The sequence below is a fragment of the Pagrus pagrus genome (genome assembly GCF_965226575.1).
Source record: "Pagrus pagrus genome assembly, chromosome: 13".
Classification (NCBI taxonomy): Eukaryota; Metazoa; Chordata; class Actinopteri; order Spariformes; family Sparidae; genus Pagrus; species Pagrus pagrus.
The window spans coordinates 7,825,196-7,943,682 of NC_140197.1; the positions used below are offsets into that span (position 1 = coordinate 7,825,196).

General features: G+C 40.9%; 2 protein-coding genes across 5 annotated transcripts; both read right to left on the minus strand.

Annotated features, from left to right (window-relative positions):
* Window positions 1–6,399: 6,399 nt before the first annotated feature.
* cpt1a2b (carnitine palmitoyltransferase 1A2b) lies at window positions 6,400–68,604 on the minus strand. 3 transcript variants are annotated; one of them, XM_084372317.1, is made up of 20 exons: window positions 68,472–68,604; window positions 64,825–64,940; window positions 58,002–58,144; window positions 57,068–57,207; window positions 54,602–54,779; window positions 54,225–54,326; window positions 53,925–54,062; window positions 52,027–52,104; window positions 51,654–51,761; window positions 47,653–47,740; window positions 46,778–46,973; window positions 38,873–39,061; window positions 37,886–37,991; window positions 37,178–37,294; window positions 20,717–20,881; window positions 19,207–19,335; window positions 18,814–18,969; window positions 12,278–12,391; window positions 11,394–11,486; window positions 6,400–10,218 (listed from the first exon to the last, which is right to left on the minus strand). In XM_084372317.1, the coding sequence occupies exons 2-20, from the start codon at window positions 64,895–64,897 to the stop codon at window positions 10,096–10,098; spliced, it is 2,436 nt and encodes an 811-aa protein (XP_084228443.1). In that variant the 5' UTR covers window positions 64,898–64,940; window positions 68,472–68,604; the 3' UTR covers window positions 6,400–10,095. The 3 variants fall into 3 exon arrangements, with proteins under 3 accessions (XP_084228443.1, XP_084228444.1, XP_084228445.1); XM_084372318.1 differs by lacking the exon at window positions 64,825–64,940; XM_084372319.1 differs by lacking the exons at window positions 64,825–64,940; window positions 68,472–68,604 and adding an exon at window positions 64,504–64,553.
* An 8,190-nt stretch (window positions 68,605–76,794) lies between these two features.
* On the minus strand, window positions 76,795–113,838 carry LOC311268422 (serine/threonine-protein kinase BRSK1-like). 2 transcript variants are annotated; one of them, XM_084372073.1, is made up of 20 exons: window positions 112,849–113,838; window positions 112,369–112,463; window positions 106,794–106,879; window positions 106,337–106,477; window positions 105,222–105,338; window positions 97,756–97,789; window positions 97,596–97,664; window positions 96,993–97,139; window positions 92,917–92,948; window positions 92,383–92,547; window positions 91,165–91,262; window positions 90,818–90,968; window positions 90,608–90,668; window positions 87,198–87,474; window positions 86,836–86,884; window positions 84,750–84,873; window positions 84,511–84,612; window positions 84,093–84,201; window positions 83,077–83,166; window positions 76,795–82,718 (listed from the first exon to the last, which is right to left on the minus strand). In XM_084372073.1, the coding sequence occupies exons 1-20, from the start codon at window positions 112,934–112,936 to the stop codon at window positions 82,489–82,491; spliced, it is 2,265 nt and encodes a 754-aa protein (XP_084228199.1). In that variant the 5' UTR covers window positions 112,937–113,838; the 3' UTR covers window positions 76,795–82,488. The 2 variants fall into 2 exon arrangements, with proteins under 2 accessions (XP_084228199.1, XP_084228198.1); XM_084372072.1 differs by having other exon boundaries at window positions 87,198–87,810.
* Between the last annotated feature and the right edge of the window lie 4,649 nt (window positions 113,839–118,487).

Genomic DNA, 118,487 nt, shown 5'->3' on the forward strand with positions numbered 1-118,487 from the left:
GTCACTTAAAGGATAACTACCGTTTTTTACAACCTGGACCTTATTTCTAGCATAAAATACGATCATTTACTCACCCAGGGTCTGTAGGTTGACCTACTACGTCTGACCTGGAAGATGTCATCTCTGAGCTGGGCGCGAACCCGCGACAGCCGGCTTGTTTACCTGTAGCTGCTACTGCTAGTTTGATCCCGGATGTTGATAACAGACAAGCCCGGACTCAGAGGGGAATAGCACTAGCGTATCATGACAAAATATTGGTGAAATGAACTAGTTTCGTGGCAGATAATGCGTTACATAGAGGCTGTGTTTCAGTGCCCCCTCACTCGCATTATATGGATATACCGGCGCTACACTGGATCTAATTTCGTCCGAACGACGCCAAATGACACCAAAGTTATCTGGGTGAGTAAATGATCATATTTTATGCTAGAAATAAGGTCCAGGTTGTAAAAAACGGTAGTTATCCTTTAATACATGTTTAATGGGTTAACCAGTAATTATTAACATCAGTGTATAAATCTCCTTTATCTGAAATTGATGCTTTCATATTTCATTAATAACACTTTCACAAACGTTATTAGGAGACTGTTGGGCCACAGACTAAAGAAAAGGACAGCTTAAGTTTACCAAGAACTAGCAGTTAGTCTGAGGTGTTGCTGTTGAGTAGATATCAAAGACGTTAATGATTATATCGAACGTGCTGACTTGTTTGTGTCTGTGTACAACTACTCCACGTGCCTTTAATTGTCCCCCGGGGACAAATAAAGTTTTTTGAAGTTAAAATTAAAATTGAAATATCTTTTTTATTTGTTATTATATACTTAAATGTTATAGTTGAAGCTTAAAATGATGACAGTAATAAACAAGTTTGCAGATTTGCTGTATCTCCACAATGAAAATCAACCACCAGCTGCCCACCCCCGAAGTAAGCGAGATTGGCGCGAGGGCGATGGAGAGAGAAAAGTCTGACATGCAACAAATAGCAGAACCACATTCATTTTCTAACGCAACACCATGCATCAGGCTGTTTAATCATCAGGTCATACTATGGGCAGCCCCAGCTGATGAAATCAGTAGGTAACAGCTTATAGTTTAACACATTTACTTTTATTGCATACAGCAATAAATCGGTGGTTCCCAACCCTCATGCTGCATGTGTTACACAAGGCCTGGGGACATTTCCTAACATCTGCTGACATTCCAGCTAACATCTGCATCATATAAATCATCCTGTCTCTGTCTACACTGCAATGACACTGAGTCTACTATGACTCACAAACACGCTCTCCTATGACAATGTTGAAGTCGTTACAAACAGTTGATGATCAACTGGTCGAACTCAACACAGCAGAAACAGAGATATCATGATTTTTATTCCACACATTCTTCTTCTTTCCTACATGACCCACAATGCAGCTTAAAGGGACATCACTGGAGGTAACTGATCTGATTACATGCAGCTTCATCTGGCAACACAAAAGGCTTTAAACCAGCCTAATTTTATCACATATGCAGTAATATACTCCCCCAAGACCTGAGTCCGCCTTTAAGTTAAATGCATCCAAACAAACATGTGACGTTGTGACTGTGAAGTTTGAAATATTATTTTTATATGATATGATTCATCTTAAGCCAAATTGTCACAAATGATTCCCATATTATTGTGACTTTTTCAGTTTTAGGATTTGTGTGGAGTTCATGCTTTGAGAGTTAGATGTTAAATGACTCTGCCTTACAGTGAAAACACATCACGCTTGTTTGCCTCTCCAAACCTGTCAAGTCTGCCCAGACTCCAGATGCCGAAGGTATTTATTAAACATGAGTGTCCACCACAATTTTCTCCAAAGTGACATCCACAAATGATTCCTTATGCCTGTCCAATGGTGCAAAGCTCAAAGGTTTACACGGACACAACCAGAGGAAAGCAGCAAATCCTCACACTTAAGAAGTCGGAACCAGAAACTGTTTTGCGTTTTTGCTTGAAAAGTGATTTGAACGATTAACTGGTGATGATACGATTTTTTTAAATTCAGATTATTTCTATAGTCACAATACCAACAAATCAGCTGGTATTTGCCGGATGAGACCGGACAGATCTGCAGAGTGTTGCCAGTCGGGACATGCGTGCATTAATCGTCATCACTTGACAATGTAAATACACATTTATAACTGAAATTATTTTTAAAGATCAATAATGGAGAAACAATCATTTAAGAAAATAAAAATTAGACTTCATAGTGTCAAAAACATTGTCACTTGACAATTCTAACTGTAAACTAAAATACCATTTAAATGAAATATATTGCATTGGATATTACTCGAGAACATATTGGTTTACAAGCACTTGACCTCAATGCATATACCCCCACATGCCTTCATGGGAAACCAATTGAGGATTTGAGGAAGGTATGAAGGAAGGAAAGGAAAATACTTGACCCCAATACAAAAACAATAGACAGCTGATAGCTGAGGGGTCAATTGAGGATCCGGTCTCCCTCTCCAGGCGGCGCATTTGGAGAGCATTATCTGCCACATGGCCCAGAGAGCACACGAACACACACACACACACACACACACACACACACACACAATATTTAGTCTCTGGCGGAGCCTGTCAGAAAGCTCCAACATTTCTGTCGCTGCCGTCGCAAACCAAACCTTGTCCTGCGTGCTTGCCTGTGCACTCAGCAGCCCTCGCAGACGCTACGTGGTGCGCAGCCGGTCACCATGCAGATGTCAGATCACCTCAGTTTAAAGCATTAGCAGAGAACATTCTCCTGGCGACGTCATTAGGTGAGGCCTAATCGATATCTACTCTGTCACAATAGCCACGCGAGTTTTGCGGTTTTGGATTGTTGAATATGTCTCAGAGGAATAAAGACAGCTCAGTCAGGCACCCAATCAAACCCCGTAACTGTTGCAATGTTCCTACCGTGCTGTCTCGTCGCTGGCGTTGGTCTGCTCCCAAGGCTCGCATTGTCTATGTCAGTTTACTTTCGCTTTCTACTTTTCATACTACCCCCCCCCCCCCCCCCCGTTCCCCGGCCCTCACAAGTGATCTCACTCCCGGAGTTTCCGAACAAGGGCTAAACATCTAAACAAAGACACTTAAATAGCCGCACTCCTCCGCACAGAGCCTCGGCTGGAAAGTTGGGGACTAGTCGAGCCAGTTTGTTGCTGTGCGTAATGGGTGGGCGCCTGAGTGGAGCCTTACCTGTGTGAACCTTATTACCGTTCAACGTTGGGCATGTCACTCAGATAGGGTAATAAGTTACCTCTGACTTAAAAAGTAATGATATTACTTTGCTTATCACTTATCAAAAGTAAGTTCATTTGGTCGTTATGATACTATCTCAATTCAGTGTTCTTTACTGGCATGAATGTTATCAAACAATACAATAAAACCTTTTTTTTTTTTTTTTTTTAAATAAATACAGGAACAGTTCAGTCAAAAATGATAACTCAGTCTTTATCTTCTCACCTCTGTGCTGATGTCTTGGAGTCCACAGAACAATTTCCGGAGCATCACAGTGAAACGGTGTTGTTTAAACCCTTTCTTAAGATGAAGCCTTCACTGTAGCTTATGAAATAACAGCGTTATAACAGCGTTATAACAGCGGTATACCGAGGGTGTAAATAGCTTCTTTTCAATCAGTTTCATCAGTTTGGGTTCTCAGGGCTTCCGGATACTTTGTTCATGCTGGCAGAGCTTTATGGAGCCATTTCCTTTTTTCCTTTTCTTTTTCAGGTTGTCATTAGTTTAGGAGAATGCTGCAGCGCTGACTCCCAGGGATGTTTTGTAGGCTACGAAACTTAAACTGACTTTTGGTCATTTGATAAGATTTTTGTAGCAGGGTCCACCATCTGATAAGATTTTTACTTTGAGATGTTTTACCACAGAAAGTATTGGAAACCTTTGACCAAAACAGTCATGCATTGTGTCATTGTGTTTCTTATTGATGGTTTAAAGTAAAAATGAATGATTCCCCTCTCTGCTGGGAACACCATTTGAGAAGCTCTGTGCTACCTAGCTGACAGTATGCTCTCCAGTAGTGCAGTCAGGGTGCATCAGAATCATTTCACTTTTGTTCTGCTGTGCTACATTGTCGCAGGAAGTGTTGCTCTGTCTCGACCTCTCTCTGTGAAAAGAGCTGACACATCCTGTCTGCAGGTAGCCGTGTCTGCCTGTGTCAGTTTTCGTTTTCTGTGGGTTTGTTTGGGGCATTCCTGAGGCCTTGTGGTGTCAGAGGAGGTGAGCCGACCGTGTTGTCCTCTAGTCAATAGGGAGCTCTGTATTGGTAGTTGTTGTTGTTTTTTTTTTTAGGTATTTGTAGAATGGAACTGCTGTTTTTAAAATCCTAATTAAAAGGGGAAATCCTCATAGTTCAGCTCGGCACTCATTGTTTGGCTTGCAGGTTGTGCAGGCTCTCGATCAAGTCTTGATGCATTTCCTGTAGTTTTTCTCATATAGTTTCTTGTGCATGTAAAATGTCTTGAAAGTGAAAGGAGCGACTCTCTCCCACAGAAAACACTGCTCCTGAAGTGCCTGAAACGCCTCGTCCATATTCTTGCCTTTAATTCTGTGACTCCGTGACATCACAATACATCGCCACGTCACACATAACTTATGCCTAGTAGCTAGTTTGGCACGTACAAATTGATGTAGGACAGCTGCTCTGTTGTTTGCGGTGCTGGCTCAGGTGTGTGTGAGCGGACCAATCAGAGCAGACTAGACATTCAGGAGGGGCGGGCCTTAAGGAGACATGAGCAAAATTAACATCTCAGACAGGGCTGCAGCACTAGAGGTCATTTTAGGTCCAAGTACAGTATGTGGAGTTGTGTGCGTGTTCTGTGTCAGTGGAGCCCAGTAAGAGCTCAGGTTTCCTTGTCGCCTGTGGTTGTTTCTTGATGACCATAGTTTTAGTCTTTTCCTATAAAGTTGGCACGGCCCCTCACAAATGTTTTGCAGACGCTTCAATTGCATAACACCATTGTTTTGTTACCTCTGTCCTGATATATTAAGCGAGATCCCAATGTTCAGAAGTGAAACAATGATCACATCTCATCAGCGGAAATCTTACCTTCAGCGGGTGAGCACTTCATGTAAGTGCTTTTGTGATTTGAGAACTGGTCCAGAGCTTCAACTTCAACCTCCTGACCTCACGTAGTCCATTACTTCATGGCTGTCTGATGCTGTGAATACAGAGGTTGGTCATCTGATGTCAGAAGCTCCCTCACAAGCTTTCATTCACTCTCAGCCACTGGAGTTTGAACCTCAGACAACTGGCGAGTGCAACAAGTACACCAGCAAACGAGTCCTAATGGCATGAAGGATACAATTTGACCCTCTTATTTTAACTGTGTGTTTTGAAATTTCCTTACAAGGTCTCAGATCCTATCAAGACATCTCCATCTTCAGTCTCTCCAGAAGTAATTTGTTTGGCTTTCCACACTCGCAGGATAAACTTCATTGCATTCACCATTCCAAACAAAGCAGCCAATTTTCAGGCTCACTTAAAAAAGGAGCTTTCAGAACAGCCACTTCCCAAGAACATTCTGAGAATGTGTAAATATTTACTGGTTATTGTCATGTATGAAAGGCTATTTGATCACTAGCAGAAACTGTTTAGCATAGCAGAAACTGGGCTTCCTTAAGCTGTTTTGAAAATCTGGAGAATCAGCATTTGTGAGTTGATGCCCAGAATAAATTGTTTCCATTCTATGTATTGTTGTTCTGAGGAAAGAAGACTATTCCATGCAAGAAATGACTGAGAAACTAAAGCTCTCAGACCTCTGTGGGTATTATTTAATTCAAAGAGCAGCACAAACTGGCTCTAACCACAATAGAAAAAGAAGTGGGAGGCCCTGACGTATCACTTTTCTAGTCTGAGAAACAGACATGCAGGGCCACAAATGGAAGCTTCATTAGAAAAGCTATTACTCCATTTTGTAACACCATGCCATACCCTGTGAACAGCGTATCCTACAGCAGGATAAAGAACCAAAGCACAGCTCCAAATTAGGAAGAACTATTTAAGGAAGAAGCAGTCAGCTGGTACTCGCCAGTGCAGTCACCAGATCTCAACCCTACTGAGTTGTAGTAGGAGCAGTTTGACCTTATGGAACGTAAGAAGTTCCAGTTAAAGCCAATCCAGCCTGCGGAGGTTGCTTCAGGAATTGACAGCTACAATGCAACAGGTATGCAGGCTGTCACTGCTGCAAATAAAGGATTTTTTGAGGAAAGGTTTTGGAATACAGTGAGTTTATGAATGTTACCATGAGAGGTGGCCCAATGAGACCATAATTATAGAAATGTTGGCAAACAGCCCTATTTGTTTTTGCTTGACAGTTAAGTAACTAATACATGCATTCACTGATAAAGAACCAACCAGGTGCAGATGCAATTGTAGGGTAAGTATTTTATTTCACATAACACACCATTACCATCTATAAAAGGCCTTCTTCCACAATTAACATTTAAATAGGCTTGAGAATGAAAAACAGACAAATACAGAGCAATAATAAGCATTTGGAGTGTAAAATCAGTAAACATGGGATATAATTCAAAACTACAATACCACAGTAGTTTTACAGGTTACATAGAAATTAACAATAAAAATGTATCCCAAAATCAATTAAGTAAGAAAAGACAGTGCTAATCTTATTCCGTTTAACTTTTAGTTCGAACATAAAACAAATTGTAAAACTGCTGCTAGCTGTGCTGCTTTAGTGTGAGAGGCTCATTTTGTAAACTGTTGACAGCCTGAAGACGGTGATTCCATCACGTTTACAGGGAAATCTAAGGCACATAATTGGTTTGACTGGCTTTATTGGCAGGCTGAGGCATGAAGTGATCATGATCATCATCACATTTGATGCATTTATCTGAAGCTCCTGTCGAAACAGATTCATATGAACTGAACAAACATTATGAGAAGCCCTTGTTAAAGAGGCCAGGAGGCTCTTTACAACATTTCGTGTTAAGACTTACAAAAATATACATCATATAGGTACGGAAGGGACGAGAAGACTTTAAAAATGTATTTAACTTTGTGTATTTGTGACAAATGTTTTTGACGTTCACATAATACGTTTTTTTTTTTTGTGATCAGAATAAAACATTTAGTTGTATTTGATGACCTCAATCATTTGATCATTACTAAATGGTTAAACTGGTTTCGTTCTTTTTTTGTTGATCTTGTTTGAGCACTTTCTTTCTGAGCACAGATAAATCTGTTCTGTATACTGTGACAGGAAAAGTCAACCAGGAATAATAAAAAGCTTCTTCCAGGACTTCCACATATTGAAACTGTTAGAAAAAGTCAAGAGTAGAGTGAAGAAGATAAGCCGACTGTGTACACTGCTGCAGCTATAGACAGTGTCTTCATCACTATTATACAAAAAGAGATACATGTGGCTGTGTAAAACACAAAAGGCTGCTCAGGCAGTCAACAGTTTAGGAAATGAGTTGCTAAATGCTGAACCTGAGACAGGAACTGAAGCCACTGTGGTCTGAGGTTAATAAAATATTATGCCAAAAGTTTCTCTAAAAAGAGATATCATAAAGTTAGAGTACAGTTAGAAAACATACGCAGAGATGTAGTGGAAGGTTAATGCTACCTCAACAAAATCACTTTTTAGTCAGTGTTTCTATTTGTATTAGTCCATGAATATTTTGCAAAACAAGACTATGAAATACACGTTATACAGTCTACGTGTAACATGTGTTGGAGTTATTAGCTGACTTGCTTTTCTTGTTTCCCCACTACATCACTGCACATGTGAACATATGCTGACGATGCAAACAGTAACTAACTGAGTGACTGTAGTACGTTCTAATTAACACACACAGAGAAGACAGTTAAACAAGAAATATTACAAGGTTTCCCTCAGGAATTGCATTGATTTAAAAATTGCATTGAAACTGTTTTTACTGAATGAATACTTGAAATTAGGCACATTTGTGTTTCTGACACGCAATAGCTTAAAAACCAGAGTGAGTGAGGAGAGGGACACCTCAGTCATCTCCTCCTCAGGCAAAAAGTACCACTGGACCAGAGGTGGACTGTATTATTTTGTACCATTTGTGAATCTAAATCCTGATCAAATAGAATACTTACTTCTGTATGTCTTTGCCCTACCAAGTGTGCTTACTTCAAATGAAAAGTGGAAGCGATCACTACCCCTTTCACTTCCCAAATGAATTGAAAAATAAAAACTGGTTCAGAAAAATGACAAGGCAATACAACTGAATACAACACAGCGAGTGAGTCGACTACTGATCATCTCGAAAACTTGAGGTGCATTTCATTCAACAGTAGCAAAACACAACTGTGACTGGTAACCTGAAGCGTATCCATTAAATGATCTGTCATCTTTTTCTTCCCCCGTCCTCCCTTGTTCCTTCTACACATGACTACTAGAGTTACATTCTTAGTTATCACCTGATCTCAGTCAAAACGGAACTATCTTATCACTTTTGAGGCGTTATCTGACAATGAGTGTAATCAGAGAATAAAAAAGAGAATAATAAATTGTGTAAATTTGGATTCATATGGAAGCACTGAACTCAAACTGTGTCAAATAGTGACTTTCATGTGTTATTTGTTCTTCCCATAGCATATTTCTTTTACAAGATGTTGCAACACAAAGTGCAGAATAGTTGGCAGCCGTCCAGCTGGCACACAGGCATCCTGAATCACAACCGATAAACCAACATGTGGAACAACAGTTCAAAAAAGATCAGTAACCACTTCCAGTTTCAAGACACTGCATTCAAATCACATCATACCTCATAAAGAAACATCGGATTTTCAGTTCTCAATAAATGCTCAGTGATCACGGTAACCACAGCAACCACAGCTTTCATCAAAGTAATATGAGCAGGCTGAAGAGGTGCTGTAAGCATGTCAACAGTTTGCTTTAAAGGTGCCCTGTGGAATTTCTGGCAACTACTAGCGCTGCACAGCAATGTTTTTACTTGTGGGTCCATGTTTTTTTTGCATTGTGCATGCAGCCATGGATGCAACAAACGTTCCTGCTGCTAATTTGATCCACTACACTGATCATTGAAGTGTTGATAAAGCACAAAGAAGTGTAGCCAGCAAAGGCAGTAAAGAAGCCTGGGAGCCAACAAACATGGATTTAAAACATGCACAATTTAAATTAGTTTTGCAAAGGTTTTATGATGAAGGAAATGCATTTAGATGACAAAATGGGGGTATTTAGGTCAGTGGTCTCAAAATAGGGCTTTCCCTTCAGTGACCTTTTTCTCTGCATCTAGCAATGAGAACAAAATGTACTGACCCTGAATTGGTGCAAATTGTGTCAACTGGCTAAGTATCATTTCACACTGAGGACACAATCCATAAATTTCCCTTCACTTGGATTGAGATTTAGGGTCTCTTAATGCTTTCTCCCTAAACTAAAACTACTAAAAACTTCATTCTTAAATGATGACCTTTGCTCCCTCTTTCTTAAAAATCACCCTTTGAAGGTTTCATATTCTCTGAGAAAGTAGGGACTGGAAGTGTTTTGCATTCTCACGAGCTGTCTAGCTGAATCGGACAGAAAAGGCTTATAAAATAACAAAAATAAACAAGTAGTGTATGTACACGTATTAATGCTAAATAACTGTCAAATATGTTAAATCCTGCTCATAGAGGGAGGTTCTGGGACGTTTTTTATTGGAAGAACGCCAATCATGACATTGAGGTGAGGTGTGGCAGTGTCCTGATACAGGTGTTTTTTTTAATTTTTTTGTTTTTGAGCAGGAGCTGAAAAAGTGCCACAGATCACCTGTCTAACATCAAAGGGCTCTCTAAATCTACAATGTGCCTTGTTTTTCACTGTCTGAACGGGGCCTAAAAGTAATGTTATTACTGTTGACTCAAACAAAAACACCTGCCCTCTAGAATCAGGCGAGGATCTCCCTTTTATTTCACTCATCAAATTCACTTTCATCAGTTTAATGAATGCCTTAGGATGTGCATTTAATGTGACAGATTTAGTTGAAAGGGTTCTTCATGGTTTTACACTCAGCTTAGATGACTTGAGGGTAATATTTGTAACATGGTGAGATGCTTCCTGTCTTATTCACAAGAGCTTCTTGGCCTGAGGCTGGGCTGTGCCTTTGGAGGAGGTTTTGGTGTCAGCAGAGAGGAGAGTCATGATGTCTTGGAGAGCTTTACTTATCTGAGCTCCAAACCTGTGGGAGTCCTAAAATGGAGAAAATCAAGCATTAGAAAGAGGGTATGAAATGATTGTGGATAGAGAATCAAAACCACAGGGAGAGGAGAAGAGGAAGAGATTACAGGATGTAGATTATGAGTTGTATAAATTAAACTGGCACGGTTTTGCTTCAACTTATCATTCTGAAGTAATTACTGATTGCACAGTGTAATGGCTGTAGAAAAATAACACAACACTATGCTATTTGATCTGTCACCGTGCTGGATTTTTCCTGGCGATGAGGGTCTAGTTATGGCACAAAGGAAGTGCCTATGCCATTGTGCAACCAAAACAGGAAGAAGCATTGTTTTCCCAGGTAATGGTGCACATGCAATAATTATGGCAACTCTACACTCTAAAAAAGATGAAAAAAAGAGAAGTAACCTGCTGATGAAGGAGGCAAAGAAGATGAAGGGGGAGAGAATGTTAATGGGGGGAGGGGGAGTTGTGAAGTCTTCTATTTCCGCTTTAAATACTATAGCTGTGCCAATACTGGATTTTTGATTTAAAAATCAAGATATATATGCCAATATTAATGTTTTGTGTTTGTTTGTTTGTTTTTTAAAAAGAATTGTATCCAGGATACATACTGAGGGGGACATTTTACAGGGTGAAAATCAACTTCAGTGCTCTTTGGCAATCTAACTTTAATGGAGACACTGTTTCTTAATGATCCCAAACCTAGTTCAGCCGCCACTTCATCCCATTTCAGGCTGTCACAGGAATTCACAATAAAAATGAGCATTTGAAAAGCGAAGTGAGAACAGACAGTTCTTTCCTGTCATGTGCTTTGTGTGACTGGTTTTGGAAAAAAACTAATATCTATTGTGTCATAATTCATTGAGATTTCTGAGTAAAATGATCAAGCTACATGCTTCATCCCTACAAGCAGGACAATGCATCATAACCAAATGTACAAGTATATGACATACATAAGTAGAACACTAGAATACAACAAAGACATTAAATCTGTACAAAATGAAAGGCATTAAACTTTGTGCAAAATGGAAAACTCTGCTTGTTATTGGACACCAAAACCTTCAAACATTTCCTGTTAAAACTGAACTGAAAATATCTCAGTGCAACATCAAGCCAATTGTGTTTTAATGTAACAATGAAGAACTTAACTAAACACTGATGAAAGTAACAAAGGTATTACTTACAGTCTCACTGAAGGAGTGTTTGGAGGACACATGGAAGTTGATCAAATCCTCACCCACAATGATGTATGAGACCCCATAACCATCATCAGCAACCTGGCATGACAGAGATCATATGAGATCAGCCATAATGTTTCATATACCACCCACTATACAAGTATACCATAGTGTGTGTGTGTGTTTACAGCCATATCTCCAACTTCTGGCTATAACAGAGTGTTAAAGTATGCAACCCGGAAATCAGTTAACATTTTTGCACTTCCTCTTCCCTCATCTCAAAGTCAATGGGTTTTTCTTATTATTAGTTATTGGCTAAATGTCTGAAATAAGGTCTGTGGTCACCACAAGCTTAAGATATTTACATGTTTTGTTCTACAACATAAAAGACATCACTAAATGTCCTACAATTGAATTAGAAAGCACTTACGTGTCTTTAAAATGGCTGTTGCTAACAAGATCGACTTAAGTTGTGTGACTCTACAACAACGTGTAGATTGATCAATTTATAGTAAATGTGTAAAGCAATTGTGTAGTAAGACGCTTAGTGGTGGTGGCTTTAAGTCATATGACCGTAATGTAGTCTGTTTATGGCCTAACATTAGCTTTTTACTTCTAACGATACAATTTAGGTGTTCATCTGTGAAGATTATCCTGCTGAACAAAACAAAAATAAGATTGTGTTTGCTACAGAGTTTATTTTCAGGGATAATCCAAAATCCAATGCAAAAATCCCAGAGTTTTTTTTGTCGAGGGAACCAGGGCGATGCCAACTTCTGGGTAGGCCTACAAAAATATGTTATCCCTACACCACTCCATTTACATGAGCCCAGTATGTTCTTGTCATTCACATTGGCAGTCACAACAAGAGGAAAGTGAGCGTCACTCACAGGTCCAAACCCTCCGCCCAATGATATGAACTCTGGATTGTTCTTCAGGTCGAACAGTTCCATCTGCTGAACTGGTGTCTGACTGGTGGAGAGACGCCAAGGCTCCGACAAAACCTGGAAAGTGAGTGAGAAGAGAGACTTTTGGACATTTGGACACAAAGTTACAGCAGAATAAACTACATAATACAAAACAGCACCAGCTGTGTCAGTCATAACAATAAATTGCACATAACTGCATGACTGTACACCACACACATCTTTTCAACACTTGTTTAACTGTTGGTGGATGTTGACTTGTCATCCCTGCTGATGATACATTGACATCTACAGATGCTCTTTAGGATTGATAAATCAAAAAGATTGTAGTTTGTATGTTCTTGGGATAATCAGGTTGATTCAAACGGCTGTCACCAGCTTCCTCCATGTTCTCTTGATAGTACAATTATATTTGAAATCATTTACGGTTAACTGAAGGGCTGATTACATTACTGTCTTTTGTGTTGTGACACAAGCTGACTGATGACTACATATATTGGCTTTGCCAGCAACAAGGACTGAGTACAAAACACACCCAGTGCATTTCTGTGCCCATCTTTTTGGTTGATAGATTCAAGTGTTAGTTGCTGTTCATTCAGTTTTATATATTGACTTAAAGACAACTCTCAGAATCATCTTGTGTTCGTATCAACAAGTAAAGAGTTTTTTAGCCATACTCTGGTTTTATTGCAAGGTTGATCAGTCGGTGCCGACTGGCCTGCCATATAATTTTTAAACAGCCATGTGTAAAGAGAATTAATCCTACTACCTTTGGTGACTTTTACTCCGGTGCCACTAATTTTTACTTAAGAAGTAAAATATCTTACTAACAGTGTGGATTGACACTACATTTTGTATGGATGTTTATGATCTCCAAAAGATGTACTCCAACGACATTTCCTCATGTGCCACCATGAGGTTTATGACCAAAAACCTGCAAAACAAAGCTTCTGATGTGGCTTGTGTGTAGTACTAAGCCAGCCACTAGCCAGCCTATGCTAACTGTGTAGATTCAACGTAGTTGTAGCAACAGAGCGAGTGCTCTTCTTATGTTTACAGCTGGTGCTGTCCATCACTCACTAAATCTGCAAATAAACAATGTATTTAACAGAAGGCTTTCTAAAATTGAGACTACAGCAAAACAAAAGGATATGATAACATGAAAGTTTTTCACAACTATGACAGACAAATTGCTTTTGTAAACAGTCTTCTATGGCTATGTAATGTAGGCTAAAGATGAAAAAAGCCCACTTTGTCCTCAGTGTTGAAGCGTGACTGTTACGTGCCCAGCAGGGGCAGAGGGTTTGTTTTCTTTCTCCCTCTCTTCTCTGTCTCTCCCTCCCCTAGTTTTCCTTCAGGTGCTGACAAGGTGACGAGCTGCACCTTGAAGCCACCGCCCCCTGTTGCAGTAATTTCTGGGGTGGCCAATCACCTGACTGGAGGCCCAATACAAGGGAGCCTGGCTGAGGAGCTCGCTCTCTCAATTTTTCATTTGGTCCTCACATGATACACATGCTCAGGCAGACTTGTTTTTTGTTTTGGATTGGTAAAGATATGTGGTGGGAGAAAGGAGTTAGGTAAGTTGGGGTGCCCTGTACATTTCATCACGTAGTAAACTCTGTCTAAAAACAGTAGGTTAGCGGTGGATGGATGCCACTTGTGTATCATTTTGAAAGTTGTTTTGAACTCCTTTTTTTTTAGAGAAGAGAGAGGCTTTTGTGTTGTGAATAAGAATTAGTATAGGCCTTGTTTTGTTTTATTGATTTCACTGCTTTGGCACTTCACCTTCCTCCTTTCCTCCCCCACATATTGTAAACCACGTTGTGAGTTAAGTTCAGCCTGGGGCTGCTCCTGCTACTTTGCCTCGTTTTGAGCCTTTCTCTCCAGAGTCCCATGGATCCAGTATGGATGCCACACTCAAGGTTCGTCTAGCTCGCCTTCAGCTGGAGGCACAGGAAAAGGAAAGCATGCGTAGCCAGAGTATGACCTCCGATTACAGGTACGCAAGCTTGAATCAGAAGCTGAAAAGGAAGTCAAATTACAGCAGTTTGAAGTAGAGGCCCTGAGAATTTCTTATGGCCGAACATCACCACATACAGAGACATTTGCACATACAACCCATACCAAGCAAATTTTCGATGTTGGTAAAAATGTAGCTTTAGTGCCAACATTTCGGGAGTCAGAGGTCGACTCCTATTTCAATGCTTTTGAAAGAATTGCTACTGCATTAGACTGGCCTAAAGACATGTGGCCTATCTTCATTCACTGCAAGCTGGTAGGCAAAGCACAAGAGGTGGTATCATCTCTCTCTTTAGAAGAAAGCTTGCAATATGATTCAGGATCCATAAAAAGCCTAGTGGACAAACCTTTGTTGAGTTTGCACGAGAAAAAGGGGTTCTCCTTAGATAAATGGTGCGCTGCTAGCGGGGTTAAAGGCCATTTTGAGTCCCTTCGTCAGTTAATGCTACTGGAGGATTTTAAGAATGCTTTGCCAGAAAAAATGGTGGCGTTCTTGAATGAGCAAAAAGTGACTACACTGTCTAAAGCTGCTGTCTTAGCTGATGAATTTGTTTTAACCCACACAAATGTGTATGTGTCCTCCTACCGTCCAGAAAGGATTCCTGTATCATGTCCTGTGAGACCAAATCCTGGCTAAGGGCCCACTGTCACCACCTCGTGAGGCTTGTGAATGCTTCGACTGCCATAAGAAAGGTCACGTTCTTGTTGACCGTTTATCTCTGAAGCGTAAACAGTTACAGCCTCACATGCCACAGCCCAAAAGCATGGGCCTAATTAGGAGTAAGTCACCAGGCACCCAGAACTCACAAAATGACAGTGAACCTGATCCCTGCTTCAAACCCTTCATTTGGAGGGCTTTGTCTCGGTTACAGGGGATCCAAAAGCAAGGTTATGCCAGTCCCTGAGGTACTGGACAGTCCTGATTTAAATTTAGAGTCTGCGAGCGTCACACAACCACTTCCGGAGATTTTTCCTGCTTGTGTAGCTACAAGAGCCCAATCAAAGAAATATGGCATTGACCTTTCTGATTCTTTTCTGAGTTCAGAACAGTTTCCTGATGTTGTGGTGGCTGGGTCCAACAACCAACCTGAGGCCTGGTCCAGGGGTTGGAAACTTGCCAGCTACCAGGGAAGAGGTCATTGTGGCCCAACAAGGTGATGTCACGCTCTTAAAATGTCATTCCACAGTTATTAGCCAGGAAGCAGCTAAGCAGAAGAAGGTGGCCTATGTCCTAGATAACGGCCTGTTGATGCGCCGCCGGGCTAGTGATGTCTCAGAGAATGAGGATTGGGGTGGGATTTATCAGGTTGTTGTGCCTACAGTTTTTCGTTCCCAGGTGTTGTCCCTAGTTGATGACCACCCATGGTCAGGACACATGGGGGTCACAAAGACCTATAACAGAGTCCTTAAACATTTCTTTTGGCCAGACTTAAATCTGATGTGGTGCAGTACTGTCGTACTTGTCATGTGTGTCAGGTGGTTGGTAAACCAAATCAGGTGATCCCCCCGGCTCCTCTCTGTCCCATTCCAGTAACGGGTGAACCATTTGATAGAGTGATTGTAGAGTGGGACCACTGCCGAAAACTAAAGCTGGGAATCAGTTTCTTTTAACTATCATGTGTGCTTCCACTAGGTTCCCAGAAGCTGTCCCCCTGCGTAAAATTACAGCTCCAGTGATTACCAAGGCCCTGGTAAAGTTTTTCTCGCTGTTTGGTCTGCCAAAATTGGTTCAAACTGACCTAGGTACCAATTTCAAATCCAAGCCGTTTGCTCAGGCCCTGAAATCTTTAGGTGTTAAACACATAACATCTAGCCCTTACCACCCTGAAAGCCAGGGGGCCACTTGAACAATTTCATCAGACTATGAAATCCATGTTGAGGAAGCACTGTAGTGACTCCCAGAAGGATTGGGATGATGGTGTCCCCCTAGTTCTGTTTGCTGCCCGTGAAGCAGTACAGGAGTCACTAGGTTTCAGTCCAGCTGAGCTAGTGTGAGCTAGCGTGAGGTTAGGGGTTTGTTAAAGGTCCTTAAGGAGCATTTGGTCATACCGGAACAAAAGGTAAAAAGCATTCCAGAATATGTGGCCAAGCTTAAAGAGCGCCTCAAGCCGGCTTGCTCTTTGGCTAGGGATGCACTGACCTCTTTGAAGTGAAGTGAAGATGAAGAAAATTCATGACCAGAGAGCAGTTGCTCACTTGTTTCAACCGGGAGACAAAGTGTTGATTCTTTTACCTGTACCTGGTTCTGGTTCCACTAGGTTTTTCCAGGTCTTTATGTGGTAGAGAGCAAACTGAGTGACACAAACTACATCATCCAAACCCCTGACCACCAGCGACAGACCAGTGTGTCATGTCAACATGATGAAACTGTACCACACCTGAGAGGATAAAAATGACCCACCAACATCCGAAACCATTGTTTCACATATGGCGTCAATTTCAGAGGTGAGCTCTTCTGCCGCTGTTGATGGCTTGGTGATGCATAATGCTACACCACAGGGGGCAAGACTTAGTAACACTGAGGTTTTGTCTGATTTGCCTCACTATCTGTCTCATCTCCATGATGATCAGAGACAAAACTCATATATGGTTTTCCAAGCCTATAGGCCTTGTTTTGTTTTATTGATTTCATTGCTTTGGCACTCCACCTCCCTCCTTTACTCCCCCACATATTGTAAACCACGTTGTGAGTTAAGTTCACCCTCATTAAAACATTTTTTCCTTTAAACGTTGTCTTGTCTAAATCCTTCGTTTGTCGCGTTGTCGTTCCCTGTCCCCCCCGTACAATAAGAAGGGACATAACAGTGACCATGACATGATGCTTGTGGTTAAGTCTTGTCTGCCCTCAGAGGCAACAGTACATCAGGGGTCGACAATTTAAATGGCCCGGTGGCCCGGACGTACTTTTAAAACCGTCAGGGCCACCAGAACGCTCAAAGCACTGGCCCGGTGGGGCCAGCATGGATTTAAGTTCTTCGTCGCTACGACGGATTTCCGTCATTCAAACTAACAGAGGCGACTTGTGAGATCAATGTAGATCGGAGGAGAACTGTTGGCTGATGTTTATTGACAGATTGTCACACTCTACAGCCAATGGTATCGTTAACAGCATGTGCGCGCCTGACCAATGACAGTGCAGTGACCCACACAGGGTGGGATCTCAACACGGAGCGGCGCTAAAGTTTAACTGCTTAGCTAGCAAGGACTCGTCACGCTGCTTCGTTATCAACTGAGTTTAGTCAGCACGTGAGAACTCGTCTGACACGGAGAGTCTCCTGTTGTGTGCTACATGTGTGAAATAACAACTATAGTCTGGACTTTGTCTCCAGTGTATCTGTGTAAACGGCTTCATTCAGCGTCTCTCCCTCCCCTCTGGCACCGTGAGTTACCATGGTTACAGGAACGCCCTGAAACTTTATAATGATGATCAATAAGAAGTTTTTGGTTAGTTTGACTGTACAGAATCATGAATGTTGCCTGATTGTAGCTCAATGCTTAAATCTTGTATTATAACATATAGAACAAAGCCTCAAAGCTTATTTGATTACTACAGTAACAGCATGTTAGTGATGACAGAAAGGTGCTAACTCGCCATCAGACTGACAAGGCTGCAAAAGTTGCTACTTGTATGATGTATTTTTCTGTTAAACGATAAGAGGCTCATTTTAAACAATATTATTAATAATAATAGTTAATGATAATGATGATGAGAAGAAGTAGAAAAATAGCGTACTGAAAAGTTCTGTAGATGGTTGATTATTTGAAAGAGTAAAACTTGAGAGAAGCTTGGCAAAAAAAAGGCACAGATTTATTTCATAGATTGAAAATTACATTGAAAAGACAAAAAACATTTTAAGTGTGAATAGAACAGCTGTTCAGATCATCCTCCTGTAAAACACTGTTGGTCAAATATTTAAACTTGATGTCTGCATTAGAGAACACGGTGTGGGGTGAGGCTGTAAATCTTTTTTTTTTCTCTATTTTTTTAGCATGTGTGAAGTAAAACGCCCTGTAACATGGACGGGGGCGCAAAAATCAACCAACTGAGGAGGAGATGGAGGAAGAACTGATTGTGCTTGAGTAATGCAGCACTGTGTGCACTTTTGATTTATGTATTTGCACTTCTTGACCTCAGTACTGCAGTATTAAAATAAATGTTATTAAATCAAATTGTTCTTTTTCGTTATTATGGGGATCGATTCCTGGGCCAGTGGTTACAATGGTGGGGCCAGTGATCTTCAAATTTACCTATTGTCTACCCCTGTACATGCTGTACTAAGACCATGAATCATTGCCAACATAAATCAGCAACATTTCTATGATAAGGCTGAGCCAATAAGGAAGAATAATAAAAAACAGGAAACATACGTAAAGTGCACTTATACTGTTGTAAGTGTTGCTTTGCAAAGTTTTCAGTGTGTATATTCTGTCTGTGTCACTGAGAAAGAACTATAACAGCAATGTAACATTGAAAAGCTTACCTCTTTGAGGAAAGGTGACTCCACCCCCAAGTATTTGGAGACCACATAGAGGCAGAAGAGGTGTCTGTCAATTCCAGCTCCAGTCATAGCCAATCGATAAAGGTTCTGGTGCCTCTCTGAAGCCAGTCGGAAGAGACGCCTGCACTGTTCCTCTGCCTGTCAAATCAAATCACACTTTCACTGACATCTATAAAATAACCAAAAAAGTATCTATAAATATTCAAATATTATATTCTATATTATATTCATTAATATTTAATTCTAGCAAATATTCAATGTTTATTTTTTGTGAATATATGGTGATTTTTTACTTGAGCTTGGATTGGCATTTGGGTCAGAAGGAGTTTAAAATGTTGTGCCTTTCCTTCAAAGACAACCGAAACAAGTCAGTACCTCTCCATTCTCCAGAGCTTTGACAAAGGCAGAGCTCTCATTGGAGCAGGATCTCACAGTCTCTGTCCGGCCCTCTCTGAATAGACGGGTCATTGACGCCTCGTAAGTCAGGCAGAAACCACCACGATCCTGGAGGAAGAAGAGAAGGAAGAGGTGGAGAGAAGAGGTTTGAGAGGAAGATGGTACAACAATAAAGACATGCAAACATGTGGTCATTTTGTTGTATAAACATTTGAATATTGCAAAATGAATAAAAACAATAAAAAGCAACAAAAAATGGCCATCGACTCTTACTTTACTGTCCAACATAATGGACACATTAAATGTGCTGCAGTCAGGGTCCACATGGTCAGACAACAGAGGTAACACACAAAGAAGAGCCATTTTTAATGTAAGATAAATAAATCCCAGATAAAAGGACCAAAAGGTTAAATGCCAATACCAGTAAAGAGACAGACTGTTTATGAAGGAAAGATAAACAGGAAAGGCGAGAACGTGATCACACTCTGTTCAGGAAAGGAGGTTTAAAGACAGGCAGGCCTCCAGGAAGATAATCGGCAAGAAGGCAGAATCTCGGAGCCACTAAGGTCAATCGTAGAACTATGCTGGTCTAAAAACAAAAAGGTTCCCATCCTGCACCTCAATGAATATTAAACTCTTTTTCCTTTATAGACACCAGATTCTGGTGCAGTTCTTCACTCTGTTTATCTTTACAACACAGACCATTATCTCAACAGTCAGTACATCAGGGCAGAAGATCATGCCACATTATCTTTCTTTATTATTAAAAATACCTGAAATACGAAGTTTAGACATGACTGATGACTTGATGATTTTAGATTTTTGTTCTTACAATGGCAGTATTAAAGCTCAACCTTTCATACAAGATTCATTTACATGCATTAGTGTTGAGACGATACTACAACTGTCAACATTTAGTAAAGGTTCATTGTGTTGGATTTAGTGGCAGCAGTGAGGTTTCAGATAGCAACCAAAATAATACCCCTCATCTCACCCTCCCTTGCAGACGCAACATGGCAGACTCCATGGAAGAAATGCTCCCTCTGTGCACATAAAAGAACCTCATTCTAAGTTAACAAAAACACGCCAATTCTTAGTTTCAAAGGATTATACACCAATGAACATATAATTTCTGCCCATAATCCCCTTAACTCCTACTCAGTGCACTTTTAAGACCAATTCTTACAAGGACTAAATTAATGTGCACACTCAGTCAACCATCTATTTTCACACTGGCTCTTCATTTCCACATGGAATAATGTTTAAATATGTCAGTGCTGGAGTATTTTGAATCAAATGGTTTCATTTTCACCTTGCTTCAGGACTGGCTCATCAGTACCAGCCACAAACTAACTCATTAGTTTTTTAAGTGCCATACATGTTCAATTCTTCCATTATCCATGCACCACCTGTCCAACTCCAATCTATTATTTGAGCATTGTGTGTGTATGTGTGTGTGTGTGTGTGTGTGTATGTGTGAGTGTGTTACCCTGTAGTATGCCAGCTGTAAGCCGATCTGTATGAATGCGTCGGGGCTGACGCGCAGCTTCTTGATACGTCCTTTTCCAAACTCGCTGAAGGGAAACACGTGGCAGTCCACATCATCTGCCAGTGCCTGGGCAACAGCCAGGGAGGTACACACCTGAGCCTGAACCTGACGGACAGACAGAAAAAAAGAGACTTAAAATCAGGAACAAAAGGGATAATTTGATTGAGAACAATTCTCTAATGTCATAAACCCTTATGTTCCACAGATGTTTCCCCCCATGAAGCATGACCCCTTTGGTTTGTGAGTGGATCTGTGTGCAAATTAAGTAAACACAGTTCGGGGATGAGATTTTTGTGTTGCTTTCAACACAAGACCCTATTCATGAACATGAAAATGAAAAAGAGATAAAATGACATGCGGAAAACTTAAGTCATACTTTGATTTCAAAGTATGGCTTTATCTTAAACTATACAGCACCCAATCCTGATTTCTAAGTAATTAACGTACAACTCCTTTTCTATGCCTTCAGCAAAATGAATAAGGGAAATCCAAATTTCAAGTGGCATTCCTAAGTGGTATTAATGTTGGCTCCAGGTGGTTTCTATTTCCTCATCGTTGAGACTATAAACTGCATGTCATGTCATTTCCGATTAAGCATCACCTGAATCAGCATGATCCTCATCCAATGCCAGCTACTGAGGCTAATTTAAAAGTTAATTCATGCTTTGTGGCGCAAAATTCTACTTAAATTTACCAACTGAATCATGACACATATAAACAGAAGAGGTGTGGAAATTTCTTGATTCATAGAAAAACATAATCAGAAGTTTCCAGCCTACATAAAATTACAGCCTACTAATGTTGCACAAGTGTGAATGAACATTAGGCTTATTTTACCTTTATATGTTGGGAGATGTAGCAGATATCAGCAGCAAGTAATAAAATATGCACCCAGTATTTTGAAAGCGGACATATGGCAACATTTCAGATTTTATGAATTTACTCGGACACACGAACTAAACAAGAGGCACGGTGTATGTTAATTCTGCCTCACGACAACACGACCAAGTTAGCTTTCCATTCTGAGCTAACGTCTACAACCATACAGAATACAGAGAGCCTGTATGACATGTGCTGTCAACTTTGCATTTAACTCTAAAAGAGGTGCTCATGTTTGTGACACATTCAGGAAGTTCCCTGTCTTACAGCTGCTATGTGAAAACATTACTTTTGTTGATTACAGAACACTTGGAGAGGGATTTATCTCTTGCCACCAAGGAGGTTATGTTGTCGCCCATGTGAGTTTGTTGGTTGGTTTGGGTTAAACAAAAACTACCGAACAGATTTTCACTAAACTCGGATAGAGGATTGGTCTTGGCCTAGAATAGACCCCATTAACTTTTGGTGGGGATTCAGATAAAGGGACGGGTCCAGGAATATTTTCTCACTTTCTTTAACATTGCAAGATAATATGTTTTTCAACATTTTGTAGTCACATTTTTTAAAAGGACTTTCTACATTAAAATCAGACTTTTAAAGTTCTCTGACTGCTTGTCGTGTAGCCATGTGCAATTGTCAAATGTAATTGAACGGAATTGTGAGGCCAGTGAAGAATCATGAGTGTAATACTGTTGTCTGCTGTATATCTGATCTGACATCTACATCCAGAAAGCAGCATTTCCCTTGCAGCATAAACAAGAAAAACTTTATCTTGCTTCCTTAATGGTTTTCTTTTTTTTTTTTTTAAATATCTGACTGACTGAAAGATTGGCAAAAGGGATGCTGTGATCAAAAGAAGAAGGTGGAGCCCAGAAATAGTAAAACAAACAGGAAATATAGAGTGCATCGACTCCTCTCTCAGCTCTTTGTGATTGGTCCAGTTCACTGCACACACCCTGACATGAGACCTGGTTTGTTGGTCTTGCACTTGGAATAACCCAGAAAAAGTGTTGCACGGGAATACACAGTCACGTGTCCTGATAAGGACTGAACTGCAAGCGGAGGAAGGGGGCCCATTGTCCTCTGGTGCACGCTCTCTGAGCTCACTTTGCCTGTTCACTTTCAGACGCATGCGCACGTGCGTTTGTTTCTGAGTCCAGTTAACCTTTACATCTAGCAAATTAGATATATCCTTTTATTATCTAATGAACACAACAGATGAAGAATTTAAAGAAATCTGATCACACATTACAACAAACACACACTGACAGTTGAAATGTGAACAAATACAAACTGAGTCTACTCTGTTGAGGCTCATCAAAGAACCTCAGTCATGTGGTTTTGATATGGCATCATTCACATCATCCTGTTCCGGTACTATTTTTATATGTGAAGCAGCTTAATATACGGAAAGTGACTCATTCACTAAATGAAACAAACCTGATGTAATACTAATGATACAACAAAAAAAGGCTTTGTTCCTACCATCAGTTCAGTGCAGTTTCATTTAGAACAGAGCATTTACTTCTCCATTAAAGTTTGCGCCACATCACATTTAGGTGCCACCCAAGAGGACTGGACTTCCTCATAAGTAAGCAATCCAGTCAGAATATCTTAACTGGTATGAGTACTAAAAATGCCTAAAACAAGAAAGAACTCCTTTAAAATATTCAAACAAGATCATTGGGATTCATCCTCTGGGTACCTTCAATGTTTTTGACATTTAGGTTAATTTCTCAATAATGCATGGATCTTGATGAAAATATTAGGTGTAGTTAGGGTGCCATTCTAGTTCTGATCTATTTTTGATTTATAATAAAAATCATGACACCCCCAGTAAAAAGGCAAGAGGATGAGTACACATTTAAAAAGGTTACATGAAGTACATACACTACAACATGATGAGGGTAAACTTTAAACAGAGTGCAGTTGTTGGACCATGAAATAATGTGAAACTAGTCTTAAAGGTTTCAAAGGTTGTCTGCCTGTTTCCTTTTCCATTTGTTTAGTTAGTGGGGGTTTCAAATACCAAACCCATAGCAAGTCAATTCAGAGACAGTGCTTTGGGAAAAACCCTGACTATCCCCTCAGCAGAGCTAATGTTTTCTAGATGTCATAAAGCTGGTATGCTGCTACGGTGACAACCACAGGCCTTTCCCATAGGAATCCACCTGGACATTCCTCCCAACTGAGTTCACAAACATTAGCTTATGGAACTGTTACACACGCACACAGAAACACACACACACACACACAGAAACGCACACAGAAACACACACACACACACACAAAAAAAGAAGCGGTTGTACATTTAGGTAATTCATGAACAGTTTGACAGGGAAACCATCCCAGTGCATTGACAATGAGATGGATTTTCTGAGCTTAACAGTTTCAGTAGAAAAGAATGTATGCACCCACTCCCGGTCAGGTTCCACATACCTGTCTCTTTGAATAACATCAAATTAGTAATCCTTTTAATGCTTGTTGTAATGTGCTGGAGCAGCCGGCTATGAAAACAAACTGATCAATAAGGCCAGCTCTGTTTTGGGAACTATCCTGGAGTCGTTGGAGTTAATGGTGGAGAGAGGAATGCTGCACAACTGAATCAACGGATCAAACCGACATCGATCACTCATCCCTCGATCTCTTCCATGCTCCGCCATGTCTACCTCCGCTGATTCTCAGCAGAGTAAGCATCCCCTCAACACAGGAGATAACAGACTATAGTTGCCTTTTTGTGGATTGTGTCAAGTGATGATGCAAGTACATTAGGCAAGCTAGAGGATGCACATCTTGGCTATTATTTGCTTCAGTAACTAGCAGAGTTTGGAATGAGAGGCGGGCGCTGGCAGGTGGAGAGTGAAGGCATGTTGAATTTGTGTGTGTTCTGAATGACTGACTGACTGACCCTGGATAGAGTAAAACATTTCCAGTCTCAGGGGCCAAATGCTGTTTTCAGTTCAATATTTTCTGTTTTACAAACTGGTGAACCTTGCCCCATCCTAAATTGTGTGTAGCATCAAATTCAGAATAATTGCGTGATTAACATTAGACATTATATGCATTATTTTTGTACAGCTTTCAATTGAGTATAATGTCGAAAAGTATTAGCACATTTTATTTATGTTTTACAGTGTCCTTGCTTTTTCGGAACCAGGTTTTTAGATATCGGTACTACGCTGACATCATGCATTTTCCTTTATATGTTGCTAAGTCCAAAATCAGTGTTATAAATTACATGTGTCAATTTTGGCCTTATCCACTGCTTTGATTAGTCAGCAGCATCCTGTACCAGTGAGCATAAAAGGGGCGCCATAAAGACTTAGTTAAACATGTTTTAAAGGTTGCTGCGTTTCTACCACTATGTCTAATTTATTCCATTATTCTGTATTCCATTATTCATGCCTTACTTTTTTAAGTAAGGCATGTTCTTTTGATAGTGTCCACTTTATGGCCCATTATGCAGGAGACACCAATGAACAATTAATCATTTAAAAATAAAAATCAATAATTAACTAATCGTTTTGAAAGTTTAATCATCCAAATTTCTGCTTCCGTTTTTGTTTTTTTATCATTTAGATAATATATTTGAAAAGACAGAGTTTAGACTGTGTGTATGGAACTTACTTACTTACTCCATCCTCCCCACCTCCCAGAACTTCTCACTCTGCATCGATGGTCACTCTGTCACTCCCTCCCCCCTGGTCAGAAACCTTGGCATCTACATGGACCCCACACTCTCCTTCAAGTCACACATAAACCACGTCACCAAGACATCCTTCCTCCACCTCCGGAACATAGCACGCCTCCGACCCACCCTCTCCTTCCCGGCCACCGAAACACTAATTCATGCATTCATCACCTCCAGACTCGACTACTGCGATAGCATCCTGTATGGTCTCCCCTCCTCTGTTCTACAAAAGCTGCAATATGTTCAAAACTCCGCTGCCTGACTGCTCACCCGCTCCCACTCCAGAGAACACATCACGCCTATCCTCCATCAACTTCACTGGCTTCCCGTAAAACAACGCATACATTTCAAGATCCTCCTCATCACCTACAAAGCCCTAAACAATCTTGCCCCTTCATAACTGACAGATCTCCATCGCCACATTCCCCCTCGCCGACTAAGCTCTGCAAATGCAAACACCCTCACCCCCATCACCAGGACCAAATACTGCACCCTAGGGGACAGAGCCTTCGCCATTGCCGCCCCTACCCTCTGGAACTCCCTCCCCCTGGCCATCCGTAACTCTGATTCACTGCCATCTTTCAAAAGTCATCTCAAAACCCATCTCTTCAACATCACTTACAAGACCTGACAAAATCATCTTCCACCCTCTTTCTTTCTTATTTTTCCTGTCTACTCTTTTATTTTCTGTATTGCTGTTTATCTGCCTTTGTTTGAGTCCCTGTATGTGTATGTATGTATGTATGTATGTATTGTCTGTTTGCATCCTTTTGTTTTGTGTTTTTTGGTAAAGCGTCTTTGGGTACCTAGAAAAGCGCTATATAAAACCTATGTATTATTATTATTATTATTATTATTATTATTATTATTACTCACCTCTAGGCTCATCAAAGACATGACACATGCCAGTGAGGATTTTGACAGGGTACCAACTTTATGCCTGTCTATGATTAAGTACATTATGAGCTGGAGGTTCTGATAAGGAAATTAAAAAAAAGGAAATAAGGAAAATGATCCTTCCCAATTTTGTATCATTCTTTAAAATTAAGTGAAAATACACTACGGCAATATAAATCTAACATCTGCGGAGTCCATGTCCCATGCTGACCTACTTTTGGATGCCTACTCCTCCCATTAGTTTGTTAGCACTTCAGTCCCTGCGGTCCCCAGGGTGGCTTCAAAGCAGGAAAGAATGTTTAAATCCTTCAATTGTTTCTTCTATCCACTAACGCCAGATAACAAACTGTTACTTCTGGTCGTCAAGAACAGGCACAGACATTCTCAGTGGCTTTTCCCTAAATTCCTCTCTGCTGTATTTCCTAAATGTGCTGGGTTCCAGCAGAATTTGCGAGTGTGGATATCCCTTAAATGGAATGTGACTGCGCAGGTACCTCCTTCCCTCAAATAAAACAATCATCAGATCTACACAAATCACAAGGGTGTTACATATTTACTTTCAAAACAGCAAATATTGCCAAAAGGCAGATATGACTAATTGTTATGGCCAAACATTCAAACTCATTGTCCGAAGTACTTCCACTGATCACTGATATATCGGTATCAACATAAAAGTTGTTTGATAAGAATTGATATGAAAATAGTTATATAAAGATCCTTTCAATTTATGACCATTTCCACCTTTGAAAAAAGATCTGTAGATAAACATGCTCTAGTTGAGATACAGTGTATGGAAAGGGGATGTTAAACAAAAACAATTAAGATTGATAGATCTTAATAAAGAACTGAAAAATCTTGAGACACAACATAAAAGAGAACAAAAACCAGAAATACTAACTAAAATAAAAGCAGTTAGAAACGAAATAAGTCTAATATATACACAGGAAATTAAAAAAAAGATAATATTCACAAGACAAACTTATTATGAGTCTGGAGCAAAATCACTTAAAATCCTGGCAAGAAAACTGCAAAAGCAACGAGCAGACAACGCGATATACAAAATAAGGGATATAGACTCTAAAACTATACAGTACAAACAAGAAGAAATACAAAGAACTTTCAGAAAATACTACAAGCGCCTGTATACACAACCCCAATTAGAAGGTGATCAGCAAATTGATGACCTTTTAAAATCTCTCAATTTACCATCTATATCACAAGAACAAAACGAAATATTAACAGCCCCTATAACTGAGACAGAGCTAAATAAGGCCATCTCCACCTTAAAATCAAACAAATCACCTGGCCCGGATGGCTACTCCTCAGAGTGGTACAAGACATTTAAAGCTGAGCTAGTGCCAATCCTTCTCCGAGCTTGTAATATGACATTAACAGATGCTAAAATGCCCCCATCTTGGAATGAGGCGATGATTTCCGTTATCCCTAAGGAGGGAAAAAATAAATTAGAGTGTAGTTCATACAGACCCATCTCGGTGTTGAATGTTGACTATAAACTTTATGCAACCGTCCTCGCCAGAAGACTGGACAAAGTTCTTCCTCAGCTTATACACAACGATCAGACCGGATTTATTTCACAAAGATAACATTAGGCGATCATTACACGTATTACATCATATCCAAAAGAATAATATTGAAGCCTGTTTAGTTAGTATAGACTCGGTAAGCTGGCCTTTCCTATACAAAGTTTTAGAAAGATTTGGCTTGGACAACATTTTTATTAGAGGGATCCGTACATTATATAACAAACCATCGGCTCGGATAAAAATAAATGGATACCTTTCTGATACCATTACACTGGAACGGGGCTCGAGACAGGGATGTCCAATTTCACCCCTGTTATTTGCACTTTATATAGAGCCCCTAGCCTTGTGGATAAGACAGACTCAGAATATTAAAAGGGATCTGCATTAACGGAGAAGACCACAAGGTGGCGCTACACGCCGATGACGTATTGGTTTATTTAAGTAACCCTCCTAATTCACTCCCCAAACTAATGACCGTCCTAGAAAAATTTGGTAATTACTCAGGATATAAATTAAATATACAAAAGACACAAATTTTGACCATTAACTATCAACCCACAAAGCAACTTAGAGAGAAATTTCATATTAACTGGGATCAAAAGTCGTTAAAATATCTCGGAATAAACTTGCCGAGAAGAATCCAAACACTGGCAGAGATAAATTATGGCCCCCTCTTAACGAAAATTAAAGACGATATACACAGATGGAACTCAATTTCTTTTCTTAGTCTTAGTCACAGAATTGATTCTGTAAGAATGAATATTCTCCCACGATATCTCTACTTATTTCAGGCACTCCCTGTAGAAATTTCCCCAAAACAATTTTCTGAACTGAATAAGATTATTTCCAGATTTATTTGGCAGGGTAAAAAACCCAGGGTTAGATTTAAGACTTTACAACTTCCAAAAGAGCGAGGGGGAATGTCATTACCTAATTTTAAAGATTATTTTTATGCAGCTCAGATTAGACCCCTAATTAATTTGTGTAACCCATCCTTTCAAGCTAGATGGAAAGATATAGAACTCTCAAGTCGAGTTGATCCTCCAATACAAGCAGCACTACCTCACAAACATCTGGGAGGACTTGTAGATAAGGTACAGAACCCATGGATCAAAGTGCAGTTAAAAATCTGGAATATGATAAAAGATGAGTACAAATTAAGTAACAAGTTACAAATAATCCAATGGTGTGCTTACGATCCGGAGTTTAAGGCTAACGCAATAGATAAGGGATTTAAATCATGGATTACGAAAGGGGTAACGACATACTAGTCTCTTACCGAAAAGGGACAATTTAAAAGCTTTGATAGGTTGAAGGAAGACTGTGACCTGGACAGAACTGATTTTTTTAGGTTCCTACAGGTACGTAGTCGTTTTGAACATATCAGAAAGGAAACTGACCTTAATGACCCCATATCAAAATTTTTTATTGATGCTTATCAAAGAAAATCAAACAAGGGTGTCATCTCTTCAGAATTTATAAAGGCCTATTGTCTAAAAAGTCCCACAATACAGATTATGTTAGGAAAAAATGGGAGAGAGAGGCACATTTTGCTGGAGGGGAAGCTACGTGTTGGAGGCAATGTGGACACCGGGAAGCCAATCACTGGCATATCTTTTGGGAATGCCCAGTGGCTAAATTCTTTTGGGCAGAGCTTCATGAAGTATTAAGTGGTCTATTTAACACTAATCTACCTATGCAATTTTCCACATTATTTTTAGGAAATTTTGACTTACAGGTCAGGAAAGCTGATGAATATTTATTTGATATTTTGATAACCGCTGGTAAAAAAGCACTTACAAGACGTTGGTTACTCCCCGATCCACCCACAATACAGGAGTGGATAAGTATTGTAAATGACATTTACCTTATGGAAAGGATTACCTTCTCCCTCCGCCTTCAAAAAATCATATTTACTAAAAGGTGGGCCAAGTGGGTTAAATATGCCGGTCTTGAACAGACAGAAGTACGGAATGGGTGACCTTGCAATGCTGTTATTTATTTTATTTTATTTGAATGTTTTGTTGGACCTAAGCACTCATACTTTACTTCAAATCTCCCTGGTAGACATTTCTTTATTTGCTTTTTTATGTAGGTCTATCTTTCCCAGTCTGTTCAAAGTTTTCAGATGTAATTCATTTAACTTTGTGTATTTTGTTTATCGTTTTGTACACAAAAAAAAATAAATAAATAATAATTGTGTGTGGCATAAGTAACATTGTATGTTCCATGATAGTAACTACTGTATTGTAATGCTCTCACAAAATAAAAATAAAAAATGTCAAAAAAAAAGAAAGGGGATGTTAAATATTTCTGTTGGCTGCTTACCAAAGCAATACTTCCCTTTGCTGTTGCCCTCATATCTCTCCCCTTTGTCTGTTGCCTCTTTGAAAAAGTATATGTAGCGCTTTCTAAGTATCCTTGCTTTAAGATACAGCACTAAGGGTTCTTTCACTTTATTATGTCTGATACTATTAACTGTACTGCTGCTTTAATTGTTATGACCTGTAACCCAGCTTACCTGACGAACTCCTCAGATACAATGAACTGAATATGACACCGGATGTAAGTGTTTTTACACGTCGCACCTCTGCTTCTAAACAACCTTTTTTAAGCTTTTAAACACTATTTATTAGTTTTTAACCACTATTTATTAACTTGACACAAAGAGAATCATGAATTAAAATGAAAGAATTATTTATTCACAGACTCAAAATATTTATGTAATGGTAAAATAAGGTTACTTAATAAACACAAATGGTACTCTCTTTTAGAGTATTAATAACCCAAGTTAAAGTATTTCAGGAAAATCAAATAGCTGCCCTTTAATCTCAGTATTAAAGTGAAACTCTCGCCAAAAAGCAACCGAGGCTTTATTTATGATTGGGTATGAGTCAAACCTTCACGTACAAGCACACTCATGACCAAAGAGGCACTTTTAAGATTTACCGTAGTTTCGTTTTGGGGCAAGCTCATTTTGAACGGGAGTACATAGGGCATACCACGACGGCATCAAAATGTCTATTTTTAGACCACTAAGAAGGCTCCACACATCATGAAACTTTACTGGTAGCATCACCAGGGTCTCTACTCATGACACGAGCAGTAAGAACATTGTTTGTGTACACAAAGTGTGTGAAAAAGACGGTTTTGAACTACTTACGCTTAGCTACTGGGACTCCGGCGCGCCGCCGCCATTCCAGGCAAAAAGTGTCGATCTCCGAGTGCGGCCATCATGACGGAGAGTAACGGTGGGACGCTCCTCGGGCTTATTTCCAGATGAATTCGCGGATAATTCGTTGTTCTGTCGTTAGTCAAAAGCAACACTGACGTCCATGTTGTTGCGTCCCACCGTTACTCTCCGTCATGATGGCCGCACTCGGAGATCGACACTTTTTGCCTGGAATGGCGGCGGCGCGCCGGAGTCCCAGTAGCTAAGCGTAAGTAGTTCAAAACCGTCTTTTTCACACACTTTGTGTACATAAACAATGTTCTTACTGCTCGTGTCATGAGTAGAGACCCTGGTGATGCTACCAGTAAAGTTTCATGATGTGTGGAGCCTTCTTAGTGGTCTAAAAATAGACATTTTGATGCCGTCGTGGTATGCCCCATGTACTCCCGTTCAAAATGAGCTTGCCCCAAAACGAAACTACGGTAAATCTTAAAAGTGCCTCTTTGGTCATGAGTGTGCTTGTACGTGAAGGTTTGACTCATACCCAATCATAAATAAAGCCTCGGTTGCTTTTTGGCGAGAGTTTCACTTTAAGTAAGAAACCAAAAATCAGGCAAGTGCCCTTTAAACCTCACCAAGGCAATGTTATCACACTGTAAATTGCACAGAATCTCTCCAATAATGCTCAACCCTGAATACCTGGAACACAAAATATTACGTTTCAAATTTAGTGTGGGCCCACATAAAAATATTAATACGACGTCTGTTGAGGGAGAAACTGCAGGTCTCCCTTAACCACCACAGCTCACACGAGTTGGTCCGATCCCGCTGCGCACTGTCTTTGACTCTGTCCGAGCGTCAGTCCCTCCATGAAGCACTCGCACAAGATTAGCATTTGTGCTATCCCTTAGCAGTCTGGAGAGTTGCACATTAACTCCGTAGCTCACAGTCTTTCGACAAAATGTATATCAATTAACTCTTCACTTGACGTAAGAGTAAGATTACACTCTCTCATTACAAAGACACTCTAACTTAGCGAACTTAGCTGCAGACTAATAGCTATGGTGAGGAAAAAAACACACAGCGGCCATGCTTCAGAGCACACCTCGATCTTCCCCCTTCTCTTGTCCCGCCCACTGCCCAATCCCCACTGAGGAAACCTGACGTCTCTACTCACTGACCAATAGCAGCAGGGCTCACAATTACCAACACAAACAAGATAGATTGATATTCCTCTAGTTGAAGGAACTACTTTTCACACAAACTATGACATGGTTTAAGTTTTAAAGGAACATTACAAACTATTTTAATGCTGGGATTTATTCCCTGGCTACATATATAAACGTAGCGTACAAACAATATCAAATAACAGTTTGCCTACATTAGAAACATTGTAAAGCTCCACATTTAAGGGAGAGCAATAGTAAATACCTATTAAAGCTAGGACTAGCAAGGATTTTTATCTATCTTATTAAACATTACTAGTGGGGCTGGGCAATATATCAATATATGATTATTGTGATATGAGACTATATATCATATTAGATTTTGGATATTGTTATATGATGATATGGCATAAGTTTTGCTGCATTACAATAAAGTGATGTCATTTTCTAAACTTACCAGACTGTTCTACTATAAAACAATATTGTGAGATTTCATTCTGTTGCCCAGTCCTAGCATTAATGAAGTAGGAGCTTTTGAGGAGATTTCATACTATTGAGATATATATTGTGTATCACTATTGTTCGGAGTAATAGGGGGTTACAATTCCTCTTTTTCTTTCTTCCTTTGTGAAATATTGTGACATTATTTTAAGGCAGTATTGCCCAGCCTTAACTACCATGAGCCTTCATTGTAATTTTACAGTATAAGGCAATAATGTAAATTTGCCAGCAATGCAAATATGTGCAAAAGGATCCTTGTTTAATGTCACAGCCTGCTTACTGCCTACATTATTATTACAATGATAACCACTAATGCCATAAAAGCACAAATCAGACCACAAAAGAAGAACATTCTTTTCTAAAAATGAGTCTGTTTTGTTACAACATGCACTACAGGATGGCAGAAAGTCTACTTTCCAGCTGGATAGTTATCTACAAATATGCTTTGTTAGCCTCACATAGATATCTTGTGTAGCGCTCAATCTCTCTCCTATGAACCCGCATTCGCTGCGGTCTTTTTTTCTTTAACACCCTTGCGCAATATTATGTGGTGTACATATCTAGCCTGGAAACTGTAACGTTAGGATTAAGCTTCAAGAAGTCATGGGAGTTGACCAGCAGAAACACAACACAGAAACATGTCATGCAGGTAAATGAAATGCAGCAGAAAGTTTTAGCATCTACATGTCAGCTTCACTCAAATGCTCCACCACTCTCTCACAAACCCACAGCACCGTGCGTTCACCAGCAGTGTGTGACTGCAGCAGGAGGCAACAAAGTACGAACCCCTGGTCACCGAAGTTACTGTATTGCTGTAACAACACTATTTTATCTGATGTAACTGGAGTGCTGGGTTTAAAAATATTTACCTTAATATTTCAATTTAAATGTATCTTCATTTGAATTATCCAGATATTGATTTCCCGAGATCAATCTCTTAATATATTCCTTTTCCCACGAAGGTTCGAAATTAACACCTGCCAAGCAGAAATGACAGATCTGGTGCATTAAGTTGCACCCCCTAAAGTCTGAAATCTACTTTCCTGGAGGCCAATAGGGACTTCATGGTGCCTACATCTGTCATTACTTTCTTATTCTTTGACCAGAGCATCTTTAATAATTGATGCTTAAGTCATAAGAATATCCCATAAATTTCTCCATAGGCAGATTTTAACCGCAAATCTCTGAAAGCATTTAATTACATTTTTATTGTAAACATTGATATCGTTAAAAGTATAAGCAAAAACTGGTATTGTAACTGACCAAGCCAAATCAATATTGAATTGGATCAAACTTGAAATCAAAATCAAATCGATCAGTGATGATAAGCTCTACTTAACAGCAATAATTTGCTGGAATAATAACGTTGATAATGAAATATTCTGATAATATATATTGAATCATTTGGTCCAGAGGAGTTATTAGGCCAAAGAGAACAAACCACTTGCTTCTCCAGTGTTTCCAACAGGATTTCGTGAGACTATCATTGGTGGACATGGACCCTCTATGGGGGCATCAGTCCTCACACTGCACGTTGCACGTGTACAATTGGGGTGCCATGGGGTTGCAATGGGGTTATCTTTCTGAGCAGCGGTTTAGTAACACCGCTGCCCGTTTGCATTTATCAAACATAATAAATATTGTGAGTTGTATTTCAATCTCATGTGTTTGAGGCACAGAGTCACAGAACAGTGCTGGAAGTGGATGGTAAATTAAACACAGACTAATACCCCTTTTCCACTTGTCAAAAATCCCACTTAAACCCGCTAAGATCAGGCTTTTGTGTTCAATGGGAAAGTGTACACTCTGCATTTACACCCAGGTCAATTGACTCTGCAGTAGACATGGGCTTTGATCTAAACGTAAGACCCGGGAGAACACGCAAAGTGATGACGCGTTATCAACATCTGGTGGTGGCGCATAAATAAGGAAGGAATTTGGGATGCAGTCTATTAAGGACGTTTTATTACTGGAGACAGTGTTGGAGGTGGAGCCCCGTTCATTCCTATTGACAGTGGTGTTTTGAAACCAAGAAAGCTCAACTTCCTGACTGTGAAAATACCTGGATCACCGACCGAGCCGGCTAACTTCTGGTTTAGCGACCCCGGCTAACTTGAAGGGGATAAAATAATTTAATTGTGCGGCTTTTCTAGACTTTCTAAATGTTACTGGACTGAATGGCTCAAATAATGACAGTGGAACAAGACATTTCGTGTGGGTTGTGATGCTCAAAATAATTTATCAACTGTTTTACAGACGCTTCTTTCACAATGGGTCTACTGTTGTTTTCTTTTCTGTTACAACTGTTTCCGGCACATTCGTAACGTGAAACATGACGTCAGTGACGTACAACGTAACACTTCAGATAAAAATCACAAATGGGCTGCCTTGGAAATGGGAATGGGGTCAATAGTCGATTTTTGGTGGGTCAACCTGTGTTTAAAAAAACCTAATTTTGGTGGAAAAGCGGTAAGAGAGATATAGGTTATGTATGCACAGCAACTTAACATTACTGTTATTAGAGACCACACTTTTACCTGACAGCTGTTCCTGTAAGTGTTTCTTATCATTATGTTTTTTTCTTTCCATGACCATAAGATATAGCTAATCACTGGCACCGCTTTAATACTAGGGGGAGACAGTGTAATTGTGTGTGGGAGAGAGAGAGCATGTGTGCTGGTACAGCAGGGGGCGGGGGGGTCGACTGACTGCAAGTGAGAGACGCTTTGCAGAAGCTACGGCACAAAACGCTACAGATCTTCGGTGCTATCATGGGATGAAACATTTTTTTGGATCAATATGAGACTAATTAGACTATGTCGGGCCACCGGACTCTCATTAATTAATGGGCAACACAGCACTTTAGTCACTACGATTGAATCTGTCCTTGTTTGAACGGAAACTGATCCTCCATCTTCATGTCATGTAGAGGCTCTTTGGCACAGTCACAGTACTGTAATCCTCCTCTTTCTCTACAAACACAAACGCACTGGAGCATTAAGTTCTCAGTTGACAAAGCTGTTAACCTCTACTCATAATTCATATGAGTTCATTAGTCAAAGAACACACTTACATACTCACTTACTGGCCTGTTATATTGTGAAAGTGTGAAAGCCCACGTAATCAACTGAACTTAAAACTAAAGGTCACAGAATGCTGTTGGCTAAATCCTTTCCTTAATGTTGTCCCTGATCCATCGCAGCTGGAATGTGTGTTCCTCCCTTCCTCATCTGGACAGCCATCAGGCCAACAAGTATACTTTCAGCAGTCACTTTAGCAGAGGAAGTCCACTTTTTGTTCACTGATTTCATAACTAGAATTTTAATGACGTGCTGTAGGTGCTTTGTCCCACAGCTGAACTTTTTGTTTTTAAATGCAATGTGAAAATTGAACTGAAGGACTGGATTCAACTAACGGAGGGAAAATGACTGATCACTAAGGAAATTAATTTGACTCCATGTCCTGACGTCGAAAAAATATTAATGATCTATCTTGGGTAGAGCACAATACAGGAAAGTTGCCAACAAAGCTGCTCATGTTTCAATCTGATCTTTTCACAATGTGCAGATTTATTTAAAGGTGATATTATCAGCATCCATTAAGGTGTGACAGTTTGTGGACTCCGGTGTTAGCAGGCCACGGCAGCTAGCAAAGTACACAAATGAAATGGTGCCATAAATGTTATTAGTGAGTCATGCTTTGTTCCTGCTCACAGCACACAATATGAGCAAATTCTGTAAACACTTATATTTCAGTGTAAATCAAGTCTAACTTTAAGGAATAAGCATGAATATACTCATCTATTAGAATCCTTAATGTGGAGTTGACATGCTTTGTATATGAACATTAAATACTTGGAAAACTCTTGCCATGCACAACATTTTGTATAGTTTAGCACCACATGCAGCATAATTGTATGTGGTATTGTATAAAATAGGATGGAAATAGAATGGAAGTTAAATGTGAAATAAATGATTTGATTTGATTGGTTTTTAGAGGTGTGTTTTTATCCTCAAGTGACTTCTTAGAAAGAACTATTCATGTGTTGTCAGAAAAGTCATCTGGGACTGCATGTAGGATTTTGTCAGCAATAGAATGACAACAGGAAACTGGTCATTGCTCTGAGCACAGTTAGCAAAGAGTTTTTCATTTTCTCATCACAAAGACAAAAAAATATAATTTTATTCTTTTCCGCTACTATGACATAATACACTTAACTTTAGATGAATCTGAACTGCTCAGGAGAGTCTTAAAAGTCAACACGGTCTGAAGAACACATGCTCTTAAACTAATGGAAACAGAGTGAAAAGAATCTGACTGCTCAAGTGTTGAGGATGTCATCACAACAACATGTATAAGTCCTGCATGTTCCAGGACTTGTACCTGCTTGTACAAGTAGTGAAAATATTCAGGCATGATCATAACAACATGATGACAACGTCACACAAGGCGTGCCTCCCGCTCCCTGGGTCTAAGTGTAGGTTGGTAATAACTGAGTAAGAAAGGGCAGAATGTTTAAATAGACACACACTTCCTGCATGGCCTACGTACCTCTGAGGGGATGTCCCAGACGAGCCTCTGGGGCATGGGTAGCGTGCGGTCCACGTCACCTTTACAATGTCCGTCCTCAGTGTAGCCCAGCTGGAAGGCATCAGTGGCCAGGGTATACTGGAGAAGGGGAGATGTATGCTAAATTCATTTTCAGATACTAAATAATATACAGTCCAACTAGAAATTGAGATTACTACTCTATCCATCTCTTGCTTGTTTTTAATTTGATACAGAGATCCCAAAGGGTCATGGTGGAACTTTTAATATCAACTATTTTTGTGTTCCCTCTGATCTGTTGACTCTCTTACTGTAGCATAAAGCATGGGTGTGTTGAATAGTATTTATTATGTATTTAACACAATAACATAATTAGCCAAAGCTAGTTAACCCAATTACTGTGACCAGCTGCTGCTGTTGCTGGGAGCGTGAGAGGCTGTAGCTCTGATGATGATTATGTTTTTTAATGACATCTGTACTTGAATGTCTTCCTTTTATAACTATATAGCATAGAAAATACAGATCCTTAGTACTTGTACTAAACCTGAACTAATTCATTTGTCCGTTTATGACACCACAGTAAAGAACTTAATGATGTGACATTGACTTTGTCTTTCAAGTCAGCTGTCAGATGTTCTCCATAGAGGAAGTCCAATAGTAGGGTCAACTGTTTAATTGGTGAAACAAAAGCCAACAAATACAAACACACACCTCCCAAAGGTGAGCCACTGTCGGTGCATCAGCCCAGGAATGCTCTGCATTCAGTCCACTCTTCCCATTCTTGTAGATCACAATGGAGAAGGATTTATCAAACCATCTGAGGGGTCAGAGAGAAATAGTGAAAACAGCTATGAATTAAAGAGATATGAATAATCAAAGGTTTGACTTATATATTCAAACACTCTTCTCTTTGAAATTAAAAATGTGCAAGTAAATTAATGCAAATTTAAGCCGAGAAGAACTACTCTTTCATGTTTTTTCATGTTGTAATTAAAAATGATTATAATGTAACACTGCTACAAACACAGAGGGGATAAGCTGTGCTTCCTATAGGCAGAGTAGGAGGATCAGGCCTTGCGAGTATCAGCTACAGTTTATTCCAACAATGGATTTTTTGAACATGACTAAGAGTCTACACCAGTGCTAGTGAGACTGTACTACAGCTCAACAATGCTAACATGCGCACAATGAGCAAAAGGTTTCACTTCATCTTCATCTTTATCTTCCTGCCTCTGTCCTGTCCACAACTCATCACTCATGTTTAAGAGGAATCCTGCTGTGATTGCAACAGGGATGATTCTGCGAATGTCGCTGTGCTTTACAGGTTCTCAAGATTGAGTAAAATAATTCTTTGTCATGGTCTGGGATGATTTTAAGAACCTTCTGTTAGTACAACTTTAGAAAAGGTACACTGTCTGTCTGCTGGCACTTTAATTCAGCTTAAAGATTGATTTTATTTACTAAAGTTACTCAAGGCATACAAAGGAGTTGTACTTCAATTACTAAGAAATCCAGAGTATTTAAAAAACAAAGTATCATAGGGTGTTTCACAGTTTTGGAGACTGACAATGTATGAATTCAAGCAGCTAAAAAGCACAGAGTTTAGTACGAGATAAAAAATCTCTGTTTGAGATCCCCCACTTTGTTCCTCAATCTAATTTAAACTAATCGAATTTCTTTCCTCTGCGTCCTCCTCACCTATCGTAACATTTCCCATGGAGCAGGGACTTGGCGTAGCGGTCCAAGTTTCCTGCCGGGTCCTCTCCCCTCATGCCTTGCTCTTCATCGTCCAAGGTTATGAAGAAGGCTGCCCTCTCGATGGCATCCAGTGATCGTTTGTTGATGCCGGAGCTGAAGTACTGCTTCCTCATCCGAGACCAAGGCATCCTGGGAGAAGGTGACACATTTGTGATTAATCACAAATGCTCATGAAAAAGAAAAGAGCACAGGCAGTGGAAAGAGTCCAAAGAGCACAGAAAGTTCATGACAGAGGAAACTGCAGATGTCCAATTATGATAAAGACACATTTAAATCAGAGAACAAGATGTATTTGGTGATACTTGCTACACACTGTACAACACTGTATCCTCCCTCTGTCATATTCTCATAAATTATGTTTCTAGAATTTTAAGGACAATCTACGAGGACTGGAAGTGTTGATAAAGTATAATAAATGTTTTAAGCTACTGGAGTCATGAATGTCAAAAAACATTCAAGGAAAAAAGAGACACTTAGCATAGCACACTTTTAAACACACATTGCATTGAAACTCTTGGACAGAAACCATGTTAAGATTGTACATTATTAGAAAAGCCAGCTGCATGACCCAATGTCTAAAAGTCAGTCAGCTGGTCAAATCACCACTAGGTCAAGAATGAAATATCTTAATAATTATTGTCATGTAATTTTGTACAGACATTCATGATCCCCAGACGATAAATCCTTAACTTTCGTTATCCCCTAACTTTTGGAAATGGGTTTTCAAATTCAATCAACAAATCTAGGAGCAGTATTAGCGAGCCCCCTGCCAACTTCTGCGCATCCGGTGCATGTCCAAAGGAAAGAAAAAACCAAAGACAAACAACTGTCTCATATGAAGGTAGTTACAACAGTGTATTTGAGAAGACAGTTAACTCATCAATAATGAACTGAACGGAACTAATAACATTGTGAAGATCCTTGATTGATTTGCTTGGAAAGACAGTATACTAGGGACTGATTTTAAACCTGAACTTTATACAAACTGCTTTTGTCTGATTAACAAGTTAAATGGATGGTTCAGGTGTTTTGATGTGGCGTTGTAAGAGGTACCTATCCCTAGTCAGGGACTTGACTAGGTATAAGTACCTGATACTACCCCACATCAGAAGACTTTAAGCACTGACATTTTAAAATTGATTGCTAACGTTTAAAAAACAAAAGTGCTGTGATTCATATTTGGCAATACACAAAGTTAAAATTTTTATTTCTAGCCGTCATTTTTTTGGTCTGTTTTTAGTTAGATCTGTGGCAGCTTTTCACTGATCATTGAATATGACTTAACTCTGAACTTCTGAAAATTTTTTTCAGATATGGTCTGCATATCTTTTTCCTCTTCAAGATATGCAGACCATCAAAGCAACAGGAGGTGGGCCACAGGATGTGGTAAATGTTTGTAACTGTGCTGTGTGTCACTGTTTTTTCTCTGAGAATGCAGGCAAACCTTTCAACTGCTCTCTTATCTGTGCTGTCCATTAGCACAAAGGCACACACAAAGACCAAAACACACACATAATTACACACCCTCATTTCCTGGTCCTAGTCATTGTTCTGCTCAGTTCATGTGCTTTTCTTCTCCTCTCACGTATTTCCTACATCATAATTAACTTTGATAGTGTGAATATCAACTTGCACTGATTTAAATACAGCTTGTGGCAGCTAGTCCATGGCAGCAAAATATTCTTTCCTCTATTTCCAAGTGATGCCAAGAGATGGCTTCTGAAATCTACAACTTCCAGCTTTTATCAAGTCATAAGCTCCAACCCTGTCTTGCCTTTGTTCTAATCTCAGATTAAAACAAAGAAGCATGAAGAGCACTAATGTTTTTTGTCATGTACAGTGCAACTGTAGTCAGTGAGATAGGCTTCCATTACTGTAATTTGCTTTTGTGTAATGTGATCTGAAATACAGTGGTGATGGAGATCAGAGACAGTAATGTACAAGTGGAGCCAAAACAACATCCAAACATCATCAAGAGGTCATATTACACCAAAGGGCGTTACTGTCTCCCACTGAAAAAAGCTGCTCCTGCACTGCCTGAAACGGCTGGTTTGGAGTCGAGCCTTTACTTCCGTAACTGATGTGCGTCACTATGTAACAGCCGTTATATAAATATATAATTTAACACTCCAGTCAGTCAGCAGACATACAGTTGCTACTGCTTTAGCAGCGTTATTTTGGATCACACTATCTTCCTCGGCATGACCTGCCCTACTCTGCCACTGATTAGCTACATCCTGCCCATTAAGTAATGCGCATGTGCAACTCTTATGAAGGATTGAACAGAGGCGAGATGTTCCACTCTGTAGCTAAAACGTAGCATTCCAGACACAGATTGAGAAGGGATGCTGCAAAAATGCATCATGTGTTTTTTTTGAAAATGAAAGTATGTAAACCTATTCTTCTAGGACCCCCAAATTAAAGTATAAGCCTGAAAAGTAGCATAATATGACCTCTTGAAAACACTCAAGGGTCAGTCGTGCTGCAAGTCACAGTGAAGAATGCAAAACTAAACTAAGACTTCTGAATGCCTTCCTGTGATTGTCATAGTTTACTCCACTGGCAAAGTACAAAACTATGCTGTAAACCCCTGACCTTGTTTCTATGTTACTGATTAGGGGATTAGATTTATGCAAACATGAATTACAATATCAGCTGTGTGCAATCACATGTAAACAGAATACTGAGCCATTAGGCAGGTGAGGTGCGTCCACTCTGGTGTAGAGGTGTGCATCTTCACTGCCCCCACGATTCGATTACGATTCAACAGTCTACGATGCGATTCGATTCGATTATACGATGCATCTTGATGCATCTTCTTGATGCATCTTGATGCATTATATCCTCAATTTTCTATATTACCACACATGGCTTTTTCATCAATTAACACAAACAGTCAGATAAATATGAACTCTTTATTTTGAAAGGTGCTTTTAAATGTCACATGTTTTGTTACATTAAGTTGTAAAGACAAATAGAGAGAGAGCTTCTCTTAGCTACTATGTTACTATGGTTCCTGCAGTGGAGAAAACCCTCTCAGCAGCCACGCTTGTGCCTGGTATGCACAGATAGTGCTTCGCCAGCCTGGAGAGGAGCGGGAATATTACCTCATTGTCACGCCACCATTTCAAGGGCTTCCCCTTGAGAGAGAGTGATGGGGCTTTGCAATTCCTCTCCATTTCTTCCTCAGCCCTGGCATGGGCAGTCTTGGGTGGTGCTTTACCTTGCTCAAAGTTCTTGAAAGATTGTCCCAACAAACTCAAAAGGAGTGCAGAGGCCTTTCTCTTGGGAGCAGAGCGAGAGCAAGTGGGCATTTCGTTGTCCAACTCCTCCTCCACCACAGGCACGGTCAGCACATCATCTGAAGACAAAACAACGTGTTTATTAGGGATTTTAAAAGCACTATAATTTATTGATTACATGATATGATCCCTTTGTCATGTATGTTTCATAACACATCTATAGATGCATTATGAACGGTTAGTTCATCTAAAGCATTGCCAAAAACAAAAACACAACACAGAAATAGAATAGAATACATAGGCAAACTAAGCAGAAACAAACCTCCTTCTTCCATAGGTCCTGATCCTCCAGATGCATCGCCGTTTCTGTCCTGGCTGTCCTCTCATTCTGTGTTTGAATAAAATAAAGAATAGCAAACCAACAGTTAGCACTTTCTCAACCAATGGAACAGCTTGCAATCTCACAACTACTAGGTTAACTGATTTTCTCAGTCTTATTTATATAGTTTGTTTTAATTTGTATAAATTAGGTTTTACATGAAAGTTAAATTTACCTCCAAAGTTGCAGCTTCATCAGCCACTCTGCTGTAGACCTCCAGTCTCCCCTCCTCTGTGAGAAAATGTAGTCCCTTAAATCGAGGATCTAGGGCTGAGGCTGTATGCAGCATCTTCTTTTCTGCTTCACTGTTGTACCTTTTCTGCAGATCTGTTCTGATGGCATGCTTGACCTCTTGGATCATGCGTGTGTCTCCGGTGGTGTCTGACATCTCCTGGATTAGCTGAGCCTTTATTGGAGCAATGAGGCAGACAGTAGGATTTTTGTCTACTGACATCGGTAGTGTGACATCATTCATGGGCTTCAAGGCCTTCACAATGTCCTCTGCATTTGTCACCTCGGTTTCAGTCAGAGTAGCTAGGTCAGACTCTCAGCTTCTGATCTCAGGGGAGAGCAAAGTGGCGGTGATCGCTGGTTGTTGTTCCAAGAACCTCTGGGCCATTTCGTATGCGCTGTTCCACCTTGTGGGAACGTCAGTCTTCAGTTTCTGAGACTTCATGCGGAGAAGTTTTTGCTTTTCTTTTAGCTGGTGGCTGGCAGTAGCGCTGCGATGGAAGTAAGCGGTTATGCGTCAGATTCTGGCCATAAGCCTGGAGACTGGAGCCACATTAAGCGCTCGCTGGGATGCCAAGTTCAGAGTGTGGGCAAAGCACCTCACATGGGGGAAATTTCCAACTTGCGCAGCCACAATCATATTTGATGCATTGTCCGTCACTAGCACAACAGCTTTCTCTGTTAGCTGCCACTCCTTCACTACATCAGACAGAAGCTCAGCCAAATGAAAACCAGTGTGGCTTTCGAAAACGGCTCTGGTTTGCAGCACACGTGACGCAATGTCCCAGTCGTCGTTAAGGTAATGTGCCGTTACCGTTAGATAGGACTCAGTCGCCACAGAAGTCCATGAATCGCATGTGACTGCTACTCTGCAAGCTTCCCTCATCGAATTCATCACCTGGGCTTTTGTTTCTCTGTACAACGCCGGCACAACCGTGTCTGCAGTTGTTTGCCGGGATGGGATCTTGTACCACGGTTCCAGGGTCTTAACCAGCTGGCGAAACCCAGCGTTCTTGACGATGCTATAAGGCCTTAAGTCCTTCGCTATGAAAGCTCCTACACACCGAGTTATCCTCTGGGCTCTCTCGGACTTGGATGTCAACTTTCTCACGGACTCATCGATCTTTGGCTGGGCTGGGTCAGTAGTTTTCTTTCCGTTGTGACCAGAGGCTAACATTAGCTCAGCGTGCCATCGGCTAATGTGGTTCCTCATATTAGTGGTGTTACCGAAGTATTTGATTTTAGCGTGGCAAGTTTTACAAATAGCATGGGTCTTGTCCAGTTGTCGTTGCATCCCAGGAACTTCATAAAAACCGAAATGTTCCCAGATGTCCGCTTTTAAATTGTGTGGATTTTTTATTGTGCATCGGCTACCGCTACTGCCTTCCTCCGCCATGTTGGATGTTGGGTTTACTATGCTCGCGCGCATGTCCGTCCTTCACCCACAATGCAACTTGAACTTTACAACTTTATTGTCCGACAGAAACGGGAAACGCAACAACAATCGCCCATGTTTTATTTTGAATTGAAAAATCGATTATGTGACGTTACTGCATCGATACAGAATCGTCCTATTAAGCATCTCGATGCATCTTTGAATCGATTATTTTCTGCACCCCTACTCTGGTGTCACCCAGCGATCAGACAATCAGAGCCATGTGTAGCCTCCTGAACGACACATGTTTAAACACACGTCAAATCATTTTACATCCAATTCCCACATACTGCCACAACAATTAATTCAATTAATCTTCGTCTAAGTTTTGATTTTTAGCAGACTGTTCTACCGTATATGATATTTGTACTCTTGTAGTTCAGATCAGATTGAAAACATTGATAAGAATGGCTAGTTCGCAAGATTATACGCTAGCACAGGGCTGGTGCTGAACTGTTGCCGCTCATCTACTTTGCTTTGGCCAATTCTGTCGGACTTTGGTTCTTCTCACTCACATGCAAATAAAAGTGTTTGTGTGGTATGGTGAACAAAAGATCCTCTTTTTCACTCAAAACCTCAGATTCACAAACCAAACTGAAGGTTTGACCTTAAAAGCAGAAAAAAAAACGTTATTCTTCTTGAATGATCAAAATTGAAAAATACATTTGTTTTCCAGTTGTTGTTTAAAAAAATACTTATAATCTATATATATATATATATATATATATATACAGTACAGACCAAAAGTTTGGACACACCTTCTCATTCAAAGAGTTTTCTTTATTTTCATGACTATGAAAATTGTAGATTCACACTGAAGGCATCAGAACTATGAATTAACACAGGTGGAATTATATACTTAACAAAAAAGTGTGAAACAACTGAAAATATGTCTTATATTCTAGGTTCTTCAAAGTAGCCACCTTTTGCTTTGATTACTGCTTCGCACACTCTTGGCATTCTCTTGATGAGCTTCAAGAGGTAGTCACCTGAAACAGTCTTGAAGGAGTTCCCAGAGATGCTTAGCACTTGTTGGCCCTTTTGCCTTCACTCTGCGGTCCAGCTCACCCCAAACCATCTCGATTGGGTTCAGGTCCGGTGACTGTGGAGGCCAGGTCATCTGGCGCAGCACCCCATCACTCTCCTTCTTGGTCAAATAGCCCTTACACAGCCTGGAGGTGTGTTTGGGGTCATTGTCCTGTTGAAAAATAAATGATGGTCCAACTAAACGCAAACCGGATGGAATAGCATGCCGCTGCAAGATGCTGTGGTAGCCATGCTGGTTCAGTATGCCTTCAATTTTGAATAAATCCCCAACAGTGTCACCAGCAAAGCACCCCCACACCATCACACCTCCTCCTCCATGCTTCACGGTGGGAACCAGGCATGTAGAGTCCATCCGTTCACCTTTTCTGCGTCGCACAAAGACACGGTGGTTGGAACCAAAGATCTCAAATTTGGACTCATCAGACCAAAGCACAGATTTCCACTGGTCTAATGTCCATTCCTTGTGTTCTTTAGCCCAAACAAGTCTCTTCTGCTTGTTGCCTGTCCTTAGCAGTGGTTTCCTAGCAGCTATTCTACCATGAAGGCCTGATTCACACAGTCTCCTCTTAACAGTTGTTCTAGAGATGTGTCTGCTGCTAGAACTCTGTGTGGCATTGACCTGGTCTCTAATCTGAGCTGCTGTTAACCTGCGATTTCTGAGGCTGGTGACTCGGATGAACTTATCCTCCGCAGCAGAGGTGACTCTTGGTCTTCCTTTCCTGGGGCGGTCCTCATGTGAGCCAGTTTCTTTGTAGCGCTTGATGGTTTTTGCGACTGCACTTGGGGACACTTTCAAAGTTTTCCCAATTTTTCGGACTGACTGACCTTCATTTCTTAAAGTAATGATGGCCACTCGTTTTTCTTTACTTAGCTGCTTTTTTCTTGCCATAATACAAATTCTAACAGTCTATTCAGTAGGACTATCAGCTGTGTATCCACCTGACTTCTGCACAACACAACTGATGGTCCCAACCCCATTTATAAGGCAAGAAATCCCACTTATTAAACCAGACAGGGCACACCTGTGAAGTGAAAACCATTTCAGGTAACTACCTCTTGAAGCTCATCAAAAGAATGCAGAGTGTGTGCAAAGCAGTAATCAGAGCAAAAGGTGGCTACTTTGAAGAAACTAGAATATAAGGCGTATTTTCAGTTGTTTTACACTTTTTTGTTAAGTACATATTTCCACATGTGTTAATTCATAGTTTTGATGCCTTCAGTGTGAATCTACAATGTCAATAGTCATGAAAAGAAAGGAAACTCATTGAAAGAGAAGGTGTGTCCAAACTTTTGGTCTGTACTGTATATATATATATAATATATAAACTGCATATAGAGAGAGTAAGCAAGTTCAAATTTGTATTTGACTTTGGACCAATAATGTCACACTACTAAAGACAAGGTTAAAAAAAAAAAAAAAAAAGGTAAGTTCGTCAGTTAAGAAACACAATACAACTACATGTAACGAACAAAATCATTCCCATATGTAGCCCCATCCAATTGTTTCCTACCTGTCTCCAGCAGTGAGAGCTCCCAGTTTGTCCTCTCCAGGCTGCGAAGGTGAAGGGTCATCCAGGATCCTCTGGATCTGGTACTCGAGCTCCCTGGGGGACAGTAGTCGGCCTGCCCGGTACACCCACAGGCGGAAAAAGCACCCCTTGTGGTACACCGCCACAAACTCACTGTCCTGCCAGTGCTGGAGCACATCTGTGGAGTAAGAGAGGATTAAATTCCCTGGCTCAACAATCATTAACGTAAGCTTCTCGATTAATGACACATGTTATTATAGCCTGCCAATTCAGTCAGATGTCTGACTGCACTTTCCCATTCCCATTTGAGTTGTGCTATTTAGTGTAAGGGTGAAGCTAATTATGTGTTTGTGTTCATGTTACGACCCCAGAGGTCGTATGTCTCTCTGCTTAAATAACCCTCTGTTACCTGAGTGAGTGTGTGTGTGTGATTGGTTGCAGGTGTGTTTGAGTGATTGAAGGTTGTCCATGGAGCTGATTGGTTCCTGCCTCGAAGCCAGGAGTTTAAAGGCCGGCTCTTCCCAGTTCCTGTGGGCTCTCCTCTCTCAACCAGACTACCAGCATGTTTGTTTGTGTGTGAAATGTGTTTTTAAATAAAACCTTTAAAAATGCTTCGCTGCTGGTGGTGCTTGGGTGATGGGAAGAGGAGAGTCTCATTTTCATGTTGCCCCAGGGTTTCCCCTAGGCCCTGGTCGTAACAGTTCACTTTATGAATGTACTTTGTTCGTCAATTTCAGACGAGACATCCCAGGGAGACAAGCTCAGTGTACAAACATCAGTTTACACAATTGAATAAACATGAAACTAATGTTGCATTATGCATCTGTGGCGGTAGAGTGTGTGTCTGTGTGTCTTACCAGTGTGGTCTCCTGGTGTGCGTGTTGTGTTGAACATCCTCTCACACTGAGCGGCACACAGAGGGATGACAGTGCCTGGAACACGACTCTGACACACAGAGACACACAAACATTTGTTACTAAAACTTACTGTTCAGTGTAACATCCTCTCAGTTTAATGCTGGTTTCACTTCGGTAGTATACTTTTTGGACTAAAAAGAGAACAGTTACACATGCATGACCTTGGAGTTAGGTAATGCTGCTTGCAGCTTTATCAAGAAGTGCTGATTCAAAGTACTTCACACTCTGGATAGGGTTATCAAAACGTAACATTACATCATTTGGTATAACCATTTTTAACATGATAGGGACACGCCAAGGTTTATTAATACTGAAGATGTCTTTATAGATATATGAATATGTGATTAAATACATCGAGTGACAAATTAATTAATACTATGGGAAATTAATAAATTTACCTAGACAGAAACTTCACCAGGGTGAAAGCTGAAACTGAGGCTGAATGGTAGAAGCAGTTTAGATCCTTCCATTGGTTGATTCTGCTGTCAAACAAACAAGCTAGTGCTCCTATTGGTTAGTTTATCTGTCTCTGCCTCTACGTCTGCTTTCCCCTGCTTTGATGTGACAGTTTTTATATCAAACAGCCTCAATGAGGCTTATGAGAATTTCATTAATTTTGCAGGTAATTGCTCATAAACAAAAGTATTTGCCAATTTATAAGTTTGATGACGGTGCTAAATGTAGGTCATAAGATCACCAAAGTAATTACAATTCATCCCGAGGGAACACATTCATGAGTGTGTCAATCCATCCAATAAGTGTTAAGATATTTTAATCTGGACCAAAGTGATGGACCAACAAACTGATCAACAGAAAACCCACAGAGCCGTGCTGGTTCATTCTGGCGAATACAGACTATAATATGTTGTTGGTTTTGAAATTCAGAGAGAGTAAGCGCGGAAATATGCAGGCAATGAATGCTGACAATTCCCTTTGTCTAGGAATGTCCCTGTCTGTGTTGTCACTAGGGTTGGGTACCGAAACCCAGTATGAGTATGGAACCGGTTCCGACGTAAACGGTAGTAACTGGACCGAATAAAAACAAAAGTTTTGGTGTCTCATTTCGGTGCCGCACTTGACGGCACAGACGTCGCACGTGTTGCGCATGACGTCAGTGACGCTGCTCGGTGCCGCTGATGAGAAGGTGAGAGGATCAACAAGATGCCGAAAGGAAGACGGTCAAAAGTCTGGCTTCATTACACACCTAAGGATGGACACTCCGTGATCTGTAATAAATGCTGCAAAAACAATTGCGTGCAGCACGTCAAATTTGATGAAACACGCAACACACTGTGTGTACTTAAAAGCCGAACTGTGCACCGTGTTTGACAAACTCCGCGGCCGCCGCTGCTCCCGCCAGTGTTGCGCCTCCCAGACCCGGGCTTCGTGAAGAAAGCCCCAGTCCTGCTGCCAGTGTGATGGACATCACAAATGACGATGACAGCAGCCTTTCTTCTTCGGGTAGCCTAAGTAACGTTAATTTAATGCCAACGAAGTTTTAAGATGGAGCTCCTCATTAATCTCCATTATTATATTTTTCGATACAGTATTGTTGTATCTGATATTATGTAAATTGTGTGACTTTTATTTAATAATAGTTTATTTTAATATTGTATTTATAATGTTTTAAGTTAATTGTTTTCAATTTGGCTCTGGAAATAAAAGGGCATTGTTTTTTTGACGAAGTGTGTGTATTTTTAGGTTTTTAAGTACCGGTTCAAGTACCGTTTAAGCACCGGAACCGTTTAAAAAACACCGAGTAGTAACCGGTATCGGAAAAAACCCAACCGATACCCAACCCTAGTTGTCACTAAATTTAAGGCGCAAAATTAGCTGTAGAAATGTGTTTGTTACCACATAGTCACAACATAAAAAGACAAAAATTCTTGTTTGGATCTTTATATTTACAATACAACACAAGTTACCCATGTACTGTATATTGATATTCAACAGTGGCAAGTTGTTCAGCAACCAACTATACAATAAAAATAGGCATTAATAAATTAGTTTACAAATTAATTTATTAATCTATGAAAAAGACTTCATTACAAAGTAATTCATTATTTGATATTCTAATTGGTAATAAAAATAGGAATTATAAATGGAAGTTACAAATGAAATATTTATCCATCACCTAGACTTTCCAAATGTTATCGGACCAAATGGCTCAAGTTATGACAGTGAAACAAGTCGGGGTTATGACGTCCCAAAAAATGTATCTACCATTTTACAGACCCTTCTTTCACAATGTTGGCTTACGGGAACAAGTGTTTGTGCCGCAGTTCATCATGTGACGATGTACTTAGACGGTTAATGCACAGGCTTTGAAGCCAGTTTTCGTAGTGGCCAAACCTTGTAGTTAAGGATCTGTGAAACGGTGGATACATTTTTTTGAACATCACAACCTCCGCAATTAGTAACTAAAATGAACTAATCAAAATAAGTTTAATGCTTTATTACTATTTCCGTGGCACTTGTGGTCCTCCATACCCCATAACCAACATCCTTTATGTAAAAATGTTTAGTTTTTGCTCTGTGGCAGTGTGTCTATGTTTGTTCATCACTGATATCACTAGTTCAATAGTTTTCTTTAAAAAAAAGGTAGCTTCCATTGTGTTTATAATTGTGTTTTTTGTGTTTTAATGTGTCTTGTTTAGGATTATGATATATTGTGTTTATTGTCCAGCCACCTACTCTTTCCCTCCTGACATCCCGTGTCTGTCAGAAAAACGTTTATTTTTAACGTCAAACTGCATCATTGTGTTTAGACGGTTTTAATCAGGTCTGTTTATTTCGATGAGAAGATCTCTGTGGATCAGTTTTTCAAAAACCGCATCTTTTCCCCAACTCCGCATCTAGTAGTCTGCAGAATCTCACTCTGCCCCTCTCTGTGTGTCAGTGCTGCACTCACACATACACACGCGGTGCAGTGAAAGATAACCTGAAGGTTGTGTGTAGTTACTGAAAGTAAGTACAATAAAACCTTTGAAAGTAAAAAGCCAAAACTTAATCAATACACTTGTTCAACCTGCATAAACCTGAACATGTAGAGCGCTACATTTTAATCTGCTTTGTCTGTCCAGTCAAAAGCACGGCTCACAGGCTCAGCAGCTAACAGCTTATCATTACAAACAAGCTACAAAGAAAGCTGTCTGTATGTGGTCTCACCGTTTAGTTTAGCTTCGTTTGCCACAAATCTAAAATCTTTCAAACTCTTGTATACCGCTGCTGACTGAGACAAGCAGCACAGGGGGAGGACAGAGAGAGGAGAGGAGGAAAGATCTGATACTGAACCATGTTCTTCATGCTTTCTATACTTCACTCACTATTTTGATGTCAGGAATATGATTTCATTTATTGACATTTTAGATTTGTTTCTAATGAGATATTGAGTTGTTCAGAAACATTTGGAAATGCATTTAGAATTAACCCTGCACTGTGTGGTCTATAATTTAGCCCAATCTATGAAAATTTAAAAAAATAAGAAAAAGATAACAGGCCCACAGAGGTCGGCCACTTCATCCTTCTCACTGCATGTAAATGATTCTATCATATTACAGAGAGGCATAAAAGGTTGGGCAACATTTAAAAGAAAAGGACAGTTGCTGTTTTGAGAAATGTTCATTTCATTTTCATTTTTATTGTATTTTCATTATTATGCTACGGTAGGCCAAATGTTTAGATGAAGGGCTGAAGAGAAATTAAGAGAAAAAAGAGCTGATGCTTTTTTTTTGCTTGATTACATTTTATTGTGTTTTTTTTTTTCATAGTAGGCCAAATTCCAGGTCCAAGTTTTATATTGACTAAAGGAAATAAAATAAATATAGTAAGAATACAGCTTTGTGTATACGTGTATTTTCGTATAATATACAAAAATACACACGCACGCACACACGCACTCACACACAAGCCAACTCTGCAAAAAGGGTTTGTGGTCTTACCGGTTTGAGTTCCTCCCTATTGACCTTGCGACGATAAAGCAGAAGGGCAGTAATGGTATTGCCTGCCCTGGCCGCCTGCAATGGCGTCGGCGTCACATATAGAAAGTCCTTGATAGCACACACACAGAGAACAACAGAATGTAAACAGAAACAAAGACATAAGTTCAAATGGGAAAAAAAAGAGTAAAAGGAAAGAGGAAAGCAAAAAAAAAGAGGTACAGAAAAATAAAGAAAGAATGTCTGTTAATTTTGGCTCAACTTTATCTCAAAGATAAAAAAAAGAAAAGAAAAAGATATTGAAAAATATTTCAAGATTCAGCACAGTCTTTTTTCTAATGCAGTAGCTGTACTACGGTGGAAGGCAGCTGGTTACCATGCCATAGTAGTTACTGTTGACCATAAGGGGACCTCGGCTCCTCAAGTAGATGTATTCCTCCCACCAGTCGCTCACCTGGAACCAAAATAGGACACACTACTGTTTATATGAAACAAATGGGACAAAACAAAACTATCTTTCTGCACATGTTGATGTGTTTAAAATATAAAATTTGGCATCTTTCAGGAACTATTAGTCACATATAAACTAGAAAAATAATCATTAATTTACATGAAAAGGCCACAGCTTGTCACTTTATATATAATAATAGTCTCTCTCTTTTAAAGCTGAGAGATCTTGGTGGTTCATCAGATTGTTGGTTCAGCTCTCCTCCATCTTTACTACTGGTCTGTTGGAAAAACTACTTTTCAACAGTTTTATGGTAAGAGATAACATTATTATACCTCTGCATAGAAAAAGTTGTATTAACCTTTATTTTAAGCAAAATTATGTACATGTTTTACCATTTTGATGGTGCAGTGTCTTGTTTTAGGATGAATGGTGTCTGTCACAGCCACTCTGCCAACCTATCACTTGTTTCTGCACTATGTAACTTTAGTGAGAGGGTAGGATCACAGCATTACATACATGTTGACTATAAGAAGTTTCAAAATGTAACATTGTTATGACGTAACGAGGCATGTTTGTACTTAGCACCTACATTACATCTGACAAGTTGTTACAGAACTGGGATTTGTATTTACAACAGCGGTGTTGCACTCAGAAACTGTGGGGCGCGCAAAATCGCACAAAATACCAATTTCTTCTAATGTTGCTTTATATAATTACTGATTTAATGCACCATACAGTGAGCACGCTTGCTATTTGAACACACCATCAATGTAAAGGTGTGACCAACAGTGTTGTAACAAAAAGCAAAAAGGAAGTTGGCTAAAATACTCTTTGATCTAGCAGCGACTTCTACTTTTAATTCGTACCATAAATGTCACCACTAGGACTGTTAGATGCTCATTCTATAAGCTCAGCTTAAAAGGGCAAGTATAGCAATATAGGTATTATCAAGAAAAGGTCAACCACTGTTGCATAGCACACAGGATGAAGTTGTAGCAGCTGAGGTGTCACACGCGCAGATATTTTTTTTGTATGTTTGCAAAGTGCACCGTCTGGGAGGTTGCCATGTGTCTGCTGGCAGCAGAGGGACATAAAGTATGAGGTGTGATGAGTCAATCTTTTAAAATCATCTGAAAAACTAAATAAATGAAATGTTCTCAACTTGAAGTCAACACCAGATGTAGTGGTGTAACTCAAACACTCACACCCTACCAGATAAGAAAAACTACATTAATACTTCAAACACTGGTAGTTGTGTTTACAGTGATATACTGGGGCGGCTGTGGCTCAGTGGGTAGAGCAGGCTCCCCTGGGCGGAACTGAGCTACATGCCGAAGCATCCTTGAGCAAGATGCTGAACCCCGAAATTGCTCCTGGCGTGCAGTTGGCACCTTGTGTGGCAGCCTCTGCCGTCAGCCCTGCGACTAGCTGGCGACTCGTCCAGGGATATACCCTGGCCTTCGCCCATATGAAACCTGGGATAGGCTCCAGTAGCCCCGCCACCCCCTGAAAAGGGGGGGTAAAGCGGCAACACCCCGCAACCCTCATGGAAAAGCGGACAAGAAAATGAGATGAGATGAGATGAGAGACATTAATACTGCACATGTTTGTGTCCCCCCCCTTACCCTTTATGCCTATGTGTTTTGACAAACAAGCTATTATTTTGTGTATCATCTGTTTACATCCACTGGGTGGCTGTTTACATCCACTGGGTGTTAGCTAACAACTAGTTAACTCATTGTCCCTTTAGGAGCTCCGGAAGTTTACAACATATTGTTACAAGTGTATTTTAGGTGGACTAGCGTGTGACTGTGTACACTTACATAGTTGGTTGCCCACAGGGCTTTGAGTTTCAGGTAACGCTGCAGGCGGTTTCCCAGGTTAAACTCAAAGTGATTGGCCAGTTCAGTCATTCGTTTATACTCTGGATCTGTCAGTAGAGGACGTACTGACTGCAGGTACTGAGACAGAGAGAACACAGAGCATCAGTTACAACCTGCTTCCTGGTTACTAAATAATTATTAATTTCTGTTCTGCTGTTCCATTGTCATAATTTAGTCACTAATATATGCACAATATATACATCGATAGTGTATGTAATGATAATGTGTTTGTCTACTCACCCTGCTCAGGGTTTCTTTGATGGCAGGTACAGGCAGGTGAGGTAGAGAGGTTTGATAACTGTACAGCAGAGGCTTCCTGCTCGATAATAACCTCAGCAGGGTCTGAAACACACAGAGGAAGATTTGTAACACTTTTCAATGAACATTTCAACATAGTTTATTGGTATTAACAATAAATTCACAACAAAATGTTTTTTTAAAAAGTGGGGATCATAGAACCTATACTTATATTACAAAGCATTTGTTTAAGATTTGATACCATGCTGTGACAACTACCAATATACAAAAAAATCAATTAAATCAATTTTGTGTCAGTGGCAACATCTGCACAACAGCCACACGAGGGTGCTGTCATACAAAGTAGGAGGACATCTTACCACCCAGACTTTGGTGACGTTAGAAACTCGGCCATGCTGCTCGAACATCCATTGGTGGTAGGAGAGCAGCAGTTTGAGGCAGAATCTGAGCGCCAGGATGAGAGAGAGCCACAGCAGAGTGCTGAAGACCAGCGCTGACACCATGGTCTGACCCTGAGAACTGAGCGACACATGGAGACTGGACAGAGGGAGGGGGACACAACAGTTACTGGTTATGTCCGTTAGTGGTAAAAAAAAGTTCAATTTAGCACTTTTGTCATGTTACCTGGAGGTGAAAAGTAGGAATAAAATAAACACAAAAAGCAGAAATATTTAGTAAATATTCAGTATGTTATTTTTGACCAATGGTAGCTTAAGAACATTCTTAAACCAGAAATTGGTAGTTTAAGACAAAGGGAATGAGGCAAACTAATTGGCAGGCACAAGTTGTCCAGTTACAGTCAGTAAAGCTCATATGAAGTACAAAAACATATGTAACATGTCACACATTTCATTAAGGTTACTCAAGGACTACAAGGCACACCTGTGTGATAAGCACACTGTTTAATCAGTATCTTGATATACTACACCTTCCAGGTGGATGGATTATCTTAACAAAGAAGCAAATAAGAATTAATTAAAACAAATTTGTGAACAAGATTAAAGAGGGTCAAGCCTAGGGTGTGAACAGAAAAAGTCAACAAACATTACGTTTATATTTTTCTTCAAAGGGGATGCTGGAACAGTAGTCTCTAAATGGTCACGAATGCAAGCAAAATCTATGAAGGTACAACAGCAACATCTGCTGGGTCGATCAGAAAGTGAATTAGAAATATTTCAGTCAACAAGGGGATTTTTCATCTAGGTTTTTTGGGGGGGGTTTCTTGTTTGTTTTTTTGTAAATTGAGTATAATAATATGCAGTATGAGCAGCAGAACAGAATAAGACATATACAATGAAAAATAAAAATTATGAAATGCATTAAGAATTTAATCAACGCAAAATCAATAAATACATATAATCAATAAAATCAAGACAAATATGGGAATAGGAGGAAAACATACTCTCCACCGTAAGGCATAACAATAAAAAACATGTCATGCAGTTAACACAGCAGCAACACTTTCGTGACCAGCTGACTCAATGGTGAAAGGGAAGTGGCCCGGGACTTAGACAGGCTACAAACAAACTTTTTAAAATAGCTGAAGATTAAACAGTGTACTTTTATCCTGTTATAAGTGGCAATGGTATAAGTGCTATTAAATGCAGTGAGACATTTATATTGGTATAAATTTATAGAAAATCCTATGTGTATAGAAGTTGTCAGGTTGCTGCTCATCAGACTGGCCTTTAAAATGGAGCTAGTAGTAGTCTAGCAGGTTTACAGCCTCCATCCTATCCATTTTTACATATTTTACATACAGTGTTGCTCATAAATCCCATTTGCAGCCTCTCATTGCAGAACAAACATTATCAGGGTGGAATGTAGCAGGTGTGTGCGTGCATGTGCGTGTGTGTGTAGACAGTGAGTCAGCGATGTTGTAAGTATGTGAAGCTACAATTAGTGAATAGACTGGGAGGCAAGTAGGTGAGAGGTCAAGTGGCACCAGGCACCACACCCATGCTGATCCATAATGACTCACTGGCTTTATTTACTATTAAGTGATGTTTGCTTGGATCAGCAGAAATCCCTTTTCCTCCTCAGTGTCTATGGCAGATTGCACTTTGAAGTGAAACTGTCACTTTCAGCTAGCAGCACAAGAATAGCTCAACAAACAAAGGATTTGTGAGGCTGATAATGATAACGATATTCGAGCTGATAGCATTTTTTTAAATTGATGGAGATCCCTTAGATTTGTAAATTGTCTTTATATGTGACCAACATATACACTAAGTGGGACCTTTTACAGTGTAAAAATAAACTTGTTGGTGCTCTAATGGACAAACAGCAATTTCTTGTTAACTATATACATACTGTCAATGTCAATGTCAATGCCAATAAGCAAAATATGGCTATCATTTCATCAACAGTTTAGCTCTACTTTCAAGTGTTACATAAATTATTCTTTTAGACAGTTAATTAAGCTAATAATTGCTTTGCATTATCGATAGAAACAGTGAATGTGTTCCCCTGTACTTATCTCCATCCATCTATCAATCGCAGCGTCATAGTGTTTGAATGTCAGAGGTGGCATCATAATTGTCACAATTTTTTTACACTGTAAACTTCTCAAAATACCAAAAAGATGAGCCAGTTTTTAATGTCTGGATTTATATGGTGGGCTAATATAGGAGGGATAAAGTCATAATCGCTAAATCAGCTCTAAACTGGAGTTAAGGAGTTTCCACATGGTAATGCCAAGGGGCTGTTACAGACATTACAACTGATGTCCATAAAAATATGGTTCAATATGCAAAAGATAAAAGGACAGTTGTATTGTCTGTCCAAGAAACTAAAGACAGAGGTCTTTGTGTGTTTCTGTGTACCTTAGTGGCAGGTGTTGCTGTATCTTGGTGATCAGCCCCATGCTGGGATCGGAGCGCATGTACATGGTGGCCAGGATTGCTATGACGACAAAGAGCCAGGAGGAAGGGCTGGCAGGGTACACTCCCTTGATCAAACTGTTCTGTAACCACAAAAGAAGAAACAGTGAGCATTGTGATTGGTTAAACTGTTCCCCCTCTGTTGCACTGACTAGGCCACAGAAAACAGAGGCTCCTTTCAGAACCAACTGGAGGTTATTGCAGTTAAATTCAACATTTAATAAACTGATGCTCCCTTTAAGTACCTTTGAAATTAGTTTTTTTTTTTGTACATTTAACATCGTATCCACTTGATTGAACACAGGTACAGTACATGATGTGTACTGTAAATCATGTTTTTGTCACCACAGCAGTGGCAAACATGCATGTCAGTACATGTTAGGAAAGGCTCAGCATTCCTCACCTATACACATGGGAATGCACACCCTGTAATAAGGCCTTTTGCACTAAGCTCCCCACTGCACCAGTGAGTCAACCGTCCATACCAGGGGAGTCAGGACAGCACGCATCGTATGTTGTACAGATTGTAAAATCGTCTGTGACAAACTTTTTTGTGAAAAACGCTTTTGAGTTACATTTACTAAATAAATAACCATTAATTACAAATTCCATTGGGCTAGAGATACATGACATACATGGCATGTTTTTTATGTGACAAGGACAAAGACTGGACAAGATATGCATCACAGATAGCCGTTTTTCTAATGAGGCACAACTCTCCTCACTGTGCTGACTATCAAACTTTTAAATTTAAGATATCAGATTTAACTAACGGATGCCTACACTATAAATTGGGAAAACTTAAGTGATAGAAAGATAGTAGTCCAATACATTTTGTTTCAAACAATATGGCAGCACGCATAAATGTCATCCTCACCCTCATGCGGCTGACTCGTTTCTTCCATGAACGCACTCCGGACAGGTAGATCTGGTTCAGGGCCTGATAGGACAGCTGCAGGTCAATCCCCTCTGGTGTTATGGTGAACTGGAATGCCACTGCCTGGTGGGCTTCTGCCATCGCTATGGAAACACAAATGAACAAAACATTTAGAACGATTTTTATTAATGAATAATGAATTATTAGAGTGAAGACAGTACATACAATTCATCATTGCAAATGTAGTCTAGATTTTCAACAATTTATTTTTGCTTATTTTCTTGTTTTTTTATTTGAAATAATTGATATTGAATTGATAATATTCAATACATCAGTGGGACTGTGGCAAAATGTTAAAATAAACTTCTATAGTTAGTTTTATGACATAAACTAGGCATGTTTTTTACGCCAGCAGACAGCTCAGTGTTTGCTGTCTCTCTTGTATGAAAGCTCTGTGTGGACAATACTTGAGTAATTTAATGTGTCAGTGGAATGTTGTTGTCTCACTGAGTCCTGCTGCATCACCAAGAACACGGAGTAAAAACTGCTCACAGTACGCTCTGCTGTTAAGTGATACTAAGTATTTAAAGCCCTCTGTTATACAATAGGTTTCATTAGTAAACATACAACTTAAGTCAATATCATAACACAAAGCTTCAACATTGTTTGTTATTTTAAACCTGGTTATATATACAAATATCATTAAACAATTATTATTATTAGGGTAATATGAGGTGCACTGTGCCTTGCAACAGACAGATCATCACATGGATAATCTCAGCCTGTAGCCTTTAAAAACCTGGTTTTGAAAACAGCCAACATGTCCTACACTGTTGTGTGGATACGGTATGTCTTTATATTGTCGACTGGCAGTTATTTGACCTGACCTCACTATTTAATGTGCAAGTGACTCTGCTATGGAATTAGATATGTGCCAATAAGAATCAAATAAAAAGTATTCAATATCAAATTAAAATTAAAGCTGCAAGCAGCGATGAACGGGCCCTCGCAGTCCACCCGCGTCGGGGCGTGCTGCTGTCGCGGCGTGCTGCTGTCACTTCACGTTGCTGTCGGGGCATGTGGCTGTCGGGGCTTGTTCATGCAACAACTTCCGCTGAGGAATCAAAAGTGAAGGCAGGAAAGCTGTTCTTTCGTCATTTAGCAATAAAAGCGCTCCCTATTGGCGGATTTGCACAACATTTTTCACAAACCATCATCGGGGCATGGAACACAATTAAAAAAACTTAAGTGTTAATGGGACTGCATTTGATGAAGATATGCAAGACTTTCTGTTTGACCACAATTTGCAGGAAATTGTTGTTTTATATTTTGGGCGTCCTTTGGACTACCACATTTGTTTTAATAACCTTTTGTCAGCAGGGTTCACAGATGCTATGTGCAAAGTTTGGAGGAAATCAGAGAAACTGGGTGGGAGGAGTTTGAAAAAGTAGGTTTGCGACATTCAGCAAATTTGTGAATGGAAATGTAGCGAGAAAGTGGGCGTGGCCTACATCACACAATTCAGCTGTATGCAGGGAACACGTAGATATAAGGTTGAACAATGTGCGGCATGTTATGTGGGAGTTATTAGGCAAAAACGGTTTTTGTGTTGATAATAGCGCCACCTGATGGTCATTTTTGGTGTTTGAGTTACAGGGGCCAGTCTATACCACACCTATGAATTTCATATCCATAAGTGTTGTGGTGTGGGCACAGTGCCAAATATGAAATTAGACTGCCACCAGAGCGCCACCTAGTGGCATATCGGTCAAAGCTTCAACAGATATCCTCAGGAGGGCATTGACAATAATTATACCAAGTTTCGTGTTAATCTGAGCAACCGATGTGAGATAGAAAATACTTCAATTTAAAGAGCGCCACCTAGTGGTCATCCGCAAAGATTTTGCACAGGGCCTGAGGGGCTCATGGGGAAGTAGTACCCTGAGTTTCATGTCATTCGGTCAAAGCAATGTGGAGATATGCAAGACTTCCTGTTTGTAACGAAATGTGCAGGGAGTTGTTATTTAATAACTTGAGTATTGTTTGGAATATCAAAATTCTTTTAATAACTTTTTGTGAGGAGGGTCCACAGATGCTGTTTGCAAAGTTTGGTGCAAATCGGTTGAAATTGCCTGGGAGGAGTTTGAAAAAGTAGGTTTTGGAAATTTTGTGAATTTGCGGAAAAAAACCTAGGCCGCAAATTTGCGTGGTCTATATCAGGAGATTCAACAGAATTCAGGGAACGCGTGGATATATGGTTTTTGAACAATAGGGACATCGCAGGTTATCTGCTGGGGCCCTAATGAAACTGGCACCAGAGCGCCACCTAGTGGCGGATCGGTAAAAGCTTCAACAGATGTCCTGAGGAGGGCATTGGCAATGAGTGTACCAAGTTTTGTGTTAATCCGACCAACCGATGTGGAGATATAAAATACTTCAATTTAAAGAGCGCCACCTAGTGGTCATTGGGCAAGATTGTCCACAGAGCTCATGCGGAAGTACTATCCTGAGTTTCATGTCATTCGGATGAACCAATGTGGAGATATGCAAGAGTTTTAAGTTGAGTATTCTTTGGAATATCAAAATTCTTTTAATAACTTTTTGTCAAGAGGGTCCACAGATGCTGTGTGCAAAGTTTCGTGGAAATTGGTGAAATTGCCTGGGAGGAGTTTGAAAAAGTAGGTTTGCGACATTTAGCGAGCTAGCGAAAAAAAACGGTAGGCGGATATGGGCCTGGCCTATATCATGAGATTCAGCAGAATTCACTGAAGGCGTGGATATAAGATTTTTGAATGTGCGACAAAGTATATGGGAGTTATTAGGCAAAACGCACTTTCCTTGATTATAGCGCCACCTAGTGGTGGAAATTCACAACGACAACAGATTATAACATTTTCCAGCAGATGTGACATATATTCCAAGTTTGGTGAGTTTTGGGGTTTGTTCAGGCAGTGAAAAATGCGATGATTTGGGACAAAAAATGCTCACTAGAAAAATAATAGGGTCCTTGCAGGGTCCCTGCTCGGGCCCTAAATAATAAGAATTTGAGAGAATATAAATCTCTCTCGTATTTGCATAATTGTAAAACTAGTGCTTTTACTTTTTTGATGGCATGTCCTTTTGTTTATAGTCGACTCTTAGTATACAGGCGTGTGTCCACATTGACTAACGGTTGTTTGAGTAATAGCTCATTGCAACCCATCCGGTTACTTTGCCATGCGTCACGTCCCCACCCCCTTTTGTGTGAAAACAATCCAAAGACTTTGCTAATTTAACAGCATGAAATAAGAAAACCATATGTCTTTTTAAGGTATTAGGATCAAAAATACTATGGCCAGTCAGGCAAGTAATTATATAATGTTGTTGCCGATCAACGATCAAAATCGTTACATATAAAATATGACAGAAATAGGAGTTGATGAGTGTCCTTTCAGTCTGCCACCATCAAAGTGGATGAACAACCCACCGAGTGGCCGGAGGTGTCATACACTGACATATACAACAATCTCATTGAATCGCCAGGTGTATATGTATTTCTGACATGTCAATTACTTTTTTTTTTTTGCTTCTGTGAGATTTATTTTCTCTCAAATTCTTATTTCCATTTGATATTGAATAAGTTCTATTCTATTCTTATTTGTAAATGGACTTACCTTTCTATAGCGCTTTTCAACACTTGTCACATTCACCCATTCACACACACATTCATTCACTGATGGCAGAGGCTGCCATGCAAGGTGCCAACTGCTCATCAGGAGCGATATGGGGTTCAGTATCTTGCTCAAGGATACTTAGACATGCAGCTGGGGGAGCCGGGGAATCGAACCAGCGAATTCGAACTACAACCCGCTCTACCTCCTGAGCTACAGCCGCCCCACATTGGAATACTCTGACTCTTACATTAGTGAAGTGGATAATGGGAATTCATTCCTCTTTGATGCACAATTTATGGATAGAAAAATAGCGACTGTTCAGCTCAGGAAACACAGCACTGCCTGCAGGTAATATAGAGTAATTATCCTTTATGTGCAGTCAGTTGTTAAGCAAACCATCAGCTTCAGTCTGACATTATAAATTATTAACTCCCACAGAGCTATTAGCCCTGATCATACTGGCAACTTAACAGCATGGATAATGCAAGTCAACAATTGGTAACAGCAGATTCAATACACTAACTGGTAATAAGACACAAAAAGGTGTGAGACTATTCTCTTTTACTAAAAGCTGCACATGCAAATATACATCCATACTACAGGTTCATACAACAGGTTAAACAATCAGCAGGTCAGCAGATGTCAAAACTGTTCCTGTCAGGTTGTGTGAGCAGAAAACATCCCCCAAATAACTTCAATCAAAAACAGGCAATCCAGTTACCTTTACCCAGTTTTTTCATGAGCAAAAATGTTCACAAGTGCAAAATATAATACTGTACACCTAAAAAGCCACTGAGTCCATTCCTAGCATCCCATTTCTCAATAAATAAATATTTTCTTCCAAGTTGTCAACAGCTTTTAAAGGCAAGCTAAGAATAGCTCTCTTTCCATAAAAACATGTCACTGTAAGAAAGCATAGGTGTAAATAATCTAAATAACAACGGCTGAATTAGCTGCTTCAGTGTCAGGCTCCGTATTGTTCTTGCTGACTCACTCATGCTTGTGAGGCAGAGTGAAATGCAAAAGTCTACGTGAACAATTAACATTCTCTGAGCTACTTCTCACCCTGAAGCACGGCACGTTAACAGGTTTGTGCGCACATTAAAAAGCAGGATGTAGGTCATGTCCTCCGTAAACTTATGATGGGTTAGACCATCACTTTCTCTTTGACTAAATAGCATGCAAGCAAAGCCTTATGAATCAACACTATACAGGGTTTTAGTGTTGCTCAACCAGTTAAATTTAACACTTTAAAACAGTCCCTTTTAAGAACCCTATGCGCCAGATGGTTTCATGGACAGAATCATCTAGGAGGTACGCAGATGCTCTCACGAAATACTTGGCAAGTGATTGGATGAACTACCTATCTACCACCGTCTATAAAGAGCTAACTTCAACCAATCAGATCAAGAGTAAGACAGCGCTACGATCAGCAGTTATAGCAAACTCTTCCGACATGTTTTCTATGGACAAAAAAAGCCTTCAGTGCCGTTCTTCACTCCTCTATCAATGAAATGTACTCACAAGCTCTGATATAACTGATGATATAGCAGCATCTAAGCTAACCTCTTGGAGGAGCCACCATTTTTCAAACCGTTGCTTCTCTCACTGGTCATCACCCCTAATCCACGCCCTTGGCTGCCAGTAGTTCCTCATAGGATGCTGACTGGTCGGGGCCACTGTGGTTCAAACACAAGGGCACAGCTGGAAGCCAGGCAAATCCAGCCAAGAATCATAATCATCCATTATTCATTAATAAATTCTATTTTTCAAGTACAATCATTTCTCATGATATTCTGAACCAATATTCAATGCTTTGAAAGGCCTGTCTTCATCTTTACTTTAGGGTGTTTTCTCACTTTGACTAATTGGACACCATTTTTTTAACCGTCTCTCCCTCTTTGAGTTTCTTGTCGATATTTAGAAAAGGTTGGACAGGAAGATTCATCATTCAGCCTTCAGCAGCAGACAGACAGGGTGTTACCAAAACAATTAACCACTGTTGGACAGAAATCTGTCACGGCTGGCTTGATGAGTTTTTCATTCCTTTACTCCTTCACTTCCTGTGTAACCTTGTCAGAATGTAGACACATGGATGCAAACGTAAGGAAACTTCTAGTCAGTGCTGTGCTGCTTGATTCTGCTGGCAAACCAACAGTAACAACTTGGCTGGAAACATATCTGTCAGGTCCAAAAGCTCAATTTCACCAAAGACCGTCTGCAGCAGCGTGTGTGCATGTGTGTGTGTGTGTGTGAAGCCAGAGAGCTCCTAAGTCCCATACTGTTAAAAGGACGAGTAATGTACAGCTGTCGTTGAGGCCTGTGGTACATACTGGATGATGACATGACAACTATACAGTTACAGTACATAGAAAGTAGGTCAACATATAATCACTGCAAGGTCATATTTGTGTGTGCAAGGCAAACCTCTGTCATCTCTTCCCCTTCTCTCTAACCAGCCAAGCAATTGATTGCTGCATATTTCTCACTTCCCACAGCTATTTCACACAGCCATTTATGTGTGTGTGTGTAACTGAATGAAAGTGAGAGAGAAGTGAAAAAGACAGAGAGAGACAAGGGAGAGAATGAAGGTGGGAGGAAAAGTGTGGGCATGGTATCTGGCACACATTGTGTAGTTGCTGCAGATGGACACAGACCATGTTTGTATGCTTAAGAGGACCTCCAAATCACATTTACACCTTAACATTATTGTTTTCCTAAACTAAACATAAACAAGTCTTAACCCAAAAACAAGACCCTAACCTTTACCTGACCCAAAACAATTTAAACCCTCACCTACATCTAACTTAAACTAGTACATTTGAATAAAAGCTTTATGTATACGATACCCGGTAGAGGTGTGCATCTCTCCCTTATAAGACGATCCAGTACGTATCTAGATGGGCTACAATACAATTCAGGGACGTTAGTTTCTATTAAAGAACAAATTGATGCGATTCCGATTCTGTACGATTCAATTCCATGCGATACAATTCTTTGTTTCATGTAGACATTTATTTTCTATTATAAATCAGAATAAGTCAATTCTAAAAAAGTGGGATTGCTTACCTTCAAATAGATATTTCATAAAGGACCAGGGAATCGTATGTATTTTTTTTTACTATTATGTATATCTTTATCTGCTTATACCTCACTGTAAAAAAACACACCTGTTGTCTCATCCTGGATCTGAGGAACAACTATCCTTATGTCTGGATCTCCATTAGCTGAATCTGTCTGCATTGGACCTCTCTGGATGTCCCTGACTCTCTGTATCCTCTGCTTCCTAGTAATAATCAGTGTATATAACACGTATGATTAACAATCAGACAAATGTTTACTACTGATAACAAAGTCAAAAGTTGGATTAACTCAACAGTGTGCACTGTGCATCATCTTTCAGTAGACAGTAAATAGCGTGCAGTATGGTTCAATTCAGTACATAATGTCAGGAGACAATGACAGTTAACAGTGTGCAGTACTAGCAGCAGTCACAGAATACAGCTAATGATAAAAAATACGTTCAAAAGCAGACAGGTCGTAAGTCCTTAGCAATAAAACGGGCTATAGATGCCATGACTACCTTAGACCTCGCCGACTTGTGGCTCAGTCGTGGCTGGAAAAGTGTTTAATCTCCGTGTCTTGCGTGTTCTTGCTAGTATTAGCTTTATTAGCAACCTCATCGTCTGCAAAGTATTCACCATGTTGTTCACCAGGTGAACCTTAAGACACATGCTGCCACTGTACTTAAACGCTGTTTTACAGAGCAGAATGGCCTGCTTTTTGTCCTTGGGGTGGGAGAGTCTCACGCTGACCTTTGAACTTTTCCAAGAGTTTGAAGACGCTGTGGGGAAGTAGCAGCAGAGCAGCTTCACTCAACCGATGCATAACTTTGAAATCGGGCCATCAACTGGTTCACAGTACATTTAGATCGATCCAGAGGTCCATGTATCGTATCTTTAACTTTAAAACTGATTTCTGACTCATATCGGTAAATTGATACACCCCTAATACCCGGAAATATTTGTTACGATCATTTAACAACACTTAATTACCACTGTTCTGAAGGCATTTCAAGAATCTTCAAACCAGCTGAAGGAGTAAACAAATATACAACCTGCTGCACAATAATAAAAAAGATTTATGACCTGGTTCTTCAGTTGTGTCTACATTCAGTGGTGAATCATGAGTCTGTTGGTGCCCAAGGCAAAAACTCCCTTGTGGCCCCTCAAGCATAACACCAACAAAAAATATATGCAATCCAAACGTTTTTTTCAATTTCCAATGTTCACATCAGTAGGAATTTTCAGAATAACCAGAACAATTGAAAAACCTAAATTTATAACTACAAAACTTCAATGTGGTAACATTCTAAACAATCCACATTATGAGACCAGTGATAAACATCACATAAAGCATTTTGAGGCTGCAGCAGTTCACAGTATAGTGTCTAATGGGAAGTTTAAGGGAGTTTATAGTTGTAATTGAAAAATGTGCCAATATGAATGGCCATCAAGGGCTCCTATTGCGGGCCCCAAACATTTGCCTGGTTTGCCTCTCCTGACAGTGCGCCTCCGGCTATATTTCCTAACTGCCTCCTTTTTTATGACACAAGAAAATAAAAAACAAAGAAGCAGTAGTCAATTCAAGACAAACTGCTAACACTTTAAACATGCATCATACAACCTAAATCTTTACCTTGGAAAAACGTTAGCATTTGATTTTGCTTAAAATTATGCTATTTACCTCACTGTTTGCAAGAGTAAGCAACAATAAGAAGTAGGGCTGTCAAAGTTAACGCGTTAACGCAAATTCCTCTTAACACCGTTCAGTTTTTTTGATGCGTGATTAACGCTGGCGCGTTATGACCCTCAGTCTGCCACATAGTTTGGGAAATCAGGAAGCAATGTAGCAGTGACGTGGTGGATGGCAGCAGAAACAAACCCCTTTGAGCAGAAATGGATAAAGAAAAGGGTCTTTTGAATGGCAAGTTGAGCTTCAAAGCCCTGCCAGACGGTTCTCTCTACAAGAACATGGTTATTTGCATTTACTGACAATGTGAACTGAGTTACCACCGGAGTACGTCCAGGCTCAAGTACCACTTGCTGGCCAAGCACACAGCTGATGCAGTGCCATCCTTCCCCCTCACAGATCACGCTGTAGAGTCTGCAACAGAGATGCCTGGACAACTCTACATGTGACAAACTTCCAACAGCGATAGCTAAATGGGTGCTACAGCTTGCAGGCTGATTAAAATTGTTTAGTTAACCTTTACAAGCAGGACACTACATTGTGTTAGTATTTCTAAGGAATGTTACATTCAGGTCAATGCCCATCTGTTGTTGCTTGTTGGACTTGAGTTTGCCATGTTATGCTTTCAGCATATTTTTTGAGCATGCAGTACCTTTGAGGTTATTCAGAAGAATATTCTGGTACAGTATTTGTCATTGTTAGGATTGTTGCAATAATAATAAACATACCCATGTTGATGAGAGTATTAAAAACTTAAAAATAAATATCCCTTTAAGGTACATTTAGAACAGATAAAAAATGTGCGATTATTTTGTGATTAATCGTGAGTTAAGATCATGTGATTAACCTCTATTAAATATTTGAATCGATTGACAGCCATAATAAGAAGTCAAAGAAAATGAGTAGCTACCTGCATGAATGCAGGTGTCAAGAATAATTGAGAATAAGATATAATGCAACAATAATCCATTCATGCCGACTGAACATTAAATCAACGTCTGCTGCTTCACCTTTGGAAACAAAGTCAAGTTGTGTAGCAAGTAGCGCTCACTAAGGCTGCAAAATTATGTTTAATTTTGTCAAAAACAATGTCGACAAACAGGTTTTACCTGCCGGGGTGGGAGAAGGCATGCGGCCATAACAGCAAACACGACCATTCAAGTCTAACAGGCTCAGCACGCGCACGGGAGTACGGCGGGAAGAGACGCGCGTGCACGCATTTGTACACACTAACCTGTTAGTATAATGTTTTACCTGATGTACAGTCTGTAGGCTTCTGTTTACACGAAGCGTTGACAGTGTTCATCTCAGAGTCAACTGTGGACCGTACAAACACCCAACACGTTCTCTCTTTAAGGAGTTTGTTGTTTGTTTTGTATTATTTTCCTAGCTAACACAAAAATAACTTCGAGTTAACCTAGCTTAAATATCCGGCTAACATCATCATCATCTCAGCTAGCGTATACAGTGCTATAGCTAATATGCCTATAAACATTTCATGTTCGAGAAATGTTCTTATCTGTTATGTAAGGCTACATAACACTATCATTTACCTCTAAATACCTCAGAGCTCGCCATTTCAGTAATTAATGTGAGCGTTAACGGCGATACAAAGTGAAGTGAAGCCACCAACTGGGACTTGTTTGAATGTGCCTGAGACCAAACCACTTTAAGAAAATAGTTTCTGTGCGACGCAACCATGCCGCTCTCCATCATCACTACATGATGCCAGGCTACACCCACAGCTACCGACACAACAAATAACACCAGAAATTCAACAAACACATGTAACTGTGACTCCCAACGGTTAGCCTTAAGTGAACGTACAGTGTATTAGCATATATGCACTGTAGCCCAGCGTAATATCAACACTGTTCAAAACACAGTGGTCCATTCATGCTCAGCACCATCTCCCACCCTGTGCGATGCACAAACGCCAACAGAGAGAGAGGGAGAGAGAGAGAGAGAGAGAGAGAGAGAGAGAGAGGGCACGTTTGTATTACATTGATAAAAAAATTAGGCCAACAGTTCGATGCGAATTTATCAAATGCGATTATAAATGTACCTGAAGCGTCTTTTTTCGAAGAACTTTCTCGGTGAGAAGGTTGATGCGGAAACGTCTGTCTGCACCCCTCCCTTCTTCTCAAGCCAGCAACAGAGCGACACTCAGTGAGCTTTCCACCAGCAGCAGGGCGCTCACCGCGAGGGCCAGCGGACAAAGATAGTGCGAGCACGAGAAGATGACGCACTCTCAGTCATTAATATAGGGGGCTGCATTGTCGCTGTGTGAATGTAGGCGGTAACTTTGACGCATGCTGTAACCATCAGCAAGGATTGTGGCCGGTGTGATAAAAAACTACAAGATGTAAAAAAGACGAAATAACCTGAGTGAATTTTATGTTTTAATTTTTAGATATAAGGCTCTCTGGACACTTTACTACTGTCAGAGTGAGAGCTCTTCACTATACGTCACTCTTCAGCAAGCTATACATGACGCCAGCCAGAGACAAGCCCACTTCTGACACATGGAGGATACTTTCTTCATTTTACAAAAATGAGGGGCATGTAGGGTAAATAGGTCGCGCTGTGACTGACACATAGCCTACAGCTGCTTTTATTTTATTTTATATCATTTTATTTCAGTTGTTTTCCCAAAGCCTTCACAGTTTTTAGATGGGTTTCGTCTCTTTAACATTTGATGTTTGACAAATATCACTGCAAAGCTCTCTGTTTCCCATTTACATTTACATTAACACTTGACCTACTTGTTTCCCAAACTAGAGAAATCTAAATAAACACTGTAACATTCAACCCACAGAATCAAAAGCTACCCTTAAATTATCCTTAAATTATGTGTCAATTAATGTTAATTCAAAGTTTGTCATTTCACAAAATGTGCTTTTGTTTGATGTTTTTTTCTTCTCGCAGAGTGCTAAATGAGAAGATAAATCCTCCCAAGTCCGGACAGTAAGCTGAATACTGCACAGAGACTGGGGTGAACAGCTCGCCTGGCTCTGTCCAAAGGTACCAAAATCTTCCTACCAGCACCTCTTGTGCTCACTAACACAATATTGTTTATTTCACCTGTACAAAAGTACAGAATGTTTTTTGTTTCCAATGCCAGGCTAGTTCTTGGCTGGGCATAGTGACTTCCTGGAGTCAGGTATCCACGTGAAGTTGCAAAGAAACCAGTGGAGACTCCAGGAACTCCTTATACACTGCCTGGCCACAAAAAAAAAAGTCACCACCTGGATATAACTAAGCAAAAAGGTAAGAGCCTTCCATTGGATAATTACTGCAGTGATTAAAATGTTTCAGCTGGGTGACTTCCGGTGTAGCGACTGATGGAGTAGGACGCGCCTCTCTGAGCTCCTGCAACAACCTTCACAAATTTGATTTTAGGCACACTTTTTGTATCTTTTTTCGTCTTTTTTTCGATGTGTGTTTCCCCACCACCATAATCTCAACTTAACGCTGACCTCTCACCGATCAAAATGCCTATAAAAGCCAAACCAACTATACAAGCACTGCGGCCCACTCCGCCCGCCTCATCCCCGCCTCGTAGTGGCTCCCCCCCCTGCTCGAGCGGAGCCGCAGGCGGCACTCCTCATCCCGACTTTAAGGCCGAGCTGCTCTCGTCACTCTGCGTCGAGATGGCGGCTATTTTCAAAACCGAGCTTCAAGCGGCCTTGACCGAGAATTTGTCAAACATCAAGACTGAGCTACGGGCAGTGAAGTTGGAGTTATCTGACAGTATTACAAACATCCAGTCTGAAGTATGCGCTCTGAAGGGCACCGTAGGTGAAATGGAAACATCGCTTTCCTCCTGCACTGACGACATTACTACCTTACAGGCTAAAGTGGAGCATTTGTCAACAGAACTGATAAGATTGGACAATAAATGCGAGGATTTGGAGGCGAGATCTTGGCGCAATAACATACGGTTAGTGGGAATTCCTGAGGAATTTTCCACCTCTTCTACTGCTACAGCTATTTCCTCTCTGCTCAAGGAGGCACTTAAGCTCGAGAAGGAGCCTCTCGTGGACCGCGCTCACCGTACTCTCCAGCCGAAGCCGAAACCCGGTGAGCGCCCCCGCCCCATAGTCGCTCGTCTACACTATCATATGGACTGTGTGGACATATTACGCCGAGCCAGGGCCCAACAACGGATCAAGATTGGAGACATGAGTTTCTCTATCTTCCCCGACTACACTCCGAGTAATGATGTCCGACGCCAGCTCCGTGAGATACCGGGGATACGTTTTGGGCTGCTCTACCCAGAGCGCCTCCGGGTTACACACAACGGTGCAGAGAAGGAGTTTAAATCACCGGAAGAGGCCAGCACATTCATCAGGTCGCTGGACGCGTAAGGGAAATAAGATACACAACACTGATGTAGTGACTCTTCACAATTAATATGGACAGTTATTACTTTTTCAATTCATATGGATGTGTTTCACACCTTCACTGGTTGTTTTGTTCTTTTTTCTTTTCACTCTTCAGTGGTTCTCAGTTTAACTTGGACTGGATTAGTGCCTTGTGCCAAATGTTGCTAGGTTTGCGGGAGCTCAAACCGAGCCCTGACTGTTACTATTGGTCTAAAAGCCGTAAGAATTTTTTTTAGGGATCCAACTCCTTGTGGAGTTAGCACTGGGTTCTCCATCGTTTGGGGATGGGGTCGTTGTAAGTGCTATGGGGTGGGGGTGGGGGATTCTGCAAGTGTTATTATGTGTGTTTTTTTTGTTGTTTTTTTTTTGTTTGTTTGTTTTGTTTCTCTCTCTCTCTCTCTCTCTTCCTTTTTTCTCTTTTTTCTTCCTCTTGGGGGGTCGACATTCAGTCTACTTCTATGTGTAAGAACTTAAGAAATGGCCTCTAATCCTAGTACTTCTGATATGCCACATATTGGGTCCTCTGTGAAATTTTTGAGCTGGAATATTAAAGGCATGGGGAGTCCAATTAAGAGATCCAGGATACTTGCACATTTGAAACGTCTTAAAGCTGATCTAGTGTTTTTACAGGAAACCCACATGCGCACCAAAGATCAGGTCAGACTTAAATGTCCTTGGGTTTCTGAGGTGTTTCACTCAAATTTAAATTCTAAAGCCAGGGGGGTTGCTATTTTAATTGGTAAGTCAATTCAGTTTTCAGCTTCTAAGGTTATATCAGATAAAAATGGCAGATACTTAATTGTTTTAGGTACACTATTTCATGTTCCCATTTTATTAGTTAACATATATGCCCCCAATTTTGATGATCCACATTTTATGAATAAGCTTTTTGAATGTCTTCCCTCATTGAATAACAATCTCCTTATAATTGGAGGGGACATGAATTGTGTAATCGATCCCAATTTAGATCGCTCTAACCCACGAACTCTGACCCCATTATTAATGTCGAGGTCTCTTTCCGATTTCATGTCCAAAAATGGTTGCATTGACCCTTGGAGATTTTATAATCCTCACACCAAGGAATATTCCTTCTTTTCACAGATGCATCAGTCTTTCTCTCGGATTGATTATTATTTTATTGACGCTAACTAATTCCTAAAGTACTTACTGTTAATTACCACCCTATTGTTATTTCTGATCATGCCCCTCTTTCTTTAGATATTCAGTTTTCCTCACAACCCCGGTGCTCAACACCTTGGAGGTTCAATACATTACTCTTTCAGATGATAAGTTTAATAAATTTATTGCAGCTAAAATTGATGATTTTATTGCTATAAATAAAAATGACACGGACCCAGTCTCATGCTCACTGCTTTGGGAATCGTTAAAAGCATACCTACGGGGACAAATAATCTCCTACTCTGCCCACTTGAACAAGTCCCGTAGAGCCAAATTGCAAGAACTCTCTATTAATATCACTAAATTAGACCAACAACTTGCTACCTGCCCCTCTCCCAGTTTACTTAAACAACGTGTTGAGCTACAGACTGAATTTGATTTTATCACCACTAATGATGCAGAGCGACTCCTCTTAAAATCACGCGCCACATATTATGAACATGGTGATAAGGCAAGCCGGCTTCTCGCTCATCAGTTACGTCGCCAGGCAGCCTCACGTATCATCCCCCAGATAAAAGACTCTTCAGGCGCATTGCATAGAGATCCCACCACCATTAATTCTGTTTTTCACTCATTCTATTCCTCCTTATATAAGTCTGAATCTCCACCTGACACTACTGAAATGAACTCGTTCCTAGATAGCCTTAATTTCCCAGTGATAAACCCAGACTCTGCTAAAGAACTTGACTCACCATTAACGGTAGAAGAAATTACTCTCGCTATGAGAAACATGCAAAATAACAAAGCTCCTGGCCCTGACGGATTCCCAGTTGAGTTTTTTAAAAGATTTCAGGATAAACTGTCCCCATTACTGCATGCTGTATATAAGGAATCGCTACAACATGGTACTCTCCCTCCCACTTTAAGACAAGCCTCCATAAGTCTCCTATTAAAAAAAGATAAGGATCCGGTTCTCTGCAGCTCCTACAGACCTCTCTCATTAATAAATGTGGATGCTAAGATTCTTGCGAAAGCTTTAGCCTATCGCCTGGAAAATATTGTGCCAACTATTGTTTCACCTGAGCAGACTGGATTTGTTAAGGGGCGGCAGCTGTTTTTTAATGTCCGTACTCTCTTAAATATTATCTACTCTAAAACTACCACAGCATCACCTGAAGTAGTGATCTCAGTTGACGCTGAAAAAGCATTCGACAGGGTTGAATGGGACTATTTATTCACTGTACTAAAGAGATTTGGCCTGGGAAATGTCTTCATTTCATGGATACGTCTCCTCTATACATCTCCTCAAGCTAGTATTTCCACCAATAACATCCAATCCAGTTTTTTTACTCTGGCCCGTGGCACCAGGCAGGGGTGTCCTTTATCTCCCCTACTGTTTGCATTAGCTATAGAGCCCTTGTCAATCTTTTTGAGGTCCTTTCCCATTTTTAATGTGATTTCACGATTGGGCACAGAATTTAAGTTATCACTTTATGCTGATGATTTATTGCTGTATGTCTCAGACCCTGTGCTTTCCATCCCAAAAATGTTATCTACTTTTCAGAGATTTGGATCATTCTCAGGCTATAAAGTAAATATCTTTAAAAGTGAATGCTACCCTGTCAATGCTTCAGCGTCTCAGCTCAAAAAGTCTGACATCCCTTTTAAATTGAGCCTGTCTGGCTTTAAGTATCTAGGGATCAATGTAACCAGAACGCTAAACCCTCTTTTTTCTGCTAATTTCCTGCCTTTAATGTCTAAAATTAAATCTGACCTCCAAAGATGGGAAGCTTACCTCTTTCGTTAATTGGAAGAATTAATGCAGTCATGATGAACATTTTGCCCAAATTTCTATTTTTGTTCCACTGTCTCCCACTTTTCCTGCCAAAGCAGTTCTTTAAAACAATTGATCAAACTATTTCTCACTTCCTATGGTGTGGAAAGACACCCAGGATCCGCAAATCCACACTTCAGCGATGTAAATTCAATGGTGGACTGTCACTTGCAAATTTTCAATTGTATTATTGGGCGGCACATATCCATAAGATTTCATTTTGGTTCAAATCAGTTGATCTGCCATGGTGTGATTTAGAGGCGCAGTCATGTGTTTCATCCTCTCTAACTGCCTTACTTACCTCTTCTATTCCATCCAACCTCTCTGGCTTTACAAATAACCAAGTGGTTCGCTCCACACTTAAAATTTGGTATCAATTTAGGAGGCACTTCAAATTTAAGTCAGCATCCACTTTAGCTCCTTTATTGAGGAATCATTTATTTCGACCTGCATTCACAGATTCAACCTTTTTTGCATGGCATAATAAGGGCCTGAAATGTTTAAAGACCTTTACAAGGATGGTATTTTTCGCAGCTTTACAGATCTCTCAGGAGAATTTAATCTCCCACCCTCTCATCTTTTTCGTTACTTTCAAATTAGACACTGCGCTAACGCTTTGTTTCCAGTTTTTCCCTCATTACCACCAACTCTACAGTGGGAGGAGTTTCTAAGCCACGATCCACCTCACAAGTCACTCATCTCTAAAGTCTATAATGAAATACTGTCTTTTGATTGCTCACCAGTTACTAAAGTCAAGGCTGTTTGGGAACAAGAACTGGGTCTACATCTGGAAGATGACTGGTGGGACACTGCTCTTCATAAAATTTACACTTGCTCAGCCTGCGCTCGTCTCACACTTATACAATTTAAAGTATTGTTTAGAGTCCATTATTCCAAAACTCGACTGTCACAAATCTATCCCAGTATCACCGATAATTGCGACAAATGCCATGCTTCATCTTGCAATTTAACTCATATGTTTTACTCTTGTTCGTTACTTTCTCGCTTCTGGCAGAATTATTTCGATACCACGTCAAAAATACTTTCAATGACCATTAAAGTCTCCCCCCATGTCGCCATATTCGGGCTCCCAGAAGACCATAATCGGTTTACCTCTAACCAATTAGATATTTTAGCTTTTACTTCCTTATTGGCAAGACGCCATCTTCTTCTTAACTGGAAGTCAACTAAAGCTCCCTCTAGCACTCAGTGGCTCAGTGACACCATGTCTTTTCTAAAGCTGGAGAAGATCAGATATTCAGTGAAAGGTAACTCTGATAAATTTTATAACAAGTGGCTTCCCTTTTTAACATTCTTTAACTCTCTTCAGTCTCTGCCGGATTGATGGACCCCCACCCCTCTCTTCCTTTTTATTCTTATCTTATCATTATTATTATTATTATTATTATTATTATTATTTTGTTTTATTTATTTGTTTATTTTTTCTCCTGTCTTTTGGCTTACCGTGTATTTTTGTTTATAACCTGTAGCTTAAACACTTATTCACTTATTACATACAAGAATCCAGAGTCATTTATTTATTTATTATTTTATTCTTTTTTTTTTGATTTGCACATTGTTTCTTTGTTGCCCGATCATGTTCTCATTGGGCCACAAATATAAAATAAGAAAACATCCTAGGAGGCAGACTGTTTGTCTTGCTCTTCATTCATCATGTTGCACAGTATTTCCACTGTATCGATATGTTTATATTTACAATTGTGATGCGGATGTGATGTGATACTCAATGTGATTATTACATTGGTTCCTGTTCTAATGTGCCTTACCTCCTAATAAAAATATTGAACAAAAAAAAAAAAAATGTTTCAGCTGGCAACAAGTTATTTAGCCCTAACTGATGCAGTGAGTAGCTTCTCATTTCTTAAACAACCATGTCAGAAGACATATCCTGTGGTCCTGGAAAAGATGTTACTCTGTTTCAGAAGGGTCAGATTATTGGCCTGCATCAAGCAAAGAAAACAGCTGAGATTGCTGAACCTACTGAAATTGGGTTAAGAACTGTCCAATGCAATATTAAAACCTGGAAGGACAGTGGTGAACCATTCTTCGAGGAAGAAATGTGGTCGGAAAAAAGTCTTGAATGGTCGTGATCGGAGATCACTTAAATGTTTGGTGAAATCAAATTGTAAAAGATCAACAGTAGAACTCATGGCTATGTTTAATAGTGACAGTAAGAACATTTCCACTTGCACAATGTGAAGAGAACTCAAGGGATTGGGACTAAACAGCTGTGTAGCTTTAACAAAACCACTTATTAGTGAGGCTAATCCGGAGAAAAGGCTTCAATTTGCTAGGGAGCATAAAGATTGGACCCTGTTCCAGAGTGATGGGCACATCAGGGTAAGAGAGGCCGATCAAGTGATCACCCATCATGCCTAGTGCCTACCGTACAAGCCTGTGTGAACCTATGTGTGTAAGGCACCCAATGAAATATTATAGTGTGTGACTTTTCTTTAGGCCGGGCAGTGCACAAACCGAGAGGGTTACTTTAAAAATGTATTTCAATAGTTACTAATTACCTGTTAAAAAATGTAGTCAATAATGTAATCCAAGTATCACAATATTCAAGTAATGTAACCTGATTATTTTCCGTTACTTTTAGACTAGCTCAATACCAAAGACGCAAATAAAGACTAAAGATGAAGTTTAATTAATCTTAAAAAATCTTTAAAACAAACACTGAACTGAATGTATCTGTAATCTAATTACATCTTTTTTTCTGGAACTTTACCAGAGTACAGTTACCTTCTTTTTATGGTTAAAGGATTTCCTTGTCAGCCGGGCTAGTTGTTTCCCTGTTTCCAGTCTTTGTGCTAATGTAAGTTAAGTGGTAACTAGCGGTAGCTTTATGTTTAGGCTACTGTACAGATATGAGAGTGGTATCTAGCTAACTAGCTAACAACAAAGTACATGTCTTAAAATGTTGAGCTATTGAGAGGTGCACAGTCAATGTAATGCCAGATCAGCCTTGAGAACACAATGTGTATTTTCTGTTCCTGGTTGAATGTAAACACAAAACCCACAGATATTTCCATTGTTGTTTATTGGTCAGTATTTCTCACAGGCAATAATAATCATTGTCATAATAGTGCACTTTTCCTTTTTTGTAATTATACTACAGACATTTCTCTTCATCGTTGTCGTCATCATCATGAATCATTTTAACAGTTTTCTCGACCCACCCTCCCCCACACACCTCTTCCTCTCGAGTTTTTTCTCTGACTTCACAAATTCCTCCAGAGTGAAAAAAAACAACTTTTTCTACTGGGTGGAGTGGAGGTTTACAAGATAGGGGGGGGAGCGATCATGGGTGTGGCGTGGCAGAGTAGGGTGGGAGTGGAGGTGAATATGGGAGCGAGACAAGAGATTATAGTCGTACAATTCTTACTGCGGAAGAAGAATGAGCAATAATGATGAGTGGAAGAGTTGTACGGTGACTACAGTGTCGATAAAAGATAGTGAATGCTACATAGATATGGATTGCATACAATGGAGACAGAGACAGGCATACAGTGTATACAAATGTATACAGCATCTGCGTTGAAGTATACAGTGTATAAAATGTATACAAGGGCAGGGGAGGAGGGGTGATTATATAAGGGGGGACATATGTGCAGTTTGGGCAAGGACGGGCGTGGAGCAGGATTCAAGAGATACAAAGAGGATGAATGGGGGGAGTAGAAAATGTAAAGTGGATGGGTGAATGGGATAAGGGGGGGTTAAAGGAGGAAAGAGGGAGGGAGGGAGGGGTGAGATTACTTTCAATAGGGGAGTTTCGCGAGCGCGGGAGCCTCTCAGCCATAAACGTGCCGAGGGTCCCGTTGTGTGTTTGAATAGATTTTGATGCAGAGTGCAGCACAATCTGGAGCAGCCTTCCTTCCTGTCTTCACTCTTCCCATTTCTACCCTTCTTTCTTCCTAGAAATGAATGCAAGGTGAACTTGACTCTGACCATGTGTTTTGAAAAAAAGACTATGACTTAACACTCTCTTCCGTGTTTGTGAGTGTGTAACTGAAAACCTCTCTAGCCTTTGACCTTTTACATGTTTCGCCCCTGTGCTGGATTCCACTTTGGGGGCCCACTTTGAGCAGCAGTGATGAGAAAGGAAAGCCTGATCACATAAGAGGGGGAAACACATTTAAATCTAATGTTAAACCAGTGAAGACTAATCATCTTTCTTGCGTATCTCCATTTAGATTGCAGTGCCACTTACGAGTCCACTGTCAAGAGGAACAGGCAAATAGTTTCCCCAGAGCTTCCTAAAACTATTCTAACACAATGACAAAATCTCCCCTGCAGACAGGATATTATGAAAAGGTTCAGTTTGCACTTGGATGCTATTCTCGTGAAAACATTCTAGATTGCTAACCACATTTCAAGGAATTTGTAAGAGACTAAAAAAAGTACAGAAAATGGCTGATAAAAATGAAAATTAATGTTGTTTCTTTCCATTCTGGTTCAGCTGTTTGGTGTGCACAGTGTGAGAAGAGACCATAGGAAGTCAATTAGGAATGTGTTACGGCTGCAGAGTGTCGGTTTGCACGAATAAACACAAGAGTGTTTCACAGGGAATGAATATGATAAGAAAAAACACTTGTGTTCTGACGGTTAACGAATTATTCAGCACTCGGGGCCAATGTAAACATGCTGAAGTGTAACAGGTGTGTTTGCCATCTTCACCTTCTTAGTTTAACTTGTAAGCATGCTAACATCTGATAGTTAGCTCCAAACATAAAAGTGTAGCTGAGGCTAGTGGAGATGTCATTCATGCTGGTATTCTTTGTAAACCAAAGTAAACCAAAGACTTCCAAATCAAGGGATCACCAAAGCCAGAGGGATAGTAGCACACATCATTAACGTCTGTCCAAACGATCTACAAAGTCATAAGGATTCATGAATGTCTGTAGAATTTCACAAGAGTCCATCAAGTGGTGGTTTCAGTTTGCACCAGAGTGGTGGACCATCCAACAAACCGACATTGCCAATCCTAGAGCGACATAATAGCCTGCCTAGAAAAAGACTTCTTATTTGAAAGGCCTGTGTGTTTGTGAGTGTATGTGTGTGTTTTCAGTGTCTGTGTGCACGTGTGTGTGTGTCTTTAATGTACACGCAGATGTCACGCAGATGTCTTTCAGCTAATTAAAATACCTCCCATAATGATGGGAGGTATTTTTGCAGCATCAATTTTCTTAATGTTAAAGAAGAAGGAGAGGAGTTGTTTTTCAGTTTCTGTCAGGGGTAGCTGGTTTTGCTCTGCGTCCTGAAAACATTTCCTTGTCTTCCCCCATCTCCTGCTTTTCATGAAATAAAATCACACTTAACAAATACATGGCAAATAAATAAATGAATAAATAACTGAATAAATAGATGAATAAATAAATACATTTTCAATAAACATATGAAACAAAAATATGTGAACACTTGGAATAATTTCAAAAAAGTTTTTGACATTCACATGGTTAGTGCTGCCTTCTATTTTGTTGGTGGCAAACACGTAAACATTTAAAAAAAAAAAAAAGAAAACAGAAAGACCAGAGCACATTTGAAAAAAAATGAACAGAAAAATAAAACAAGCAATTTTTCATTCTTTATGTGTGGCTTCAGTTTTCCTTTGCCCCCTCCAGGCAGTGTGTGTGCATTTTTATGACAACAGACACACCCGAGTCCTTTCTTTTCCTTCTTTTTAGTTTTCATTCTTGTGTAAAGTACATTATTTGTTCATCTCCACCTGCCTCTCTCTGTCCTCCCTCCATTTCTCCTTCAGACAGGCAGAAAGAACTGAGGCTTTTGTTGGGGCTTTGAGTCACCCTGCATCATTATGCATCTATTGTCAAAGGAACATGGGAAGGGTTTCGATTGCCTAATTGTGGGTCTAAAAAGCTTAAACACTTGGTCGTCCTGTTTGACCAGCCTCTTTCCATCATCACCCATCTCCCGTTACTGTAGTATCATGGGATTTAATCCTCTTCTCAGTGAGGATAGATTTGGACTTTTTTCCTTTAAACAAAATTGACATGCCCATGTGTAGACCTACAATAGAAGAGTTATTGGTCACTGTAATCGCTCCTCCTGTCCACACTGGCCGTGAAGTGATCCCTGCCTAAAGTGAAGCGGCTCTAATAAAAGAGAGATGACAAAATACAAAACCACCAAAATGCATTCTTAAAGTTTAGCTGAAGCTAATATAAGGACTTAGCAGTCTGAGCTAGCCAAACTAATTTGGTAGGCCTTATCTTCGTCCTAGCAATCATATGTAGGCCATCATTCGGCTGTATTCAGACCAAGTCCAGCAGCAAAAACTCAGGTCTTCTCATTCATTTTAATGAGGGTTATGCATTTTCAGAGCGATCAGACCAGCGGCATGAATGACTGTGAAGTAAAGCGTCATGTGTTTTCACCAGTTTAAAACGTTTTTGTTTTTTTTTCATCTGTGGATGCCAATGATCACTGTAGGACTGGCATGATTAACCTACTCTGGCAGAAGCATGACTAGAAATCATAAGTAGAGTGGAACGGGTCAGTAGCAGGGCATGCTATTTAGCATGGCTAAATGCTACAGAGGACAATTTTCTGTGTAGCATTATGTTTCACTTGTGATCAGTCGGTTTGGTCTTCTGCCCCAGTTTAAAACACGGCGTAAGGATATGCGTCACACCCTGGTTGTTTACTTTTATTTTTAATACATCCATGTGGACAAACGATCACAAGTAGGACCAGAATGCTAGTAGCATAACTAGATAGCAGCTTCTGCTTTCAGCAATCTGATCAGAGGGGGGTGGTTAAAGTTCACATCACGTCACACATATGGGCCATGGAGTGACACTCTCACACCACCGCACAACCCTGCAGCGTATTGTCGCACCTCCAGCTTTGGTCTGAATACAGCCTTAAAAAGACGTACATGAAACAAGTAAGAAAAAATGTGATATTGAATTTTTGACAAAATGGCAGACAAAAGCAGGCACATTGTCTATCTGTTGTCTCTCTGGTCAACTGACCATAAAATTCAGCTGTGAATATATATATATGTATGTATGTATGTACAGGTGAGTCCTGTCATTAAAATGGCTACATTCCTGCAAGTCAAAAGGTAATAGCTGCTAGCTTGTTTAGTTTGTACCATTAGGGACCAGGTTAGTGTTAGGGCCATTTTTAGCATGTAGGTTGCAAGCTCAGAAGTTGTTTGACAACACTAACATGCTGCTAGCGGAAGGGAGGAAAATGCCACCTGAAATAGGCGCCCAATGGCCAGCTAACACCACCAATCGACATCCTGTGAGTCACGCTAGGCTCACTCAGACTGCTGAAGCCTTGAGCTTCAGCTAAACACATGCGCCGACTACAGGTTTTGACAACTATCTTTCGCAGTGGGGCAACACTTGGAAGGGATTGACTCACAGCCATTATGCAAAAGAGGAAAAACTACAGCAACAATAACTTTAAATGTACATATGGTATATGTTGTACTGAAATAGACTACCTATTATTTAACACAACTGACTTTCATTGTCATGTTTAAGTGAGTTTATGTTTTTGGCTACTAGTTTTTCTTTTGTCCTTCCTTTGCTACCAAATAGATACCTGTTGCTAGCTATCCTTTGTTTTGTCTCTGTCTATTCAGCCCCCTCTCTTCTAGTGGGAGTTTACACTTGTGAGACATTCTACCTGTGGCGTGACTAGTGTCCTCAAAATGTGGCTAAATGTAATTTGCTATCCACTTTTTCTCCTCCGTTAAAGGCAATTACGGTATCATAGCTTTATCAGTGTAGTTCAGAAATAATTGTGGGACTTAATGCTGCTCATACACTCAAGGAAAAGTTGTGTTTTGTCTGTCATGGTTTGATCACCTTTGTTCACCTGGGGCTAAATTACGTAGACCATGTCAGATCTATTCTCTATCATTTCGTCGTGTTTTTCCCTCTGCTCTCAGACTGCTCGGTTGTTAAAGTACAGCATTAAGTTAACTAATTATTCAGAAATGACATCCACTTTAACAATCGAAACTAGACTCCTCCTACAATTCTTATTCTTTTCTCAAAAGACAACCTAATTGTGTCATTTTGCTTGAGATGACACATTTTTTCTTCTTTTTGAAGTGAAGGGAAGCAAGCCTTCTGTCATGTGACTCATCGTATTTCGTCAGGTGGTGTTGAAGAGACTTGACGATCCAGGTGACAGATGGCTGGTCAGAAAATGATAAAAGAGAATGACTGAAGGGGCTCTGTTGGTGGCTAGTGTCTTCCATTTTGACTGACTGACTGATGGGAGATTTCCTGTTGCATTTGAAACTTGTCTTGTATGTGATTGGTTGTTGGGAAGGGTATGTGCTTTCTTGATTCATCGGAGCAGGTAAACTGTGTGTTTCCCTGTCTGTGAAACGTTTCCTGTATTTCTCTGGTAAGGTGGGACTTTTTGGACAACCTGTCTTTGAATTCGTCCCTACGGGGTGAAGCTGCCCTTGAAGGCTGACTAGAGATCAGCTCAACCTGCCTCCCCCAGTATTCATTTCTGCTGAAGCCAGCCATTTGTGGGGAGTTCTCCGTCATATCCCAAGGTCAGCTTCAACGAAAAACTTCCCCCTCGGATATTCCATTGCTTTGGAGTAATGGTAGGAAGCAAGGCAGGAAGTAAGGAAATGGAGTAGAATGTGGGAAGGACTGAGGGAAGGAAGAGAAAAAGGCCAGGCAGATGACCCTCGCCTCTCTTCCACAACATTCTTTTCAGGGATGAGACTGCGTCCCGTTGGACGACGAGAGGAGTCTGGTCTTGTCTTTCCCCGACCCTCGCCTCTGTAAGACGGTCCCGCTGTTGCTCCCACTACTGCTCCCTCCATCTGCTGCACGCTCCTTCTCTCCCCGCTCCCGCTCCCGCTCGGATCCGCTTTCGGAACGCCGGGAATTCTGACGCGAAGGCGTGCTGGGCTGGCGGGAAAGCTGACCGTTCTTCTCATCTGAGGGGCCAGGGGTAAGATCAGGGAGAAAAGACGTGAAACAAATAACTGAACTAACAGGTTGTGTGTGTGCAGGCATGTATTACTCACATAGTGGGGACAGAGTTAACATTTGACATTGTGGGGACCTTCCTTATGGGGGAGAAAAATGTGCCCAGAAAGAAGAAAAGTCCCCATTACATAAATAATTACATTTTAAGGTGAAGACTTGGTGAAGTTTAGGGTAGAGGTTAGGCAAGTAGTGGTTATGGTTAAGCTAAGTCTTCATGAATGAATGCAAGGCTGTGTAATGTGAGGGATAACTGTGAGGGATAAAAACACAACTATATATCTGTATGCACACGGGTGTGATACTTACCAGCCAGTGCCTGCACAGAAGGCTGATCATGAGTACTCAGGAGCTGAGCCTGAATTGTTTCCACCACTCTTTTGAATCTGCGACTGGGACCTGAGAGGAAGGAGGATCAACTCATCACTCATTCCAGGCTGCTCTGGCTCAGAGAGCAATTTTAAAGTCAAACACTGTGAAACTTGAAACTCTAATTTTACATACTAAAACAGAGTAGCCTCAAGGATATAGATTGCAAATACATGCTAAAACTTAAATAAGCATGAATGTGAAGACCGGTTTTAGCCTAATTTTCCATATATTCCTTTTTTTTTTTAAACCTGCGAGAACTGATTACTTTGGCCACTTGGGGGCAGCAGAAACAAGTTGTAAACACAACACATACTATCACCTTTAAAGTTGATGCAAACTTGTTGGCCAACAGTTACCTATATTTTGTCACTAACCAGCAGACAGGGAAGAGACATTAGCATTCATTTGCAACATGCAAATATAAGTCTAGTATTCACTTTCTTTTAGCTCTGTTTTTGTCACCTGAGTGGAAAATCTGGCTTTAGCTGCCAAATGCTCCATTGAGTTCACCAGCAAGTTGCAAACTGTGTCTGTGTCTTTAAAGACATTTAAATAATCCATACCTTTAGCCTAGAATTTCTTTGATGCATGTAAAGCTGTAAGTATGATTAATCTATAAGGGAAGTCTATGTGGGGATATTAACTAAATCTACAGCAAACTACCTTCATGGGTCAACACATTTTAGCATGACCACAACTTTTTTGAATGGGTTATCAAAGGCAGAACACAAATCCCTATTCCAACCCCAGAGGTCCTAGCCATAACATATTCTGCAGGACTTTGTGAGGTCTGTACAGTAAATGAGCGTGAAATGTTCATCACAATAGGTCATTTTATCCTTCCCATTTGTTTAACAGTCCAATTTTCTAAACTTAAGTCACATTACTAACTTTGTGGATACATGTTTTATACATGTACATGACATGTCCGGCAGCCAATAACACATCCGCACCTGTTATTAGAGTGAAGGTGACGCTGTAGATGCCCATCTCTCTTCTTCCTTCCCTCTCTGCTCGGTCCCTCTCTCGCTCCCTGTCTCCTTCACTGAAAGCAATGTCCACCTACGGGAGCAAAGGACCACACATCCTTGAGTTCACAAGCAAGATCATTGACTCAACAGGGTTTTCTCACAAACAAACATCAGAAATTGTAGCGATTTATTATTACAGCCTTTTTGTGATTATTGGTCAGTGTATATTGTATGCCAGCTTTAAACGTAAATTGTGTATCTGTGTTACTGAATCCGCATGTATCAGGTAATTACATTACATTACAAACACACTCCTTCACAAGGAGCACTGAGCTGCCAACATGAATATGTAAATATGTAAGATTTGAGTCTCTCAGGACTGAAATGAAATATATATTACTTGGAACTTGACAGGCTTCTGGAAGACAGAGGGGCCGCCGGAGGACTTGTACTCTGCCCGGAAACTGTTCTGAGACACCACACTGTGGCTGAGGGATGGGATCTGGAGAGGCAAGAGAATAAAGGGTGATGCTCAGTAAAAGAGATAAGATCTTAAATATGTGTCTTCATCACCACAAATGGTGTCATACATTATTGCTGTAAGTTATGGAGGCTTATCTAAGCTTTAATCGTACTCACAGAGAGAAAGGCATGGACGATGTCAGCCTTGATAGAGCTGAGCGGCTTGTCTCGAATCATAACAAAGATCTGCTCCTCTCTCTCCAGGCTGATGAAGTTACCGAACCAGGACCTCTTAGCAAGTCTGCAAATTGATAATGAGACAGATTAGTTCCATTCAAACTTTTCACACGAGCGCAAATGAATAATACAAAATATTTGGTGTGAGACATATTTGATGTGTTATTTTTAACTGGCCAATAATGACTGACATAGCGTTCAGTCAGAGACACTCACGTCAAGGAATGGACTATTTATAGCATTTTGGTCATTCTGTTAAATTTGGCAGAAAAAAAAAAGCAGCGACAAGAATTCTGCTGCATTGGAGATCTAACACCGCCTTAACAAACACATACATGAACATTAAATAAATAAAATCATCCAGGAGGCCTGGGTGATGGAATGATCTGCAGCCAACTGGGTGACAGAAAATGAGTAGTGAAAGTACCAGATTATAATGTCCACACACTGCACTGGTGTGGATATGGTTGGAGGTTACTTGTCAGCTGGTTGACAATCAGCTGGTGAGTGATCAGTTAATGCAGATGTCAGTGCACTGATGCCCATTGATGTTATAGAAAATTGACGAAAATGCATTAAGTGTGATACTCCTTTGCTACAGAAATACAACTTGACCAGTCTGGTAGACAACAGTTAGCCTTTAGATCGACAACAAATAAAGGACAGATCGATTAAAATTCTATAAAAACTGGCACTTTCTGAATATTGATTCTCAAGTCATTTAATTTCATATTCAGTCATTTCATTTGCAGTCACAGATTTTTAAAATTTTATTATTTTGTGCCTGTTGTGGTTGGGAAAACAATCTGTACTAGCAAACAATGCTAAAGTAGCTTATTTACACATCCTGCAGATACACAGCAACATTAGCATTGATTTGTTGTTGTATTTTTGAACACCTGATGATGGAAAGTCAAGTATTCACTCTCCTCTGTTTCAGCTAGGTTTAACGCCTGGGGACAGAATCTGGCTCGTTAGCTGCTAAATGCTCCATTATGTTCACCAGCTAGTTGCTATCTACTGTTTAGTGCTGAACAGAAAGCATGCAGTGGGTTTATCAGAACTTTTTACTTTTTACTGCCTGTTGCTACTGGAAATTAAGTACCTGACCCAAAACAGCAAGGTTGCATGACAGAAAACCATAAAAACTAGTTGAAAAATACTAAAAAGCTCCATGGAGCAGAGAGACGGAGAGAAATATTAAAATTCTGTGGGTTCTGGACTCCTTTCACTTTCATATCATCATGTGATCCATTCTGAGAACAAGCATATTGATTATACCCACTTTCAATCATACTCTTTACTCTTTTTACATAAAATTTTTTCCTGTGCAAGTCCCGTTTTTTAAAGAATTGTTACTTATACACAGCTTTGTGTTGAAGCAAAGCAGAAGCGGAAGTTCATCCTACTGCGAGGATCATGAAACTAAAACAATTCAAAACATTCCAAAACATAAATTTAACAAGTTATCAAATTGAAATTGAAAGTTCTTTCTCAACCCTAGAAACATCAGTTGATGACACAAAAACAAAAAAAAAAGATTTAGCTACAGAGTGAGACATCTCATCTCTGTACAATCTTTGGTGAGAGTTGCCATGCGCATTACGAGAAAGGTAGTGTGATCCAAAATAACGCTGCTATAGCTGGTAACCATGGCTGCGGTATATATTTCATAATATTTTTATAAATGTATATATTTATATAACGCCTTTTACATAGTGACGCACATAAGTTACGGAAGTAAAGGCTCGACTCCAAACCAGGCATTACAGCAGTGTTTTCTGTGGACAAGATTAACTCCCTTTGGTGTGGACTTTGGGCTTTTTCACTTTGCAGACCTTTTACATGCACAAAAATGCTACATGACACAATAAAGGGAAGGCGAAAAGCCAAAAGCATAATATGACCTTTTTAAAGTTCCTCGTGGTGAGATTGTTTTGTCAACCCTCACAAGAAACTTCTTAACTTTTGTATTGCACTCAAACAGAAAATAGAGAAAGACAAGCTGAGGCATGTGTGGACTTACTCTGGACTTGACTCTGGAGTCAAACTGGACATGTCCTCTGATGTAGGGACTGAAAAAGGACAGAGACAGAGTCAGAGAGGGAGAGAGAAGAAGGAATATGGAAAAGGGCAGTGAATCTTGATGACGGGCCCTAATTTAATTGCCCTAATTACACATTATCACAGAATCAGACATTACTCAACACAGCCGCAGGCTGCAGGCTGAGGCATGCACAAGTGTCTTGGTAATAATAGATTCTGTCTTTGATGCAAATGAAGAGTAAGAGATTGTTTAGAAAACACGTTTTCAGGATGTACTATCTTAACTAATCAGTGGAGTCATCATTCACTTTGCGTTCGTTTAAATTCTTCAGCTTCACTCACCTTGCAGTTTGCGCCGATGGAAGCGCGGTGAGCCCAGAAGGTTGTTTTTGAATGAGTTGAGCCTCGTTCTCCAGTGGGCGGAGCTTGAGGCGGCCAGACCGCCGCTGCCTCCCGGACTGGAGGGCGGGGTCAGCGACAGCGAGGCCCCGCCAGCTCCGTCCGCTCTGGAAGAAGAAGACGAGGAGGAAGAGGAGGGAGGGGTGGTGGAGGAAGGGTGTTGGATTTGGTGCACAGGCGTGCCCAGCGGGGTGGGCAGCGGTGAGCCCTGTGGCGTGACCTGTGACACAGGAGGATGGGTGGCAGAGGAGTTAGAGGACGAGTGGACATTCTTGGACTTGAATACAGATGGTGAAGGGAAGTTGAAGAAGCGTGGAATGGGGGAGAGGAGTGGAGAGGGGGACGGAGAAGGGGAGCGTGGAGTCTGGAGTGGGAGGGACTTCATGGAGTGGAGGCGGTGCCGTTCAGTGGGGCCCTTTGAGGGCAGTGTTTGGGTTTTTGGGTCAGGCGCTGGGCGGGTAGGCTGAGAGTTGGTGGCACTTCCTGGTTTGGGGTCTTTGGAGGAGGAAGCAGAGGTGGAAGTGACTTCTGATTGGCTGAAAGTGAAGACCGGGCTCTGATGGGCAGACAGAGAGAGATGGAGAAGGAGGGAAACAGGGATGAACAGATGAGAGAAGGCAATGGTCATGAATTATGGTTCTGGAAACGATTCTCCAATAAGTCGCGATCAGAATCACCAAATGGAAGATGGACTTGATGATCTCTACTCTTGGGTATAATTGTGTGTGTGTTAGTCCCTTTTTGTCCATGTTAGCATGTGCGCACAGACTTATGTATGAGGAAGCATGATGTGTCTATGAAATGGGAACATGTATGACTGAATGTGACAATATGATGGCAAGGGAAGGCCAGCAGTGACAGTCTGAGTAACAGTTATCAAAGAAAACACAGCCTAACAGGAAATTTGGTTTTGTGCTTTTGAAGGCCAAAACTGATATTTATTTATTGGAGCTGCTGATAATACATATTAGTAGCAGCAGATATTGTAGACTATATATACTGTGTGTTCAATAGGAAAAGATTGGAAAGACAGATGTGGCAGCTTCCTGATACATTTGACATCTAGGACTACTTTTAGTAAACAGCACTGCAGAGAGCTGACAAAGACTGACTGACTGACTGCTAGTGCAACAATCACTACAGTGTGTTGCCTTCAGGAACCCTAAATATTAGAATTATTGCAAACGAAAGGATAAGGCTTGAACTTTTTTATAGTAAAGTACAAAGAAAGACTGAAATTAACATATGAGATAATCTCTCTGTGGCTGATTTCCCTGCTCTTTCTTTCTTTGGCACACAGCTCCAACCTCACTGGTTCCTACTGAAGATGTTAATGATTAAAAACTGGTCACAAATATATAGTTTCAAGGCTCAGTATTTTGGTTAAACAACTGGGCATGGTAGTTACATCCAACGTTACATATACAGGAAGAAATAGTGAATGTATCAGGGACTATTTTCAGCTGTGGATGAATACACATTTGGTATGTTAGCTAGCATTTACAGCTGTAGGCTCACTGATGTGTGCCTTCAATTATGTCACAATGTCCCAAATTTGCATAATTTATGCCTATGTACACGATAGAAGTGAAGCTAACAGAGGGGGAATACGGTGCTGCTGCACTAGACAGTATGACAAAGCCAACATGTTACTTGAACATTAAAGCAGTTTCGCCTATTCTAGTAGTTTTCTAATAATTATATAAAAAATAGTACAATTTGTCTCAATAGTTTCTGCACAAAAATGGAGCTCTATGGCACAGAGGAAGAAGTTATATCACTTGTTGGCTACACAGGAAATAGTTAGCTCAATCAGTTTATTGGTTGTTTTGGTCTTTTCAAGGGGATTTGTTGACAATAATACAAATATAATCAGCCTAGTCTAAGGAAGATAGGGTCTAAATATCACAGATAAAGTCTAAATTAACAATGATACTGGTATTTGATGTGTGATTTCTACTGTATACAAAGACAGAATAGAAGCCTTGCCCAAAACAGATAGCAGAAGTGTTATCTATTACATTTTGCAATCAATGTGTCCTACTGTATCTATAAAAAGAGACTATGGTCTGGGTAGGGTGTGCTTGGGTCTGCCAAAGCCAAATTATGTAATTATGTGCATATTGTTAAAGGCATAATTTGACATTTTGGAAAGTATGCTTATCTTGCCAAGATTTGGATTATAAGATTGACACCACTCTCGTATTTCTGCGGTAAATACAAAGCCATAGCTAGCAGCCTGTTAGCTTATAGCTTAGCATTAAGACTGGGACCGGAGATTGTCTCACAAAGCTCGCTAATTCAAAAATATTTCATCTGTTTAATCTGTGCAACTGAGTCTCTGCTGGTTGCTGTCCAGGAAGTTACTGCTCCCAGCCAAAAAATAGTGGGATAAAAATCCACTGGTAAATACCACAAACAGCTGTTTCAACATGTAGGTTTTTGTAGCAATTGAACAAACAAGACATAATGTGTTATGTAGTGGCCTTTAGAGGTTCTAGAAGAGTAATTTTATTACCTTTAGACAGAGCTATTGTGCTTCAGTTTTGTGCTACAGCTAACAAGATGGTAGTGGCTGTTTAATTTCGTACCATACATGAGAGTGGTATTGATCTCCTCATCTAACTCTTGGCAAAAAAAGGGAATCAGAGCATTTACTGCTTGTAAACATAATAAGTAATGTCTATAAGAATGTGTACTAGCACTGCTAATTTAGGGAAAATCGCCAACAAGCAAGTTTAAAAAGCTCTTGGATTGTATTATCATATATATGCTTAGACTTTTTGACCCTATGCAATAAAGATAGCGTGTTCACGTTGCTCATTGCAATTTGTGAAAGCGAATGCAAAGAGAGCATCATACATTTCAACATACTGTATGTGGACATAATTCACCCTCTTGCTGCGAAGTTAAATATCTGATGTAGCTTTAATCAACAGATGCTAAAACTGAGTGAAAACTGTGCACATTAATGCAGCTTTCTGTGCCAATCCCCCACTCTCATGAGTGTAATCATTTAGTCAGATTATGTCATGTAAAGTACAGAACAGCACATTTTACTGACCCGGCCAGGACCATCATAGGCACAGGGAGATTAAAATGGGTGAGATTATTTTGGAGAAAGCAAATATTTGTAGCTGTGTAACTTCTCACAAGTTCTTGCAGCATGGGGATGGCTGATTGAAAGTCTGTTTCTGTGTCTCCAGAGAGCAGGTCCAACCCTATTGTTTCACTATGATTATACATATGAAGCAGCTACAGGTCAGCGGCAACAAATAGTAAAAAGAACAACAAATACTTCAATACCGCAGCTGATTTTAATTAAATAGAAAAGAATAGAATGAAGTCCTTACCCTGGGACTGCTGAGAGGACTGGAGGACAGACCTGTGGATGCTCCACTGACTGAACGAGACCTTTTGAAGACAGCAACAAATGAACAGTTCTTCTGTTATTCATCATTCTAATCTGTTCTAAATTTGACCTTGATATCGAGGTTGTTATTCATACTTGCAATTTTCATTAGAAAAAAAAAAACCCCTCATATATCTGCTCTGGTTCGTACCTCTGGCTGTGTGCGTTAGTGTCCAGGGCCCTGCGAGGTGGGGTGGGAGACCCCTGTTCTGTGACACTGAGGACCTCCAGGCTCTTCCTCTCTGGACGACAGCGGCCATGACGCGTCAGCATGGGGGAGTCCACACGCTTCCTGGGTGGGTCTTGAAGGACAAAAATGTAAGTTAAAAAATATAATAAGTATATATATTTTTTAAACATCTAACATCAAGTTCTTCTGACATTTAGACATTTTCGATGAAATTTTAAGCTTAGATTGAAAATTAATATTATCCTTTCACAACAAAGCTTTTGTCTTGCTCTTTGATAGACCACAGCCACCAGCACAAGTCTTCTCACCTATGTCATTTCTGGGTGGCAGATCCTCGTCTTCACAGCTGGGGTATCGCTCCTTCCTGTCCAACAGGAGGTAGTAAATCATCTTCTCTTGGTTCTCCCTGCAGAAAAAAGACGCAGTGAGACTCAGAGACCAGAGGAGACGGACAGTTAAGTTAAATTGGAGAACACAAGAGAAAACAAAGGCTTGTCAGGGTCATCAAAAACAAGCTAAAATTGGGAAACAGTTGCGTATTTACACATCCAGCAATCACAGGTCAACATAAATATTTATTGGAGTTGTGGCCATCTGACCAATATTTATTCTCCTTTTTGCTCTGTTTATGCTTTTCTCGAGGTCTTAAGGAAAATTCTGGATTTTAAATGGAACGATGGTCGTGGCTGTAAAAATGATATCGCAGGATATTTAATAAAGGCAGGAAAGAGAAGGAAATCATGGTTTGTGTTAAAACAAATTGGTTTCACAGAGGAAATTAATCCCAATTTCCTGAATGGAAAATCCTAACCTCCTCCCTAACCTAACTTTGTCACACTTTACACTAGGTCTGTCCTTTTCTTACTGGTATTTACGCACTGAAAGCTGCTGTAACTGTATTCCAACAGTAATCACAGTTATAGAATGTCAATCCAGTGTTAATACAAAAAAACATTGATGAGGGCAGCTTCAATATGAATATCTGTAGAGGCTTATTTTGTTGAAGAGGACTACACTGCTACTGCTGTTGCATTGTGGGTAACGAGAAGCCGAATCACTTTCGCAGAAAAGGGGGACACAAGGGGATGGGCGGGGAGAGAGGGAGATAAAAGAGGCATTGTTGCTCTTGTTACTGCCATGCCAGGCAAATTAATAAAGTAAGTAATTGACTGGCCACATTGAGAGAATGAGAGAGAGAGAGAAAGAGAGAGAGAGAGAGAGAGAGAGAAAGAGGTTGTGAAAGAGAAATTAAATTAACTACACACAAAATTATGCAGTTTTTTTTTCAGCATGCATGCAAGCACACCTTCAAACTGCATGCTGGCTTCTTGTGAGACTTGACATGTCTGCTCAACTTTTTGGATGATTGCATATGCTCAGGGATCAACAGGTGCAGTGGAAACACATCTTTATTGATGTTTGAGTTCTTCTGTTATACACAGCATATTTACTTTTAAACAGTGGTGCACATTGATGTATTGCCGTCTATTCAAAGTGGAAATTTATGATGGGTTATATTTACTCACTCCTCACTTGTAAGGTCCTGTGTGAGTTTGACCCGGTCTCTGAAGCACCCTAAGGAGTACATGCTTTCCAGGACATCAGGGTCCAGGTCTGTTAAGGACAGGATCCTCTTCACACACACCCGGCGAGGGGGTGGCTGCTCTGGGCAAGGCTCATTACGACCACTCCTGATCAGAAAAAGGTCAGTGTGTGTGGTTAGCATATGCAATTACAAACATTAGAAACATCTCAAGAGCTTACAGCAGGCACTGACAGACAATCAGGTCCAACATCACACGGGGTGACTGTCGGCTGAGAGAAAGCAGTGTAATATTAAAGTGCATAATTCCAACAACAGTCGGGTAGAGCTAGAGAAAGAATTTGACCCTCGCTTTTAAACTGTTATCACTTTGTTGATTACAGTATAGACAGCTGGAACATTCTGAGGTAATTATGAACTATAAAATGGGAGTTGTGGGTGGGACTGGCTTGATTGGAACAGGGAAAACGCAAAGAAAGTTTGAAAATAACAAAGTAAGAAAAATGAATGTACTTACTGGTACCAGGCGTGTTTCTGTATTGCTTCTAGCTGCAATCAGCAAAACCAGAAGACAATATTAAGGCACTGATTCAAAACATGTTTTTTTTTACCTTTTTACAACTAAGGTAACCCTCAAATCACACATGTTAACAAAGGTGAAGCATCTGCTGCGAACTGTCCAAAAAAGACTGCAGATAGACTCATAGTACTAAATTCAGCTGCTCTTTTGCACAGTGTTAGGCATATAGTAAGAATGTGTTTCAGGAATTAACCTGTCCCAGTTTGTTCCTGTGAACTTTCTCTATGTCCCACTGCATGATCTGATATGGCCGTTATGTTGTTGTTTGTGGAACATCAAAATAAATGCTACTCCAGGACCATCACTCAAACCGACCAATCGTGTTTTTGAAATGTTATAGATTTGCGACTCAAGAAACACACAAAACAAACACACTCCAATGTGAAAAGTACGCACATGGAAGAAGATATTCTTTCTAACAAGTGATTAATTTGTGAAGGACCCTATCCATGATATATTTCCTAAACATAACCAAGTATTTTAGTTCCCTAAACCTAACCCTTTAAGCTCCCAAATGTAACCAAGTATTTTAATTCCCAAACCTTATCAAGGATTTTTAGTTCCATAAACCTAACCCTTTTAGTTCCCAAATGTAACCAAGTATTTTTAGTTCCCAAACCTAACCAAGTATTTTAGTTCCCTAAATCTACTAAAGTATTTTAGTTCCAAAATGTAACCAAGTATTTTAGTTCCCTAAACCTAATAAAGTATTTTAGTTCCCAAACCTAACTGAGTATTTTAGTTCCGTAACCTACCAAAGTATTTTAATTCCCAAACCTTATCAAGTATTTTAGTTCCCTAAGCCTACTAAAGTATTTTAGTTCCCAAATGTAACCAAGTATCTAAGTTCCCTATTAATTTAAAAATAATAACCCAAAAGTTTAACAATTTGTTCCAAACATGATCATGGTGCCCTTGGTAAAAGTCCTGTTTTTTTGCGGACTTTGTTGCTTTTTGCTCTGATTCAACGATGGCCAGCAGCAACAGTAAATATAATGTTGCAGGAACAAAACCAAAACAGCAGTTTCAGATAAACCACGGCACATGCAGCTTGATTTTGTTTGTAGCCATGCTGGCAGCATCAAATATCTCAACAATTACTGAATGGATTGTGCTTCTACTTTCACAACACAAGAAAGTCTTTCTGCAGTCCAGTCCTAAATACTCCAGCATATTATGCACTGTATAGAAGTCCCATCTCTGCATTAGGACTGCATACAGTGGTAGCCATCTCATCAATACTGTACGGTATCTCTTGGGGCTGGAATAATGGAGCAGCTGCAGTTCTGCAAGAATGTAAAAAGTCCAAAGTGGGCTTGCTGTGAACGCTGTATTTGTACATCTGCAGTGAGAAAACTAGCAAGCAGCTGCATGCAGTATATACTGTACGGCACAGAGCACGGTTTTCTTACTGATGTGAATAGGATGAAAATGGCAAAGGGTTCATTTCTGAATGTTGTCCTTGCTAGCTACAGATACTTTAGAATTGGATTGAAATTTGTCTCCTTGCTTGGTGGGTAGTTGCCATGGAGGCAACAAGCAGACGGACAGAATGAGAGAGACAGTCTGACCTGGTTTCAGGCTCCATTAATCAACAGCTCATCACACGAAGCCACAGCTTTGATTAAATCTGCTCTGTTTTAGCAGAATGACTAACTGACCAGACATATTCTTCCTGTCTTATTTTTACAGCATGTAGCAGACCACATCATCACAGTTGTCTCTGTCTCCCTCCAGCTTCCTCATTTTTCTCTAACCTGAGTGCAGTGGAATTTCCTCTAGCAGTCCATTCACTCAGTCATTCATTTATTCATTGACTCACCCTCTCGTCTCTATCTTTCTCTGAGCCGCCACATTCTTTTCAAGCCTTGCTTTCGGGAGGGAAAGCTGGCATTTACGCGAAGAGGAAGAGAGGTCCTCTTCTTTTTCAACTCAATGCCTCCATACTTCTTTACACTGATGACGCCACTTGATCCATCCATTCATTCTTCTAAACAGATGCATATACACACTGTAGGCCTCTCTTGCTTCCTACCTCTTGTCCTGTGTCCAAATAAAATGCCTTTGAGGACAGAAATAAAGACAGGTCAGTCCTGTCATGGCTGACTCTGCTACTGCCTTTGAGCAATACCTGAGGCCCATCTCTCTGCTCTGTTCTTTCCACCTTCGTCATCTCCCTCATCGCAGTGTAAGGTCTTGTGTCAGAGACGATTTCTGTGGCATCTTGAAGCAAAGCCCGGGGCTGGGTCTTTTCTTTTCTTTCCTTCCTCTCTCCTAAATGCCTGCTTCATACTTTGAGTGCTGATGTGGTGCAATGGGCCTGCGTTCCATCGGTCCAATACCTGAACTACCATACTATTTCATATGCCAGAGAAGTTTGAGTACATCCAAATGCATAGTGTGTCAAATGCAGTATGACAAAAATATCAAGAAGTCCTACTGCATCCGGTCCTATCGCAGCATACAAGCCAGCATGCTGTTCTGGCTATTGTGACCCACAATGTCAGAACGACTGAGTCGCCAAGAGAGGACAGACAGATGATATTCTAAGCTTCATTCTAAACTTTCCTTCAAATTTTGCACAACGCATTGCGACTGATATATGAGCGTGAGGGTCAAATTTCAAGGTGCTGTCATGACGAAGTAGGGTACCCTAATTTTATGAATACTGCTCGCAACAGTACGTACTTTGTGAGGGCAGCTGCAGTACTGTAGGTATGTAAAGAGGAAGTATGCAACACAGTTGGGGAGTGGCAACAATTGACCACTTACTGAGCCCCGCCTTCTGTTTTTAACGTTGTTTTATCTTGTCAAGTTTAATAATTTCAGTCTGGTGGGTAGGATTCAGCGGCCTCTAGAGGTGAAGTTGCAAATTGCAACCAACTGAATAGCCCCTATCTCACATACGGTAGCCACTAATAACATTAAAATCCCTCCTCGGTGCCAGTGTTTGGTTTGTCCGTTCTGGGCTACTGTAGAAACATGGCGGACTCCATGGAAGAGGACCCGCTCCCTCTGTAGATATAAAAAGGCTCATTCTAAGGTAACGTAAACACAAAATCCAACAAAGAGCAGGACAGAGCTGCTAACGGTGCAGCCGAAGCAGAGTTCAGAAACAATATGTGAGAGGGAGCAGACTTTGACAAAAGAGCAGCTTCCACACAGTGAAGAAATACTACATGGCTGATGTGCTGGTTGTGAAGTTTTCTTAAAAGCACTCAGTTACGTGCTGTAGGTGGTTAGCTAGTTAGCGGGACATGGATACGTTATAGAAGATGAAAACAATGTTCCATTACTTTAAGTTAGGATTTTGTTTTAATGCTTTTGGAAAGGCTTCGAAACTCTTACAACAGCCCCCTGCACATATGTTCACCATGTGGAGGGATCCAAAGCTTGACAGACCTGCTATTTGCTCAGCTATGAATGGACAATAGTTGTTGAGGGCTTTAGAAAATGGTCAGTTAGGTTTATTACAGCCACGTTATGGATATGCTGGCCGAGCTTCCTGGTCTTTCATCTGAGATGTGTGAAGACAGAAATATACAGTCAGGAAATTTTGCTTGAGTATCCTTATTGATTTGCTTAGTCATGTTTATAGTGTCCAGTCTTCAAGTCTTGATGGGTCAGACCTGCTCTCCTTTCCTCCAAGTGACTGACGTGGGGTGAAACAGTTTTTGGCAGACAATGATTCTGATACATATGATCATAGAGGGGACTGGCATAAACGCACAATGCTCTATCTCAACAATGCTCTGCAATGCACTGACACTATGGTATTTGGAGAAAACGTGTGTCTCATCTGCTTCAAAGGAGATTTCATATTTTTGTTCAGGGATGGAGCAAAAGCCCATGCGCTTCGATTCCAAAATGATGTTTCTGCTGGGAAACCATTACATTTTCTATTTTTCAAATGAAATATATAGCTGCAATATGATTCAAAGAACAATGCCATTTACATTTATGAAGTGTCTTTTCCTTCTTGCTAATAAGCCCCGTGGTCCCCACCACCTCACCGTGAGTCTCTTGTCAGCGTTGACTTCTATCATTCCTTTAAGCAAAGCTTGGCAGTCAGGAGGTATAAAGTGGGGCATGTGGAATACCCCGCTCTTCACTTTCTCTAGAAGCTGCCGCAGGTTATCATGGTCAAAGGGCAAGGCACCCTGGGAAGGAATGGAGGGGGATAGAGAAAGATTAGAAAACAGAAATAAGAGATAAATGAGAAAAGATAATTAAAACATAAATAAATATGATTTTTATCCATCATTAATGCAAGTTGTCATCTGGTTGTTTTCTATGTGTGTGTCACTCAACACAGTTGGAGGAATATTTTGACATTTTGGGAACTTCACTTATTTGCTGTCTTACCACGAGCAGTTAGCCTAGCTTAGCATAGAAACTGAAAACAGGGGGAAACCGCTAGACTGGCTCTGTTCAAAGAGAACAAAAACAACCTACCAGGACCTCTAAAGCTAAATAATTATAACTATACATTGTTTATTTAATCTGTACAACAACTAAAGCCAAAAATTACAATTCACATTTTGAAAGCTATGCCCGGTGGAGTGGAGGTGGGCGACTTAATACTGGAAAAATGAAAAATAAAAGGATCTTCTTACCACAAGAAGAGCAAAGAGGATAACTCCACAACTCCATACATCTGCCCTGCGACCATCGTACTTCTCCCCCTGAAACACAGATGTAGGGAAAGGGTGGCATTAGACACATGCACACGCGCGCACTGACACACACACACACACTAAGAGGGAAGTAACTTACCCGTATGACCTCTGGGCAAGCATAGTGAGGGGATCTATAAATAAAGAAGAAAGGAAATTATGGAACGATTGAACTGGACACAAACATACAAAAACCTGACGACACTTGCTCTTTTATCATTGAATAGACTGAACAGGTGAATCCAGGTGAAAGCTACAATCCCATACTAAATTTATCTGTTAAATCCACGTTCCTCCTGACGGGCGATGGGCAGGTGGTTTAAAAATGTTTAAGCTTTTGATGAACAAAGCCATCGATTATGTAAACAGAAACACAATAGAGCATTAAATGGATGTTCTGCACACTGTATATCACCAAATTTTATCAGTTTAAGATGAAATTTGAAAAGGTAGATGACCAAAGTCACTTAATAAACAAGTCAGACATACTAATGTGATGTTGCATGTGTTTTGTTCTGTTAAGTGTTATAGCCCCTCCCATAGGTCATTAAGAGGAATGCAGCTTTTCACAGCATTTTAGATGTTCGCATTCTCATTGGTTGTTCAGGTCACATGACTTCAGTCACTAGATCAGGTCACATGATTAGTAGTGGAAAAGACTAGAGGACCGCATGGGTTAAGATTTCCTTTTTTATCCAGTTTCATCTGCCTGTGTAGAGCTTGGAGCAGCTTTGTGTGTGAGTAGATTAATTAATCTGTGATTATGAAAATTATTTCTGCTCATATTTCATTATATTACATAATATTTATTTACTTTATTTCATAGCTTTTTTGTGTTGGTTTATTTACAGTTTCACATGATTATTAACAACTTGGCATGAAACGATGTATCTTCAATAAATGGAGTTCACCTTGACAACTCACGTCCTGCCTACTCATCGTTGAAGCCACCTAGCCACTTCAGTCAAGTTAAAGTGTTTAGCTGTCTGGTGATGTGTGCCTCGCTTCGCGCTCAGGTGCCAGAACAGTGAAAACACAGCAGCTCAGCGGGTTCTACACAGCAAATACTCTTGTGAACAGAGAAGCACACCTCATTAGCAGCTTCAGCAGGGCCAGCCTGATACCCAGTTAAGTTTCAAGATGGATGCTGCGTCTCCCACAGAAGCACAGCAGGCAGGCTCATCAGCGAACCAGGGTGCTGCTGCCAGGTCAGTCTCTAGCGGGTCTAGCTCAAGCGCAAGCAGTTCATCTGCTAGCTTAGCTGCAGCTAAGGCGCGGGCTAAAGTCTTAGCCGCACGTGCCCGTGCAACCTTTGTTCAGAAAGAAAATGAACTGTTAATAGAAAAGGCTAAGATGGAGGCTGCTCTCGCTACATTAAAGCTAGACAAAAGGATTGCAGCCGCAGAAGCAGAAGCCGAAGCCCTCGAGTCTACAGCAGCAGAGTTAGAGAAAGGCCCTAGAGCTTCCAACATCGGGTCCCTTCTTCCTCCTCAATCCCCCCAAGAAAGGACCAGTGAGTATGTTGAGCGTCATTCACAGGAAGGCTCTAAGCATACACTCGCTGAACCACCACAGAGGCAGCCTCAACTATACAATCCCGCCATCTTGAACAGTGCCACTCCTAATCTATCTCATGGTTGTGCAGATGCTAGACCACGTATTCCAACCACTCCCCTACTGAAGCCAGATCCTGATGCTAACCCCCATAGCTTCTACCCCATGAGGTCACAACAGCCATTCACACCCACTCTCAACAAGCAACCTCCTCTCACTCCCTTTGCTGACCGTACAGGGTTTGGGGATATTGCTAGATTCCTCGTTCGTCAGGAACTGCTCAGCTCCAGTCTCACCAAATTCGACGATCGACCTGAAAGTTATTGGGCATGGAGGACCAGCTTCCTAAACTCCATTGAAGGAACAGAACTTACCCCAAGTGAAGAGCTCGACTTGTTATCCAAGTGGCTGGGTCCACAGTCTTCAGCACATGCGAAGAGGATTAGAGCTGTACACATCAGCGACCCAGCTCGAGGCCTGAGAATGGTGTGGTCTCGTCTTAATGAGTGTTATGGATCCCCAGAGATGATAGAGAAAGCTCTCTTCGACAGACTGGAGAAATTTCCCAAGGTCACCAATAAAGATCCTCAAAAGCTCCAAGAGCTGGGCGACCTGCTACAAGAGCTAGCATCAGCACAGCGTGAGGGGAACCTACCTGGACTAGCTTGCCTGGATACTGCTAGAGGCCTGATACCCATAGTAGAGAAGTTGCCATTCAGTCTCCAGGAAAAATGGATCTCTCATGGTAGTAATTACAAGGCACATTACCAGGTACATTTCCCACCATTCGCCTACTTTGTCGAGTTCGTCTGCAGAGAGGCCTACATCCGCAACGACCCAAGTTTCTCTCTGTCCTCTTCAGCAGACACAATAATAAGGCCAAACAATACAGTAAAGAAGATGAGCAGCTCTAGAAGTTTCATCTCCTCACACAAGACAGAGGTCTCTTCTATGCTTGACTCCGACGATACAGGGACCCCTAGTGCTAGGCCGGATGTCAGTAGGCAATGTCCTATTCATAAAAAGCCTCACCCCCTTAAACACTGCAGAGGCTTTAGAACCAAAACAATCGAAGAACGCAAGGCGTATCTTAAAGAGGCTGGCATATGTTTTAGATGTTGTTCTTCAAGCAAACATTATGCCAAAGATTGCAAAATCGCAGTACAGTGCAAAGAGTGCAGCAGCGACAAGCATGTAGCGGCTCTTCATCCTGGACCAGCTCCATGGCATAGCCAGACCCCTGAATCGGAGAACGGCGGGGAGGAGAAGGGTGATCAGTCTCCTACGGTGAACTCGAAGTGTACAGAGGTCTGTGGAGAGGGTAATGGCCCACGCTCCTGCTCAAAAATTTGCCTTATCACAGTTCATCCTAAGGGTCAACCAGACAGGTCAGTGAAACTCTACACTATTCTTGATGATCACAGCAACAGATTGCTCGCTAGATCTTAGGACATGTGCTGGCCTTACTGAAATGTCTGGGAGGAGAGCCACAAACTTCATTGCAAAAACTTTGGATGGAAGCTTCAGCATAAATCTCCCAACTCTCATAGAGTGTAACTACATCCCTGAGGATAGGTCGGAGATACCCACTCCTGAAATAGCCAAACACCACCCTCACCTCAACTCTGTTGCTAAGCACATTCCTCCACTTGATCCAGAGGCTCAGATCCTCCTTCTCCTTGGGCGTGATGTTCTACAGGTCCACAAGGTGAGAAAACAGCACAATGGGCCTAACAGTGCACCATACGCCCAACGCTTGGATCTCGGTTGGGTCATCATCGGGGAAGCATGTTTAGGTGCGGCTCACAAACCCAAAGAGGTAAACGTGTTCCGTACTCACATTCTTGAGAATGGACGCCATTCTCACTTCACGCCCTGCCCAAACCATCTCACTCTGAAGGAGAAGCCCACTGTGACCAGTCTGAAGTCTCACAGTCCTCATAATCTGCAAGGCTCACCGCTTGCTCGTATGCCAGTTCAACGCTCTGACGGTGACTCTTTGGGAAGAAAGATCTTCCAGCGCACCGAGGATGACAACGAGATTGCCCCCTCTATTGAAGACAAACAGTTCATTGAACTAATGGATAAGGAGATGTTCATCGATGAAGGAAACAACTGGGTAGCTCCACTCCCATTCCGCTCTTCAAGATTACGTCTACCTAACAACAGGGAGCAAGCTCTGAGTCGCTTTAAATCTCTCTGTCGCACTCTTGATAGGAGGGCAGAGATGAAGCAACACGTTGTCGCCTTCATGCAACGGATCTTCGATCAGCATCATGCAGAGCTGGCTCCACCATTAGCGGAGGGAGAAGAGTGCTGGTACCTCCCTTCATTTGGAATGTACCACCCACGCAAGCCTGGTAATATCAGAGTCGTGTTTGACTCTAGCGCCAAACATCTCAGGGTGTCTCTAAATGATGTGTTGTTGACCGGGCCAGACCTGACCAATAGTTTATTGGGGGTTCTGATGCGTTTTCGACGTGAACAGATTGCTGTCACCACAGACATCGAACAGATGTTTCATAGTTTTCTCATGAGGGAAGATCACAGGAACTTTCTTCGATTCATGTGGTTCAAGAATAATGACCCTACAGGTGAGGTTGTCGAGTACCGGATGCGGGTTCACGTATTTGGCAATAGCCCCTCTCCGGCGGTGGCAACCTACGGCCTCAGACAAGCTGCACTATACGGAGAACCGGTGTTTGGCTCTGCAGCAAAAGAGTTTGTACATAGAGAGTTCTATGTGGACGATGGCCTCACATCTCTGCCATCAGAAGATGAAGCTGTCAACTTACTCAAAGCGGCACGAGGTATGTTGGGTATGTCTAACCTACGCCTCCAGAAGATTGCATCCAACAGTCCAACAGTCATGCAAGCATTTCCGGCCTCCGAGTACGCCAAGAACTTGAAGGAGCTCGATCCAGATAGTGATTCTCTTCCAATGCAGTGTAGTTTAGGACTGAACTGGGACCTGTGCAAAGATACATTCACCTTCCGGGTCTCCAGCACTGAAAGACCGTTCACAAGGAGAGGTGTGCTTGCTACGGTGAATAGTTTATTCGATCCGCTCGGCCTAGTAGCACCAATCTCCGTTCAAGGAAAGTCTCTGCTGAGAGAACTAACCCAAGACACCACCGACTGGGATGAGCCCCTCCCAGCAGATAAGGAAGGAGAGTGGATCACTTGGAGAGACTCATTACAAGCTCTCGAACACTTTCAGACTCCTCGTCGTTACACGAGTACATCTATTTCTAACGCCAGGCGTGTAGAGCTGCACATCTTTTCGGATGCTTCTGTGAAAGCCATCGCTGCAGTGGCCTATTTGAAGGTGTTGGACAGCAATGGCATGGACCACGTAGGATTTGTCATTGGGAAGGCTAAATTAGCTCCTTTGTCAGTCCATACGGTCCCACGGCTTGAGCTGGGAGCTGCGGTCCTCGCTGTTGAGATTGCAGAGCTGGTGTCAAGAGAATTGGATGTCAAGATTGATGACATGAAGTTTTACACTGACAGCAAAGTCGTGCTGGGTTATATTCACAACGTTACCCGCAGATTTTACATGTATGTCAGTAACAGGGTAGAGCGCATCAGGAAGTTCTCGAGCCCCGAACAGTGGCACTACGTACCCACCAGTCAGAATCCAGCAGATGTAGCAACTAGGTCAGTACCTGCGGTGTTTCTGTTACACACCAGCTGGCTCACAGGGCCCAAGTTCCTGCTGCTACCCATGAAGGAAGATGCGCCTGTGGAGATATCTTATGACCTCGTGAACCCAGACTCTGATACAGAAGTGCGCTCTCACCTCACAGCATGCACCGACACAAATCTGGGCTCTCAACGATTTGAAAGGTTCTCAACCTGGCAGTCTCTCATCAGAGCCATAGCCACTCTGATCCACATCGCTGAGACCACGAGAGCCAAGAGTACAAAAGGTAAAACAGAATGTAAAGGTTGGCATCAATGTTCAAAGGTCCACACATCTGACAATCTGCTAAAAGCGAGACAGGTCATCATTAGATGTATCCAGAGTGATGCATATCAGACTGAGATGTCTTGTCTGAAGCAAGGGCTGGACATCCCGAAGAGCAGTCCATTGAGAAAGTTGGATCCTATCCTCGATAGTGATGGACTCTTGAGAACTGGGGGCCGACTTCGTCACTCGACTCTCAAGGCAGAAGAAATGCACCATCTCATTGTCCCTGGTCGCAGCCACATCGGTGGTCTTCTCATCAACTACTATCACGAGAGAGTTAAGCACCAAGGCTGGATCTTTACGGAGGGAGCGATACATGCTGATGGCATCTGGATGGTTGGCGTCAAGAGATGCATTGCAAGACATTTGCACAAGTGTGTGACGTGTAACAAGCTCAGAGGAAGGACAGCCGAGCAAAAGATGGCCGACCTCCCTGCAGATCGGTCAAGTACTGAGCCACCATTCACCAACGTAGGCATTGATGTATTTGGGCCTTGGAGTATCTCTACTCGACGCACACGTGGAGGTGCCGCTAAGAGCAAGAGGTGGGCAGTGATCTTTACCTGTCTCAGTGTGCGTGCTGTTAATATAGAGCTGATCGAGGCCATGGACACATCGAGCTTCATAAACGCTCTTCGTCGATTTTTTGCCATCCGGGGTCCAGTGAAGCTGATACGCTCCGATTGTGGCACAAATTTCAAGGGGGCATGCAAGGAGCTGAAAATACTCCTTCAAGATGACAAGGAGCCTAACGTCTTCCGGTTCCTCAGCAAAGAAGGCTGTACATGGATCTTTAATCCGCCTCATTCCTCCCACATGGGTGGCGTGTGGGAGAGGATGATTGGGGTCTCCAGGAGGATTCTGGATTCCATGTTGTCCCAGATTCAGCCATCTCACCTTTCTCACGAGGTTCTGTCTACAGTCATGGCAGAAGTGTCCGCCATAATTAATGCCAGACCTCTGACAACCATCTCTACAGATGTGAGCGCTCCATCGCTCCTTACTCCAGCTATGATCCTTACCCAGAAAATGTGTAGTTCTCCTCCTCCTCCAGGGTGCTTCGTCGATGCAGATCTACATCGCCAGCAGTGGAGAAAAGTCCAGCACTTGGCCAACACCTTTTGGGAAAGGTGGAGGCGCGAGTATCTCCCTATGCTTCAGAGTCGGTCCAAGTGGCAGAAGAGCTGCCCCAACGTCAAGGAAGGAGACATAGTGCTTCTTCGTGATCCCCAGGTGGAGAGGAACCACTGGCCCATGGCGTTGGTCACTAAAACCTTCCCTTCAAGCGACGGTAAGGTCAGGAAAGTGGAGCTCAAGGTTGTCAGAGGTGGGACCTCCAAGACCTTCCTTCGGCCCATCACAGAGGTGGTGGTGTTAATGTCTCCCTAGGGTGACATAGACTTTTGCTTAACTCCCTAGGTGTCGTCTTTCATAGTGGTATTGTGTTCAATACCAGGCGGGGAGTGTGATGTTGCATGTGTTTTGTTCTGTTAAGTGTTATAGCCCCTCCCATAGGTCATTAAGAGGAATGCAGCTTTTCACAGCATTTTAGATGTTCGCATTCTCATTGGTTGTTCAGGTCACATGACTTCAGTCACTAGATCAGGTCACATGATTAGTAGTGGAAAAGACTAGAGGACCGCATGGGTTAAGATTTCCTTTTTTATCCAGTTTCATCTGCCTGTGTAGAGCTTGGAGCAGCTTTGTGTGTGAGTAGATTAATTAATCTGTGATTATGAAAATTATTTCTGCTCATATTTCATTATATTGCATAATATTTATTTACGCTATTTCATAGCTTTTTTGTGTTGGTTTATTTACAGTTTCACATGATTATTAACAACTTGGCATGAAACGCTGTATCTTCAATAAATGGAGTTCACCTTGACAACTCACGTCCTGCCTACTCATCGTTGAAGCTACCTAGCCACTTCAGTCAAGTTAAAGTGTTTAGCTGTCTGGTGATGTGTGCCTCGCTACGCGCTCAGGTGCCAGAACAACTAACAAGTTACTTTGAACCCATTTGATCCAGTACTCACCCACAACTAGTTTCCAAGAGGCTGTCCCCAACCTGTAGTGAAGCCATGCCGAAGTCTGCTATCCTGATGTTATTCTTCTCATCCAGGAGAAGATTCTCTGGCTTCAGGTCTCTGTGGCTGAACACACACACAGACACACTTGTACACTTAGTTGACTTCCTACAGGACTTTGCAGCTATAGGTGGAAACTCTAAAATGAATTATGTCGGCTTGATGATAAATTCCATTTTGACGTTTTTGCACGAGCTGATGAACAAGCTTGTGCTCAAGAGGTAAGAGAATTCCATCAGCCCGCAGACCAATATGAAATGTCAGTTTACGAATCCCTCAGATAATGTAAGGTAAGGTGAATGTATTACATACTAAACCAGCTTTTAACTTTTTGAGGGGTTGAATAAGGTCTTTGTTGTACAGTATGCATAAGCCATTGGATAATACTGACAAAAAAAATTAAATCTGGAAAGTTTGCTGCATTTCAAAAGTGCTCAGACAGACAGTTGTTGGAGTCTTTTGATTTTCAGATGGATCTGATATGAATGCATATAGATGTCTTTATGATGAAACAAACCTTTTCCACCAAACACATGTTTAAAGCTTGTTCTCATACCAACTCATAAACCTGGACTTTATGTAGTTTAATAAAACATCCGTTACATTTTGCATGACATAGGGTTGTTGTTGTGTAACAAGCTGATTATTCCATTTCATGTTATTAATATAGGTCTATTATATGTTATACTTGACATCATTAGGTGAAAGGTTGTGAAAAGTCATAGTATAGTGTAGTAGGAAGCTTAGTGGTGGTGGCATTAATTCATGTGACCGCAATGAAGTGAATTTAAAGGCTAGCAGCTTTTTACTTCTGGTAATTGCCAACTTCAGCGTTACATCATCCCTGCTGCTCTCTATAGCTTTTTTTAAAAAGAAAGATTATATTGAATTTGATAGTGAAGGAGAAGACAGGAGACAGGGGGAGAGAAGGGTGTGACATGCAACAAAGGTCAACACAGCAACGACAGGAGTCAAACTAGACACTGAACACACACACACACACACACACACACACACACACACACACACACACACACACATAAGGTCATTAGCCCTTAACATACCATATGGAGTGACTGTGGCAGAAGTCAAGGGCGGATATAATCTGCCTGAAGAACTTCCTAGCCTCTTTGGGGGTCAGCCTGCCCTTCTTCACTAGGTAGTCAAATAACTCTCCGCCGGACACATGCTCCAATACCAGGTAACTGGGGACAGAAGGGCAGAGAGGTCAGAAAGATGAAAACAGGTGAGCAAAAGTAGCTAACAAACAAAAGATTACAACCCCCCCAAAGGATCTAAATTCACACGCACAAGTCAGGGCTGCTTCCTCCACACATATTAACTTAGACACACACTCACAGCCCCATCCAAGTCATCTGGTTATTTATCTCAGTTTTGTCTCACAGAACCTTTTTTTTTCCTTTTCAGATTCAAGGTTGTTTCTGCTCTGGCGGAGATCCAGAGGCAGAAGATTAAAAAAAAAAAAGTGTGCAGACAGGAGAAAGATAGAGAGATACTCACAGGTATTTGTTATTTTCATAGACATCATGCAGCTTCAGAACGTGAGGGTGCTCTATTAGTTTAAGAATAGCTATTTCTCTCTCCACCTGCATAGACAAAAGGGAGGGGGAGAAGTGGAGAAAGGTTAAGAGAGAGGGAGAGAGAAGAAAAGACGGAGCGAAAGTTAAAAATTACGGAGATTGAAATGTCAGCGGGAAGAGAGAGGGAGGAAGGGAGGAGGCAAGCATGAAGGTAGAGTTAGGTCAAATATGACGCAGACTGAGGCAGTGTGAAATGTTAGTGTAAATTCATTAGTAATCACTTCAGGGCAGAAACAAGTTGTTGAAGATGTGCTGACATAAGGAGTGGTAGACATTGATGGGGCAGAATAAGAAAATTATTATTTTCTATGATGAGAGGCTGGCTAACCAAGCTAACTAAGGTAGCTAATGTTAAGGCCAAGTCAAGGAGGACACCATTAATGTTTACATCCCGCTCTGTAGCCGAGTCATCGTTTCATTTCATTGCAGTATTTTTACAGCATTAGGCACCACAAGCAGAGTGCCATCTAGGTCCACTATATTCAAGAGAAGGCAGACATCTCTCCAGACCATATCTGCGACTCTCAGCATCTCACACAAAACAATCTAGATGGATAAATAGTACTACAAAAAAAAGATAATCTCACATCTTTTCACATTTGTATTTGAGAAAACCAAATCTCTTTTATTTAAAGGTGTAGAAGACAGAATTTCAATGTAGCTCCAAAACTAAAGAGGGCAGCGGAACTTCTAGCCCTTTTCAGACAGAGATCTGCAATATTGCCACAGCAAAGACTCGCCTTTACCAAGTCTCCAGGAAGAGCGCCGGACTTTTTCCCATAAGACTGACAATTTAACATTGTAAAAGAAGCATCTGTAAAATGGTGGATACATGTTTTTCAGCGTCACACCCGCCGCAAAGTGACTCGTTTCACTATCAGAATTAAAGATTTGGTCCAATAAGATTTTGAAAATCTAGAAGACCCGCAGGATTATATTATTTTATCCCCATTCAAGTTAGCAGGGCGCCTACCGGAAGTTAGCCGGCTCAGCTGGTGGAGGTCCCTAGTGTATACTGTAATACCCCTGAAGTTGAGCTTGGCTTTAAAATGCCACAAAGCAGCTTTCACAGGAATGCATGGGGCTCCGCCTTCAAGGCTGTGTCTAGATTTAATATAACGTCCTTGGCCTTTACACCACCGTTGTTTGTTTGTACTGAACCAAGCGTTGCGGAACCAAAAGAGGTGTGACGGTACACATTATAACGTTAATATCTGTGTTTGTTTTTTTAAGTCTGGTTTCCCATCTGTGAATGTAAAAGTGTCTCAGCGTATTGTTTATAATCATATGAATGCTGTTATATTGTGTTGTGATTGAGATCCTTTCCAGGGGGATGTTCACCAAAGACTCGGTAGGGAGGGCTGTCCGGGTCGCGGTGTCTTTTCCACAACACAATTGTGGAAGGCGACAAAGACATGTGAGTTGTTATGCTCAAAATCACATCAAATAATCACCGCCAGTCCACTGTGGGAGCTGCTTGGCCCTCTCTGCCGGGTACAGACACTGTTTTCTGGGTGGAAGTGTGACGAACAGCCGGTAAGACAGACAGGGAGACAGAGGCTTTTCCATGTGTAAATTCTGCATTTTTTTCCCTCGTATACGCTGCCGAAGTAATTAATCACATTACTGTTGTTTGGTCTTGTAATGTTGCTTTGTGGGTTGAGGTGTGGGACAATCGTTCTTTATCTTGAGCGATATCCAGCAAAGGATCTGTTTTGTCGTCAGAATGTGAACACAATCAAAGCGGCGTCACACCTTTGTCCCACCCTGCCGGCCCACACTTTCACACAGAGGTCAATTCCCCTCTGTTGCGGCTCTGGTACTACCTCCACTGGCAGAACAGAGGCGGAACGAAACCGTCCCCCTATCGTCTCTGTAACTTTTATACAGACGCCGAGGCAAAATATTCCTGCCTTGAAAAGCCTGTGGGAATGAGGCTACGAACTGCTGTAGCTATCTTTGGCTATCAGACTGTCGCCTCTTGTGGTACAAAGCGGTATAACACACAAGATGGTCCTGGGCTAGCTGGTTAGCATGCTAACCTCAGACATCTCTGCAACACAATACATTGAAGTATCTGAAACAACATCAACACTGTTGTTTATTTCAAACTTGAATTGACATATTGATCACGTCAGTTAATTTTTTTCATGTTTTAAGCTAAAATTCTGGCCTTACCTTAACAATGAAGAATAAGGTGTGCTCATGAACTAAGATAATATGGTACTGTTTCATTAAACGCTACATTTGATCAAGTATAGTTCATACAACTCTCATATACCCATATTGAAAAAGTGATTAGTCAGTGTATTCATTTCTCCTCAATGGGAGATTTTTGCAAATTGCTTTCCACACAGCGGTTAGTCTAATGTGGACTATGGATTTTGTCCCCCATCTTTTACAGTGAGGATAAGGTCTCTTCATGCCTAGTATGGAGAGGAGGGAAGATCACAGTGATTCACAGTTAAATGTCTAAATCTATCCTGTAGAATGAATGAACTCAGTTTATCAGATCTCATTTCAGCACCAGCAGTTGTCTATATGACCTATTAAACAGTCTGACACATGATGCACAATATTGATGTTCCCACTGTCCTTTAAGGTCTTTCAAGGTCTCTGGACTTTGAACCTTATAGTCTGAAACATGCTGAAATGTTCTGATGAATCCCTTCATGGGGTCAAATTTTATGAATTTAAGGCCATATTCGATACATTGTTCGCTATTTTACCAACAACTAAGTACATATTTCATTTGATACTTAAAGTAAGGGGGATTGTCGTGATCTGTAGTAAGATATGAAAACATTCAGTAGCCACTTTATATACAACTGTATAATCTAATGTAGTCCACACATCAGCGCTTCTATAAAATCTGTCTTTAAGGTTCAGTTTCTGTTGACATTGTTGACTGCATTATATGCTTTTAAGAGGTGTTCCTAATTTTCTGTCCTCCCTACATGAGGGGGAAAGAATATTATATATCCATGTTAAAACACAGCATGATAAATGTAGACTTTGACCCAGCACAGTGGTTTTGGATTGCATTGAACTGGACCTAATAATGTGGACACTAAGTGTAAGTGAGAGGATACAAAATGGGCATCAACTGCCAGAAACAAACTTGCCTCTGAGTCATGTTGGAGCCCTCGAGCAGGAAGCTAAAAGTGAAAAGCCACGTTTGGAGTGTCACCATAAAAAAAGCTACTTCACTTCCTTGTATTCAAATGTGCCGGCCTTCCCAGCTAAAGCTAGCAGACAGCAGCCCAGTGATGCTGTTACTGACGGTTAGCACACAGAGGAGGCAATGGGCAGCTGTCCAAAGCAATACTGTGTAAACCGGAGGAATGGGGACCAGTGGCATTTGCAGAGGATGATGGGATGGAGGCCTTTTGTCTTGTATTTGTCATCCAGCTCAAGAAAGTGATCTAGTCACATTTTCCTGATCTTATATACTGCAGAACGAGGCTCTCTCGTTTTCTATAGACTGAATTCAAAATCAGTGTTTCAGTGTAAGACACAGAGATACTTGTTTGTTCTAAAATATATCACACCAACACACCACACCAGACTTCCTTCTGTGCTAAAGTATTCCCTGTGCACCCTGCTGTGTTTTAAAAACTGCTCAAGGCTGCAAGTAATCAGCCACATTAGAAACGGCAACATAAAAAAACCTATTTCAATTTCATTTCAGTCCAGTGTGTTTCAGCTGCACTAGCTTTCATCAGAGGGCTTAATTAGCAGAATGAAATCATCTCTATTGTTCGGTATACAGAAGCAGTGCCCACACACTCAGCAGCTCCAAGTTACAACACACAGATGGGCTTTTCTTGACGAAAATATAGACTCCATTTCTGTTGCTATTTCTGCAGGTTGGAGAGTGCGAGCTTATGATTTGAGCTCTGTAGCTACTGTAAAGTCTAACCCGGCATCACAGCAGTTTGTGGAAAAGTGACGAAATTTAATCCATGAGTTGTCCATTTTGTGACGGTCAGAATTAAAGGTTAAAAATGTATAATTTTATCAGGATCTTCCCCTAACCTTAACCTGCACCCTAGCTGACTATAAAGCAAGGAATGTCTGGCTGTCTTTCCGTCCGTATGTTCTTCACATATCTCGAGAACCATTCATCCGATCTACTTCACACTTGGCAGGTTGGTGTAATGTGAACATGCAACAATTTCTGCACTGGCATCACGGCTCTGCAGACTCAAGCTGGGCTAACAATACAGTCCCATCTAATTTTGAAATCGGGTTGTTTCATACACGTAAGGAAAAACCCCAAAGATTTGTTTTGCTTTAATCTTAAACATGCACACACGACAAGATTTTATAACAACGGCCCAACACACACTACAAATAAGGTAATCGTACCAGAGGGAGCAATGCACCACCTCATGTGATCCCTCTCACAGGGTCTCATGGGGAAGCAGACATAAACAAAATGGAGATTCGCCTGGTGCATGACTTGCTGCAGTTACGCGTTGCAGTGAAAAACAAAACAAAAGCAGGAGGTTAGATGAGTTTCGACGAGTGGGGAGACCCGGTCCACAGGGTTTTTTATTCTTCAGCAAGATCTGGAGGTGAGATTTTACATTTCTGTAAATGGTCATATGCTAACTAACATTAGCCTCAAGGGCTAAAATGTTTATAGCTGCTTGGCAGCACCGTCAGCTGCTCCGGGACGGCTCTCTCATTGGTTGTCGTGGCCCAGCTCGGAAAGTACAGCTGTAATCACCCAGCTTTTTGGGAGCAGTTTGAGAGGCTTGAGACTGGATCTGTGAACCCCTCACAATACCAGATAATCTGTGCTGAACAGCAGGTTTTCAACGGGCTCTAGTAGATTACATTTCATGACTGTTTCACAAACTGACAATATCTTTTCCTAAACATAACCAAAATGTTTTTGTTGCCTTAACCTGGAGCCCACTTAGTTATTATATCCACACTACTGATGATTATAAATCAAAAATCTCATTGTGTTCATATTTTGTAACAGCACCAATAGTCATCCCTACAAGATTGTTGCAGTATCTATATCGAGGTATTTAATCAAAAATAGTATGAAATTTGATTTTGTCGCCCAGTCTGAGCATTTATGAAATGCTTTTGAGGAGATTTAAACATATTGAGATATATATTGTGTATTGTGTTACAGCATAAATATACTGTGATATTATTTCAAGGCAGTATTACCCAGCCCGACCTAAACCTATCCACAGAACTGATGCAAACCCTGGATTCTGCTGTCCCACCTGACCACCTCTCTGCAGCTCCGGCAGGGTTCATTCAGTCAAAGAAATGTGGTGCAGGCACGGGTGATAGTCACAAAAACATCTGAAAATAGTCGTCCATGTACGTGAATCCTATAGATTATATTTTGTGACTATTTCACAAACTGCCAGGATACTATATTGCACAGGCAGACAGGCACATGTGATGCAGCCCATAGATAGATACAAAGAGAGACAGACAGACAGATAATATAGGTACTGTACCTTCATTAGAACTGATTCGGAGAGTTTCTCTCTGTTGACAATCTTTATGGCCACCTTCTGCCCTGTTATACAGTGGATGCCCAGCTTCACAAGTCCTGAGAGACACACAGAGAGAGGAAGAAAATGTTTGAGCATCAGAAATCATCATGCAGTGTGAAAACAGGAAGGAGGCGATGTCATAAATAATTCAAAAAGCCTTTACTGACATTGTCCCAAACATTGACCAAACTCAGCTCACAAAAAGACTGATTACAATACGTGTTGAGAGGCCTTCTGTGCCTTCTCTCCAGATACTAAAGAAATGTAGGCTACATCCTGCAATGTATTTCAGAAGATGCTTTAAGATGGTTGTAGCAGAAAAAAAGCATGGAAGATAAGAAGACTAACAGGAGGAGTGAGGATTAAACCGTGAATATCATTTGTCACTGTGATTCAGGATGGTGCACCCCGCAGACGTCCTGTCATTCAGGAGGCTCCTACCTGTCTGTCCCTTCCCGAGTGTCTTCTCCAGCCGGTAAGGCCCCACATACTGGCTGGACTGGCCCACCGTCAGCTCCTTGCTGCTCATCCTTCCCGAGATGAAATACTCTTCCTGATATAAGGCAGATCAAGACAGCGCTCGCCCCTTCTCCGTGCGTAATGCCTTAACGCACATCACAGGCGGCGGAGAGTAGAGGAGAAGGAGAGGAGAGGTACGGAGGACTGGTCGTGATCTAAAGCCGGGCCCTGCAGGCTACTCCCATGCACTTGTTTGTCATGCGGTCAGGTCCGTGCTTGGAGTGAGAACCGGCCCAGTTTCCACTCTGTAAGGCCTAGAATAAACTCTAAGTCTCGGGTTGTGCCTCGGTTTTTAAAAAAAAATTTTTTTTTACTACAGCGCGGAAAGCAGCATCATTCACAGGGAAAGGTAGAAAAGCTGAGAAAGAGGAGGACGTGTGAGGTTTGACCGGTGCCCGTGATGGTCCACAGTAACGTGTCACACCAAACCCACCCCCCTGCTATAAATAACAGTAGTTTAAAGCTGATTGATCCTGTATAGCTTATGCGGCTGGCCAAAAGTGGAGCAGAAAAAGAAAAATATCTCATTCAGACCTGGACAGGAAGGCTACATTTGCCACGGATTGATTTCTGTAAGAGCAAAGTCTCAAATATCCCAAGTCAGAATGCCCTGATTGAATCCATTCTCTGATCGATATCAGGGACCCCCCTCCTTGCTGCTGCTGCTGCTGCTGCTACCGTCCAAAAATGTTTTCATAATCCTCCCAAGCTCGCACATTCCCGTTTTTTCTCCTCAAGCCCAGGCCTCGTTTCGGTCAGGATCTGCCTTTTCTGTGCAGATGCGGCGTTGTTCCAGATAATAATCTATTATCACAACAGCATCAGCAAGAAGAATGGGTTTTCCAATATCCGGTGCACACTTTGGCTCACCCCTCCCCGGCCCTGCATCAGGAAATAGAGGAAGAAGGGGGGGGGGGGAGCATAAAAAAAAAAGGCAAACAGCTTCGGGGCGGACCGGGCGAGACAGGCGGAACGCGCCCTCGGTAGGGACAGCTGCGGCGGAGAGAGGTGCGCTCGGTGCGCCGGAGGAGGATCAGCGCACGGCCCGGTGATTAATCCTGTTTCTAGAAACAACAAGCATCCTCAGCTGGACTGGTGGTAGCCGACTCCCCGCCTCTCCTCCCCGTGCTCCCTCTTCCTCCCTCCCTCTTTCTCTCTGTCTCTCTTTCTCTCTCCCTGACCGGCTATGCTCATGATATCACCGCATCTCCTCCCTCAGCAGGCGCCAAGCTGTTGCCTCCCGAAACCGACGATTAAAATAAAATAAATGTTTAAGGGGGAGGGGGGGGGGGGGAGGGGGGAATCGCCCTGGCAAGAAAATCTTTCAGAAGTTTCCCACATCCACAGTAGTGTCCATCAGTGACGGGATGGTCTCCTCCACTCGTGATATCCCCGTTTCCCTTTCTCTTTTTCTCCCCACCTCTCACACTCCTCCTCCTCCTCCTCCTGCTCCTCTCTAGCTTCCTTCTCTTCATCGGTCAGCATCAGCATCCGGGTCCCTGTTCTCCCTCCGCACCCCTCCTCTCCCTGAGTGTCTCTCTCGCCCCCACCCTGTTTTACTACAGCAAAGTTCCTCATGATGTGATTGGCGAGAGCAGGAGACTATCAGGAGAGCAGGAACATATATCCACAAGTGTAAATTTGCCAAAGTAAAACCCATTTTCTGTGTTTTCATGAAAGAAATGGCGATGTATTTCAAGTCAATTTCCTCTAATAACAAGAAAGCTATCAAAACTATAAATCTGTGCTCCCACTTTAATATCTTTAATTCAATTTAATTTTCATTGCTCATGTCCCCTGGTGTATCTTACTTTTTTCTTTTTTTCTTTTTCTTTTTATTATTATTGTCACGTCTACTTGTTATCCAATTGTTATTAATATGATGCTCATCATATGGTTTTATGCACTGTTTGTGTATTTTGTAAAACAATAATAAAGTTGTTGAAAAAAAAAAAAAAGAAAAAAAAAAGGAGAGCAGGAACATGGTCCAAGTCAGCATCACAGAAGAACATTAGACCAATATAATCCATGAGAGATAATGAATATGAATGTTGTCGAAATATCAGTAACACTTCATGGTAAAGGTGCCTATTGTATATTGTTTGTATTGTTAACAAGGCCTAATAGATGACTAATGCATGAATTAATGGATGAATTCTTGTTGCTCACCATTAAAAATAATCAAGTTATTATGACTTGATTTGATTAGTTCACACTTAATAGATCAGTGAATGAGTGTGAAGTCCCCCTTGAGGCAGAATTGTGTTTTTTTCTTCTTGTGCCTACAGTTGACAGATGTCCACTGATTTGAAATCTGATTTTAAGGGGCAGGATTTGTGACATCACAAATAGTTTCGAAGCCATCCCTGGTCCGATATTCACCATACACATGTGATGTGGAGACTTTAAGCCTCCAGTGCACATACGCTGAGACTGGGCTTCACAGTGAAGTAGGAGACGTCTTGTGTCCAGCAGTTAAACTGGGAAATGAAAAGTAGATTCTTCCAAGGTTTCCAGTGTTCAAAGCAGCTTGACTTCCTGTCCATGTCATTGTCAGTGGGGCCTTTTCTTGATATCAGAAAAGCATGTAATACTACTGTATATGACTGCAATGATATAGCATTAGAGTGGTTCCTCAATACAAAGTGTCAGGACCATTATTATTTATTTTGTACATAAATAATTGAGGTAGGTTTCTGAACAATCACATTTATTTTATCTGAAGACAACAATAAATGATTGCATGCTGCAGCAAAAGGATCGAAACTTGGAAAGAGTTGATTTTAACAAACTATCTTTGAATTTGAACACGACCGAGTTCATCATCTCTGTGCAACGATGTCACAAAGGAAACTAGGGAAATGAGTCTATTAATTCAAATGTTTAGGGCTTTGATATATAGAAAGCTTTGCTGGAGAACACACTTCTAAAATGTCAGTGTTTCTCAAAAAATAATGGACTTCCTGAGTCAAGCTTCCTTACACCCAACAAAGCTTACTGATTTTTTTAATGTAATTGTACATTTTCTGTGTAATTATATACAGACTGACAAACATTTCAATTTAAACACTGGCTTAAAGATTCAACTTTTCAAGTGTTCAGACCTCTGCAGCTCCATGGCACCTGAGCGTACGACATCAATAAAGTGAGACTATGTAACCTTTGCTGGTGGTGCCATTGAGGTCAAAAATAATAATGATTGGGGAAAAAATGGTCTAACAATATGGCAAGCAGAAAGGAGGTCAAAGCCTGTGAACCTTGTCGGTAATGTCTGCTCCATTGCAGTGTCTATTTAAAGTTTGCTAACATTAGCAGCCATAGGTCACTGGTCTCACCGGACCAAGTAAGGCTGTAGCAGCACAACCTTTGATTGTATTGAGCCGAGTGTCGTTTGTTGCTAATGAATTAAACTTTGTATTTTTTTTTTAAAAAGTTGTATATTTCTTCTTTCAGAAATTACATATAATCACTTTAAGACAAAGTGGTAAGATTGAAAGCAGCAGAGCAAGCAAGAAAGTGGCTTTTTCAAGCTGAGTTAAACACTATATATTCATGTAAATGGAGTGGTAAGTGGGCTTCTGTAGCGCTCTTTCTATCTTCTGACCACTCAAAGTGCTGTACAACACGTGTCACATTCACCTATTTTCACACTGATGGAAGAGGCTGCCATGCAAGGTGCCAACCTGCTCATCAGGAGCAATTTGGGGTTCAGTATCTTGTTCAAGAACGCTTCGACATGCAACTGGGGGAGCCGGAGATTCGCCTGAGTTACATGTAACAACACCCAATGTAACAACACTTGATCTTGTTGTAGTTCCTACTGTTTATGTGCTCAACTATCTTTCAATAAATGTGAAAAAAATAGATTAAATGACATTCAACAGATGAACAGCCACTGCACACACTGACCCCCGGGACAGACCATAATATGCACTTGCAAAACCGCCATGTGCTGCATCAGGGTGTGCTGTGATTAAAGTTCACATTGTGATATCTGTATAACGCTGACTCCCAAATCTTAATCCCTTTTAATCTTAATCTCTTGATGCAGTCAGGTCCATGTAGTTCAGATTATCTAATGGTGCCATTGGTGAGTGTTAGTATGTGAATCCGTATCTGTGAGTTTATCCCTATGTGGTAGATGGTTTCCCACATATACAGTACATAGTCTATATAGTCTTGTCCAGTTCAACACCTCCAAAAGATGTCTATGGATGATTTACATTCTTAGAAGATGAACTCTGACACGCTGTGTTTGCAACATGCTAAAATCTCTAAAAGAAATGAATCAGTGAGGTTGTGGTAACTGCTAATGTAAATCCATTTTCATCCACTGGATGGTGCTGTTATGCTATCACATGAGCTATCAGTTCTTTTCACTATGTAATAGTATTTTCCAGCCATCGAACAGTGTTGAAGTTGTTGAAGTTCAGGATGATTGTAGAAGATTATTTAGTATGTGCAGTATAAATGATGCAACCAAACCGTTGGCCAGTAATGTGATGCCTTGCTTCTTTTTGTTTTGTAAGCTGCTGTCTTCTGTACTGCAGGTGTAACACAAGAAAGGACGTATTTTTGTGTTATTTTGTATTACTGGTTTTGCCTTTTTTTTGTACGTCAGGGTTTGCGTTGTGGGATTAAAACAAATAGCTAAAAATGTTATAGCTCATAGCACATAAACAGGTGGAAGTGCAACTGCAAAGTAAAAGAAAAAAGCACCTACACATACACTACTCAAAATTAGTTAGGGATATTGGGATATCAGTATATTTGTTGCTTCAGTGGTTTCAGAGTCATGTATCCAAATCCTAAAAGAAAGTTTTGTTTGTTTGTGGAACAGCCTCAGCTCAGTTGTGGGACCATAATTCAAATGAGGGGTCAAACTCAAAACTCACAAAAATGTGTTCGGGGGCTATAAAAGACACTGGATAATGAGTGAGTGTTCATTGTGGCCATTCTTAATAGTCATTGGCAACTGATGGAAGCTGACTGACCACCTGGCTTTGGCCCGTATCCCAGCAGGGAGTAGGCAAATTGATGTTGCTAATGAACTCCAAGTGTCTCAGAGTGTCATTAGCAGGCTGGTCTCTCTACATCAGAACACCACAGTGCTAGAAAACACAAGCAAACTGTTTTGTGTTGTGATCACACCTGGTTGTGACAATCAGTGGTCCGATCCACTCCTTCATTTTTCCCTTCTTAATGTCAATTATTTTCCCAAATATTGTCAATTTTGGTGAACTCCTCCCTTTTGAGACTGCATCCATTGTTTATTGACCCTAGATCCCCGGGTGGTGCTCTGTGATTATTAATTTATATAAATAACTTATTAACCTAATGCAGCAGCAAGCGTTGTTGTCGTTTTAGCTAACTTCCTGTCTGTGTTGCAGTTATTGATCCCCTCCCTCCTCTCTACACCAGCACATGAACGTGCAGCGGTAATCACCAGACATGGCAGCAGTGTGCTGCATGTTCTCATCCAGGCAAGTACGTAAATGCTTTCGGAAAGCACAAACAGGGAGAGTTTGGTACTCAACACACTGTTAAAAAAAAAAAAAAAC

What these genes read in the sequence shown, in the direction of transcription:
- cpt1a2b (XM_084372317.1), bottom strand. Translation starts at nt 64,897, where the DNA reads ATGCAGACAGATTCAGCTAATGGAGATCCAGACATAAGGATAGTTGTT. An exon ending in TCAAAGAAACCCTGAGCAGG is followed by an intron (nt 54,063 to 54,224) that starts GTGAGTAGACAA and finishes TCTCTGTCTCAG; the next exon opens with TACCTGCAGTCAGTACGTCC. An exon ending in CCCTGTGGGCAACCAACTAT is followed by an intron (nt 52,105 to 53,924) that starts GTAAGTGTACAC and finishes TTTTGGTTCCAG; the next exon opens with GTGAGCGACTGGTGGGAGGA.
- LOC311268422 (XM_084372072.1), bottom strand. Translation starts at nt 112,936, where the DNA reads ATGAGCAGCAAGGAGCTGACGGTGGGCCAGTCCAGCCAGTATGTGGGG. An exon ending in ACTCGGGAAGGGACAGACAG is followed by an intron (nt 112,464 to 112,848) that starts GTAGGAGCCTCC and finishes TGTGTCTCTCAG; the next exon opens with GACTTGTGAAGCTGGGCATC. An exon ending in CCGAATCAGTTCTAATGAAG is followed by an intron (nt 106,880 to 112,368) that starts GTACAGTACCTA and finishes TTGTCTATGCAG; the next exon opens with GTGGAGAGAGAAATAGCTAT.